This window comes from Durio zibethinus, chromosome 12, assembly GCF_047325235.1.
Source record: "Durio zibethinus cultivar Kanyao isolate XHJ-2024 chromosome 12, ASM4732523v1, whole genome shotgun sequence".
In the NCBI taxonomy this organism is placed as follows: Eukaryota; Viridiplantae; Streptophyta; class Magnoliopsida; order Malvales; family Malvaceae; genus Durio; species Durio zibethinus.
The window spans coordinates 4,758,482-4,902,660 of NC_143173.1; the positions used below are offsets into that span (position 1 = coordinate 4,758,482).

Below are 144,179 nucleotides of genomic sequence, written 5' to 3' on the forward strand. Positions count from 1 at the left end.
ACTACTTTAAAACATATGTAGAACTCCCATTGATTTTCACTCCCTTTAAAAGAATAGTTTTAGCATTAATAAAATAATAATAATGATAATAATAATAAAAATCAAAACCTTTATATTATTATTCTTTAAAGTAATTCTCAAAATTAATTCATATATAATTCAAAACAAGAAGGGAAGTGAAATGAGAAAAAATTATAAAATTCTTATTCTCTCTTAAAAGTAAATCAACAAAATTTAGGAAAGATTATTAAGGAAAGAATTGAATTAATAAAACAACATAAAGAGTTTTACTTAGTTTTACAAAATTTCATTTCTCAAAACTCTCACACATGTGATAAATGTAAAACAATATTTTTCCCCTCACATGTGAGTTCCTCAAAGGAAAATATTAAATTTTTTTAAAAATACATTGTCAATATATGTCCTTTAAAATTGATAACTACTAAGTTTGATAATGGTACCTAAGATAATTAAACCAATATCTTAATTGAAAGTTAAACAACTAAAATAAATATTTATTAAATTATATTTCAACAACTCTAAATTTTACTTAAGTTAATTGAGATATCATAATAAGTTTTAATTTTTTTTGTGTAGAAGCGAACCCCTTTGGCTATCATAAAATACTAAATAGCAAATGTATATCTCCAGATGTGATAAATTAAAGGGACTAATAATTTACGTATTTACTATGTTGTATAAAACATCCAAGAACTTATCACTCATGGCAAACATTGACTTATAATAACATTTTTTCCAGCATATTGAAATTAAATACAAAGGTCAATCAGTGATCTAAGTAGATAAGACTTTAATCAAGTTATATCTTTATTAGTTTATCAAAACAATCAAGGTGCCATATCATAAATTTAATATTGGACATTATTTTAAAGAAAATATTATCTCTTTATGTGATTACACTTTAAAATAATGAAAAATACAATAACTTTTAAAAATACATCCCCTTTAGGCAAATAAATCCCCTAACTCTATGTATCTTTTCACTTCATAAAAATGTTTCACAATTATCTCTAATTTAAAAACATATAATCACTTCATTTGGGTAGGTAATCACATATAGTAAATTAGGTAGTAACTTAGAGACAATTCATAACAACATAAGAAATTTCATTATCATTATAGTTTTACTGATTTTTTATATTTATTTATACATGTAATCACTCCAAGTGATATACTAATATAAATGTACCTTTGTGGAATATTATTTAAAAATTTTTAAGGTGTATAAAATCATAATGGGCATTCTAAGTTTTAATTTGAGAAAGATTATCAAGGAAATAATTGAACTAATAAAACAAAACAAATAGTTTTGCTTAGTTTTACAAAACTTTATTCCCTAAAACTCTCATACATGTGATAAGTATAAAATAATATTCTCTCCCTCATGTGTGAGTTTCTAAAAAAATATATTAAATTTTCTTTAAAATACATTGTTAACAAATGACAATAATATGCCCTTTAAAATCGATAACTACTAGATTTAATAATGGTAACTAAAATAATCAAACCAATATCTTAACAACTAAAACAAATATTTATTAAATTATATTTCAATAACTCTTAATTTTACTTAAGTTAATTGAGATATCATAATAGGTCTAAAACTTTCTTATGTGGAAGCTAACCCTTTTAGCTATCATAAAATACTAAACAGCAAATGTATATCCCAAAATGTGATAAATTTTTATGTATTTATTATGTTGTACAAAACATCCAAGAACTTATCACTCATGTCAAATATTGACGTATAATGATATTTTTCCCAACATATTGAAATTAAATACAAAGGCTAATCAATGATCTAAATAGATAAAACTTTAATCAAGTTATATCTTTATTAGTTTTATCAAAATAATCAAAGTGTCATATCATAAATTTAATATTGGACATTCTTTTAAAGAAAATATTATCTCTTTGTGTGATCACACATTAAAATAATAAAAAATACAATGACTTTAAAAAATATATCCCTTTTAGGTAGATAAATTCCCTAACTCTATGTATCTTTTCATTTCATAAAAATGTTTCACAATTATCTCTAAATTAAAAATATATAATCACCCCATTTGGGTAGAAAATCATATATAGTAACTTAGAGACAATCCATAACAACATAAGAAATTTCATTTTCATTATAGTTTTATTGATTTTCTTATATTTTTTTATACATGTGATCACTTCAAGTGAGATACTAATCTAAATGTACCTTTATGGATAACTAAAAATTAAAACTTAGAATGCCTATTATCATTTTATGCACTTTAAAAATTTTCAAATCATATTCCATAATCATGCTATCAATTAGTATAAACACTTAACATGCCATACTACCAAGAAATTGTCTTAACAATTAATAATATTTTATTATGGCAATTCACTCTTTTAAGCATGACTACAAGAAATTTGAAAATTAAAAATTGACTAGGCATAAATAGCATCTATCAATATACGTTCTTTTATATTTACATGAGATTCAATAAATCACATAATTTTATACCATAAATCTCAACATAATAGTATACGATGAATGTCAATAATGCATATTTTTCTAGATAATCATATACACACAATGATTATGGCATAAACAAATTTCATGTTCATGTGAGGAATATAATATTTTCAATATTACTAAACATGAGTTATGATATAAACATTAAGGCAAGTTGCTCAAACAAGCCTTAACAACATTATATTTTAGTTAAAATCTTTAACATATTGAAATTCATAAAATTAATTTTGCCTATTCTTATAAACTGAAACTTTTACTCATATCTATTTACTTTCATAACTCATTTATTTTATTACCCAAGATTATTATGATAATATTTACCGAGTTTTATGATACCAAAAGCATGTTCTAAATAATTACTAAGAAATAAATTTTTACTTGTTGCTCTCTCAACATATTATAATATCATTATTATAAAAACAACTAATATTTTATGAGAATATATTTGATTTAGAAGTATTTTATAAAAGCAAAAGGATATTAGAAGCTAGTCTAACTATTTATGTGAAACAAATTTACTATGCAATTATTTAAAAAATGTTATATCTCATAATATAATTGTACAATTTTAACAACAATACTCTCCCTCTATTTCAACATTCTAGCATAAAATCTAAATGTTTTTCATAAATCATTATAGTTAATAATATATTTCATATGTCTATGGAAAATATGAGCTTCCAAAATATATATTACTTTACTCACTTTATTAGGCTTATAAACTTTATGCCTAAAATTCCAAATTGTAATTATGTGGTATATATAAAACTAAAACATTGTAAGCATGCTAACATATTTATCACACATAATACATGCTCTCAAAATTACCAAACTTAATTTTATATGTCACATTTTGCATAAGCATTGTCATAATGATTTTGACAGGTCGCTAGATAAATTTAAAAACAAAAAAGAATCGTCACTAATCTTTTTTTATTATATATGATTAGCCATCTATTAAAGCTTATCATTCTATTAAAATTTTAAAAGTAATTAAAATTTATGAAAAAAATAATTTTTTGAGTCTGCAAAAACAGTTTGGGTTCAAGAGTTGGTTACGTATAGGGAACGATCAGCACCTCCACGATGCTCGTTTAAAATGGTACCAATTAATTATGCATTATCCTTTAATTGTCATTAAAATGGTCTTAATTTTGATATTTAAAATTTAATTTTCTCAATTTTATTTATTGTAAAAAACATATTTTTATTTTATTATTATTTTTTAGCACTTTTGTTTGAAAAAAAATAAATAAGAACCTTGTTTATTGAAAAATTCTTAAAAATATTTCAATATTTTGACAATATGAAAAAGAACTTTCTTATCTAAGGACTATTAAGAATCACTACTCGAAATTCTAAAAAGTCCTATCATCAGCAGATTATATTTATTTCCAATATTTATATTTAAAAATGTAAACTATAATATCTATAATTAAAAATCAAATAATATTTTTTAAAAATTCATTTCCATGCCATTTATAAAAAAAGAAGAAATTTTTATCAAAAATTAATCTAAATGCTCCAACACATTGACGGTATTTTAAATAAAGTTTTTTACCTAAAGATTCCTAAAAAATCACTACTCAGATTATTTTTTTGGATTTTTCATTTGCTTTAATATTTTAAAATCATGTAATAATATTATTATCCATAAATATATTTATTTAAAAAATGCATTTTTTATATAAAAAGACTACTCAAATTAAATAACATAATGATAAAATGGAGATTTTTCGTATTGAAAATTTTTTTTAAAATATTCTAATACTTCGATAATTTTTAGAAGACTTTTCTCATTTAAAGAATTTTCAAAAATTATTACTCGAACTTTTCAAAATCCCATTATCAAAAATTTCATCTACATTTAATATCATGTAAATGCAAAACAATAAAGTAGAATATACACATGAAAAAAAAAATATTATTATTATTATTATTATTATTATTATTATTATTATTATTATTATTATGTTACATTTTTTGTTACTCATTTTAATTTTGTTTTAATCTTTTTAATTATTCCACAATTATTAATAATTTTTTTAAAAAGAACAAAGTAAAAAAAGTCTTTTTATTGAAATTTTTTCTAGATATTTGGTAGTATTTTTAGTAAAATCTTCTCACCTAAGGATTTTTTAGGAATATCTATTTGGACTTCCTTAGAATCTTATCCTTGGAGATTTCATTTACTTTTTTCTTTCTTATTTAATTATTTAATTATTATTTTTTATCCTAAAATTTTTTAATTTCTATAAATGTTAGTGAATAATATTTTTTAAAAAGTAAAAATAATTAATAACATTCATGTATTGTTAAATTAATTTCATTATTAAGAAAAGTAATTTTCCTTTTCATTATTCCTTTATTATCCTTTTTTTTAATATTATCTTTCCTTCTGCTCTTTTTGTTTTTTTTTTCAACTCATTTTTTTTTCACCACCCCCTAGTATTTTGGAAACCTCTTTCTTTTATGGCCAATGCCAACCTTCCTCTTCAAGGCATCTCATTTGTCTCTTTCTTCCATTTTCTTGTCCATCCACTAACCTGATTGTTTCTGTCTACTATAATTGCCCTTTATCCCTCTTCCTCCTAGTAAACTAGTTTATTCTTAGCTGGTTATGTCTTCGTACATATGGGTTTCAAGTCTTACATGAATGAGGAAATTCTCTTCCCTAATGCGCAGCCATCCATGTTCCCAAGCATCATTTCCTGTTGGTTTTAAAAAATATATATGGACCGTGTCCATTTTTTTTTAATTGTTTTAGACTTTATTTGTTTTGTTTTTTTTTTTTCTAAAAAGATCACATTTTGGGCCCTTTTCAATGACTGATTTGGTCTCTCTTCTTTTCTAATTGGGCCACCAATAAGTTGTATTATATGGGTCCTATTTGACCTCTAAATAGACCTTGATAGTCGAGCCTTTCATCGAGCTTTAAAAATAGGTTATCAATTAGGATTTTTGGGTTGTAAATGGACTTTTAGTTGGGCCATGTAATGGGCCAAAATTAATGGTTCTAGCCTATATTCAAAATGGGCCCAAGTCAACTGTGTTAAAAAAAGTTTTGAACAAAATTTGGTGTTTACAGCTATCACTCGTTGCATATTTTTTATAATAAAAAATAATGCAAAAATCTATACAAAAATTTTATCTGGATGATGCTTTTGAGAGAGAGAAAGCCTTTCTCATTTTTTATTTTTTATTTTTTGTTTGTGTTTTTATGTTTTTGTGTTTTTACTTTTTTTTTGTGCTTATTTTATTTGTTTTTATTTTGTTTTTATGTTTTTTTTAGACTTAAAAAGATCATAAACTATGAAAAATTATTAGGATTGATGCATAAGAAAGTGAATAAGAATGTTTAAGACTGAGTCACAAACCAAAAATAAAAAAAAATTACTGGTATTAAAACGCAAGTCAAAAAATAAAGGACAACTAGGACTAAATCGTAAGTTGAGAAATAAAGATGATTGGAACAAAGCTATAAATAAAAAAATAAAGACGATTGAGACAAAATTGTAAGTCAAGAACAAAGATGACCGGGATGAGACTGCAAGTTGAGAAACTAAAGATGACTATGACAAAGTCACAGGTCAAAAAAATAAGGATAATCGGGATGAAGCAGCAAGTTAAAAAATAAAGATGATCGAGGTCAAGCCACAAATCAAGAAATAAATACGATTGGGACGAAACCATAAGTCAAGAACAATGACGATCGAAATTAAACCGCAGGTCAAAAAATAAAGATGATGGAGATAAAATCATAAGTCAAAAAATAAAAATGATTAGGACTAAGCCATAAGTCGAGAAATAAATATGACTGGGATGAAATCGAAAGTCAAAAATAAATATGATAGAGATGAAGTCGTAAGTTAGAAATAAAGATGATCGAGACGAAGTCACAAGTCAGAAAATAAAAATGATTGGGACTAAGCTGCAAGTCGAGGAATAAAGATAACTGAGATAAAGCCTAAGTCAAAAAATAAAGATGAATAAGATGAAGCCACAAGTCAAAAAATAAAAATGACTACTAATCTGAGTTTACATACCAACTCATTTGGACTTTTGTGTTAGCTAATTCTAGGCTTATGTGTCAGGTTAACCTATCAATCTTTTTTACTATTTGTAAACAAATGCTCAATAATTTTTTGAAAATAAAATACGAGATCATATTCAGAGATCTTACAAATCTTGAAATCTTCGAATACTCCTTTAATCAGAGGTATTGAAACTTTGAAAATGTAAAGTAACTTGCCTTAAGGTCTTTAGAGATTATACTTGGAAGTCTTACAAACCTCGCAACATGTAAAAGCTCACTTAATCAGAAGTTTTGAAACTTTTGAAAGAAATCTTGTTTGAAGTGGCTCTCCTAAACAGAAGCTTTGAAGCTTTAAAAATTTTGTTTGAAAATAGCTCATCTCCTCCATTATGACCCGAGGTTTCATGAGTTGTGCCATTTTCAAATTTATTTCTCATACCTTAATCTTTTTCTTGAAGGGTTCAACTTTAAAAATCTCAAAGTTTAAAAAAAAATTTTTCTAAAAAATATATTGAGTGTAATTCATGAATGCAATACATGCGATGCGAGTACTATTAGAAACCAATATGACTTATCCAAATTGTGGTAATAAGGTTCTCTAAGCCAAACATTTCTAATTCTTCATTTTTTCCTAAAACAACCAATCTCAATCCCAATCTGCATATTCTAGGAGCTTCTTCCTTGTAAACTACAATGATCATTTGTTGATATCATTATTCGATACCACTTTTAGCAAGTTTTTACTTTGATTTGGCGGGTTTGAAAATGGGTGCTTTTCCAAATCTCTTCTTTTTTCTAATATTTATTTTAACTTTGTTATCCTTGATTTTCATGAAATAATGTAAGATCTTTTACGAATATTATCAATTATTTATTATATTCCAATTTCAAGACCAGTGTAATGAATTAACTTTTTCTTTATTTGTGATAATGAAGATTATGAAAAAACAAGATAAATTGGAGAAACATAAATATTTATTCTAGGACGGTATAATGATGCATTAAGTGAAAAACATGAGCACTAGTACAAAATTTAAAAAAGGGAATGGTATTTAGATAGTGAATATTTAGACAATCATGAACAACATTCTAAAATTCTTTCTCTTAAAAACCTATTCCATTTATGTACTTGATCCTTTTGAGTTCATTATACTAGACATTGTCTCCTATACTTGGAAATTGGTATTCCTTTGCATCTAAATTACCTCTTTAGGTTTTCAGCTTAGATCATTCCTTTGACTTAAACTGCCAATTTGGATTTTCAATTATGATTCCTTCATTTTTTATTCTTTTATTTCATTTATTTCATTTTTTTTATTTTTTCATTTTTTTATTTTTTTATTTTTTTATTTTTTTATTTTTTTATTTTTTCATTTTACTTATTTTTGTTTTTTTTTTTTTGTCTTTTCTTTTTCTCTTTCTTAAGCAAGGTACTTTTTCACAGCATTTGAGTTTATCGGGCTTGGCTAGTCATATCTATCCATCTCTACCAAGATCAATACTCCACTCAAAAAAGCTTTTTTGACTACATATGGATCATTTTAATTTGGCATCCATTTTCTTCGATTATCATACTGATTAAGAAAAATTTTCTTTAAAACCAATTTTTCTTTCACAAAAATGCCTAAATCAAATTTTCTAGTCATGTGCTTACATCATTCTTTTTTAGTACAATTGACTATAGCAAAAAGCTGTAAGCCTTTTCTCTTCAATGAAGTTTAATTATTTGTAACTATTTCAAGCCATTTCGCTTCTTCTAAATCTACTTTCATCAAAACTCTCAAAAGGAGAATTTCCACTTTGACTAATAATATGGCCTCTATTCATATACAAGTGAAAAAGGAGTTGTCCTAGTAAATGTGCGTATTGATGTCCTATAAGCATGCAGTGCAAAAGATAACTTTTAATGCCAATCCTTTTAAGTATCAATCATTTTTTTTATTATCCTTTCGATAGTTTTATTGGCAGCTTCTACTACCTGATTCATTTTTGGGCGATATGGAGCTGAGTTATGATGTTTCACTTTAAACTTAGCACAAACCTTCGCTAACATCTTGTTATTCAAATTACGAGTATTATTAGAGATAATCTTTTTTGGAAGGCCTTAACAACATATTATCTCCCTTTTATAAATTTGTACACCACCGTCCTTGTCACATTAGTATAAAAAGCAACTTCGACCCATTTTGTGAAGTGATTAATCATTACAAAGATAAATTGATGCCCATTTAAAGCTTTTAGAGTGATAGGTCTAATCACATCCATTCTTTACATGGAAAACAGTCATAGAGGTGCCAAAACATGTAAAAAGATTAGACGAGCATGAATTTTATCTGCATAAATTTGACATTTATAATACTTCCTAGCATAGTCAATGTAGTTACTTTCCATTATTAACCAATAATAGCTTACTCTCATGATTTGTCTAGCCATAATGTGACCATTTACATGTACTCCATAACTTTCTTCTTGCATTTCTTCAAGTATCTTCTTTGTTTCAACAGAATTTACGCATCTTAATAATATTTAATCTTGACTTTCTTGTACAAAATTTTTCTATTAAGAAAAAATCTAATAGCCAGTTTTATGATAATTTGTTTGTTATTTTTTTATGCATGTTTAGGGCATTATTGGTGCTTGACATACTATATGATGTTATAGTACCAAGGCAAGCCATCAATCTCCTTTTCAACATTTAAACAATATGTCGACGATATTTGCACATTCTTGATAGATTAGATTTTCATTTTATCACTCACTTTAAATATTGTAGCTAATGTAGTCAGAGCACCATGCATTTGATTATCTTATTAAGGTACATAATGGAATTGGACCTTTTCAAATTGTTTGATCAAATCTATCATATACTTTTGGTATCGTACCAACTTTGAGTCCCTTGTTTTCCATTCACCTCGTAGTTGATAGATTACCAAGGCCAAGTCTCTGTATGCTCTTAACATTCCAATCTTATTTTCAATTGCCATTTGCAAGCCCATTATGCATGCTTTATATTCTGTCACATTTTTAGTGTAATTAAAATCCAATCTCGTAGTGCTTGGATAGTAATTTTCATTAGGGGATATGAAAACTACTCCAATCCTATGCCCTAAAGCATTCAAAGCCCTATTAAAAAATATTTTCCACAACTTTTCTATTGGTTTCCTTTCCTCTATTTGGGAAATGGTCATTGAATCTTTATCAAGAAAGTCAAACTTCATAGGCATATTCATCAGTTGCATGCTCTATAAGGAATTTAGCTATCACACTTCTTTTGATCGACTTTTGAGTAACATATATAATATCATATTCAGAGAGCATGACTTGCTATTTTGCTAACCTCTTCGACAATAATGATTTTTCAAAAATACACCTGAGAGGTCCAATCTTGCTATCAACCAAATAGTATAGTATAGCATATACTGTCTGAGTCTATGGGCTATCTATGCCAATGTTTAGCACATTTTCTTCAATTGGAAATATTTGACTTATATTCAGTGACCTTCTTACTCAAGTAATAGACAGCTTGCTTTTTCTTATATGTTTCATCTTATTGGCCCAACACATCCTATAGAATGGTTATATATGGTGAGATACAAAATTAGTGGTTTCCCTACAATGGACGATTCCAATATTGGCAGATTTTACAAGTACTCCTTAATCTTTTCAAAGGTATGCTGACATTTCTCATCCCATTTGCCATGATCATGTTTCTGAAATAACTTGAAAATTGGGTCACATTTAAAAGTAAGTTGAGAAATAAAATGAGAAATATAATTCAACCTTCCTAAAAAACCTCTTTTTTTTTTTAAGTATATGGAGGAGATAAGTTCTAGATGACGAGTATCTTATCCAGATCAACTTCAATGTCCCTCTCACTAACCACAAACCCCAATAATTTTTCCAACTTAGCACCAAACATGCATTTAGTTGGGTTCAGCTTAAGTTGATACTTTAGTAATCTTTCGAACAACTTCATGAGATTAGTAACATGGTCTTCTCTTTAAAAAGATTTTACAATCATATCATCTATATACACCTCTATTTTCTTATGCTTCATGTCATAAAAAATGTTACCATTGCTCTTTGATAAGTAGCTCTTGCATTCTTCAATCCAAAAAGCATAACCTTTATAAGAAAACGTGCTTCATATTATAACAAACAAGATTTTTTCCATATCAAAAGAGGCCATTTTAATTTGGTTATATCATAAAAAACAATCCATGAAAGAGAGTATGGGGTGTTTAGCAATGTTGTCCATGAAAGTGTCAATATGGAGCAAAGAAAAATTGTCTTTCAAGTTGGCCCGATTTAAATCTTTATAGTCCATGCACATCGCTAAACATTTAAGGCTTTTTTTAAGGAAAAATGCCTTAAATGATAAACATTTAAAGTGTTTTTTGAGAAAAAAAATGCCTCAAATGATGATTATGTAAGGCGTTTCTATCATTTAAGATATTTTTTCAACCTAAAATTTATTTGAATAATGATTTATTGAAGGCATTTTTTTGAGAAAAAATATCTTAAATGGTCATCATTGAAGGCATTTTTAAAGAAAACGCTTGAAATAATCAACATTTAAGATATTTTTTGAGGAAAAACGCTTTAAATAATGATCCTTTAAGGTGTTTTTTCAACTCAAAATTTATTTAAAGGATGATTTTTGAAGGCATCTTTGGGAAAAATGCCTTAAATGATCATTATTAAAGGTGTTTTAAATAATCAACATTTAAAGCATTTTTTGAAAAGAAATGCCTTAATTAATGATCATTTAAGGTGTTTATTCAACCCAAACACCTTAAATGATCATCATTTAAGGCATTCTTAAACCTAAAATTTATTTGAATGATGATTTATTGAAAACATTCTTGATACCAAATACCATATATAAATTAATTTTTTTACCAGTAGAAACCTACAATTAATTTGCATTCATTTCTAGACATGCTTTTCAAAATAGTAACGACTATTTTACAATTTTTTAGTCAGGTTAAATTTGAAAATAACTCTACTTTCCCCTCACGAAATCCTAGAATACCATAAAGAGAGGTAGGTTTTTTATTCCGAGACTTTGGGTATTATTGAAAATCTATTAATTTTTTTTCAGAATCAAATTATCCTGAACCAAATGTTGAAATCATATACCTAATAGTAAAATTTCAGAGAAAAATGTATGGATTTCCTTGAACCAAATGCCCCATTAATGTTTAAGATTATATTAAACTATATCTATTATTGTCATTTATAATCACTTACAACCGTGTCTTGAGATCTATAGAGGTCAAAAACAGATAAGAAGGAAGCTAGCATTAGAATAGGAAAAAAGGTTAGAAAAAAATAAAAATAAATAGTATAAAAAAATGGAAAATCATAAAAGACTTTTGACTTTTTTTTCTTTTTATTTTAATTAAAAAATAGAATAGGTGAAGGAAATGAAGTTTCTGGATCCCTTTTCTACATTTTATTTCTTATTTACACATAACAAATTTTCCATGTCCATTTTAGTTTTTCATTTCCACATCAAAACCATATATAATTATAGTAACTTCCATAAGGCATTACTCAACAATACATGTCAACAGTTCAAACTCCAACAAATGTGCACATAAAGGGTTTTATGCTAAATTCATTCAAAATATAATTGACAAAAATGAATGAGCAATTATACTTTCAAAATGAATGGTAGGAATTTGTTAATGCACATCATCTTGCACATCAAAATATTTTAACTTTTACATACAACAATGCTAACACTTTTGAAGTTTTTCTGCATCCTGAATCATCGGTTACTATAACAACAAATGCCCTGGAACAAGAATAAAATAAAATTTTCATTTTATATACATTATATTTGATTTTAATCTACTTAAATTACACTTACTATATATTGTAACTCACTTTACAATACTCAATTTCACTATATAGAAAATCAAAATGATGACTATTATGATACTCTTGCTTTCATTGCTTGATGACCAACATAAATGTCAATACTCATCCAATCTTGGTAAATAATTATACATATACTATTATCAAATAAAATAACAAAACATACATTCAAAATTTTTATTAACAATTTCTTTTCACATTGTTTTTACAATGTATCCCAAATTATTTCTATAAATATTAGCTGGATAATCATTCTTTTATCACTCTATTAATTCATGAAATAAACAAATCTTGAACTATACATTACAATGTTAAAAACAAATCATTTTTATGAAGATAAAAAAAATTTATCACCAATAACCACTTGATGATCAGTAATTACTTTCTATTTATTATGATAACACATAATATTTTTAAAATAATTATTTACCTTAATTATGAATAAATTTTTTGATAATCATTTGTACCTATAAAGTACAAAGTGTTTGATTATGATTTTTATTTAACAATTAACATGTTCTACTTAATTTTACATTTACTTTCTTTTACCAATTATTTTAAAAAACCTTTGTGCACTTGATTATAGTAATTTTATATTAAATTATTACTTCATATTAGCTGTACATTTTAATCTAATTTTTAACTCAATCAAATATTAATTCAATAAAATACTAAAAATCAATATCACATACTGAACGAAATCAAGCAGCCATTACTAGTACCTACAATTTCTTTCATGTCTCAAGCTCTCTCGTTCCAGAAAATACAATTTTTATCATTAATTCATGAATAAATGATAAAAAATTTACGTTTGCGATCCCCGTTTATTATTTTATGTCAGGGTGGAACTTTCCTCGAGCTTTTCGCACGTGTTCTGTTTCTGTCCTGAAAAGTTTTAAAAGAGAAGACCTTTGCTCTTCGCAGGATCTCTCTTTCTATTCCTCTCTTAGATCTCATTGATCACAAATGAACCCTACGATTCCATTCAAGTTTCCTTCAGTTCCTAATTCCTTATCTCAGATATCTCTCCTTTGATTCAGAATTTCAGATCCCTCTCTTTCCACTTTCCCTTTGTTACTTTTAAATTTTTCTTCCGACAAAAATCTCACGATCCCTCAAACTTTCTCTAATGGTTTCCACTTCCATTCGCTTTCTCTTCATTGCTTCCATTTTCTTCTTCGCTCTATCTTCCATTTCTTTTGCTCAGGTATCGTTTATCTCTCTTTTTTTCTACTTTTTAAAAAAAATATTTTAAGAGCTTATTCTTTCAAATCTATGTAAATTATTAAATGGGTTTTTCCCTATTTTTATGATTTGTTAGGAGTCTGGGCTTGAAGGTGAGAAGGAGGAATCCGGTGGGTCAATTAAAGATCTCGGCCGCCGCGGCATGGTCTGCTTTTTTCTTTTCTTTTCCTTTCTTCTCTGTTTGATTATTGAGAAACTTAGAATTTATAGAGTTCACATTGTTTAGTTAGTTATTAGGTGTTTGGTAGTTGGTTTTGCACTAATTCAGTTTCTTTTGCTGTAGAGCAACTGTTTATGAAATAGAGGTAAGTATAAAACTGGGAGTTGGTTAATTCACATGAAAGTGTAAACATTAGCTTCATTTTAAGATTTAATGTTTTAATTTGCAACTTACAATGTTATGTAACGCCTTCATTCTTGGAGTTGTATATTTTATTTTTCGTTAAAGATGTAATTTGTGGTGGTTTTTGGATTATGTTGATGTAATTTCTTGGATACAGATTGTTTCAAAGAATTTTCAGAATGGTGCACTAGACGAGAAGGCTGATATTGGTTCCATGGGAGTTGATCTAGGTTTTGATTCGGCTGGTCTTGGCATCTTCGATGGATTCTTTACAAGTTTGTCCATGATAATTGTTAGTGAGGTTTGTGCATTCAATTCTATTGGTCTTTTTACAAATTTATGTTTGACAATGTGAAATGATAATGGTTTTCCAGATTTTTTACTATAATGTGCTTCAAAGGGGAGCTTTTTGCTAACAAACTTGTCTTCTGGCTACTCTGTTACCAACTATTTTGCTTCTGAAATTTATCACATATTTTTGTATTAGTAATACCATTCGGAGGAAATGCTGAATTGGTATGTTGTGAATGTAATGATAGATTGGAGATGAAACGTTTATAATAGCAGCTCTTATGGCTATGCGTCACCCAAAGTCAACTGTTTTATCTGGTGCCCTTGCTGCCCTGATTGTTATGACAGTAAGCCATTTCTTTTTAATCTTTCAAGTCTTTGCTTTAAACCATGAAATGTGTTAGGCCCCTTTTCTTTTATTGTTTCATGGAATACAATGCATTTGCATGGTGCTGTTATTAAATGCTTTTGGCAACATGTACTGCCAAAGATATTTTTGCTAAATTCTTAATGTTATCAATGTTTAAATTTTTTTGTCAATTAGGTACTTTCCACTGGACTAGGTAGGATTGTACCAAATTTGATATCAAGGAAGCACACCAATAGTGCTGCTACTGGTATGTATGATGACTTTCTCTTTTTCTGGTCCTTTCTTCATGTTTCTATACCATCATTTTTCAGATTAGGTTTTTTTGTTCAATTTTTTTTTCACTCGTCATGCTTGCTTTTCTCTTTACGACTTCATTTACGGTCATTTTGTGATAACCATTCGTCCTGATATGCAGTTCTCTATGCGTTTTTTGGGCTTCGGTTACTTTACATTGCTTGGAGATCAGATTCAAAGGCATCACAGAAAAAGGAAATGGAAGAAGTATGTCTCTGGCGTTCTATTTGATATTCATATTTTCTTTTATACGTCCATTTTCGCATATTTGGTTACTAGAGATGCTTCTCACAATGTATAAAAAGAACTGGAATAACGTGATATCTAATTTCGAGGCAGTCTAAATGGTTATACTTGTAAATTTAGTGATTTGGATTACCAAGGTGTCTCCTTTCCCTGTTTTCTACATTGTAAAAGATTGAAAAACTGCCTGTTTCTTTTCAGGGAAGTGCATAGTTTCTTTAAAGGATATTGAACATATATATTCTGTAGATTGTAACCTATCCAGTATCAATAAGTTATACTATATTCAAAGATTGCATCGCATAGCATCTGAAAGTCTTTATTTTTTCTTTATTGTCATCTTTCATATTACCTTCACACTGAATTTGCTTTTGGTTATCTCGCATGTTTAGGTAGAGGAGAAACTTGAAACTGGTCAAGGGAAAGCATCTTATCGCCGCTTCTTCTCCAGATTTTGTACACCAATATTTTTGGAGGTTTTATTTTGTTTCCACATTACTTCTCATCTTAAATATTTATATGTAGTTGATTCTCTCTTTGTTTAAATCATCTATTATCACTGAAGTGTTTTTTTTTTTTTTTATCTCTTTTCTTTCCATGCAGTCATTTATTCTAACATTTCTAGCAGAATGGGGGGATCGAAGCCAAATTGCAACAATTGCTGTGAGATGATTCCTACCCTTGACCTTAAGTTATTTCTGTGATTCTAATATGTCTTTTTGTGATGGTTGCTCATATTTTTGGGTTCTTTTACTTGAGAAGAAGTTTGTAAGGAGCTGACATGTTTTCTTCTCAAAAATTGCAATCATCTCTGTTGCTGTACAAATAATGCTGATAGGTTATTTAGAGGGACAGAAAGACAATTATTTGCTATGGGTACCGAGAGGAATAAATGTCTCTATTTTAAATGATGGTAATATTGTTAATCACCATTAACAATGAGTGTAAAATGATTAAGGATAGCCTTTAAGGGTTGTTGTTGTAAGCTGCAGTACCATGGCTGGTTTTCTCTTTCGTTGAGTGTCCTTTTTACGAGTAATCCTTTTTATGAGTAATCCATCCCCTGCCACTTTCTTATCATTTTATCAGCAGGTTGTGAGGGGGTTTCTCACCTGGTTTACTTGTTACAACCTGTATAACATGAATTTTGTGTTTTAACTGTTTGATCCACATTTACGTTTGTTCATTAATAAGGAGATTGAGCTTTTTCCCCAGTCTGACATGGTTTTGTAATTAAATAAGCTTAATCTCAACCCTCTAAATGCTATATGTGTTTTGTATGATTCTTATCTGGGACAGTTGCATTTAACCTGAGTCGCATTGTTTATTTTCTTTTCATTGACAAATTTGAATTAATATAAATTTTCATGAGTGATATGCTTAGACTATACAAATTATAAAACTGTGGTTGAAGGTCTTTCCATTTCTTTTTAAGTCAAATTTCTGTTTGAGCAAATAATTTTGAATTGTTTGATATTGTGGCTGTTTTAAACCACAGTTTTGTATGCCGACCACAATGCCAAATTCAGCCTTGGATTTTAGATTTGTGTTTGGCGTAAAACTTTGTGCATGCCGATTAGAACTTCATATTTTAGAAGTCATAGTTTCCTAAACCATGATTTCTGATGCTGCAGCTGGCAACGCATAAAAATGCACTTGGAGTAGCTGTAGGAGCCATAATAGGACACACCATCTGTACATCATTGGCTGTGGTGGGAGGAAGCTTGCTAGCGGCCAAGATCTCACAACGCACTGTCGCTACAATTGGAGGCTTGCTCTTCCTTTGTTTTTCCTTGTCTTCATATTTCTATCCTCCCCTATGATTGTAGGCTAACATGATTCTTTTGGAGCACGCCCCATGCTTTTCACTTCAATTCTTCTTTTTGGTTATATGAACACTGAAAGAGTTTTATACTAACTGGCTGAAAACCAGATAATTGTTCTTGTTCTTCTGTATACATAACTTTAGATATATACTTGGTTTTCCTTAGAGTCCACTCGCAAATATTGGAAATTGATTTTGAAAGCAAAAATTTTGGTGGCTAAATGGCTCATTTGTTGGTTTAATGGTTTTTCTTCCATTATCTCATTCACAAATGTCCCTTTATATATTAAACAATTCTGCCATGCGTCCGCTAACAAGAAATAGTCGATTGGAGCAAAGAGTAATTAAGGGTGTTCATATTAGGCTTTAATATCAATTTAATTCGGTTAATCAATTAGTCTTTGAAATTATTAAATAATTTTGATTCATTATTAAAAATAATTTTAGATAAATTTTAATTTTTCATTAATTCAATTTGATAACCAAATTAATCTGAATTTTAATTGAAATAAAAGAAATTCAGAAACAAAATTAAAGATATATTCAGTCTCATTTTATAAGTTAATTATTATTTAATATTTTAATATTAGAATATTTTGTTAGATAATTTTTGTGGGGGGCATTTAATAGTTAAAAAGCATTGTGGTCTTTTCTTTTATTAAAGGTTACCAACAGATAATTGAGCGCATTTTAGACATTTGAGTCGACTTGATTTGATATGTTCAGTGTCACATCAACTCAATCACGACACTGCTGTCTTATATATGTCTTTTGCCCTCTACTTATAAATAAAAAAATCTAGGTATTATCTTTCGAGGTTTTATCTTGTTCTAATTCTTTAATTTTCTCTCTCTCTAACCTCTCTTATCTTGATCTCTGATTTGTGTGTCAGAGTGTAAATACAGGGAACACTCCCTGTCTTTGCATCTAATTGTTCTTTTCCTTTTCTTGTCTTTCTAAAAATACTTTCAGGTCTGAGCTCAGCATAAACATTTGGTGCCCTAAGTAGGAGGCTTTCTACTTATTAATCCAACCTAAAATCATGTCGCCTAGGAAATGAGCTATAGAAGAAAGAGAGACGGTTGCCCCAACCGAAATGGAAACACACAATAGTCAACACATAGACCGACCTGCCCCTCAATGGGTTGATCCGACCATGAAATAATTGCAAGTCTTAACTAAATAAGGACAAGCTCTAAAATAAATGTTGTACACCATAATCTCACCCCAAGCTTCAAAAGTACCCAATCTAGTCACCCCTGGCTGACAAGCTGCAGAAAGGCAACCAAACTATGAGGAAATAAAAGCTTCTTCAGCCTCAAAAGAAGAAGAACATGATATTTTGGCTACCCACCCTTACCTTAACCACAATTCTACACATGTCACAACCTAAAAATCGAAACAAACCAACTCAAAACCTCAACTGAATAGAGACTTGCAAGCTCATATGTAAGACATTTAAAAGGAGCTAAAGGGAAAAGTAGTTGTTTTTTAGGATAAGCTCAAGTTTTTTAAGAGCTCGCCTTTCACTAAAGAGATTGATAGAGCTATGCCTCTAAAGGGATTCAAAATGTCAACCTTAGAAATTTACGAAGGTACATTTAACCTATTTGACCATTTAAAGCTTAATAGATTTAATATGATGATGTAAGGTACAAATGAAGCTTTGATGTGTAAGGGTTTGGCTATTACCCTCAAGGGCGTAGCTCGATTTTGGTATAGTAGCCTCAAGTCGAGGTCAATCATAACATTTAAAGAGCTTAGCCATTCTTTTTTGTCCTATTTTGTAAGTAATTGAAGAATAAAGAAAATAACTTTGAGCCTGATGTCAATCCATCAAGGCAAAAATGAATTTTTAAAAGACTATGTTACATGTTTTAACATGGAAGCTCTACAAGTGAAATACCTAGAGTAGATAGTTGATGTAATCGCCCTAACAAGTGGACTTAGTGATAAAAAGTACCATATTAAGCTGACCTTATCCTTAAAGCCACCAAAGATGCTAGCTGACATTTTATTTATGGTCGAGAAATATATAAATGCTAAAGTTACAATGAAAAACAACCAAGGTGATAGAGGGTTATCTCCTCTCTTTTATTATAAAAAAGGCAAAGATTTTTACGATCCTCTTTCAAGAATAAAACGAACAAAATTAAATACCTTCCATGAGAAAGTTCTTATGCAAATTGAAAAAAACCTAAAGCTTAGATGGCCAAAGCCACTGAAACAAAACATGATGAGGGATTCAACCAAAATTTGTGCCTCCATAAGAACATAGGTCATAACACCAAAGACTGTGTTGATTTAAAAAAATGAGATTGAAGCTCTGATAAGAAGAGACTAGCTAGATAGGTTTGTAAATTGATGAAGACAAGGACAGAGTAAGTCAAACTACAAAAGAGGTTACAAATAACCCATAAGAGATAGGAAAGGCAAGCTAGAGGGAAACATGAGAGGAAAAGTTTAGAGGGATAAGCAAAAATATGATGAAGTCGAGCTATCAAAAATAGATCGATTGTTAGGTAATCAATGTGATCACTAAGAGAAGCTCCACCTTTGCCAAAAGAAAGTTTGATCAAGGCATGATCGTGGCCATTGGCTCCTTGTTAAAAAAAGAGAAAGATTAGAGAGATAAACTAATCTCATTCAGTTTGAAAGTTTTAAAAAGGATCTGATACCCTCAGATGATGCTATAGTGATCACGATAGTAATACATAATTATGTGATCAAAAAGATTTTGTTTGATAACGGAAGCTTAATTGATGTCTTATCACTCCATCATGAAAAAGATAGAAATCAAGGAAGACCACCTACAACTGATCACCATAACTCTAATTGAATTTGGAAATAAACAAGTGTTCGTCAAAGGGACTATTAAATTGCCAATCTCGCTGGGAACGAAACTGAAGATAGTGACATCAATCATAGAATTCATAGTCATAGATATCTTATCTGCCTATAACATGATATTAGGCCAATCTAATCAATTTATTATACAGCTCATAAGTTCAGCTCCCTTTAAAAGTAAAGTTTCCAACACCATATAAGGTTAAAAAGGTGACAAGAGACCAATCCACGGCACGGCAATATTATGTTACAATGATTAAAAAAATTATTAAAAAATAGACTAACATTTCGGCTAAGACAAAAAAAATTGATTAAAAAAAAGAAAGTAATAGAAACCAAAAAGAAATAAGAAAGTAAGTGTAAGCACCCATAACAACAGAAAATCAACCTAAAAGAAGCGCGCTTATAAGCCATTCTAAGCTCTTAAGCTCTACACTAACAAAAATCATACTTATCGTAATTTTTATAACTTTTGAATAGATTTTGAAAGTGACTGAACTCTCAAGTTGATGCGAATCCTCACATGTCACTGGGACTGAGCTAATACACCAGCCAGAAGAAAAATTAAAATGAAAATACATACATTTTGTTCAACTTTACATTCTCATCACTTATTATTTTACTTATTAACAACATACTAACTGTCACATCGTGATCTGTCCCCTTAGAAAATGATTTTGACTTGATTAGGTAGAAAAAAATAATCGATTAAAAACTTAAGGTAAATAAGAACCGATCTAAACTAGCAAAAGACCTTGTGTCTATACCATTATGGAAGAACACATCAGAAAAATATATACAAATTGGAGTTAAACTTGAACATAAAGAGCAATTAATCCAACTCTTAAGAAATAATGCCAACTTGTTTTCCCAGACATCATTCGAGGTACTAAGAATTGACCCCGAACTAATGGTCTATAAGTTGCACACCATTCTGAACATGAAACTAGTTTGACAAAAAAAAAAGACTTTTGCTCCAAAAGGCAAAAGGCTATTGAGGAAAAGGTCAGAAGCTATTATAGGTAGGTTTCATTATTGAGGTTTATTACTTGAATGAATAGCTAATGTAGTCATGTTCAAGAAGCATAGTGAAAAATGGAAAATACGCGTTGATTTTACCAACCTTAACAAAACCTATCCAAAGGATAGTTTTTCCTTTCCCTAGCATAGATCAATTAATGGATGATAGCATTGAATATGGCCTTTATGGATGCTTACTCTGGCTACAACTAAATTAAAACATTAAAGGAAAACGAAGAAAAAATAGCCTTTATCATTGAGAAAAGCCTATATTGTTACAAGGTCATGCCATTCGGTTTGAAAAATGTAAGAATGGTCTACTAGAGATTAGTCAATAAAGTCTTCAAAAATCAGATTAATCAAAACATAGAGGTATACGTAGATGACACGATAGTAAAGAGTAAAAGCCCAATTGAGCACATAAAAGAGTTAAAGGAAACCTTCAATATCTTAAGAAAATACAACAAGAAACTTAATTTGAGCAAATGAACCTTTATAGTCATGTCGGGTAAATTTCTTGACTATATGATTAATAAAAAAGGGATAAAGGTGAACCCAAAAAAGGTTCAAGCCATTTTAAATATGAAGGTACCAACCTCTGTGAAAGAGGTGTAGAGGTTAACTGAAAGAATAGCTGCTTTGAGCAGGTTCATGTCAAAGTTGGCAGAGCGATGCTTATAATTAATTTTTCAAGATCTTCAAGAACATTTTTGACTTTAAATGGACCCTTTAGTGTCAGAAAGCATTTGATAAGCTTAAAGAGTTTTTTTTCTCTCCACTCATTCTTTTCAAGTCAAGGTCTGACAAGACATTGTATTTGTATTTGGCTACAATCAACTAGGTTATTAGTTTGGTTTTGATTCAAAAAGAAGAAAGAAAGTAGAAGCCAATTTATTTTGTGAGTAAAGCATTAGCAGGGTTGGAGATAAACTATGCCAAGGTAGATAAGCTAGCCCACGAAATTGTTACATTAATAAAAAAACTCAGACTTTACTTTTCATGTGTTAACTGACTAACTGCTCAGGCAAAACTTACAAAAACTAGAGCTATCAAGTAGACTAATCAAGTGGGCAGTAAAACTCATTGAATTCGACTTGCATATACTTTCCAAGATGGCTTTAAATTTTAAGTAGTAGCAAACTTCATTGTAAAATTCATATAAGCTCAAGCCAATTAGTAGCTCAAGAAGACGAGAAAGTTAAAAAAGAGGAAATGTGAAAACTTTTTGTAGATAAATCGACTACTAACCACAATGTGGAGTCAACCTCAGCCTTATTAGCTCGGAAGGCCTGTGATATCAATACACCTTCAAATTAAGATTCAAGGCATCTAACAATCAGGTCAAGTATGAGACATTAGTAGTCAGCCTAAGATTGGTAGTTGAGCTAAATGTAAGGCATATAATTGTTTATAGTGATTCTTAAGTAGTGGTTAACCAGATAAACGATAAGTTCAAAACAAAAAAAAAAGGATAAAAAAAAATACTTAGATAAAGCATTGGCCTTTATTACCACTTTTTACAAAGCCAAGGTGATGAAAATACCGAGGTTAAAGAACACGCTAGCAAACTCTTTGTTCAAGCTAGCCTTAAATATGATAACAAAAAATTTAGGCCAAACATTGGTGGAAGAATTGGTATAAAAAAGCATTGAAGAGAAATTAGTCAGATAGATCAAGGAAAGAAAACTTGGTTGACCTTGATCAAGGCATACCTGACCACAAGAGAACTACTTAAAGATAAGGTTCGAGCTAAAACCTTAATAAGTAAGGCTCTTTGGTATGCCATAATTAATGGGAAGCTATATAGAAAATTTTTTAACCTGCCCTACCTAAGGTGAGTGGATAACAAAGAAGCAAACTATATCGTTAGAGAAATTCATGAAAATATATGTGAAAATCACCTTAAACCTTAGTTGCTTACTTATATAGTACTTAGGCAGGGCTACTATTGGACCACCATCAGAAAGGATACAATTGACCTAGTGAAAAAATGTGACAAATGCCAAATATTTGCTTATGTACAACATCTTTCATCAACCAAACTCACTTCTATCATAAGCTTATAGCCTCTCATGCAATGAAAAATGGACATCTTTGGACCATTCACCCTGGTAATAAAGTAAAGAAGATTTTTTTTAGTAGTAGTAGACTACTTCATAAAATGGCTTAAAACTAAAGCCTTAGCTACTACAATGAAAGCCCATATTGAAAATTTTGTATGAAAAAATATAATCTACTGGTTTAGCCTACTTCAGTCCATAATAATGGATAATGACAAATAGTTTAAAATTTTGATGTTCAAATAGCAGTGTTGCAACCTTCATATTGATCTAAGATTCACATTGATTGCTTACTTTCAATCTAATTACCAAGCTGATGCAGCTAATAAGGCAATATTAGAAGCCCTAAAAAAGAGATTAGATGATGAAATGGGCAAATAGGTTGATGAACTTCCTAGAGTACTATAAGCTTTGAGGATAACCATAAAAGTCTCCACAAAAAAGACTCAATTCCACCTAGCATTTAGGATAGAAGTTATGGTGCTTATTAAGATCGACTTCTCAAACTTGAGAATCGAACTGAGTTTAGGAAAAGAAAATAAAGAGGCCCTCTGAGCTAACCTAGATTTGGTAAAAAAAAACAAGTAGACATGACTCTGACCTAAATAGCAACTTAACAACAAAAGGTATCCAACTACTACAATAATAGAGTTTGATGTAAGAACATTAAAAATGGCGACTTGGTACATAAGAAAATTGAAACCTCAAGAGTTGACAGCCTAGGTGGTAAGTTAGCCAAGACCTGGGAATAACCCTCTGTGGTTAAAGAGATCATCTATGACATGACTTATAGATTATAAGACATGAATGGCAATCCTATCTCAAGGATATGAAATGCAGATAATTTGAAAGTGTACCATCAATAGCTTGGATAGAATCGGGCTCACACTTGTAACCTAAAAATCATGGAATAAAGTTATGATGAGCATATTTATTGTGAGTCTTGAACTTAGGTTTTATCCAACCTAATCTAACCTTAATTGAGTCTAATGTGAGACTCGAAGTCAAATATGATTACATTTATTCTAAGTCTTAAGCTTAGGCTTTGACTGACCTAACAAAGTCTAACCTGAGACTTGTATCAAAATAGATTCTTAAGTTAATTTAAAATATTCTTGAACATTTAGTTGAATTTTAAGCTCATTCAAACCAAACTGAGACTTTGATCATTGGTTTATTAAATTATGCTCCCTTATCTTAAACCATGTGATTATTTGAAGAATTACTATCCAAGCTTAAACTTGAATTCTTTACTTAAATATTAAGAAGGTAAAAGGAAAAAAAAATGAGAAAACCAAACCAAAACTTGAACAAAAATTCCATTTTTAATTTTTCATTATCAAATTAGTACAAAAAAATCATTAATTAATAAAAGTTTAATGATTTCATCTAAAGTCACTACAAAAATTTGACCTCACATTTAAACAAAAATTTATAAAAAAAAATAAAATAACAAAAAAAAGAAAATAACCCTTTAAGCTTCTCTTTGGTCAGCAACAATAAGCCTCTTCTTGGCCTCAGGTGCTAAGGTAGCCTCAATCTCAATATCCATAGCTGCATCCACATCCTTTTCCCTTTCAGAGTAGTGTGGAGGAAACCTTAACCTGATATTGTTCAGATTGATGGTAGAGTGGTTAAGGTCGAGGTCAACATACTTAAATAACATCTCGTCTTTCATGAGCTCAAAGGTACCGAAGATGTTCTTCTTCTAGAATTTCATCAGAAGTTGAGTAAATTCTTTAATGGCTTTGAACTCTTGAACAACCTCATCCTTACAAACCTTCTTAATTTTTTACTTGATTTCTTATTTTTCCTTCCCCTCAGCCTTCAACTTAGACTTTAACTTAGCAATTTTAGCTTGAGCTTCGTTAAGCTTCAGCTTAACTTGATCTCTCATTGATTCTACTAAGGCCTTTTTTATTTACACGCTCTTTAGCTTGGCTATTAGCTCATTTATTTTTATTTTTTTTGCTCAACTTCTTTCTGGTAAAAGATGTTGAGGCTAAACTAAAGATTGACTAGGGACTCTGTGTTCTTTTAGTGTTATTCACCATAAGCAGTCAAGTTCTTCTCAACCTTAAACATATGAGCCATTTTCACATAAGCATAGTGCAAGGCCTAGCTAATGTAGATAGGGGACTGAGGGGAAAGCTTTTGATAGATTGCAAAGGTAGAGCTCAGACTACAAAAAAATACCAAAGCTAACAATAATGATAAAAAAATTGAGCTGAAGTGATACTTATTGCTTGGAAGGACTGAGACCTTGTAAAACCTCTTAGCTACCTTAGCACTTTCTAGTAAGTTATCGTTGGAAGTGTACTTCAAGCTGATGTAGATCTTTTATAAATTAAGCTTTAAGATCTGGACCTTAGGATTTTTTAAAAAGGAAGAGGATGTCTTAGTCCTTAATTTTTTAGCTAAAAAGAGAGCTGTTGTGAAGAGCTCCTTGTGTTTCATTGTTTTATGCTTACTTTTGGCAATGGCATAGGGTTAAGCTGAAGAGCTTGGTTGTTTTTGAATAGGATTTGTTGGTTTATTTTCATTTCAAAAGGGAGCACCAAGCTGAATCTTTTAATTTTGGCCTTTTATGGGCCTCGGTTCGTAGGTGTAAAGGGAGAAGTCAAAATCTTTTGTTGACATTTTAGCAAAAACAAGTTGAGAGTTAAAAAAAATAAAAATAAAAATTAAGACCTTATGAGGTTATCTTACATCTACCCTAATACTTGAACTTGTTTACCACTTTAAAGGAAGTCAACTCGTAGGTATTTATGACCAATTCCTCTCTTCGGGTGTAGTCCATTATTTTATTCCATTTTATAAGGTCTAAGATGGAAAGAGCAACATGCATATCAATAAAATTTTTGGGCTCATTTATGATCTCCCATGCCTCTAACTTACCGTCTTAATTTTTCTTTTCCTTCTGAAGGCAAAAGAAAAGCAACTTCTAGTTTTTTATTAAATTTGGGTAATTTGTAAACAATTTTTTATTGGGTCGAGCTGTGATGTAAAACCAAATTTTATCACTAGGGTATTTTTTGACAGAAAAAATTTACTAAATAGAGGGAGGTCGGGAGAAATACCTAACTATTGGCAAAAATTATAAATCCAACTATGTACTAAAATGAGTTAGGGGTAAGCTAAGTGATTGTTAAATTATAAGAATTAAAAATTTCAACAAATAAAAAAAAGCAAGGGGAACCTAGAAATGACTACCACAGAATCCCAATACACTTAGAGCTGATGAGGCTTTACTTTATCGATGACATGATCTAAAGTGCTTGGCATCAATATACTATACCCCTCATTTGGAAAGTGAAAGTTCACTCATAGAGAACAGATGTGATGAGCTAAACACATATTAGGGCAATCCTTGGGGTTAGCCCTGCTTTTTAAGATCTTTATCACATCTTTAAGGATTATGCCTAAGGAACATGAGGTATAAATTGGGACCTCGACTAGCTCATCTATCTTCGATGAGAACTCTCCCTCACATTTACCTTCTTCAGTCAAGTTATCCTCCATCACTTGATCCTTTTCAGAAACCTACTTGTTGTCAGAGTCTTTTATCGACAGAAGACTCAAACTCCAGAGTAAAAGCTGGATTTTGAGTTGGAACAGCATGGAGAGCACCATAATATCAAAAAAAAAAAATAAGGGATGAAGAGTTTTCTCAAAAAAAAAAGAAATGTCGATAGTAGTTGATTGAAAAGAAAGAGAGAAAAGAATAAGAGCATCAATGACAAAAGGTAGAGGAACAAAAAAGAAAAAAAATTGATGAGACTGAAACCCAGAATAAGGAACATCCAAAGAGGTAAAAAAGTCAATCATAGAAGACAAATCAACCTGGGAGATTGGAAAAGGAATATGAGGATTCTTTAAATCAAAATCTATTTGAGTGCATAGCTCATTCATATATAAGACCCATTCTTCTCGAGCCTAAAAATTCTCATCAACTTTTTACTATTATTTCTCAAACAATGGGTTGAACCAGTAGCCTCGACCTCTGATGATCAATAGAACTAGATTGTCATCATCATGCCTGAGCCAACCTTCTCTTGGCTCTACCCTTAAACTTTTTTTACCCTCGAAACTAGCACCAGTAGACATGATGAAAAGAAAACATACTAAAGTAAAATGAAAGAATGATTGGAAAAAAAAATTGTAAGGTTAAAAGAAGACTGAAAAGCTCTTAGGTTAGAAAATTTAGGTCGGATTGAGAGCAAAAAAGTAAAAATGTGAAAAATAAAGATCCCAACAACCGTTATATAGCTTCCTCCCAAATTAAATGAACAACCCAAATCATGCCACATGTTAGGATATCATTGGAGAGTGTCTTTTCACCTCTATTGCTTTGAATTTTATCACCCAAACAACCATTTTCTTTATTGAATACGATTTTAACTACTTAAACTAGTATGATCGGCCAGACTAGACAAAACCCTAGGTTGAATCGATTTGGTGAACCAAGCGCTAAGTCACCTCCAAAGAGTAATCAAGGATTCGAGTTCCTGGAAACATTAAGCCTCACATCTACTAGACAAACTTCATCAGCTTACCTAAACCCCCTCGTCTTCACCTCGGACCACCCAAGGTAGAGCCACTTTGGCAACTCTTAAAAAGACCATATACCTAACCTAAAGCACACACGCAAGATTAAACTTATACCAGGTCAACATATACCAAGACAGCCCAAATTAAGCTGAATAACAAGAATAGGCCCTTGATGTTTACCTATCACATAGGTTTCATGAACGTTTGACCACCTAAAGAGGTCAAATCCCTGGCAATCCTTTTAAGCCCACAAATATATACAAAACAAATCAATCTCATACCTAACACTCTGATACTTAGACTGTTTGGTTGGGGGATAGAATGTTGTGGGCATTTAGTAGTCAAAAAGATATTGTGATCTTTTCTCCTATTAGAGGTTGCCAATAGATAGCTAAGGGCATTTCAGACATTTGAACTGACCTGACTTGACATGTTTAATGCTACATTAGCTCAGTCACGTCATTATTGTTCCCTACAAGTCCCTCAACCCTGCCTATAAATATAAACATCCAGTATTACCATTTCAGGTGCCATCTTATTCTAATTCCTTATTTTTCTCTCTTGTCAACCTCCCTTATCTTGATCTTTTATATGCGCGTTAGGGTGCAAATGTAGGAAACATTCCCTGCCTTTACATCTAATCGTTTTTTACCTTTTCTTACCTTTCCATGAATATCCTTAGATCAAAGCTAGGCACAAACAATTTTATTTAATTTGTTTTAAATATAAAAAATTAAGAATTTAAAATATAATTTAACTTAAATATATTTTAATATTTGATTAATTCAAAGATCAATCGAATTATGTTCAATTAATTAGGTTTTTAAATTAATAAATTTAATTCGATTAATAAAAATAAAATAACGTAATTTAATTAATTAATTATAAATAATTCTTCAAAAATTAACTGAATCAATAAAATGAACACCGATAAACTTGGAAACATATTTGGCGTTGGTTAAGGGCGGTGGTGCAAATCCAATCTTGGCCAAGATAATCTTTCCAACAATTTAACAATTTGGGATGTCATTTTAGACATGTGCTAATCCACTCATAAAAAATACTACTTATCTGACAAATAAGTGCATAACTTATTGTGTAAATTCATCTTAAGGCTAATCTTTATACATTCTCTTCTGACTGCACTTTTGATAACTGATGGAAGAAGCACTTTGCAATTTACTTCAAGTTTTAACTTCACTTGCTTTTCAGCAAACCATTTTTTATTTTATTTTATTTTTTTGGTGTGTGTGTTTCGGTAAAAAATTTTCTTTGGGACAAGTTTTGGTTTTCTCTTTCCTCTTTCTGATGCTTGTGTGCATTACTCAAATATTACCCCCTTCTTTTGCTCTATTTTTGATCAATTAATCCACACCTCCCAACTTGCAAAACTTTTTTGCTCAAAATCTAATGTTTATAATGTCATGTGGGTATCGGACTCAGTAATATAAGTACACAACACAAAAATTAAAATAACACGACATCATGAATGACAGTTTAACAGAATATCTTGTTTGTTTGGTGTTTTGAGAATGTTGGTCCACCTTAATTTTATTCATTCGGGCTTACTTTGGTAGGTGGGTTTATTATCTTCCTATCGTTTGACCACATTTGTAGAGCCGAACAACAAAAACAAGTAACTTTTTTCAGAGAAAAAAAAGAATTTTTTTTGTGTTTTAGGTGTAAAATTCTCTGTTAATTAATTAATTAATATAATTTTTTAAATTTCCAATCGTCAATCATTTTATTCTTCTTTAAAATCAAGGAAACACCCATTTGGTATCCATCACCAAGAGCTTGGTGTTTTCAACACGAAAGATCGCTTGCGATGTCTACTTGAAAGGAAGAGTCCACATTAAGTAAACAAAAGAAGAAGAAAAAAATTTTGAGTCTTAAAAATTAATAATGAAAAAGAAATACGGATAAGAACAAAAAATGATGGCTTATTGTACAAGAGAGGCGAGTGGAGGTGTAGTAGCTAGGAGCCCACTGTGGAGACTTAACATAGTAAAAAGTTTTAAAGGCAAAGCGACAGAAAGTTAGAAAGGGCTGATTTTTGGGATTGTCGCATCCTAAATATAGAAATTTCACCAACTTTTTTATTTGCTCAATGCATGTAATATACTCATTTTGTCTCAAAATTATTGTCTTTTATTGATATTTTTAGTTAAATTAATTTAACTTTAATCATTATTTTTAATAATAAAATAAAATTTAAAAAAAAATTGTAAACTTTGAGTTTTAAATTTTTTAAAACATATTTTTTAAAAATTTTAATTTAATATTATATTTCTAAAAATAAGGTCAAAATAGAATTACTTTAATAAAAAAAATCAATAGGAGATAATTATTTTGAGATATATATATATGGTTGATTTTAAAAAATATATGTTTTTGTTTGTTATTTGAGTTTAAATTCTTTGAAAGAATATAAAAAATAAATTTTTATAAATTCGTTAAATTTTATATAAATAAATTTATTTAAATCAATTTGAAAGAGATGTATAAGATAAAACTTAAAAAATCCCTTATTACTTAATTAAAAGGAAAAAACATAGCTTGGGTTAGGCCTTTATTTAGGCTTAAACATCACAATTTAATCCCGTTATTAGGAATTAATGATGTCCGAATATACCTATGAGATGATCGGTTGGTATTTTAAAGCCTCTCTTTTTCTCTACCAAACTAAACTCGAATGTATCTTGACCTTTTCTATACATGAGAATTATTGTAACTTGATAACAAAGCCATAGCCACCCAATATAACAAAGCAATAACACTTCCAATGGTTGCATTTCCTTCAAAAGCCGGTTCTTTTTGGGTGTCTCACTTTTTCACTCACCATTTTTTCCTTATTCTATTTGTTCCATTGGTTGTTTAATGAAGAAATGAGAGACAGAATGGAAAGATTCGTTATTCTTCCCTTCTCAGTTGGTTGTGTCTGTGAATCAAGTGTGGCTGTAGCTGTGCAGCAGCCTAAAAGATCAAAGCCTGCAGATACCAATTCAACTGCAATAAGTCTCTTTCTCTAATTCCACTTTTTTTTTTCTTTTTTGCTTTCTTAATTTGGTTCTGATTGTTGTATAACTTCTTCGTAGGAACACGAAAGGAAGACGAAGAAAGTTTATCGAGTGATCAAAGCATGAAGTATTCATTGAAATTCCTGCCCCTTCCAAAGCCTGGCATATCAACTGGGTTTCATAGGCTGTTCAAGAGTTTCAAGACTTTATCTCAATTCTTTGGTAATGTCTGAATTACTAGTCATTGCTTTTCTTCTGATGATAAAGACCAAACGTGCATCCTAATTTGTAATGCGGCCACCATTTAATGGAATTTGTAATAAAAGAGTCATTTTCAACAAGTATATTTTATAGTATGATGAATTAATAATTTTTTTTTATATCATAGAATTTATATATTTGTGTAATGTAAAACATAAACAATTCATATATTCATATTATATTTTATACAAAAATTATGTCTCATAATTTATGTTGATATAAAAACACGAAATACATTTTTTGTTGTTAAATCCATATGCAATTCTTGTATCACATGTTAAATTACCAGGTTAGCCATGTTCACGATCAATTATCAGGTATGGAATAAACTCTATATGATATGGAAATGCACATCAAAATTTTTCAACACAGTTTAAAATTTAAAACTTCAGGTACAGAAAACAAACTCTTAAAGTTATTGTTGTATTGAGTTTACAGCCTACAAGGAAGAGATGGAAGAGTCGGAGAAAGATATGCAAATAGGATTCCCAACAGATGTAAAGCATGTGACACACATAGGATTGGATATGGGCAGCTGGGACAATATTCCTTCTCCTCCTCGCTTGTTCACTTTCCCCATGGAAACACAGGCAGAAACTAGCTCACCTCTTGTTCAAGCATCTACTAAGTACAAAAAGGCTTAACAGATCATCGATTGTTACTCAGGTGAAACGAGGATTGTCTTTCAGATAATAGTGAGGTGCTTGCTGATGATAATTAGGTATATTTAAGTGCCAAAAAATGGATAAAATTGTAATGGAATTCTTACTCCCCTTGTTCGTTTTGTAGTTGTTACAAAGCTTCATAGTGGGCGTATAAAGTTTATATGGACTGTTTTTAGTTATTTAGTTTGTCTATTTTCTTTTAAACTATAAATGATCAGGGCTATTTAGCCATATGATATATTGGTATAATGTTAAATTTTTAATTTTAATAATCAAAATTTAAATTTTTACGTATTCAAAAAAAAAAAAAATGAAAAAATGCATGGATCTTAATTTTTATTTCTTGTTATCATCTGATCTACATTGGCATTCAATTGCTTGCTGTATATGTTACGGACTCCGATTTTATACTCAGAATCCGTGCAGCTTTAGGCTTGGAATCTACTCTTTTATACCTAAATCAGGCTAAAACATAAATGTGCAGACACTAGAACAATAAAAAGGGCTGATTACGCAAGTTAAAGAGAAACAAGATAACAAGACAGAATGCTGAAATATGATGTATATTCACTTAAACAAAAGTGTTTGATGGTGTGAACCCTTTTATACTTTAATGACCCTCTTATTATGTTCGATGTGAGATTCATGACTCCTCCTTAAATCCGTAACATATACGTGTAAATAATTCCACATAATCATTCAGGTGGCTGTAAAAAACAGCATATAATCTTTTCAACTTTGGTTGATTTTTCTGCATCCAAGGTTTTCAAAATTGCTAGCCTAGCGGGGTAAAAGTAACACTTATAATTATTACTTCAACTTTGCCTATTAGTGAAGATTAAAATCAAAAAAAGAAAAAAATCATACTATGAATTTCAGATACTCATATATATGGAGAAAAGGAAATATATTGTGGCTAATTATCTGCATTTTTTTTTTTTTGCTGAGATATTATAGTTTGCTAATTATAAATTCATTGTACTTTAAAAAAAAAAAGGAAAAATAATTAGTGGAATTCTTTGATTCCTCCTTTTTCCCCTTAGTGCTCGTCTGGAATGCCGATTGCACAGGAACGACTTGGATCACCTTTTTGTCCATATCGTAGTATTATGATATTTGGATAATACCATAGCCTTCAGTTTTTCACTGGAGCTGAGAGGTCCCCTGATAATTCTCCTTTTTTTTTTTTATTGCACTCTTCCTTTCACTTTTGTCCAAGTCCTACCGTTTGTCTCTTTTTTTTATTTTTTTTATAGTAATTGGACAAAAAGATCCATGACATTTTAACCTTTTTTTTTTCATTTTTTTCTTTTTCATTTTGATTTTTTATTTAAAGAATTGAAATAACTGTTGATTTTATTATATAATAAATAAATTAATAAATGAAATAATATGTATTAATATTTTAATTGAATAAAAATTTAAAAATTTTAAATGTTATAAATAATATTAAAATATATATATATATAAATAATTGCAAATATATTTATAGAGTAACATTTTTAATAATTATTTTTTATTCCCATCTCATTATTACTTTCAATCTCACTGTTATCAAATCTAATTTTACTATCCATTCAAATGCACGTATTATCCGTTCAAATTCAATTAATGGCTATGCGTTAATTTGTGAGTTTTTATATTATTCTTTCAGTATTCAGGTGAAACTAATGCTACTGACAACGGCACACAGAATCCCAGGAAAGGCACTGAAAATATAAGAATGGACAAGTTGTTGACTAGCTCTGCTTTTATTCTTTGTGCCAACTAGTCAGAGAGCTTGGCCAAAAAAAAAAAACAAAAAACCTAGTCAATGCTGCACTTACCAGTTTTCTAAATGGGTATCAAGATGAATGCCATGATGGAACCGAACCATCTGGTCTTCTTGATGTTGATTCCGGCTGTGGACTTCCAAGGTATCAAAATTCTTTCCAAGATTTTAATCTTCATGCTTGAGGAGGGAGATCATATTTTTCGAGGAATATGGGGAATGTCATGTTCAAGTTTCATATTGGATTTGAATAATGTTATATGCATTTATAATTTTAAGATATCTAATTAAAATTATCTTAATATTTTATTATAAAATTTATTTTATTTATTGTTTAAAATTATTTTAAGATAATATTTATTTATTAATTTATTTTTTAAAATTATTTATTAAACGATAATAATTATTTATATTTTTCATTATCACTTAATATTTGATTGCTTATATAAAAACCATCTCATATCTATAATGATTTGAAGTTAAATAAAATAAAATTACAAAAATTATTTTTTTTACTTATTAACGCAGTACATAACAAATAATACCTCAAAATGGATATATAGCTACGAAGCCACTTATCCAGTCTTATTTGAGAAGTACACTATTTCTCCTGAATCAAGTTACTGATTCTGAGATACTTGCCTTCTCCTTCTATAATATTATCAAAGTTAAGGATCGTTAAGTTACTGATTATAAGGAAAGAAAGGTTCGAATCTCATTGTCACCAGTAATTTTTTTTATATACAACTATGAATTTAATATACTTTTTTTTTAAAACATATAATTTGGTTTGAACTTAAAATGAAAAACCTCTTGTCACCTTAAACTTTTTTTGTTTTTCCCTCCCAAAAAATCATTTAAAAGAGATAAGGACTACTAAGTCTGAATTGTTTTAAATGGCATCTTATAAAGCAAAAAAAAAAAAAAAAAATTCTACCATGTCAGGACGAATTTAATTAACCGAAACGTATTAATATCAAATGTGCACATTAATTTTCAGTTGTCTTTACATGTAGCAACATAATTTAGGAAGAGAACTATAAAGCAAAAGAAAGAGAAGAAAAAGGCTACTTGAAGTAGTAAGGAAGGTTTAAGACATAAAGGAGGAAGTAGGCCCAAATGACACCAGAAATTCCTCCAAAGAAAAATCCTCCGGTGAAACTAGCCCATCCATCCGCTGTTTGGAGCTGATCTGGCTCCTTCTTCCGCCCAGTCAAGGTTAAAGAAGGAGCAGTGGATGGCTCTCCTTCCTTGAATGATGCCACGCCATACATTGTCGTGCAAATGCTTAATATAACCACAAGGCCAGCAGCTTCCGGACTTCCTGCTCCTCCAGCCACAGGGGTGTTCCTCAAAGGCCCTGTTTTAACAAATGGTCCTACAAGAAGGAACCCATGAGCCAGGCCTACCTCAATCCCCCTCACAAGCGGGCTCACTGCTGTCCTGTAAGCTGGGAGGTACCAAGCAATCAATGGGCTTGACGTGATTGGGGTTTCTAGGCGTCCAATAAATGGGTCACCATTGATAGTCTGAATCACTTGGTAAGTTGGCTGCAAATAAAATTTTTAATATGATCATATCGCATGGTATAAGCTATGATCAATAAAAAATGAGCATGAACCTTAGTTTTTCATATGGGAAAATCATCTTTTTCAAGAAAAAAAAATGCAGGTCAAAATTCACCTCCTCAATTAAATCATATATTTTGTAATGAAGTAAAATATAAAAACATAAAATTGTGTCGGCACCTTTGTTTAGACTTAACAATATTTTAATATTTAATGGCCACCCACATGCTTATTGCTCGTACACCTAGCTTGACTTCTCACTTTCCGGCACATTTTGCCCAAAGAAATGGAATTTGGAGGCCGCCCCACCGTTCTAGCCTCATGGTTTCTTTTTCATGAAAGACTATATTTTTCCTTCTGATTGTATTTCTCTTCCTTGAATCTCATAATCTGTAGTTAAATTTTTCATCATTATATTTGACAAATACACGTTATATAGCTTTATTGTCAAGTTTTAATCTCTGTTTTTTTGACACATGAAGAATGTTTTACACCTAAAAACCTTCAAGTAAAAGTATAAAATATCTTTCTAATTCACACTCTTTTTGAAATGTTAAAGCCCAAAGAAATTAAAGATGATCTATTAAGCAAATAACAGGCTGTGTTGATTACTTTACAGCATACATTTAATTTTTTTCACAATGGTGCAGTTCATCCTTTTAACTACACCATTATGTTACGGTATTTCAAGTTTTGTCATCTCATACCTGATCTCATACTTTCAACAGTATTCTTTAAAATCTTTCGATGTGTATTTTTCACAATTATTAGTCCGAATACACTTAAAGGACAACTATGTCATCTTTTTCACCATGGCATGAAATTTTTAAACATACTGTAATACTTGACTTTTATTTTTTTCAACATATACTTCTAAGTCTTACGTGAAGTATTATTAATAAAAATAACAAAATACCTACTACCACCTAATGACTTAACCTCAATGGGACCACATACATAAAAATGAATAAATTCTAATATATTTTCTTTTCTTTGATAATGCTTACGAAAAAAATTTTTACGATGTTTATCATGTAAAGAATGATCACATAAATCGAAAGACATACTTTTAGTCAAAAAAATGATAGATTACCTTACCAAAACTTGTAACGCCTTCTCGCTCATTGTGCTAGTCTTTTATGTCACAAATTTGCTAAAACATCAATAGTATTTATTTGGGTGCTATTATATTGCATCCATGTCTTGTTCATTGTGCAACATAGTTTTTCTCTTACAACTATCATAGATCTTTTTAAAAGCTTTCACTATCATTTTGACTCTCTTATCCTTCCTTATCAAAGACATTAATCACAAGCAAATTTTTTTTTATATCTAAAATATGTCTAATATCCCTCAAAGTCAAAATAGAGTCTATACTAGTTTGTACAACAACATCATCGATCTTAATAATCTGTAACACATTCTTGTTTCTCATTTTGGTACAACCAAAGTCTTATGCTTTATAAGTTTTAAAAACTCCTTATTAAGAACACAATGATATGTCATTCCTATGTCAACCGTCCACTCAATACCAAGATCACCAACATGATTACAATCGTCATATGTATAAATCAAAGTAATTGAATCACTATATGAATTTATTGCTACATTATTACCATTATCTAAATTCTTGCCTTTCTCATTTTTTCGTTCTTGCTTCAAAATTTTATAATTTCACTTTATATGATCAAGTTTACCACAATGATAGCACTTCACTTTACCTGTAGACTTGGATCAATGTTCAGATTTACTATGACTTTTTGAGTTTTGAGTTTTGTTTATGTTTCTACCCCTATGTTCTGTCACAAGAACTTGATTCTCAAAGTCTGAATCTTTTTACCTTGCTTTTTTATTAAGCATGTTGTCCTTTACCATCTCTGATACCACCTTGTAGTTAGGAGTTGAATTAAGAATAATCACAATTAATGTATTTCAACTATCTGACAATAAACCCAAAAAAAACAACACTTTTATTTCATCATTTTTTTTAAGCTCTATAGTAATCATCCGATTGAATATATCTTAAAAATTACTCAAGTGTTCTGTAATTAATTATCATTCATTGTACTGTAAAATTGTAAGCTTTTTAATAAGTATAACTTTATTCATGCATATCTTCTTCTCATACAATGTTACTAATTTTTTTCAAACTGTGTCAGCATTTGTCTCTTACATTATATGATAAAACACACTAATATCAACCAATTTTTTTATTGTGGCTAGCATATTTTTGTCTAGCTTTTTCCAACTTCCAACTTTTATTTTTCATATCTTTTAGTTTAGCTTAATCATCTGATACCAGCTTATACAAATTTTTGTAGTATAAATTATCTTTCATCATTGGCTTCCAAATTAAATGATTTGATGCTATTAGTTTTATCATAAAATCTGTATCACTCTTTATGATTTCAAACAAAATTTACTTTTGTCTTAGGTTGCTATTGTATCAATATTTCAAAAATAACCATAGCCTTAATACCACTTATTGGGCCTAAAGCGACAAATACAACAATGTAGAAACAATATATTGCAATAAACATACAACAAATAGACAACAATTAATAATCTACAATGCGAGAAAATAAAATACATTAAAATTTATATGGAAAACCCTTCAATGTGAAAGAAAAAAATCACAAACTACTAGAAAAATTTTTACTATCAAATAATAAATATACAAAGTTCTTTTTTAGTTACAATTAGAGCTAATCAATAACTAAAGAGACAATTGAATAAATTTTATCAAAATATGTAACTCAACAAATATATTCTAGATTTATTCTTAGAGAACTTCAAATCTAATCTCCATCATTTAAAATATAAAATACTGAATTATGAACCTGCGAATAAAATTTTAACTCAATCAGATTATGAATTAATTTTTATTTAACTGGTCACTTTTTCTTCTCCTTTTTCTTTCTTTCTTTGTCGGTTTCCTTTTTTCCTCTAGTTTTTGCACCGTTTACTCCTACGCCAAAAGCACACAACGCCCACTTTTTTTTTATTTATAGGGCTTTATGTCACATTAAAAGTCAAAAGGCTTACGACCTTTAATTGGCTAAAACAATGGGGTTGGACCTCACACATAACACGCATTGTCACTAATTTTTTTTTGTATGATCTATGAATTTAATGTATATATATATTAAACTTGTAATTTGCTTTAAACTTGAAAAGTAAAAACCTCTTCTAACCTTAATTTTTTTTGTTTTTCCCAATAAAAATTTTTTTTGAAAGAGATAAGGACTACTTAGTTAGGTCTGAATTGTTATAAATGGCATCTTATAAAGAAAAAAAAAGTATTCTATGATATCGGGACAAATTTATTTAACCGAAACGTATTAATATCAAATGTACACATTAATTTTCAGCTGTCTTTACATATAGCAACATAATTTAGGAAGAGAACTATAAAGCAAAAGAAAAAAGAAGAAAAAGGCTACTTGAAGTGGTAAGGAAGGTTTAAGACATAAACGAAGAAGTAGGCCCAAATGACACCAGAAATTCCTCCAAAGAAAGAAATTCCTCCAAAGAAAAATCCTCCGGTGAAACTAGCCCATCCATCGGCTATTTGGAGCTGATCTGGCTCCTTCTTCGGCCCAGTCAAGGTTAAAGAAGGAGCAGTGGATAGCTCTCCTTCCTTGAATGATGCGTCGCCACACATTGTCATGCAAATGCTTAATATAACCACAAGGCCAGCAGCTGCCAGACTTCCTGCTCCTCCAGCCACAGGGGTGTTCCTTAAAGGCCCTGCTTTAGCATATGGTCCTACAAGGAAGAACCCATGAGCCAGGCCTAACTCAATCCCCTCAGAAGCTAGCTCACTGCTGTCTTGTAAGCTGGAAGGTTGGCCACGTGCCAAGAAATCAATGGGCTTGAAGTGATTGGGGTTTCTAGGCTTCCAATAAATGGGTCACCGTTGATAGGCTGAATCACTTGGTAAGTTGGCTGCAATTAAAATTTTTAATATGATCATATCGCATGGTATAAGCTATGATCAATAAAAAATGAGCATGAACCTTAGTTTTTCATATGGGAAAATCATCTTTTTCAAGAAAAAAAATGGAGGTCAAAATCCACCTCCTCAATTAAATCATATCTTTTGTAATGAAGTAAAATATAAGAACATAAAATTGTGTCGGCACCTTTGTTTAGAATTAACAATATTTTAATATTCAATGGCCACCCATATGCTCGTTGCTCGTACACCTATCTTGACTTCTCACTTTCCGGCACATTTTGCCCAAAGAAATGGAATTTGGAGGCTGCCCCAACGTTCTAGCCTCATGGTTTTGAACTAACTGCTCTAGGTTATTCTCAATTGCATTACTCCACAGAAATTGATCAAATGATCATTACAAAGATTGCCTAACCATTTTCCACTTCCCCTTTTAAAATAAGGCTGCCTAACCATTTTCCACTTCCCCGTTTAAAATAAGGCTTATTTCTTTATGATCGGTTAACTGTGGTTCAAAGATGAGATACTTGGGATTGAATAGGACATTGACTTTTGGTAGCCGAAAAGGATTTATAAAGATAAGGACAATTAAGCCTTGTTTCAATAGCATAGGGCATTTAGCAAAAAAAAAAAAAAAAGGCAAAGGGCACGCATGCCTTGGACTTTTTTTTTTTTTTTTTTTTTTGCTTATAAGTTTAAATTTCATCATATGCATGTTTATTTTAATTTAATTTTGATTTTCTTTAAAGTTTTTTGTTTAATTAGTTTGTTTATTAAAATATCTTTCTTTGAGAGATATATTATATGCTAACGTTGTTTGGTGCATTAATAAAATGTAATACTTAAATTCAATGATTTGGGTTTAGTCTCTTATAATCTTAAATAAAAAAGACATTATTATGTAATATACAGATAAAAAGTTATTTGATCATTATAATTACAATTTTTCTTCTTGTAAAATGTAATTTCATTAAAAAATACACTAAATGCTCATTTATATAATTATTAGATTTTAAAAAGAGGAAATTGAAAGAACAATTCTTTTGCATGGAGGAAACAACAAAAAGAAATTGAAGTAGAATCCCAAAAAAATAAATAAATAAATAAATAAATATCACTATTTTTTATGTGAAAAATGGCTGATACAAGACGAAAAGAGTAATTTATTCTTAAAACCCAAAGAGTGTTAAAATTTCCCATTAATACTGTGAGTCCCTAAATTCTAAACTACTTGTTCCAATCTTCAACCAAAAACTAAAATTAAAAAAACACTAGTTCAAATTTGATTAAGTCGTAATTTTTTTTTCTTTTGTACATGTGATATTGACTACACCAAAGAAAGTATCTTTCTCCATGCATCCCATCCATTTCAAAGATTTGATATTGAGATTCGATACTTTCAAAATAGTCTTTAAACTCTAATGCTTTCTTTAATGAATCGTTAGGGTCTCTCCTTAGGAATAAGTCCTCGTGAGAATGGATGGCTATTGTTGGAGCCATGAAGAAATATTAAATTCTTAAAAAAAGAACATATATTAATTCAAATTGATAAATGGTTAAACACTACCTTTTCAGATTGGACAGCTCTGATGATGAAGGAAGATTGTCTCCTAGAAGGCAAGATTCTAATTGGAGAGGCAGAGAGACCCTTGGGTGAGACCAATGCCCTTGAAATTGGTGAAGTGAAGCTTGACTTTAGGGGGCTGGCCACAGGGGAAGAAGCTGCCATATGCCTAGTTATATATGCTTTTCAGTACGGGAAAACAATGCTAGCAACAACGGAGGAAGAGAGAGATTGCCACTATAAGATTTTTGAAAGATCCATGCATGCGATGAGAGTGTTTAAAGGGCTGTGGCTTTCTTCTCTTTGGACGAAATGTTGCCAACATCTTATCTTTTATCCAAACTTTTGTTGGTTTGGTTTTAGGTATTCACAATTTATCTTATGTTGTTGCGACACTGAATTAGTTCCTTTTTTTTTAATCCAATTTTAATTGGTTAAAATAATAAAAAAATTTATGAATTTTATGATATAGATAAGTCTCTATATTATTATTGTACCCCAAATAAAATTTTAATTTTTTGCACTCAAATAAATTCTTGACATAAATCAATATTTTGATTGAAATAAAATTTTATTTGGATACAAATCAAATAATAAGGATTTATTTGAATATAATAAAAGTATAAAAATTTATTTAAATATAATAAAAATATAAAAATTTATTTATAAAACGGAATAATAGTTTGGAGATTTCTTTTTAATGTTTTAACCAATTTTATTTTATTTATTTTAAAAATATTTATTGCTATAGGCAAAGGCAAAAGGTTATACTTTCCATCATAAATCTTCTTTTACTAATAAGAGTTTATATTTGATTTGTATTATTTGTAAATCAGATAATATTACCTAATTAACGAGCAAATATAAATTTATAAGCTCTTAAAATAAATACGATTTAAAAAAAAAAATTTCCCATTAGAAGTGGTATTATCTCATTGGTCAAATTATGCACTAAATTCCTATATTTTAGTTAAATAGTAGAATTAGTCCATTTGTTTTAATGTATACAAATTAGATCATATATTTCAATTAACTGTTGAATTTAGTCAAATTATTAACAATTCAAATTCTTTTGTTAAATTTGATGACGTTGCATTTTGACTTTTCTAATGTGCCATTTTTTGCTTAGGTGGTCATTGATTTTGTTGACGTGTAAAGTCTATGATAAAAAATGATGAGGAGGAAAAAATTTTTTTACACTTCATTTGTATACACTAACTTTTTCAAATTATACATCTTGTCCCTGTACTTTTGTTAAATAGTAGAATTAGTCTTTTAACCTTAATTTGTGTTCAAATTTGATTCATATACATTAATTAATTATCGAATTTAAGATTTCACCTAAAATAACACATAAAAAACATAAATTATTAATTCGATTGTAACATTTTTCATATTTAGATAAATTTTTTTGAATATTTGAATTATTAATTGGACTTAATTTGACAAATTAGGTTAATTTCAAATTAGATTATAAACCCAACATAAACTAAATTATATCTTTTATCTTTTATTTATTTATTTTGATTTATTTTTTCATTTTTGTTAATTTCTATTTTCAATATTTTTTAAATATAAAAAATAAAAAATAGATAAAAAAATTTTTAAAAAAACTTTAAAAAATGATAGAAATATAGAAGTTAGATCAAGAAATCCATAATCAACAAACCCAATAAACTTAGATATACAATTAATAATAAAAGCAATTGTAAACATCTTATTTTGTTTGAAAATTTTTTCGATATTAAATAGATCTCGAATTTCATCTCGACATTAAGTTATAAAATCGATTTTCGATCAATTGGGTTTTAATTGTGAAATTGGATTTTAAGCCCAAATTCAAAGGCCTAAAAGTATTTTATTTATTATTTATTATTTTATTTATTTATTTTATTATTTAGTTGGTGAAAGTCAATAAGTCAAAATTAGAAAAAGTAAAAAAAAAATCAAAAATTGAAAAGATAAGAAAATTTTGAAAACATTTAGAAAGATTGGTTTGGAAAAATTTTAAGAATTCAATAGGAATCAACAAGATAACACAACAAAAGTAACAACAACCAACAAAAATAATTAGAAGCAATTTTTTTGTTGAGAAATTCTTTCTTAGAGGTTTTAGGCTTAAAATTTTTAAGATTTAGAATTTTTAAGGCACTATGCTCAATTTTGCTTTGGACGATGAGACAAAATAGTGGTGTCGATGTTGATTTCTAGGTATTGATGATTTTTTGTGTTTTGGCTTTTTTGGATAAATTATTTTTTACGATTGTTAAATTTTTTGATCATCGATTTCTAAAAATCTCATTGAAATATGAATTTGTTAAATATGACTTGTAAAGGAAATAAGAGGCAAACAAGGATGAGAGAGAGGAGAAAAGAGGGAAATTAAAAAATTGATTTTTTGTTTTTATAACAAGTTGAAATGACACTGTTTTAGATGATGGGACTGGTGCAACTAGTGTTTTGATTCATGCATTGACTCTGCTACGGGTCAACCTATTTGCATTAAGAACTTTTTATGTGTTTTTATTTTTTTTTACATAGTTTAAGTCAAATTTGAAATTCGATAATTAATCCATATATAAAGACCAAATTTGAACATACATTAAGGTGAAAGAACTAATTCTATAATTTAATTAAAGTACAGAGATAAGCCATACAATTTGAAAAAAATTAATGTAGAAAATGCTAGTGTGACAAAAAATTTTTGTCAAATCATTATTTTTATCACGTGGATTTGACACATAAACAAAATCAACAATCGCATAAGCAAAAAATGTCATATCATCAATTTTAATAAAAAAATTTGATCTTATAATAGTTTGACTAAATTTAATGATTTATTAAAAATAGAAATTTAATTTGAATATATTAAGATAGAATGATTAATTTCACTAATTGACTAAAGTACAAGGATCAATTGTACAATTTGACTTATCTAATTCGCTACTAATGTATAAAATCTATATAACGATAGTATAATTTATAGGTAAATTTAGTTTGACTCATTTGGTTAGTTATGATTTTAGGTTTTGTAAAATCTATAACAATAACATTGATCATAGCCTTATATTGTGTTTAAATTTTTAAAAGACAACAATTAAGCCACCAGATTATATTATATCTGTGATGGAAAACTGTAAATTCCATCACAAAATGTTTTCAACACCAATAACCCCTCACCAATACTCCCATCACCTATCTTCAAAATCGTCGAATTTGATACCAACTTCATTGTAACCAAAAGAGAGTTGTATACTATACTAGCCTCATTTTTTAATATGACTAGTTTGTTAGAAAGCGGAAGTTTCAATTTAATCCTTCTATTACCTTAATTTAACGCAATTTTAGTCCTTTTATCTCAATTGTAATGAATTTAAACCATGTATTTTTATTAAAAATCTATTTAAGTATAATTGATAATAATGTTAAGATTTTAGTTTTAACTTGGATGACATGGCATATTAGTGATAACTCAACATATGAAGATGGATTAATTTTTGGATTATGTAACACATGACAATAATAATAAAAAAAATCATGTCTTTTTTATTTTAATTAAATATTATTATTTTTTAAATTTAAAAAAATAATATTTTTCATTAAAAAATAGTTTTTTGTGTTAATTTGTGCCACATAAAAAAATTCAAGTTGACATCTCATTTCATCAAAAAAAAAAAAAAAGCAAAAAAGCCACACAGTAAAGGTAGAGATAAGGAGGTGCAAGTGTCATGGGTCAAAACTTAAACTCCAAGCTCGTGCTATTCTAGGACATGGGTATAGCCTTTTTTGTATCCCAGATCAGCCTATCACGGTTCATACTAACTTGTGAGGTATTGTCCACTTTAGTCTTCCCTTGATTTCATGATTTTATCCCAAAAAATATTTCATAAGTTGAATGTAGTATGAACCCTTATATCTCAAGATCAATTCTAATACACAACTGATATAGGATTCATAACCCCTCTCTACGATCGTGACATAGGTATGGGCCACGAAATTTTTATTGTTTAAGCCAAATTAAAATAATAAAGGGATCAAATTCAACTTTGACCTCATTAAAATAACTTTCTACTTGTTAACTAATTATTAACTTAGTAATTATATAACAACCAATCTAGAAATATTAGTTGTTGCACCCTCTTAAGAAGAATAAAGTTTGAGGTCCATATCCCTCCCCTCAAACCACATCATTTGTACCAAAAAAAAAATACTAATGTGTTTAATTAAACACATAATCCTACATGTCATAACGTCTAGATCCGGGGATCTATCGCTAGACATTCACCTGAAGGAGTCGCCACCAATCTTTTTTATTTAAGTGCGATTGACCACCTAAGAAATCTATTTTTCTTCTTATTTGGCTGGGATTAGGATAAAAATTTAGAGTTTTACCACCTTAGACATTCAGCGACTTTTGAAAAGTAAATTGCTCCTCTAATCAGAGGCATCACAACTTTGAAAAATAGATTGCTCCTATAAACAGAGGCATCACAACTTTGAAAAATAAATTGCTCATTGACAATCATGTCCAAAGGAGTTAAAAATCATGTTTGAAGGAATTTCAGGAGATTATGCCTGAAGGTCTTACAAATCAACCCTAATACCGAGAGATATCTTATTTCAAGGATTAGAAACTTACCTGACAAGCTTTTACTCAAATTTGAAAATATCTTCATATTTGTCTTTTCTATGTGGGATGTTGGAATACCCCTGCTTCTTAAATTTATACACTATATTTTCTTGAATGTAGTATATGCTATGCAATGCATGTGAAATTCAATGCATGCTATAAAAATGTTGGCTAATTGATTCCTATTCAATTATGGTACTTAAGTTTCTCAAGCTCTTTTCTTAGGCCTCAAACCCTTGATTTTTCAAAGATCAAGTTACGCTATTCTTTTAAGATGAGCTAGTGCAACTCTGAATCATCTCTTTCATTTAGTTCTCATATTTTTTCTGTAAGAAAATCTCTTTCCAAATTCAATGCCCTTGTCAAGAACTGAACATCTCAAATTTGCCTTTATCATTCTTGACCTTTTCAATGTAATGTAATAATATTTCATGTTATTATTTATTTATCAATCATTATTTCAATATCAAAATGTAAAAATGTATTCACACATTTCTTCCATTGCAAGGTATTAATGAGAAAAGAATAAGAATGATTAGGAAACAGTCAATAGAAAAGACACACAAAGAGTGAAGTAGAATGTCTTTTATTAGCAAAAATGTTGGCAAACTTTGGCCAAAAAAGAATTACAAGGATAAGTATGGGGAGACAATGCCCAAAAATGAATAATCGGATAATCATGATAATACATCTCAAGGTTTTTCTGAAAACCCAACCATCCGATGCATTTAACAACTTAGAGCTCCTCCGAATTTGCTAGCCTCCATGCCAACGAATTTTTAAATTTGATGCTATATTCTCCTTATCTAAGCTACCTTTTCAGATTTTCAACTTAGATAAACCCCCTTATGACTCAAACCGCTATTTTAGGATTTTCGCCTTGAGTCTTCCTTTTTCATTCATTTTTTCACAGCATCAGAATTTCTAGGATGTGATAAATCATTTCTATCCATCTCAGTCAGTATCAGTGCTCTACCCGAGAAAGCTCGTTTCACCACATACGACCCTTTCCAATTCAGAGTCCATTTTTCTCTATTATCGTACTGGGTAGAGAGGATTCTCTTTAAGATCAACTCTCATTCTCGAAAGTAACGGTGTCAAATTTTTTTGTCATGAGTTCTCATCATTCTTTTTTGGTATAGCTGACCATGACACAATGCAGTCAATCTATTTTCTTCTATGAAATTTAACTGTTCATAACGTTCTCGAATCCATTTAGCTTCTTCCAACTCAACTTATTTTAGAATCCTCAAGGATGGGATCTCCACTTTCACTGGTAGTACAACTTCCATCCTATAAACAAAAAAAAATAGGGTTACCCCAGTAGAGGTGTGCATTGATGTTTAATATACATGTAGTGCAAATGGCAACTTCTCATGCCAATCATTATAAGTCTCGATCATCTTCTCAAAATTTTTTTTTATGTTTTTATTGGCTGCCTCCACTGCTCCATTCATTTTCGAACGGTATGGTACTGAGTTATGATGTTTGATTTTATATTGAACATATATTTCTTGTATCATCTTACTATTTAGATTCTTGACATTATCTAAAATAATTCTCTCTGAAAGTTCATATCTACAGATGATCTCTCTCTTTATGAACTTACAAACCATAGATCGTGTTACATTTATATATGATGCTGTCTCCACCCATTTTGTGAAGTAATCTATCATCACAAAAATAAATCTATACCCATTAGAAGCCTTTGGGGTGATAGGACCAATGACGTCCATGCCCCACATTAAAAATGGTCAAGGTAGTGCCAAAACATGTATAGCAAATGGCGGAGCATGGATCTTATCAGCATATATCTAACATTTATGGTATTTACGAGCATAGTCAATGCAGTCATTCTCCATTGTCAACCAGTAGTATCTTACTCTCATGATCTGTCTCACCATCATATATCTACTGGTATAAGCCCCACATATTTCATCATGTATCTCTTCAATGATTTTTCTTATTTCAGCCTTATTTACACATCTTAGTAATACTTGATCACGATTTTTTTTATATAAAACATCTCCATCTAGGAAAAAACTCATAGCTAACCTTCGGATGAACCTTTTATTATTTTTTAGTGCTTGAACTGGGTATTGTTGATCCTTAATATATTGTAAGATATCATAATACCAGGGCTTCCCATCTTCCTCTTTTTTTACATTGGAGCAATGAGCTGGCATATCTTTAACTTCTAATCTGATGGGCTGAATATTAGTATTGTCATTAATTCGAATCATTACAGTCAGAGTAGCCAATGCATCGACAATCAGATTCTCTTCTCGAAGTAAATAGTGAAATTGGATATCTTCAAATTATTTTATCAACTCTAAAATATACTTATGATATAGAACGAGTTTTGAATCTTCCATCTCCTATTCTCCTTTCAACTGATATATAACTAGAGTTGAGTCCCCAAATACTTTAATGCTTTCACTCTTCTATCTATAGCAACTTGTAAACCCATGACACATGCCTTATATTCAACAATATTATTTGTGTAATTAAAATTTAACCTCGCTGTTAAAAGATAGTATTGTTCTTCTGGAAAGATCAGAATCACCTCAATTTCATGTCCTAAAGCGTTGACAGCTCCATCAAAATACATTTTCCAATATTTTTCTTCATGCTTCGCCTTCTCCAGTTGAGAAATGGTCATTAAATCTTCATCAGAAAATTCCAACCTCATTGGTTCATATTCTTCAATAGCACGATCTGCAACGAACTATGCGATAGCACCCTCTTTTATTATCTTTTGGCTTACATATATATAATATCATATTTCGAGAGCATTACTTGTCATCTAGCAATTCTTTCAGACAAAGAAGGCTTCTCGAAGATGTATTTAATTAGATCTAGTTTTGCTATGAGCCATATGGTATGATAGAGTATATACTGTCTGAGTCTTTTGACAGTCCATACTAATGCACAACACATTTTCTCTAATGAGGAATACTTGAATTCATATTCTGTGAACTTTTTACTTAGATAGTAAATAGCTCTCTCTTTTCGGCTAGACTCATCTTGTTGCCTCAGCACACATCTTATTAAATTTTCACACACTGTTAAGTATAAAATTAAAGGTTTCCTTAGAACAAGTGGCACCAACACTAGAGGGTTTGACAAATATTGCTTAATTTTATCAAAAGCCACTTGACATTCTTCATTTCATTTTTTAGGATTATTCTTACAGATAAGCTTAAATATAGGATCACATTTGTAGGTAAGCTGAGAGATGAATCGAAAAATGTAATTCAATTTTCCTAGAAAACCTTGAACATCCTTTGGTGTAATCGAAGGTGATAAATTTTGAATGGCCCATATCTTATCTAGATCGACTTCAATTCTTCTTTCACTGATCACAAAGCCTAGTAACTTTTTTGACTTTATCCCAAAGGTGCACTTGGCTGAGTTTAACTTGAGTTAAAACCTTCTTAATCTCTCAAATAACTTTCTGAGGCTGGTGACATGATCTTCATTCTCACAAGATTTTATAATCATATCGTCTACATACACCTCAATCTCTTTGTGCATCATGTCATGAAAGAGTGTTATCATGACCTTTTGATATGTTACCTCAGCATTCTTTAACCCAAAAGGCATGATTTTATAACAAAAAGTTCTTCACATGGTCACGAAAGTAGTCTTTTCTATATCATCTGTAGTCATTTTTATCTAATTATATCCTGAGAAACCATTCATAAAGGAGAAAATTAAATGTCTAGCTGTGTTATATACCAATGTGTCAATATGAGATAAAAGAAAGTTATCTTTTGGACTAGCCTTATTCAAATCACGATAGTCTACACACATTCGTACATTTTTATCTTTCTTAAAAATTGGTATTATATTGGCTACCTATTCTGGATACTTAGCCACTAGTAGAAAACCTGCATCAAACTGTTTCTTCGCCTTTTTTTTTTTTATCTTTAGTAGCATTTTAGGCTTCATTTGTCTCAGTTTCTGCTCGACTGGCTTACATTCTGGCTTTAAGGCAATCTGTGCTCTATTATCTCCGTGCTTAGTCCTGGCATATCCTAGTAAGATCAAGCAAACACATCTATGAATTCTCAAAGTAAATTTATCAAACATTGCCTATCTCCAGATGAAAGTGAAGTGCCAATTCTGACATTTTTCTTATTTTTTTCATCTCTCAGATTGACTAAGTCAACTATCTCCTGATGATGCTCAATTGGCTTATTTTCTTGTTCAATCAATCTCATTAGGTTTGGAGGCATAATATATTCTTCAGAATTCTCTTCATTGTCAAGTTCATCAGTATTAATTAAATTTTTAAAATTAACCTCTTGATTGTTATCATAATTATCTTCATGTTCATTTAAGGACCTAAAATTGGATGAAATGGAATATGTTGGCAAGATGTGTTTGGAAAATGGCAATAATAAAGACACAAGAAAAAATGAATGAAAATGCATCCTTCCTAATCTTTATTAGAGTAATAAAAGATAAATGGCCCAAACAAGAAAGATCACCCCAATACCTTGGGCAATAGCTATTGAGATGTTACAATTACATTGAATTAGTTTCAAAGGTCAAAGGCACTTCAATGGCACTCCAATTATTCAGCTCATAATCTGGTGGACAAAGATAGACCTACCCTTCTTGATTAAGCCCCACTTCATCTTCGATAGCATGAATGGTTAATTAGGTAAAAGCTATTTCCATGCTTTTTTTTATCTGGGTACATGAATCCTTCAAGTTTGAAAGTCTTATACAGGTATGGAATAACCATTAGTCTTGCTATTTTTTCTACTGGCCTTCTCTTAATCTCCCATTCTGCTACTTTATAACCTAGGCCTAGCCTTTCACTATTGTCTACCACTGTCGAGGGTTCCCTTATTCCTTGTAAGTTCTTGCCCAGCCCTAATCCTGGATACCAGCCCTTATTGATGACTTGACTCATCACTATTCTTGAAAAAGATTGATTTCTAAGTCCTTTACCTACAAAATTAACTAATTCAAAAAATCGATAGGAGCATTCTACTATTCTTTCGACAGCCTCTACATACGGAGCATTCAAGGTTGGGTCACTAGCATGTCTTTTTCCCTAACTACCATTACCAATTGACCTTTTACATTAAACTTGATCTTTTGATGCAAGGTAAAGGGCACAGCACCTACTATGTGAATCCATGGCCTTCCCAGTAGATAGCTGTAGGAGGAAAAACTTCATATTAAAAGTGTACAGTCTAATTTGTAAGAGCATCTCGATATCTCTCAAGACTTTTCTTCTGGTCTCATCAAAAGCTCTTACGATCATCTGACTATTTTTTATATGAGAGTAGTCAATGGGTAACCTTGCCAAAGTTGACATAGACATAATGTTGATAGCGGAACCATTATCAATAAAAACTTTGGCTATGATATGGCTCTTGCACTTGACCGTGATATGTAAAGCCTTGGCATTACCCTTTCCCTTCGAGGGAATCTCATCATCACTGAATGAAATGTAATTTGACATGACTAGATTTCTAGCCAGGTGGTTCACATATTTAACTGATACATTATGTGCCACGTATGCTTAGTTTAATACTTTCAGTAGGGCATTTCGATGTGGTTTCTAATTCAATAGCAGTGATAATAATGAGATTCGTACCAACATCTTGTTCACCTGTTCAACAACTGAATATTCATTATGTTTTACCAACTTAAAAAATTCACAAGCCTCTTTTTCTGACACCGACTTCGGGCGATCTTCTTCAGGTTCCACTTTAGGGTTATTTCGTTCTCCTTTTACCTTGGCCTTTCTCTCTTCTAGCCTTCTCTAATATTTTTGGGGTATAGCATCTTCCACTTCAGGTAATACTTCTTACACCAGTTATATTAGAGGTGTCAATTTTGAAGACATCTCTTTCTTACCTATGAATTATTGTATCGTAACTATATTTCCAGGTACAGCTTTATCATCTTTATATGGAAATAGAGCTGGAACTTTAAAAGTTACCGACCTGGGAATAAGTTTATCTAGGACTGACTTTGGCTTATTCCCACAATGAATCGTCACTGGCTTTGGAAACAACTTTACAGATTTATCAGTCATGGACACTTCAACACTTTCTAAGTCTTCTCCTTTTTCGTAGACCTCTATCTGGTATGAATCCAAGAGCTTTTGCACCTCTTAGTGAAACTACTCATAAGCTTCGATAGAGTGACCCATTACCTCACTATGATATTTACAACTAGTGTCGACTATATATACTCCATGATGGCTGTGTGGACCCACTGGTTGTATCATGTCAGCTTCCTATAAAACATCAAATAGTTGACTAAGAGATGTCTTAATGTCTGCCATTTTTTTCTTTAAATGGCACTTCTGTTCTTCACTCAAAGCATTCATATTATGATTAGACAAAAGATTACCACTAACATTTGGTGTAGTCACCTTTCTGTATCAAAGCTAATCATTCTATCCTTGATAAATCGTTGCACTTTGTGTTTCAAGGTGGTGTAATTTTCAGTGGAGTGACCAACAATCCCATAGTGATAGTCACAATGGGCTGTGAGATCATACCACTTAGGGTAAGGTGGTTTGAAGAGCTCTAATTTACTAGGAACAATCAGATGACTGATGTAAAATTCACGATATAATTTTATACAGGTCATTGGGATTGGGTCAAATACAAGTTTTTCACGAGTAGTTCGTTGCTCATGTGAACTATCCATTGGGCTAACTAGACGAGTTTAAGGTCTTGGGGTAGGCTGAGTGCTAGGACTATATGTGGTATTCTGAGGCCTAAGAAGAGGTTGATATGTTTGGGGATAAGATGACTGTACGAATGGTTGGTATGGGTAAGGGAAAATGTTATTTACAGTAAGATAATATGGAAGGTATCCTTGTGGTGAATAGGGTTGATAACCTTCAAATTGCTATCTATCAAAGCTCACAGCCTGAGTTTTAGTCTCTTTCTTCTTTGAGACTCTTTTGTTGGATGCTTCACCTCTTTTCAACTTGTCATTCTTGATGGCACTCTCAATAATTTCTCTCAAAGTTACCATATCAGTAAAATTTTTTGTTACATTTTTTATCATCTTCTCATAATAGAGAGATTTCAAAGTGTTGACAAACAGCACTTTAGTTTTTTTTCAGTCAGAAGAGGTTGTACCTGAGAAGCTACATCTCTCAATCTCTGGACGTATTCTTTAAAAGACTCAATTGCTTTTTTTTTTTTCAGATTCTGTAAAGACAAACGATCAGGAGCCAGATCGATAATATATCGATATTGACTAATGAAGTCATGAGCTATATCACTCTAAGAATGAATGTGGGTTTTGTCTAGTTAGAATACCACCTGGCAGTAGAGCCTATAAGGCTATCTTGTAAAACATGCATTAATAGCTTTTCATTATGGGTATGGGCTACCATCTTTTGATAATACATGATGATATGAGTTTTAGGGCACTTCGTACCATCATATTTCTTAAATTTTGGTACTTTAAACTTTGGTGGAATGACTACATCCGGGACTAAGCACAGCCCAGCAACATCAATAGAACCATAAAATCCAATCCCTTCTATAGCCCGTAACCTTTGTTTAAGTATACTAATCTTTGAATCTTCATAAGACTCCACCAATTTTACTTTTTTTTCTCCTTATTTTTTAAGTCATCTAGATCAAGAATCGGTTTTACTACCTTATTAGTAAAGACAGGATTTACATAGCTATGGTAATGCCTTAGATTAGAGGTTGATGGCATTCTAGGATATGTAAGATATGCAAAGTGTTATGGTGGAACCTCTTGTGTAGACTGGGCTTGAGGTGGACCAAACCTAGAGGATATAAAGGGTCAACCACTTCTTGTGATGGGGGGCCTTGTTAGCTTGTGTTTTCTTCTATTTTTTTTCCTTTGTTTAGCTTATTGAGAACATCTAGAATCTTTTTCAACTCATTTTTAATCTTCTCCTATGCTTTCTCCAACTTTTTAAATCTATGAGAATTTTTTTACTCTATTTGTTTGGCTTTGGCTCTTGTGTTATATCGATGGACAAGGTTCTCGCTAGATGGAGCTATCATTGAACCTTGAATACCATATCTTAGAATTAGTAAATTTGTATGACTATCTCATGGTTACTTTATTAAGTGTAATGAGTGAGAATGCAATGAATGAAAATGTATGTATGCAAAAAACATTTACTTTAAGGACAGTATTTAACTAAAGATTTCATTTATTCCAAAAAAATTTTATTTACATTAAGTTTATCATCCTAGAGTTATAACTATAAAATCGTTTGATCTGCTCATATTGGGCCTTAGCTTGCTTGATGAAATTCAATAGATGCTGCCCATGTTCTCCTACTAGGGCCACCACTTGATTCAATGCCTCTGCCTCTTCTACCATCTCTCTTGCCTTACATACCCTTTTACAAATTTAGGTCACTAGGTGATCAATGTACTTCTGTCTTCTTAAGTTCTCTCTTTTACCACACCAGACTTAGTATGATAACTCTCTATGCTCTCTAACTAATGCAGCAATATGGTCTTCTTGTTCATTCAACATTTATCTCAACCTGCTTAGGTAGCTATTCAACATGTTATTTTCTGTCTGTACTTAGGTACTTTTTTATTCCAATTCAATATATTCTTGTTTCAATCTTGCATTCTCTTCAGTCAGCTCAATAATTGTTATCTCTTTGGCCTTTTCTCTCACACATAACCTCTTATGTTCTTGGTGTAGCTCTGTTAAGTCTTTAATAGCTGTATCATATTCTCTAACAATCTTGCAAACTTTGACTTCATGTCTTTCAGCTTTATCTTTCCATTGATCTTTTTCTTCTTAAACCTTTTGGATTTTTTGCTTTAACTTATCTTTTTTAGACTCAAACTCTTTTGTCTTGAGCTCGAATTCTGATGGGGTCTCTTCAAACTTTTCTCTTGTTGGCGGTTGAAAGCTTTCATAAGTGAATACAATTTTTTGCCTTCGTTTTGCTCTCCAAGGTAAATACCCTAGAGTGACTTTATTAGTAAACGGTCCAATACTCACTCTTCAGGGTTTTTTCATGCTTTAATCATCTCATTCATCCTCTGAAATGCTTTTGGCTCGCTGTAAGAGAAATCTAACTAATGAAGCCCATGCGTCATAGGAATGAACTGTTCTACCTTGAACTGTCTTCTCACTAGGAATGGTGCATAATTTGTTGTTCCCCATAACCCCAAAAGTGAGACCATAATATTATCCCTACACTGATACACTATAGCCTCGTGATTCATCCATGGGACCAACCATCTTACTTCGACACTGGTTAATTTTTGTAAGAAAGCTATCCACTCCTTTTTAGACTTTTATTCTGACCACCCACTTTCATAAAATTCCTTGATCGAAGCTCGATTACAGATATAAAGCTTTGAGAAAGTACTTTTTCTCTATTCGAAATAGCTTTTCATCCATAAGTATAATAACTGTATGTAACCTATAAAACGCTCTCCATTCTGACGATAGTAACTCAAAGATCTGATAGTCTCTGTTAATATTACCGTTGAAGGATTACAACCATTGATCACACTCTCGAAGAAGTCAATCACTGCTATTTCAATGTAACCCAAAATCTTTGAAAATATCACCATTCCGTATATGGCTAAGGTAAATACATCTAACCCCCATTTTTCGTTCGCATGTTGCACTAAAAACTCATGAAAAAACTTCCACGGTAGGTAAACTTGTTCTTGTTTCTTCTTTGTATAAGAATCCATAACTTTTTTGTCTATCTCCATGAGTTGAGCCAAACCTTTACGAAATCTGGATTTGTATTTTTTGACATATATCTTATCAGGAGCCTTGAGGTGCAAACCCAATAAAATAGAATATTCTTCGATGGCTGATGTCATATCAATTTCATTGAAGATGAAACACTTATATGCAAGATCTCAAAATTATGCCGCAGCTCTGATTAGTTGATCGTCGATAACTACTGCAAGAAGATATGCTATATGCCCGTGTCTCTGATAAAATTGCTCTTGTCTTGACGAATTCATCTTCTTTCATATATCAACCAAATCCTTTAGATTATTTTGTTTGAGAAGGATAGATATTTCTTAAGACAAGGTAGAATCATATCTGATTGGTAAACAATCTTTCATCTTCAGTTGAATCTTTTCTGACTGGACCCTTACTTCATTGGGTAACTCGCAAGGTACTAATACAGATGAAAAACAAACTAGTCGTTTTGTGGAGTCCATAAAAATTTTTGTTGAAGACCGTCTTTCAAGCAAATGTTTTTTATGCAACTTTATGACATGTGCATGAACCAATGCAAAAGAATGAGAGAAATGGTTAGTATGCCCAAGAAAAAAAAAGAATAAATAAATAACTAAGTAAATTAAAACATTACACAGAATAAGAAGAATGAACCTTATGCTTCTAGTCAATTTTAAGAGGAAAGAATGATGGCTCTATCTATAAGTTAAGCATTCTTAAGGTGCATTATATGTGGTTTAAGGTTAAAGTTTAAAGGTTTCCAAATTGCTCTTTACATTATTGTCAATCACAGACTAGTAAGGCACATTAATCTTTACCCATTACAGGTTATAAGTGGAAAATGTTCAATTTGAGTGGAAGTATTTCGCTAGCCACTGCGGAGGCATTAAACCTCACGAAAGCAATAGGTACTTTACTCCCTCCTAGAGGGACGGAGCTCGGGCATAGAGCTCATGTTATGTATATGCATATGAATGACATAATTAATAAAGTAAATAAACATGAATGAATAAATAAAATATATACAAAAAGGTTCAATTTTATTAGGCTTTTGGATAACATAAATTTATTTGTTGGCCTGACTCTCAGACGTCCCCAGTGGAGTCATCAAGCTATCATAACATCTAGATCCGAGAATCTATTGCTAGACATTGACTTGAAAAAGTCGCCACCAATCTTTTTTATCTAGGTGTGATTAGCCACTTAAAGAATCTATCCTTTCAAGGAACACCTAAGCTTAAGGTTCCCTAAAAGAATAGATTCAGGTCTACTAACCAGAACAAGGTTTGGGAGTTTGGTTACGTGTGAGGAAGGTTATTGCACCTTCACAACGCCCACCGAAAGATGGTACCAGCTTAATTTTGTGTTATCCAATAAGCCTTAAAAATTTACCAAGTAATTAATTATTGAAAATTTTGTCAATTGACTCTAATACTTTCACCTCAGGAGTATGCAAGGAAACTACTGTTTTACTTGCAGAGGCTCCATTGTCAGATTATTTAACATTAAAGAAAATTCAAGAAAATAAAAAATAAAAAAATGATTCAGCTTTAAATATAAATCATTTTCTCTTCATAAACCCATTACTTTTGTACAAGAAAAATTGATACTTTCAACTTTTCCTCGAAAATATTTTCCTGAAACTTTAATTTCGAAAAAAATTGATACTTTCAACTTTTTCTCAAAAAAATATTTTTAGAAAATTATTTTTAAAGAAAATTGATACTTTCAATTTTTCCTTAAAAATATTTTTTTAAAAAACTTATTTTCAAGGGAAGTTGATACTTTCAACTTTTCTTTAAAAATATATTTTTTTGAAAACTTATTTTCAAAGAAAATTGATACTTTCAACTTTTTCTCAAAAATATTTTTAGAAAAATTTTATTCAAAGAAAATAAAAAAATAAAAATAAAAACAAAAATAAAAACAAAAATAAAAATAAAAATAAAAATAGAATAAAAGAAAAATAAAATAAAATAAGAAATACTAAATAATTCTAATCTAATTAATAAATAATAATAAAAATAAAAAATAAATGAAAAAAAAAACCTTGGAACGGCTTGGCTTAGCGACTCGGCTCGGCTCGACTTGAGGAAGGAAACGGCTTAGAGACACGGCTCGGGAGTACGCGGCTCGGCTTCGGCTCAGCTAGAACCCAGGTGAAGAAACGGATCGCTGGATCGGGTGTGCTACGGGTCGGGTCGCCCGAATAGGAACGCGTGGATCCTGGGATTTTTTTAAGCTCAAAACGACATCGTTTCGACAGGGTATAAAAGGCTCTAACCTCTATTTTTCAGCAAAGCGCTCCTTTCTTCTCTCTCTCTTCCCTTTTTTTCCTCCTCTCTTTTTCTAAACAAACCCATATTCTGGTTGAATTTCTACCGAAATCTAGAAAAAGTCATCGGAATCTTCAAATCTGGTTGAAAAACTCATCGAAAAATTCAAAGTTCGTCGAAAAATTTCGTCGGATTCTAAAAAATTTTCAAAAATTTTTCAGAAAAAAAGGCCAAAAATTCAAAAAAATTTTCCACCGATTCTTAGAGCTGTTCTAACGCACCGAAACCCTTTTTTAGTTTCTGTTTCCTCTCTGTGTGTCTTTTTTCGTGTGTTTGTTCCAGCATCTATTTATAGGGATTGATCAGAAGAGTTTCTGATCAATCCCAATTCTCTCTTGGATTTGGATTCAATCCTTGAATCCAATCTGAACTCTGATTGAATCCCAAATTCACAGTAGAACTCTAAATTTTCATCCTAATCCTAGCTGAATAAGAAGAAAAAGAAAAAAGAAAAATAATATAATAGATAAATAATAATAAAAATAAATAAATAAAATATATAATAATATATGTTAATAGATAAATAAATATATATGTATATTAATAAATAATAATAGTAATAATAAATAATAAAAATTTAGAAAATAAAAAAAATAATAAAAAAATAAAAATAGGCCTACCCATTTGGACCAAGCCTAATTAATCTGGGCTTGGATCAAATTGGGTGTTTACACCACAAGCTCCAATTAGACAATTATTACTAATTATACAAGTTTTATTTTGGTATTGATGCCAAAAATAATTAAAAACAAAATCTAACTTGCCATTAATTTGCTAATGCTAAAGTGTTTTACCAAAAAAAGATAACTAGTTCGATAATTATATGATAGTATTAGACTTTTAATTTTAATTATCAAAATTAAATCTTGATAATTTTGAATACTAAAAAAGAGATAATGGGCTCCGATTAGGCAATTAGCACTAACTAACAAGCTTTTTGTATTAGTTTATTTTGGTACTAAATAAGTAATTTTGACCTACGTTTAATTAAATAAAAACTCTTATTTCATTTAAAAATATTTTTTATTATTTTAATAATTTTAGCTATTAGTTTTTTTTTTTTTTTAAATTCTTTGAAACAGCAACAACTCTCATCTTATTTCTCTTTTAAGTCGGCTGGTAAAAAGGATGGTGAGAAGAAATATAAAAACAAAAGTTCTATGATTTTATGATGTAATAGTTAATTATTCAATTGATTATATAAATGTTATATTTTATTATAATTATAATTTCTAAAAAGGAAATCTAAGAGAGATTTTTTAAATAAAACTTATATTTTCAAATAAAAAAATTAAAGATTTAATTTTTCATTAACTTAATTATGTTAAAATTAAATTCATGAAAAATATATGTTTTACAAAAAATTATCTAATCCATTGTTAGTGGAGTTTATAAATGATTCAATTAAATTGTTCTTATTTTTATTTATTTTTTGAAGTTACAATCATAATCAAGTATTACATCTATATAATTAATAAATTAATTAATTATTATTTTTATTTATTACTTTTTTAAGTTACAATTATAATAATAAATAACCACTTGAATAATCAACTATTAAATTATAATCAAATTATAATTATTAAATAATAAAACTCACGTATAATGTGACTTGAACTTATGATTTCAGAGTTTTAAAACCTCTTCCTTATCACTAAGCTAATGCTTAATTATTTTATTTTTTTTTAAATGCTAGATAAGATATAACATGAATTATTTTTTTTGATTCTTTAAAGTTGCTTTAGTCATTAAACCAAACAATTGAAGATAATATAACATGAGTTATGTAAGTTATTAAAAGTCTCTCAATTATTATCATATGTTAAAATTTTTATTTGCATGCATATTAATATTTATTTAAACTAACTGTTTATTTTAAGAAAAATTCATTTTATTTTTTAAAAAATATTTGTTTAAATTCATAAAATTTTAATGTCAATGTTTGAGTAATTCGTTAACGAAATGAATTAAAAAAAAAATCGTTAACGAAATGAAAATAACAAACTACATCACCATCACTACTAGTATGAAAGTGACAATTTCAGTCGCTTTTCACATTAAAACCAATGTAGCGTTTTCTTAATTTTCTGAAAGAACCACCAAAAGTCTCGAGTTTGAAAAGTTTGGTTGAGGAATCTGAAACCTCTTTTTGACCAATTGTCTCCCATAACGATATGATGATGCAATCATTCACATGTTTTGTCACCAATTTTTTATTATAACTTCAAAATCTAATCACTTTCTTCACCTTTAGGCCTACGTTTTTCCACTTTTACCCCTCATTTTTTTGAAGATTTATTAATAATAAAAACCAAAATTAAAAATTAATCTAATCCTTCGATAAAAACCCCAGTCCCAGCCCAATTCCGGAAAAGGATTTTCGTTAAGATAAAAAGACTCAGAATACTAACCGACAACCAAAACGGTGTTGTTTTGAGTCTTAAAAAGAAACCCAACCGAAACCGTCTATTTAAAACCAACCATAAGCAGTCCTAGCGTTTCCTGGTAGTTTTTTGATCGCTGCATTTATTTTGATTTTTCTTTAAATTCTTTTATTTGTTTAAAGACACAAAAGAAAAAAAAAAGAAAGAACAAGAGAGAGAGAGAGAGAGAGGAGGAGGAGAGATGGGTTTCATTGTAGAAGGAGTAGAAGGAGAAGAAGGCAAGGACGTCGTAATGGAACCGCCTCCTAATTTTTCGATGGTGGAAGAAGGCATTTACAGATCTAGTTTCCCTCATCCCTGCAATTTCGCCTTCTTAGAAACTCTAAATCTTCGCTCCATCATGTCAGTTTTTTTTTCTCTATTTCTCACTTTGTTTTTGTTTTTAACCTTTTTTTATATAAAAAAATTCCATTGCCGTTTTATTGCATTAGTAAAGCGAGTTTTGTTTAGGTCGCATTGATAATGGTTTTTTTTTTTTCTATTAATTTTCACATTTTGGAGGTGTAATTTTCGTTCTCAATGCCATCGATTTTCTGAACAATTAAGAAAATTTTTTAAAAAGTAAATCCTTAGTTTTCTCTCTTTCTCGCTTTTCCTTTTTTCCTGTTTGGTTACTGAGAAAATTAAGAGAGAAAAGGAAGAAAGAAAGACAGGTTGAAAGGATTAAATTATTAATTTTGACATGCACGTTATATTTTGTGTTCTTAAAAATAGAAAAAAATTAATTTTTGACGAGTGACTACTGAATATGCCTTTTTAAAGTTGGAAAAATAACTTTCTTTCTTTCTTTTTTTTTTTTAATTTGTGCAGATATTTGTGTCCAGAGCCCTATCCTGAGGAAAATTTGGAGTTTCTTCGATCTCATAATATCAGGCTTTTCCAGTTCGGGATTGAAGGGAAAACGGTATTTTTCCCTACGCTTTCTTCTCTGCTTTTACAGCAATTTGCAGAGCTTTTCATATGTTGATCAATGTTACTATATACTTCCTAAAATTTCATGAGATTTTTGGATTATTGATTGCTGAAGGATTTAGGTTCAGAGTCGGACTTCCAATATATTGAAATTTGGTGAAGAAAATAATAGTTTTGTTCTTGCCTTCTTGGATAGCAATTTCAGCAACCTACTGTTTAGAATGTTGAATGTGCACTATGGATAACTCATAAATGATTCAGGAAAATCAGTTGTATCTTATCTTAATATCAAAGACAATTTATTGTTAAGTGGGGATATGATATTTCTATGGTCAATTGTACTTTCAATTCCCAACCGCTGATTTGGCTTTTCTTTTGGCTTTTATTGTTGTTCACCATCATTTGTATTTGCAGGAACCTTCTGCTGCTACTCTCAAGGATGCCATCAGGGCGGCTCTTAAGATCTTGATTGGTACTGAATTCATAAACATTTTTTTTTTCCTTACCAGCATGTTTTACCTTTACGGTTTTCTAAGATATTTTTATTGTTTGTTTACAGATGTGAGAAATCATCCAGTTTTGATCCATTGCAAACGGGGAAAGGTAATTATCCAAATTCAGCTATTACTTGTGCTTCCTTCCCTGTGTAAAAGTTAGCTTAGCTTGTCGAACTGAATTTATAAATGACTAGTTGCTTGTTATTATGTATGGTACATTTACGTGGTCAGGCATAAGTTTCGTTTAAAGGTTTAGGTTAGCTGGTACTAAACTCCTATAATTGATCAATTTGCATGAATTGTATGGCCTTTAAGTTTAATTAAATGGAAGCTATATGGAAACAACTTTATGGCTTTTAGGTGCAGTGTTTTGGTTGGTTTGTTGTTAAAACTTATTTGGCACTTAGTTTTTTGTGAATTAGTATTTTATTGGGTTTATTGCTGAAATTTTGTTCTATTTTTTGAGACATCGTGAGGATTGACTTCATTTATTAACATTGTGATTTGATTTTTTTTTTTTTTTTATTTATAGCAGTTCTAACCTTTGTGTTTTTACTTCATACAGCATCGCACAGGTAGCCTTGTTGGTTGCTTGAGGAAATTGCAGAATTGGTGCTTGTCATCTGTTTTTGAGGAGTATCAGCATTTTGCTGGCATCAAGTCCAGGACTGCAGATTTGAGATTTATAGAAACATTTGAGATCATATGCCTCAGGCTGTGTCTTCACAGCATCATTTATCAGTACCAAGGATACGGATCGAAAAAGAGGCGATTGCTTTACAGAGAAGAGACTGTACAGAAGCCTCAAATAACTTCAATTTAAACGATCCACACGTTGGCTTTACTCCGGTTCGATGTTACAGATAGGTTTTGTTCAAATTGGTTTTTTTCTTCACTTTTTTAGATTTGCCCTTATACAGCTTTTAAAAACCATTGTGTAAAGTACCTTCGTTTTTTGTGTGTACTTTTCCCTTTGGAATTTAGTTAATATACATAGGAGGAGAAGCATTTTTGCAAATCCCAAGTGACATTTCTAGGTTCTGAAGTTCTGTTTTGCCATAAGCACAAGTTGCGGTTATTGAAATTTTTACAGGGTATGATCAATGAAGAAATTGGTCTCCCTTTCTCAATGCAAGAATGTATTTCAGTCTCTAGGTGACTACATCAATATTTAAGTTTGCATGAATTTGCCAACTGATATCTGGGGAAAACTTTCTAATGTCTATGTCCTCTAAAGGAAGGAAATGAAATAATCCAATCACTCTATATAATGAGATCAGTAGCCTGCACCCAAATCTCATAGTTAAATCTTTAGTAAAACAATATCCAATTTCATATTTGTTAAAAGAATTGCAAATTGGCAAGAATAAGAAAACATGACAAAATTACATTAAATATGCAATTTGCTTAACCACTTCCATATATCTGAAAACTGATCTGATTGTGGATTTAAAAGGCCAAGATCCCTTCTTTCACGAGAATAAAAGTTTGTAGTTAAGACGAAAGTGAAAACAGGGCATAGACTGGAAGGCAAGATCTTCAGCAAAGTTTCAGTCAAAGGCATAAAAAACCCAGAAGTAAAAGGGAAAGCATGGAAAATTACTAAGAAATAACCCCTCCTGACCACTATCGGAACACAACATCAAAGTTACAGAACAAGATCGAGCACATTCTAACATCAAACAAAATTACAACAAACTCATATCATATGTAAGCAATGTAGAACACAGTAAGCTCATCGAAATGAAGCTTTCATCTACCATTAGCAGCAGCATAATTAACTCCTGGAATGACATCTACATCAAAGATAACTCTCGGAACTTTAGTACAACAGTAACAACACTTGATCAAGTACAAAGCATTTTAGTACTCAATTACGAATTCTAACCTAACTTAATCAATAACATAACATTCATAACTCCAATTCCAATTGCATTAAAATGAACAGTGTAAACAGCAATTAGATGGATTTGTTCAGCATATGCATCTGATGATAAGTTAACAAATCTTGGAAATAATGGAGCCTTTATAAGGCAAGTACATAAATAATTTACTGCAACACAGGTAATCACAGAAACTAAATATTTCCTTAACACTAACATAAATTCCTTTTTTGGCCCTCCTAATCCCATGTAACTACCAAACTTAAGCTCTTCCTACTTGGTAAATCATCTTAACATTCTCAAACTAAAAGATCCAAGCATTTCAACATGCACAGTTCTCATTCTTAAGCATAGCTTCAGAAATTAAACCTACTTGCTATAAGGCAACACATAATCAACCTGGTATCAGTTGGCAATCATAAGAATTTGTTCTTCTAGGCTACCAAACGTCTCCAAAAGAAATTACAGTCCATCAAAGTTAACAAAGCAATCACATTTAAATGTTTGCAAGAAACAAGTTCTTAAACTATCAATACAAACTCATACATTAAAAACAAGCATATACTAATACAAGAACAGAATCATCATCAAGAAGGGTTGATATACACCGTCATCGTCATACATAATCAAAGTAGGACTTCGAAAACAATCCAATCTTTTTTCACCCAAACCCCCTTTCTCTTTCTCATCTCCATTACTACTACCATAACAAACAATTAAAAGGAAAAAGGAAAGAAGAATCAAACCCAGATCCCAAGATATCTGCAAAACACCAAATGTTAACCTAAACATTTTTTTTTTCACTTTTTAAAGCTGCCTCTAACACCAGGACGAGGTTTGGAAGATTCAGCCACATAAACATCATGAAGATTCACAAGCTTTGACTCTTCAAAGGGAATCTTCGGATGTTTAGCATCATGATGAATCTGCATCGACTTCAAATCTGGAGCCGTAGTTTTGCAATGAGGACACTCAAACTTGGCATGTCCACCCTTGTCCCTCGCCGTACGGTCAACTAATCCGGCCTTGCCACCTCCTCGGTTGGTTGTGGCGGCGTCGATCTTGGCCGCGACTTCCTTGGCCGTGTGCTTTTTGGGCTTGGCTTTGCCTGTCATGATTGATTGATGACAGAGATAAAGAGGGAAAAAAAAAAAAAAACAGAAACCCTAGGTGATGGAGCTTTTCTTCTTTTTTTCTCTTTTGGGGTTATGTTAAAATTATTTGGGAATGGAAGCGGGAGATGAAACGTGTGGGAATTTATAGGCTTATCTATGAAGTGGGCGTGAGCGTGTGGACTAGCAAGTGCCGTAGGTTTGATTTAGTGGATGCAAGATTTAAATCTTTTAAATGAGCTGGAATGCTTTTATCACTAAGGTGTTTTGGAGCTGACCATCCGTGGGATGATTGATTAACCGGGTTAGTGTTGGGTTTAAAGGATTTGCATTTTATCTTATATGTTTATGGAGTTTTTACAAATATATTTTTAAATATAAATATATTAGATTTAATTAATTTAAAATAAAATTTTAGTTTATTAAATAAAAACTTATTTATTAAATATATATATATATAAAATATAGATACAAGTATGGGATAGATTTTTTATTATTCATCCCGTACTTGTACCTTATAAAAAATTTAAAAACATACATATTTTATTTTATTTTTAAAATTTAATATTTATTTCATTTGGATAAAAAGTCAAAATTTTTATTTGAATAATATTAATATACTTAAATTTATTTGATTTGAAAATTTGATGTTGAAAATTTAATTGGAGTTTGATTGATTTTTATTTTTATTTTACTTTAGCTTTGTTTGTAATTTACTCAAACAACTTGAGTTTAATTCAATATATTCAATTAAATTTTATAAAATTATAAATATAAATATAAATATAAATATTTTATTTTATTATTTAAAAATATATATTTAAAAAATAATAACTATTAAGCTTATGATCATCTCAAGTCGAATATTTAATATTCGACCTTAATTCAACTCATTATCCAAATAGCTTGAGTTTAACATAATTATAAGCAAGTAAGCTCAATAATTTATAAGGAACTTGATTTATTTACACCCTTATTTGTAACTAACGAGTTAGGATTAAGATTTTGGATTTGAAGTTAGAGGGATAAAATAGGGTGGGTCAAGTAAAAAGTGATTTGCATAATTTTGAATTTAGATATAAATTATTATTATTATTATTATTTATGAAGTTACAATAATAAAAGAAATCAAAACTATAATTAATTATTACATTTATATAAAATTTATTATAATTAAATCAAATAAAATAATTAACCAACAAATAACATAGAATTAAATAAATCCAACATAAAATTGTATCAAATTCGCATATAAAAAAATTTGAATTTGAAATCTTAAAATTTCAAGATCTCCTTTTAAATAATTTGGCCATCGAACTTGATATATAATTTTTTTATTTGAGTTATTTTAAAATATAATAATGCTATTTTCAATGGCGACTTAAAAATTTGTAAATTTTATGTTCAAATTTTATCGTTTTTAATTTTATTTAAATTTTGTATTGATTAATTAGATTATTTAATTTATATTTCCTCTTTAATAGTTATATCGAACCTGATATAACCTATCAATCATCTTTTTTGAATTTTGTTTAATGTTATATATTTATTAGTTTCCTCTTTAATAGTTATATCATGTGCATCGGATTCGTATCACACAATCGCATCAATAAATTCATCATATCTAAATAAATACTATATTTATGTATGAATTTTTACGATATTAAATTTTATTTAATTTGAGATTAAAAATGAACGTAATCGAACTTTTCTTTTATATGTCTTTCATTATTCGGGATCCTATTCATTTTTTTCTCTTTTATTGAATCGAAAAATTTTAATATAATCTAAATATATAGAAAACATCCTTCAGATACTTCAAATTGAAGCTATTCAATATCCGACTCGAGCCTATATGACATGACCGACCAATAAAAATACTTTAGAACTTCACTTTTGTTATATATTTCATACATCATACCAAATAGATATTATATTAATAAAATACGATTCATTCAAGATGCTTTGGTGGTAAATTAGTAGACACGCGAGACTCAAAATCTCATGCCAAAAGTGTGGAGGTTGGAGTTCTCTTCAAGACATATGTTGAGGATGCTTATTGAATTTGAGCAAGTTCGGCAACGAATCTTGGTGATCTTCCCCTAGTATATGCTTAATCATGCACACAAATCAATGGTTCTCTCATAATATTTATTTATCAATTTGTGAAGTCAAAATATGGAATTCATTTGCTTTCAGTCCTAATCATATGATTTGAGATTAATTACGAAAAACCATTAATAAACTTTTCTCAAATGCGCACTTCAACTACTATAGTTTTATTTTATTCAATTAAGTCATTTGAACCTTTATTGTAATAATGTAATTAACTCCAATTACTAAAAATGAAAGGAAAAATTGGTTAACCTACATTGCCATCAGCATCTTTTTTTGCTTGCCAAAAAGTCCCCGTAGCAAGAGAGCATTTGCTCTCTTTTACCAGGTCAAGAATGGCGGTATGCAAAAGATATAGCCAACCCCATAACCGCTAAAAAACTGGATAGAAAATGCCTACATAAATACGCAAATCATGCTAGCAAATCCTTAAAATACGCACACAGCTTGATCCTAATCTTTAGAAGCTTCAGTAAGATATTTAAATAATAAAACATTAAGAAACAATTTTTCATACTCATGCACAAAGCACAAGATACAACCAATTTCTAAACTGTAATGTTAATTTTCTATGTATAAAATTGAAAATCATAAAAGGATTATGTATATATATTTGTTAGAAATTTGTGTTAGAAACAACATAGATATGAAGGTTCTATATCTGATAATTCAACGACATAGCAAGAGAAAAACCTTTGATTCTGAAGAAACTCAAGTAGAATCTAATATCTTACAAACTCTGCTAAGAAGCAAATAAATGTGATCTAGGATGGAAAATTCCCATTGGCCTGATGATGATGAACTTGCATGGTCAGCAATGGGAAGGCAAGGATTATAAAGGTTATCATTCTTTAGCTTCGGTTTATGATGTGATAAAATAACTTCAAACAATATTTATATGAAATATGCCATGCAGCAAAAAAAAAATCAAATTATCCCTCTCTTGTATAAATTTAGTAGGAATCAAATAAATAGAGCTAACAAATAAATCACCAAACTATAAGCATAAAGACATAAGCAATTTATGTGAAAAACCTCCTAAAACGAGAAGTAAAAATCATCGATAACAACAAATAATTTCTACTATCAAAATAATGGGAATACAAAGTTCTCTCTAGCTAGAATTAGAGATATATAATTATAATATCTCAAGATTAAACAATCTTGGTAAAATAAAAATCTTATAAGAGAAAATTGGAAAAGTTTTAGCAAATTTAAGAATTAATAAATACTCACAAAATCAGTAGGTAAAAAACTCGAAACCCTCCACCATACAGATTGAAGAACAATGAGTCATAAAAACAATGATAAAATTTTAGCTTAATCGGACAACGGATTGATCTCAATCAAACTACTTAACTGAACTACATGAAACCTCTTTTTCTCTTTTTTTTTTCTCTATTTTGCCGCTACACTCTCTTATTTCTTTTTTCAGCCATATAAGGGTTTAAAACTCTATAACCAAGCATGAAAGGACTAAAAAGTCCTTGGTGAATGGGCTTTAGTCTTAGGTTACCTTCACATTTAGGAAACTAAGCCCAACAAATCTTCCCTTTTCCAACTATGTGGAGGAAATCGTCATCCCGGCAATCAAACTACAAATTTCAAGCTTTTCTTTTGGTAATATCTTTGTTAACATATTAAAACCATTGTGATCAGTGTGAATCTTCTCAAGTTCAAATAAGTTATCATTGAGAGCATCTCTTAACCAATGGTACCTCATATCAATGTGTTTTGATCTTGAATGAAAAGTAAAATTCTTGCCAAAGTGAATTGCGCTTTGATTGTCACAAAATATTACATAGCATTGCTATTTGAAATCGAGTTCTTGTATAAAATTTTTCATCTACAACAACTCCTTACATGTTTCAGTGGTTGCAATATACTCAGCTTCTATTATAGAAAGTGCAATGTATCTCTGTAGTCTCTATTGTCAAGATATAGCCCTACCTGAGAATGTAATCAAATAATCCAAAGTAGACTTTAGGGAATCAACATCTCCTACCATATCTGAATTAGTATAGCCAACTAGCATTGGTTTCTCATTTCCAATAGTGAGTCTCAAGTTGGAAGTGCCTCGTAGATATCTCATGATCCACTTAACTATATTCCAATGCTCTTTTCCTAGATTTGATAAAAAGTAGCCAACAACACCAACTGTATGTGTTATGTCTGGCCTAGTACACACCAAACTTCCTACTGTTGAAGCATGCGAAACTCTTCTTATGTTTTTTTTCTCTTTAGTTATAGAAAGTCTTTAATTAATACTTAGCTTAAAATGTGTAACAAGATGAGAGCTAACCACTTTAGATTGATCCATATTGAACCTTTTAAGTACTTTTTCAATATAGTGCTTATGTGACATGTGCAATTTCTTGGCTACTTTGTCTCGATAGTTTTAAATTCCAAGAATTTACTGTGTTGGCCCCAAGTTCTTCGTAGCAAAAAATCTACTCAATTGTTTCTTCAACTAGTCAATTTTAGAAGCATTCTTACTAACAACCAATATGTCATCAATATAAAGCAATAATATGATAAAATCATCATCAAAAATTTTTTACACAAACACACAATCATCAAAAGTAGTTTTTCGATAAGTTTAAACCTGTTTTTTAATCAAAGTAGCTGTTTGTTAAGTGTGAAGTTTTTTTTTTTTTTTTTTGGCTTTTTGACATTAAAGAATTTGTTCATTGTTGGCATAAACCAACCATGCCTTCCGTCTTTTTTCTCACTTTCTTTTTTCATTATTCCTTTATTTAACCAACAAGTCAGTATTATTTCTTTATATCCCTTCCAAATTTTCTCAAATCAAACATTTTTTATTTTGAAGAGCTTTATATATACGTGTTGCATTTATCTCATATTGATATTCTAACAAAGTCATTTTAATTCGAATTCAATTTTACATGTCTGAAACTGTTTGTGTTATTCTATTAGCCTTATTTAATCTAGGCTTGTCTCTGTAACTGTCATCTATAAAAAATTCTAACAGGATAAAATTTTGATGAATGGTGTGAATCACTCTCTTTGTTTTTAGGCAAAATGAATTTTGAGATAACCTTGAATGTTGGTCCACACTTTATACCCATTGTTAAAAGCTCCATCAAGGACAAAAGGATCAGAATGCATTCTGAGAACATCTTAACGAGAATTATTCAATGATAATGAAGTATACCATTACTTAGTGCATCAAAAAGAATGTTTCGCTCACTGGTAATGCCAAAGAATTTATGGATGCCTTTAATAGATAGTTTGCAAAGGTCAGTGGTGTTCATGAGCACATCTTGAAAGTGAATAACTACTACAATAAGCTTAAACAGATAAATGTTGTAGTCGGGGACTAGTTTTAAGTGTGATAAATTCTTGAATCACTTTTTTCTAATCTTGACAATTTGAAATCCAGCTATAATGCACAGAAGGACGTATAGGATTTAAATACCATAAATTCTATTGTCATCCAAGATTATGAGATCTTGTAAGCTGATACATGTCATTCTACCCTCATGATGACACATGCTAGCCTTTATGATCTCATTTGTTTAAGAAGAAAAAACTTGTCAAGTCTACTTTCAATTTTGGTTCCATGAATACCTCTAATATAAAAATTAAAGGAATTTAGAGAAAGTGTGCCACTTCTATCACAAACTTAGACATAAGAGGGTGCACTGCAAAAGTTTTGTAGATTGGAAAGTGAAGCAAAGCATCCTGTTAGCCTTTATTTGTTTTGAATCCAATCCAAGTGATGTGCCTTCTAACCATTCATGGGTGGATACCATTGCTACTATTAATAGAGTCAATTCCTTAAAGGGATTTATAAGCAATCGAAGACCAAATGAAGGGCAATTAAAAGTGAACATGGGCAATGAAGTTAAAGTATAGGCTAAAAACATAAAACTTGCAAGATTGTTGTTACCTTCCAACTAATTTTAAAACTACTAGTCGTTTTATGCTTTTTACTTTGGTAATGGAAAAGTATTTTCCTACTTCGTAACAATAAGTATATTGATTTTGGCATTCTAAAATTTTCCCTTCAAAAGTACCGCAAGTGTACGGGTTACAACTCAGGGATTTGAGAGTTTTAGATCGAAAGATAAGTATCAATTTTGACCTTTTAAGTATATTTGATCCTACAAAAATTTTCAAGTGAATTAATTTACCTAATTAAATCTAATAAAATTAGCAAGTAAATTAAACCTAATTTAGCTACAAATTATGAAATTTAAAGTCCTAAATGAAAAATTACTAAAAATGACAGTTTCTAAAAATAGAAAGGTTTCTAAAAATAAAAAGGTTTCTAAAAATAAAAAAAATTACAAAACCGTAAATTAAACTAAACAAAATTAAAGACATAAAATGAAATTCCAATTAAGGAGATAAGGGATAACAATTGAAACATGGAAGGAAGCAATTAAAATAGAAAATTAAACTTAACAAAATATTTAAAAAAAATTAGCATTTTTAATTTAAAATTTAACTTAATTAAAATACTATCCTAGCCTGTAATGCATACAATGCAAAAAAGAAAAATTAAATATGAAAATGACCTAGGAATACATAAAAATAATGTCCTAAAAACAAAAATTAAAGATTACCTAAAAACTAAGCTAAAACCGAACAAAAATCATGCAAATGCTCTTTGGGGCATTTTATCCTACATGCAAACCTCTAAAAATATATAGTATTGTAAACACTAATTGAACTACCTTAAAATAGACATAAAAATGAACTAAAATAATGCATGAAAACTATCCCCAAAACTAACCAAAACATACAAAGAATTTAAGTGCAGACCATGACATGCAAAATGCAAATACACTAGACCTATGAACTAAAATGCTATGTAAATGTGACCCTACCTAAGAAATCTACAAAAAATGTTTTACCATCTTAAAATAGACATGAGAAAGAACAAAAAGAGTGTAGGTGAGCATTGCTAAAACTGACCAAAAATGATTCAAAAAATGCACAAAATGTAGCATGAAATCTAAGCTTAGCTATTGTCCTAATGAGTGAAACGCAATCAAAATTGAAAATTTATACATATAATGTGAAAACCATGAACATAGAATCAAAATAAACTTTAAAATGAAGAGAACATGCATAGATGACCATAGGCAAAAACCAAATGAAACATGCATAGAATCCAACTTGAAAATCGAACATGAAAATGAAAGTAAAATGGCATGGAATGTAACATATACTACTAAGCATTTAAAGTAAGCATGTAGATATCATTTGAGTATAGAATAAAAACATGAAAAAGAAGAAATGAAACAACAACTAAATAGTGTAAATAGAATTTAAATAACATAAAAATAAATTGGCAGAATGTAAATAGCCTAAAAAGTAAAGTGCAAAAAAATAAAAGCACATAATAAGTCAAACTCTCGGAGCCTTATGATTTCCATCAAACTAGCATTTATGGTCATTCCCCTCAAGCTTCAAAAGGCTCAAATATTATGCAAACTTGTTGAAAAAATAGAAGAAATAAAAGCTAGAAATTAGTAATAAATAAAAATTTAAACTTGCATAAATAAACTAAAAAAAGAGCTTGAAATGTGTTTACAAATTAAAGGAAAATTAAAACAAGCTAAAGGATAACTTAAAAGAACAATGAAATAGCTAAAAAATGAACTAAAAAGGAAAGGAAACAAAGCCTTAAAAGAGAGGCTGGTCGACCAGCAACGTTGTTGTCCTCACACCCCAAAACAGATGCCTTAATGCTAAGAAAAAAATTAAAAGGAAAAACTCTTAAGGCTAGCACTTTTTCCCCTTTTACAACTAAAATCTAGGACATTTTACAATATCTCTACCATTCAAAATAAGCCATCCTAGCCCTTCATTCAGTCATCACAGCCAAGGTAATTTTTTGGATTGTTTTGAAGGCTGCATGGCATATGTGACTACATGAGCTAAAATTTCCAACTCAGCTCAATTTCATGTGATGCTTGTTTGGTTAGTCCTATGAGGGTTTTTCATGCCTCCACTTAGGCCACATGTTAACAGCTTGGTTCCCTATCAAAATATTAAAAAAACCAGCTAAAATAAAGCCATAATAGTAAAACCAAGGCTAGCAAGTCTGTTGCCTTACTAGTGACGTGAAACGGGAAAATGAAATAAGAAAATTCTTACAAGAAATCACTTGTTCGTTCTCCCTTTTCGTCTCTCTAAAATTTCTTATTTTCAAGCACTATCTTAGGTTTTTTCTTAGCCCATAAATAATTTCTTGAGCTATGCAAACCAATAGCAATACTTGACTTTTTTTTTTCATTGTGTTCACACTTTTATCTTAACTTGCAATTGATTCTTTTTTTTTCTTATATTCATCGTCAATTTTTTTGGTCCAATTTTAGATTGTTTCATGGTTCGTTGGCTTTTATTTTATCCTCATTTAAGCTTTCAAAGTTAGCTTGAGCTTTCCAAAGTCAGCTCCTCACTTGCAAACTTAGCCAAAGTAAGAAATGAAGCCTATACATGCATCAATGGCTAGCTCACAGCTTGGACTCCTTTTGGCCAAGTCTTGGTAGTTTTTTCTCATGAATTGCAGCTCATTTAGGCTCCAAAAAATCTTTTAAAATGCCTTGGTAACATTTTCCCTAATAGGTTTAGCCATGGCTAACTTAAAGGTACTAGGTGAAGGTGTCACGATCCTAAGAAAGAGTTATGAATCTCACATCAGCAGTATATTAGAGTTGATCATGAGATATAAGGATTTACAGCACCTTCAACTTGTGAAGTACCTTTTATGGGATAAAACGGTGAGATCTAAGGGATCGAAGCGGATACCTCACAAGTTAATATGAACCATGACAGTTAGATTGATTTGAGATGTCGGATGAGTCCATTCTCGGGTCTTAGAGTAGCATGAGCTTGGAGTTTAAATCTCATCTCATGACGAGTGATATCAAAGCCATCTTTGAGAGTACTAACGATATATTATCGAAGATGATGGCCCTTCTTTAGAGTGAGAGAAAATGTCACGGTCTTAGAGAAAAGTCATGAATCCCACATCGACTGTTTACTAGAATTGATCATGGGATATAACGGTTCACATTACTTTTAACTTGTGAAATACTTTTTATGAGATAAATCGTGAGGCCAAGAGGGCCAAAGCATATAATACCTTACAAGTTTATGTGAATTGTGATAGTTTAGCTTATCTAAGACATTGGATGAGTCCATTCCCTAGTCCTAGAGTCGCGTGAGCTTAGAGCTTGAGTCTTGGCATGTGACACAGGCACATATTTAATTCACTTACACATGAAACAATTGAAAAAATTAGTTGGTAATTAAGCAAAAATTGATTAAGTAAGATATAAAATTAAACAAATAATAATTCTATTAAAAAAATTATCACATTTTATGTGATGGATTATGTACAATAGACTTATATCCCAATATTGGTCAACCTTCTTCTTAAGTTTTGTAAGAAGTGAATAATAAGATTGTTTATTCTAGCTATGGTAAAATACATTAGAAATCCTCCATGTTCTAGCATAAAAGTTGGGACATTTTGAATTTGGCACATGTATAGATTGCATTAAGAGAAAATTCGTTGCTAAGATTAGGAATGACAATATTAATAGTGGAGATGTTTTAGAACTGATTCATATAAATATTTGTAGACCATTTCCTCTTATTACATTGATCACCTTCATTGAAACCATTCTATTTTCGATCATATAGAGTAAGAAGTCTGATCTTTTAGAAGCTTTAATTTTTTTTAATCTGTTGTTGAATTTTAAAATTATGAACCAATTAAAGTAGTGAGACCAAATAAGGGTGATGAATACTGTGGTTGATATGATGAAACCATATGAAACCCTGGACCATTTTGCTAAGTTTTCATCAGATTGTGGTGTTGGGTGCTAGTGTACTATGCTTACTACACCGAAATAGAATAAGGTTGTAGTAAGAGGCAGCTGCACATTGTTAGATATGGTGCAATTTATGTCAACTAACTATACCCTATCAGATTTTATATGGAGTGAAGCCTTGAAGACTACAAGTTACATTTTGAATAAGCTCCAAGCAAAACTAGTTTTCAAAATTCCTTATAAATTGTGGTCAGAGAAAAAGTTGAATTTGTCCATTTTTCATGTTTAGTTATATGGTAGAGGGACAGGCCTACATATATTTTTTAGTATAAAAAAAGATGCAATCTAAGGATAAAAGAAGAGGTTGCATGTTCTAGGATTTAAACTCTAGATCTATCGATGCCACCTCTTAAAAGATGATTCTATAAACTAATTGAATTAAGTTATAAATTCCATGCTACTTTTACATTTGCTTCATATTTTTCAATTTCTTCTTTCCTAATTAGTATTAGACTACAAATTTTATCCATTTTCTTTCACACTACTACAAGCAAGGTTTGAAAAATTAAGTTTATTACTTCTATGATTCACCATAACAGTGCACCTTTCATCTTTTAAGTACATTGGCAACCATAGATAACATTTTGTTCCTATTTAATTCTCTTATATGAAGACAATCTTGACTGTCATATACATATATATATACTCAAAAATTTAAGGTATTGGTAATAAATGCATTATCAATTGTATCTAATTAGAAATAATTTATTTCATCAAAACATTATTAGCTTTATGATAATAAGTAATGCTAAATATATCTACATAATGTTAAGAACTTTGTATGATTTTTTATACAACAAAATTTGAGTAAGAATAAATTGATTGGATTGACACATAAGTAAATAAAACTTGTGTTTTGAAAATATCGTGCACTTTTTTTTGTTCAAAATAACAATTTTATCTTAAATATCAAAATTTGTGTTAAAAATATTTTAAAAATATTGTGAAAAAATTTGACATTTAAAGATAAATAATATAATAAGGGCATTTCAAATGTAATATAAAAAGTTTTGTTATAAAATGTTTCTTTCTAAGAAATGTATTCTTGTTGGTGATGTAACGATTCCTGGCATCGATGGTAGATTATTTGCACCAACATGGAAAACTGAACAAAGTTAGAATATGACTTTAAGGCATATTGCAAATGTCGCTTTCTTTTAGACTTATTTTGTTACTTACAAAGCTTGCTCTTCAATGAATTGTTGTTTGATGATGTACTTCCCTGGAGCAATGCCCTTGAGTAGTCGGTTGTAGTCTTTCTTTCCAAGTCTTGTGTTGAACTAAAGATGGAGTTTTCAAATTAAAATGGAAATGGCTTTAAGACGTACTACAAATGCCATTTTTCTTAAAGCTTATTTAGTCCCTACCAATAATGGTATGCAAAAGGGATATATCAAAATGCTTTAAAAAAACAATAAAGCTTGATTTGAATCACCTCACACTAATGAGTTCAACATTTATCTCGTAGCAATACGATTTGGTAATGCTTATTTTGTTCATACAGTTAGCCTATTCATGACTGCTTTTTCTTCAACTCATTCTTAAACATTTTTTGGATTTTCTACTATGTTAAAGATACATTATTTCATGGATTTTAATTGTCTGCTTACTTCCTTAGTTATTTATGGGTATTTTGATGTTGATTGGATTAAAGATCATACAAATCATCGTTTCACCACTAGTCTTTTTAGGAGATTCTCTCATTTTTTGGCAAAACAAGGAACAAACTGTAATTGTTCGATTTAACACTAAATCATAATTTTCATGCTCTTGTTAATGCCATTTTATAATTATTTTGTCTTCGACGTTTACTAGACAATATAAGCATAACCTGTCCTCCATCATCATGCTTCACTATAATAATCGCAGTGTTAAATTTTTGTTTTATGGTTTTTTTAAGGTTAAAAGATAAAAAAAAAAAAAAACTCTCATAACAAAATTTAATAATCATCAAAACCCCTATCTTTTTATTATCATTAATTAAATCCTCAAATATTTATTTTTGTTAATTAAAACCTTATTAGACAAAAATTATTCAACTGTCAACACTCATTTTTGTCTAATCGAGAGCTCAATTGAAGTGAAAATAAATGTTTAAGAATTTAAATGATTCGAAATAAAAAATTTAAAATTTTATTTATTGTAATAAAATATCAAGTTAATAGCACCCATAGTCCTAAACTTTAACCCAAATTCTACTTTGCTCCCTAAATTTTAAAAAATTTTAATTGGATCTCTAATTACTCAAAGTTATCTTATTTTGGTCATTCCATTTATAGAATCATCTAAGTTGACGACAAATACAGCTAGCACTACTTGATAATGTCAATTAATATCTCACATGACAGATGAGGAACCAAAATAAAATATTTTCAAAGTTTAAGGACTAAAAACAAAATTATCTCAAAATTTTATATGTTTCATACATGTCTTATAAAAATACTAATTTTAAATTATATTTGCATATTTTGTTATAATATAACTTATTAGATAGATTTTTTTAAAATAGAAAATAGATATTCAAAACTTAAAATTAAAAACAAAAAAAATATATTAAAAATATTATTTTACTCATGTCATAATAAAACATATTATTTTCTATCCAAAAAATTATTTTTAAAATATTAAATATCTTTTACTTTATATTTTTAAACATATTTTATAAAATACATTTTATAAAAAGAAAAAATAAAAATGTTTTAAATTATATTTTTTATTTTATATGAATATAAAGTTTTTATATTTTTTAATAGATTAATAAATCTATTTTTGAAAATAATCTAAAAATTTTTACATAATATTTTAACATCATAGAGAGCTTTTATTTAACTTTTCAAGCCAATATAAAATTTTTACTTGATTTTTTAAAATGATACATAATTTTAACAAAATTATTTTCAATTTTTCAACTTAATTTTAATTTTTTAAAAATCTATTTTCTATTAAAAATATTATTGAACTGATAAATCATATCATAATAAAAATTAAAAAATATTTTAAATTATATTATTTTATAAAATATATTTGAAATATATAAAAATCAAAATTTTCTTGAATTATTTTTGTCTTTTCCTTTATTTATTTCTTATAAAATAAATTTGCAAAAGGAAAATAAAAGACATTTAATATTTTAAAATATATATTTTATGGATAGATAATAATATTTTTATTATGATCTATGAGTAAAATAATATTTTTAATAAAAAATAATTTTTAATTTTTAAAATGATATTGAATGTTTTAAAAAAATTGGATTTTTAACTTAATTTTAATTTTTTAAAAAACTATTTTATGTAAAAAATAAAAAATATTACTAATAAATTATATTACAACAGAAAATGTGAAAATATACTTTTAAATTTAATATTGTATAAAATATATATGAAATATATAAAATTTTGAAATAATTTCATCTTAGCTTCTTAAATTTTGAGAAAATTTTATTTTAATCTCTGTTTATTATGTTAAATATTATCCTACGTCGTCATCCTATGATATCAACTGACATTTACCATCAATTTAAATGATCCCACAAACAAAATAATCAAAATAAAACAATTTTAAACAATTAAAAATCCTATTATAACTTTTTAAAATTTTAATAACCAAAATAAAATTAAAATTAAAATTTAATAACTACGAACACTATTAACCCTAAAATATCATAAACTTAAATAATTATTGAAAATTTTCTCCAACGCTCTTTCTTTTTTTTCACCCTTTTGCCCATATTTTGCATTGATTGACATTTTACATACACTCAAATTGCAAGTCCAATTGTGATAATGGCTAGAGAGCTATAAGGTTGAGGTCAAGTATTCTCGATCTTTAAAGAATCAAATACATGTCCAATCCACATTAAATATAAGAAACACCCACTTAATTAAAGTTTTTCCTCAACCAAATCAATAAATTACATACAACTTTTCGTATGTTCATCACAGCCAACCATGCATGGAAAAAGAGTTTAAAATAGTAGGTCCAAAAGATATATCTCCAATTATAGGAATCTGAAACCCTGCAGCAAAAGATATGGCAAAATACCACAATTTAACATGATTAAATTATTATCATTTTTCTCCTAATGCTTTCCTTTCTACCGATATGAGCGACCAAGTGAAGAACTAATCTAATCGTGGAATTTAAAATTTTAACAAGAGTAATAACATAACAATCATGGCTATGCTAATTATCACTAATTTTACATATCAATTGGAAATCTGAGCCCCCCTTTAGAAATCTACCATCAGGGTTCTAAATTTTTCTCCTTGTTTAGTCTTTCTTCATCACTTCGTTTAAGTATATGCTTGAATTTGCTTGGTCATTCCTATATTTACCATAGGGGTATATTGTAATCTCACGCAGTCCAATCTTCATCACTTCCATTAGTATCCTAAATGAGATAAACAAGAAAAAAAAATCGTTAAAATGGACAATAACCATGAAAATTCTGATGCATATGCTGGGGGTGGGCAGGGGAGAGGCTTTTGTTGAGTATTTACTTCTGCTCGATTATGGTAGAAGTTGAAAACTAAATAGAAGCTTATAAGAAGTCTCACCTGTGATGTGCTTGACAATTCTTGGATGTCCTCTTCAACCTAAAAGGTTTATTGGCAGTATTAACCACATTGAATGATAAAGGAACTTGACTTTTGTACATACTTTGTCTAGGAAAAGTAACTGATTCAGACAACTATGGCACAATGAGTAAATTATACTATTAGTCAGCAAACTTGAGTCGAGTTTTTATTTTGGTCACCCAACTACAAAAAAATTCACGATTTAATCACTAATGTTTCTGCAATTTATTTTTAGTCACCCAACTGTTAGATACTAACAGAACGTTAATGTAGCCTTCCACCTATCATATCAATGGCCATATGGCATGGCCATGTCATCTGCAAGGTCATGTGGCAAAGAACACATGACATTACAAAATTTTTAAAACGATAAGAGAAGTTTAAGATTTAAGAGGGAATTTTTTATGGGGGAAAAGACCGCCCAATCAAATAAGAACAAGGAAAGAAAAAAAAAATAGATATGACAAGAAGATATATAAATAAGACAAGAAGAGAGTGAAGAATTACCACTCAACAGTTGCTGATATATGCCAAAAATGATATCTTATTCTTACCACTCCTATCCTTGATTGAATATAAAATTACCAAATGATTCTCTACATAATGGTGTGAACTTTACAAATATAGTTTTCTCTTATATAAGTCAATGCAATTCAGATGGTAAAACGCATCAATAAGATTAGGAATGCTTTCATATGTAAGAGTTGATTTATAATTGCTTAGGCAAGGAGATTTCATGGAAAGAGAATGGGAAGATTGAATTTTAATTTGATAGATTTGGAAATCATTTCATGAACTGAACACAACAACATTAATAGATTGATTCTGTAAGTTCCTCCAAAGTTATTGTAAATTACTTCAAATTTAAAACCAAAAAAAACTTTTCAGTAGCACATAGTAAATTGGTAGTGTTTCAAAGGTTAGTGAGTTTTAACAAATTTCAGGGAGTATCATCAAAATAATGAAATGTGAAAATGGCATTAGACTATGTTTCAGACCAGGGAACTGATTACCACACCATTATCCAAATAGATGGTTGACTTAATGCAAAAACAAAGTACTTCAACATAAAGAAACACCAGAACTTTAAAATATAGACAATGATACCTCAGATTCTTTCTTCTTTCTTTTGATTCCTGATCCTACAATTTCAAAGAAGTCTCTATTACAAATTTAAACAGAAAACAAAATGCTGAAGGAAATTAAAAGCCAATATTTTCAGCAGCATTCATATGTCACAGAGATAAACCTGCACTCTGAATAAGTACTAGAAACCATAAGAATATGCATGCTTACAGTTACTTTTTATGAGAGCTGACGTACATAATTCTAACACAACATTTGTTCTATATAGCCTACCTTGCAACTGCAAACTGATGGCAAAAGGAACCTCCAATTTCTTAAGAAAGTTCTTGAAGATGATTATATACAATGCATGTGCACAAGGACGAAAAAGGGAAAGCAGCCAGCAGTGAAATAATTCTGCCTTTCAGAACATTCACAACATCCTCTATAATATTAAAAATAACTAGATAAATTTATTCAATTAGGAAGGGTATATGGACAAATTCATAAAATCAAACAACAAAAGTGTCGCACCAAATATACTTTTGAGTACCCCTTGATAAAAATTCAATCAAGCAAACAAAATGACGATTATCATCAGTCTTTAGGTTTATCAAATGTTGACCAAATCAGAGATTGGTTTATCTGTCATAGCTGAAATAGTTGAAATTCATCTGCATGGACCTCATTATAGAACTAGAACCTTTTTTCTGAACCTCATAAAAAAACAATTACATCGAACTGCCTCATCAATACCAAACTTATTATTATTGCCTATGCCAGCATGATTGAGCATTTTAAGTTATTGCACATGATCAAATCGGACATTGGCTTATATATCATACATGAAATGGTTCAAAATCATCTTCATAGACATCGTTACAAGAATAAAAACTTATTCATGAACCATATAAATAGGCCATTATGATTCAACTACCTCATCAAGTCCAAAGTCCAAACTTAGATCACCTGTCTTAACTTTAAATCAGATCAGCTCAAAATTGTGACAACAAATATATACTTGGCTTTTTTCAATCCTTTCATGCACAAGAAAGAAATATTGTTAATTCTGACAAACAGATTTACATGACAAGATTAAATTCTCCCTCACCTAGCCTTTCCAGAAAACAGTCAAACAAAAATGTACCCTAATCAAGATGGCAAAGTACTCATCAATGAAATGGCAGCTTAGGCCTTTGATCAATCGAGTGGGTAGCAGCCACTTTAGTAGACAATATATTACTTGAATTAAATGAGTTATGAATGTGGAAATAAAACTAGATAATAAAACATCCAATAAAGTCTTGCCAAGTAAGTTACGAATGAGAAAATAAGAAGTAATTAAAAATCCAATAGTCTTGCCAGATTAATGATATCTTTCAGCAATTGTTCCGCTGAAGTTTTTAGTAGTTTTTAATGATGAATTATAACAATTTTGAGTTTTGAGTTTTGAGTTATTGAATTAGATTTCTCCGGTCATTTATTCTATCTTTGCCTATACTTCCTCTATTTCTGCCCTTTTCGTCCTCTCTCTCTCTCTCTCTCTCTCTCTCTCTCTCTCTCTCTTCCTTTTTTGTCTCTTTCCCTCCCTTGTTCTGTAGCAGAACTCCCACTTTGCCATACCATTTGTTGCTTTTGACCACTTGGCTGCTCTCCCCTTCCCTCGTCCTAACCTTCTATTCATTCTAAGGAGGGACTTTATTTACTGTCTTTGATCCACCGATAATGATTTAGATAAGTGGCTTGTAGCCACTTTTGAAGCTAGGACCTAGCTCCCCAAAATTAGAAGAATAAGCAAGCTTTTGGTACTGAACAGAAGAAAGAAACAGAATAATAGCATTGGAAAAACTAAGTTTATAGGGCTTGGACATTGCAAAAAGATGAAAGGAGAAACAAAGTCACCAAAGAAGAAAAATATTCAAAGATCACAAATATAGCAGCCTCACACCTGTACACAAACCACAGGATGAAGTGTCATTTCTGTAGCAAGGCCGTAACCCAACTGCTGACAGTACTCCATCCACCTCCATAATCGACAACCCAACAATTAGGTGATAGTTTCCCACCCTCACCCAAACCATGGCCTCTTTTTTTCTCATTCAAATGAAAGATTCTGTGAAGATGAGAGGTGCAGCCCCCATCCTTTTATATAAATGGGGTATTACTGGTCAATGGTGAAAAGTATAGGTTAGGCCCTTGTACTCTCTTAGTAGGGGCGAACAAGGTCTAGGTGGCTGGTTCTAAAGTCAAGACAGCAGACCACCCATTTATGGTCAGTCCTAAAATTTTGTACCATCTTTTGGTCCATGCCCCCTTAGGACTGACAGTCAGTCCATTGTAGTCCAAGATCAACCCTAAATCCGATAATTTAAAAAATAATAATAACTATAATTAAAGCAACAGCATTCAATTATTATAAATATAAATAAAAAAATATTGTACCGAATTCATGAATACTACAGGAAAATGGTACTATTGGAAATTATTAACATAGCAGTAGCACATTCATGCATACACAAAGCAAGGGAGAAAAAGAGAGAATCTTACCAGTGGTTTTTTCTTCAATTAATTTTCCCATTTTGTTAGATCCCTCAGTCTACAACACCAAAAGCAGATGCTGCTTGTCAGTATGTAACGTTCATCTCCAATAGTTTCCCAATTTGTTCAACATTCAGCAGTTAAATGACAAGCACAGAGTTGAAAAAGATAAATATTTCAGCGAAAATGCAAAAAGAGAAGAAAAACTGTTGAATATCAAAGCTCAATATAACCTGATCAATCTTCCGTTTGGAATTCTTAAACTGCAACTTCTTACGAGGAACTGAAAGCACACAATAGGGAAACAAATCATAAATCTTAATAATCTTTCACAATATTTATAATGGGAAAAGCAAGCGGGAAAGAGGCAACCTTTTGAGGATGAAGATTTATCTGAACCCTTTGATCGCTTCAGAATTAAAGCAATATTATTAGAACATAAAAACTTTTAATATTGAAAACCACATTTTACTATGTAAGCAAACCATACTTTTCAATGAGTAATTAGACAACTTGAGGGCAAAAGTAAAAAATGTATGGACCATTAGTCCATTACCAATCAAGGAAATTAGAAAGAACTTATTAGGAAATTTTGAGACCAAATTGCTTGGCATATCCTAACTACATGGGTGCAAGTGAAATATTTCTATTTTTTGACTATTACTCTACGAACAAAGCAATTAACTTCTACTGGAAGCAGAGACAAATTATTATAGCTACATAGCAGAGAGTCATGGGCAGTAACAATTGATATGTTCAGCATAAAGACCTACAAGGAAAAAGAGAGAGAGAGAGTATGATTCCAGTCTCTGTGGTGTTACCACTCACTCAAAAGGAGGAGGAAAGGTGTCAGGGTGCCCTTGCAAATCTCCACCAGAAATTTACACAGAAATATCACACAAAAAGCTAACATTATTAATATCATGACAAACAATGTTTGACATATGCAAACTTCCTTATATAAACTCATGTAACTTGACAATTACTAAATTCCACCTTTAACCAGGTCAGAAGTTTAATTTATCATGGTTGAACTTGAAAGTATGATTATGTACAAAAAATAAAGTGATAGATGCACAAAACATGCTTCATATATTTGTTTGAGCTTCACCTATACACTGCACGGTAGGCCCAGACACTTCCATACTTCAACACCCTATGCTAATTACAGGGATCAACTATCTCACGAACCAAAATTGAAGTGTATGATTATGGATGGTTGTGCAAAAACAGAGCTTGTCTACGAGAAAATCATTGGCTTAAGAGGAAGGAAACTTTTTGAAGTTTTTTACTGCATTCAGTAGGAGACATAGGTACTCAACAATGTCAAGCACCTGGAGGGATACAGTAGATCTAAAAGCGTCTAAATTCATAGATGTGGATTGATCACGATTAATCACCACCCTTCTTTTCTTTCCCCAAGCAAGGACATAGCATAAAATTTTAAACATGATCTTACACAGGAATGCCAGATGTACTCAGTTCATAAATTTCAAGAAAAAAATAACAAACCTATCCAAAGAGCAATATATACAAGATTCTAAGATTGGCATGCCCTCCTTAACTTTTATACTTTCACTTGCATCCATAAATTTTTTATATACTTTCAACTATAATAGAGTTCAAACTTTACACAAAATGGAGCTGAAAATAGAATCTGTTCTACCCCTAAACCATAAGACAATAATAGCTAGTTTAGACTTTGTACGATTACTCAACAGCACTTACTATATGTTCCTTTATCTTTGGAGCTCCCTCAGAAATAAAATCTATTAACCTAAAATGTTTAATAAAAGCTACTGTCATTGCATTTGCTATACTATGATAGAGACTAGTGTCATCTAACAGAAAGCATCCTAACCCTTACTGGGTCCAGATAGAAATTTTCACAATCTGCGAAGAAATACAATACCGACATCGATAGCATTTTGACATTGCTGCGTACGATAAACAAGTGCAAACATTCTTAAGAACAGGCACAAATAAACATTAGAAAATCCATGATGCAATGCACAACCATCCCAAATGCATTCACATAGCCAGTACCCATGTCATACAATCAGGTAATAGGAAAAAAAAAGAGCATCCAATGAAGTTAAACTAAATAAAGCAACTTCTCTTATCATACTAATGATTATTTTGCCATACCTTTTCTTCCACTTTCTTAAACAGTGTAGATATGTTAGCTTGAACAAGTGAACCACGATTTGTGTTTAAATTTTCCTTAGATTTAGTCACTGTAACAGTTGACTGAGATGTTTTTCTGAACTTGGTCGCTGACATTAGAGAAGTTTGGTTTTGTTTGGAGACCCGGTTATCTTCTTTAGTATCAGAACCAAGAACCACAGGAATGGAACTAATAGTCTGTAACTATTAGTTAAGGAACCAAAAACCAGAAGCTGAGGAATAATTTAAGTAATTAAATAGAGGAAAAATGAAGCTCTATAATTCAATATTCTGCCTGCAGCAATGATGCAACAGGAAAACGCAATTGGATAATGAAAAACAATCAAGATATGCTAAATCAGGATATTTCCAATAGTATCAGTTTCAGTTAAATCAAGTTTCATGCTAACTTCCTTCTCTTCTCCATCTAATGGTTCAGCATCACTTCTGACAGGGTCATCCTCGGAAGAAGCCTCAGAAAATCTAAATTAACACAAGAAGTCAAAGATGAATTCAACTTCCGAAACCTCTAACATATAAATGCTAACTTAGATACTCTTAAACTTAATAAAGGGAATAGATTAGAAAAGATAAATTATGGAGAAATGGAAGTGCCAATAGAACCTCAATAAATGGACAACAACATAATTATTATTGGTACTTATCAAAAGCCAACAGAAGTACATAACAATCCCAGGGAATCCCATTCAACAAAAGTATGTGAGCAGAAATGTGTTCTATATGCTCTAATATTACTAATGAATGGAACTGTTCATCACAGTTATATCATACAGAACACAATTATGGTTGATTACATTCAGGTCTAAGAGTCATTCGTTTCAATATATCACCATATGAGAAGAGAACAAATGTAGCCATCCTGATAAATGCTCTGCAGGGAGAGAAATCATTTCTAAGTTCTACTACCTCCAAATTAGTTGCTTAACAAAAATTCTATCTACTGGATCCACCAGAGAAGAAAAGACTTATTTCTACAATCATAAATTAATAATGAGCCAATATAGCTTTATATTTCACAGATAAATGGATCAGATAACTACAGAAATCTTTAAATCAAGAAAGACTGCATGTAAAATAAAACAAAAAGTTAGAATTGTACTTGAATCTTTTGCCAGCATTTCTTGCAGAGTGCCGAGTTGGTGTCACTTCCATCTTAACTTTCAAGTTGTTGTCATCATCTGATAAAGAATCTCCAGACTCAGTATCAAGGGACTCTACTTCAACCCGTTTTATTTCTGTTCTAGGAATGCCTTGCTTGTTAACAGATGCCACCCCAGCACCACCTTTAAAGTCATATTCCATCAGATGTCCCTGAAAGCAAAAATTAACAGTGATGAAGATTAATAATGGAGCTTATCCACAAGTCACACGAAACACGGTAGAGTAAAATAAGCATTCAAACATGAGAAACTATTAGAAAAAGAAACCAACCTCACACAGTTCCTTTGGAAAATCAAGCCGTGCTTCTTCTGGGTTCTCATCTTTTTTCCCAATCCACCATGCATCGGAGAATACAATCTGGAAATATCAGATTCTAGTGCTGATTTAGAAAACATGAACATGCTCCAAAGCCATAGTTGATAAGGGTAGATGCCAGCGTGACAGTGAAAAGAAATAATAACCAATGAACATAAGTGTTTGGAAAACATGATGACTCATGAGGCAAAAGAAGAATGGTATATTTTCAAACTTATAAGGCCTGGAACTTTCTGATATGGAAAACAATTTTAACATATTGGGCCTGCTGGCATCCCAGGATCATACAGCTAAGCACTCAACCAAGGAAAAGCTAGAAGGGTGTAGTTTATACGTGCACAAAATTTGAGCATATATAATCTACTCTAAGTAGTAAAGGATGTAGATAAAACAAAAAACAAAACATAAACGTAACTAAGTTTTTTCTTTTGTAATTTGGAAATGTCCATGAAAATGAAAACTCAAGTTACATACAACTAGAAAGAACAATGGCTTAGTAGAAATTGCATTTCCTCAAGTATACCAAATATTATTCACCCTAGGGAGATACAAAAACTAACGAGTATTGAAGCTTATGGTTGAATTTATCTAGGGGTACTGTCAGACAATCTTAGCATTATCCATCCAACTCAATATTCAAAGCATCCACATTACGTAGAACATCAATAGTTCCTAATATCCCGAGAAATACAGTATTAGTTAGAAGTCAGGGACTTTCAACGTGAAGGTCTCAACTCTCAAGTTCAAACATCCAAAATAATAGGATGTAAAGTTTATAGAAAGAGAAATCTACCCTCAGTTGCATATCATCTTAAACCTAATTCATCGCCATATGTTAAAAGAATTTAGTTCAAAGAAACAGCAATTCCTAACTTGGTACAAAAACTGGTTGAACAATAATTCCCAGAACAGAAACTAATAAAAAAATCAATAAAAGGATAAAACATAAAACAAAAGAACGAACCATGTTGTCAAAATAATCCTCACACATAACGTTCTTCCCACCACGAGAGAAGAGCAAACTCAGATACCTATTCTTGGGATACACAATTGTACCAAACAACTTCATTTGACCCTAAAAACCCAAACAATTTCCAATATTAGATTTTATAAACCCCTAAAAGATTCAACACAACTTATGATTTGGAATTAAAATTTCTAAACCTGAGGGAAATCAAGGTAGAGGGTAGGGTTTTTGGAGCCCAAATTCTTGAGTTCGCCGATCTTGCCACCAGAGATGGGAGCAAGGAGACCGGGGAAAGAGAAAAGGAAACGGTTTTTCCTTTGAGATTTCCTGAGAATATCTTTGCCATGGTGCTTTATTACTTGCTTCGACGGGCTGAGAGGAACGTAAGATTTTGGCGCGGCCGATATCTCGGAAAGCAAGTTGTTTCTGAAAGCCAATTTCTTCAGTCTTCTCCGCTCTGTGGCTTCTGGGGTTTCTGCAGTCCGTGGCTTCTTTGAAGAGGAAGCTCGCACCATTTTTCTCTGGATTGAGATTTGGAAATGGAAAAAGAGTATTGCTTTTTTCGTGATATTGCTGCACAATAGCTTGAAGGGGAGGCGGGAAGTTGTAATTGTTTTTCTGCCTTTTTCAGCCTTCTCGTGATGCATAGCCTACTTTTTTGGTTAAAGTCTGATAGTTAAATCATACCAAATGTTTAAACAGGTTAGTAGCCAAATGTTAAGGTGGTTACAAAGCACCAACGTATGATTACGCAAGTGCTAAGGAGATTTATTTTTTTTAAATAAAATTTTAATTTTGAGTTTTATAAATAAAAAATATAAATTTAAGAGGTTTTATTTTTTTTATGAGATTTAACTCAATTCGATTATGAATTAATTAAAATTAAAAATGATTACAGATACGAAAAGATCCCAATTAAAAAAAATGGTTACTAAACTTTGGAAAGTATTTGTAATATTTATATGATTTTGTTAATTAACATAGTATTGGAATAGTCATTTAGAGTTATATTTATTATCATTTAGAGTTAATCAATAATTATTATGTTAATTAATAAATTTATAATTCAAATATCATATTAAAATTTTTTAAAATTTAATTATTATATTAAATATTTCATTATAATTTAAAATCATTAGTAATATTTATTTTTTTAATAATTATAAGATTATATATTATCAATAATAATAAATTTATAAGCTCTGGAACTATTTTCCATTTATAAGTATATAAATAAATTTATAAACTCTGTATCTATAAACATAGGACTTATATTTATGCATCCTTATGTATTCAAAAAATATATTTAAAATTAATTTTTTATAAAGTATCACTATATGATTTATTAATTGTGTATAACATTAATATAAGACATTATATCAAATATAAATATAAATTCTTTATTTAGACCCTAGCTAAAATTAAATCTTTGACTTTTGACTAGTACTTTACTAAGCCGAGTCCTTTAAGCATTCTTTATTAGATGAAACGGAGCATCACATGCCAATTGATTTCTGCATGCATCACATGCCAACTGAATTCTGCTTGTTGTTTGTCAAAGAGAAATCAAGTTGTTGACCTACTTACACTGCGTAGAAGAGCAAGCTTTTTGGCCATTTTTCGTTTTCCCTTTTAGTTAATTTTCTTTTTCCCTTTTAGTTAATTTTCTTTTATGCATGAGGGTGATTCTAAGAATTTTTTTCTAAAAAACACCAACAAATATGAAAATGATGAATTTCTTTAAAAAAAAAAAAACCTTAGTGACACGAATATAGTGCAAAAACAAAATTTTCACCCGAAAAAAGGGTCAAAGACCTTGCTATCAGAAAATTAGAAAGCTGAAGAACAATAAGAACAGACAAGTTAAAGTTTCAGACTGAATTCGCAGTCACTAGCTTTAATGCTAATGATATTGTCAGCAGATAAACTATCAACCACCAACTTGCATTCTACCAAGATCCCCATCTTCCTCATTTTCAACTTCCCAAGTTTGATTGCTACAGGGGCATCAACCTTGAGATCCAGGGGGATCTGTCCTGTTTGCTGCTGCTGTTGCAAGGCCGACATCAAAGTGCTTCCAGTTCCAGACTCTGTTTGTCCTGTTAAAACCACATCCAACTTTGTTATGTTCTGGTGGCCTTGGTAGAACTTTGGCAGTGACCCTTCACACAGCTTTGAGTTTGTGTACCAGACGCTTAATCGCCCTCCTTGCTCGTAGTATATTCCGATTTTCTTGTTGGGATTATTGGCTGTGATCTTGACTTCGAATTTTGCATACAAGGTCATATCAAAGTTGAGCGTCAAATCACTTATTCTCAGGCTGTCAATAGAGTATTTGGGGAGTTTTGGGCGGAAGACAAGGTAAAGAATGCCAACAGTGGCACCAAGGATTATCACGAGGAGGACAATGAGACTTATTGTCCAACATATGCACTTGCAACAACAGCTCTTCTTCTTCGGTGTCCTTGTGGGAATCACAGGAATGGTACGTTGTGGCGGTCCTGGCGGAGGCTGCTGCACCGGGCTCCCTTTTTCCGATGTAGCAGAGCCAGGAGGCACCAGAAGCGCCGTCGGAGCTGGCGCTTCAACACCCATCACAGGATGAATTTTCTGCTGCTCTGTCATAATAACTAAACTAGTATTCCTTCCAGCTTTCTTTCTTCAATCTGGTTTCAACTCTCCTAATATGATAAAGCCATGGTAAAATATTGGAAGCATCATAATATATTAGCTAGAAATTGACTTTGGTTTCTTATTTGATTTGGCTTTAAACGTAGACATGTGCTTGTCTCTTATGTCTTGATTTGTCCTTCGATGGATGAAACTTTCGGGTTCAAAAGTCTAACCTGCTTAACCTAATAACAACATATACAAAACAAAACATGCGGGGTAGTTCAGCTAAGTAACAAGAAACCACCCTCCAGTACCTTGTAAGTAACATTTATTTTATTCAATGCCCTCTTCTAAGACTTTACAAAGTGCATTACAAGCCTGTTAGATGTTTGTAGTTGGGGCTTGCACATTTGGATAAGCTCGACAATTCTTATATTTGTACGTATAAAATATTGATAATTTATGTATTCGTATCATATATTACATAAAAATTGTATTACAATTCGTATTGATATAAAAAACTCAAAATGCATTTTTTTTTTTTTGTTGAATGAATATATGGTTTTTAATAAAATTTTATTTTTGTATCTTTTTTCATATTAATTATCATATGGTATTTTAAATGGCCATATCTATATTAGGGAAAGGATTCAAGCAACATTTTATTTTAGTGGGTAAGATTCTCTTTAAATTTATACCAAACACTTGAATAAAATCTTTACCTTCATTTAAAAGAATGAGGCCAAGTGAAAGAGAAACGAGCATCGATTGAAAATAAATCCTAATTAAGCGATTGAAAAGCAATAATAGTACTTAATATCCAGTTAATTTCTCAGCTGGAAAAAGAATTTAAAACATTGGTGAAGGCCACATCAATGCTCATACAGACAGAATTATAACTGCAATTTTCATGCATAACTCATAAGAGGCAATGCATACACTAGTGTTTTACCAAAAAATATTTTTTTTATTCAGAGGCAATCTATCCAATCTTCTTGATGTTGGCAGTCAAACCAGGGGCTATGTAAAATCTTCCAAGGCTTTTTTGTTTTTACAGGAGATAAAAATTATAAAATCATTAGAAAATGAGCAAATTTAGCTCTTTTACAAATTAAATGGAACTTTAATTTTATGTATAACATATTTGAGAGTAACAGAAAATTAAATTGATAGATAGAGTTTAGTTCGGTAATTTTATATAACTACCCTTAAGAGGTGATATCTAATAAATTTAATATTCAAATGTCTCACACATCCAATCCTTTGCTTGTATACTCAAGTTGCAGCCTCTTTTGTACCAAAAAAAATAATAAATTGAAAGCAAAATTACAGATAACATACATGTAGGAAAATTATTCCATTCACTGCTAGGCAAAATCAAAAACAGGATAGGAAAATTGTAGTACTCTTGCTGTTTTGTTGAATTGCATGAAATCAAATGGGATTGCCAAGTCACAAAATCTGGTCATTTGACTCTCTGTCAACCAAATGAAAGAAGGAAAACATATATTGTAGCATCCTACAAATTGGGACAAGAAATGAAAAATAATGGCAACAGGAAGAAAATCAAAAGAAAATGTTTTCTACTGACAAGAGTTGTGCAGTCAACATATAATGTTTTCTACTGATAAAAAACATGTTTAGACATGGTTGCCACTAGCAAGCTTGCTAAATGTTTTGAAGATGCATAACACTGGGAAGAAAAGGTTCATATTATAGCACCTAAGTCTTGCCTTTTCTTCTCAAGACTCGTTTTTATACTTCTTTGCTTTATTTTAAAGCTTCAAACCAGGCATTACACACTTCAAATCTATCAAAAAAAGAATGCTTAAGGATAACCGGCAATGTTTTTCATGTACAAATAAGATTTCCCAATAGGAGAACCTGGAAAGTAATTTAATAGGACGAGATTGTAGGAATCAGTGGGCTTCAAAATGAAAATTACAACTATCAGCTTAGATGAGCCTAGCATAATTCGAATTGACCAACCATCACAACTAAATGTTCTTTTTTCAGAGAAATCTTATTGGATAGGGATGCCAATAGAGCAGATATTTGTTATTTTTTAGGTATTTGTATCTAAATTTGATTAATATTTATGATATTCGAATTGGTTTAAATTTAGCATCACTATAATCCGTTTAAATAAACACTATTAATTTAAATATTGAAATCTTTTAAACTATCCGATTACTTAAACTTTTATCAAAATATAAAATAAATAAGAATTAAATTTAAAATTTAAATTCACTTTTAATTAGTAACAAATAAAAGTTATTTCTTAAGATTCAAAATCTTCCACAAGTATAAAATTTTACATTTTTTACATATGTAAACAAGTAATGCATTTGAATATCCGTTACTATTTATTAAAATATAAATGGACTCAATTATTGAATATCCAAATAATACTATCCATATTCCGTTTGAATTCGTCACAAATAGCAAATCTTTTATCTAAATCCGTTAATTATCTATTTATTTACTATCTATTATCATCATTTTTATTGAAGACTCCTTCTAATTAACTCTTGTTCCCATGTTAATAGAATCCCATAGCAGTATATTTTAATTCAGAGCCATGCTAATTTATATATGAATGGACATTCATTTGTGCATTCATTTTTTATACAAAGGAAAGTATAACTTAAGGATAGAAGAAGAAATTGCAGGTATTAGAACTTGAACCCTAAACGTGCTGAATACCATCACTTAAAGGTGACTACATAAATTAACTGAACTTGCTTTGGGTTCCGTTTAGACATTCATTGAATGTGTACATTTTAATAGAGCAATTCAATCTAAATTTCTCTACAAGTTTTTTAAATTCAGTTGGTCAATTTAATGTCATCCTCGTTATATGTTTGTAGATACATAAACACTAGAAAGCCATAATCTGAGCACCAATGGACTAGAAACTTGTATACTATCTAAACTTTTTGCTTATATAATCTTTTGGTCTCACAAGGAGAGGCCATTTTCTTGAAAAGGCCAATTTTACTAAAGATCTTTCAAGCCCATGCATAATAAAATTAAGGTATTGAGACTTTAAAATAGGTATGTGCTACTTGAAGGGTTTTTTTTTTTTTTTTTTTAATTTGAACAAGGGATTCCTTTTCAAAACTATCTTCCAAGTAAGCAAGAACGACCATGAAATTGCCAAGTTGCTTTCAACTTAAAAGATGAATTTTCTAAATACACCCCTAAAAATACTCTTCGTACCCCATCATAAAATACACCTAAACTTAAAATACAAATTAATATATTTACTCATGACACCTTTTCTCAACATTTTATATTTTCAGTTATACCCTTTAAATCCATCCTTTTTTCTCTTTTCTTTGTTATCTTAATTTTCCCTTTAAACCCACCCCAAATTCAATTCAAAACCATCAAACAAATCCTTAAATCACAAGTTTTTCTACTATTCAATCTATCCAAGGTAAGATTTAATTGTTGTTGTTGATTTATTTGGCTAATTTTTTAAGGTTTATAATCTATGTTTGCAATTTTTTTAGTGAAATCAAGAATTATAGAAATAGATTTCCATAACTTTTTAAAGGATTTCTAAAATTTATTTTCAACATTTTTTAAGTGTTTATGGATATCAATTTTGTAAGCCATATAAAGCTTACGAAAATGGATTTTTGCAAGCTCTTAAAGGTATATGAAAATCCATTTTCGTAAGTTCATAATTGAAATAAATGTCATTTAAGTTATGTAGGTTTACTAAATTGTTGCATTTTATATTATGTCACAACAAATATAGCTTGAATGAGAGGTAAAGGCATCGACAAAGGTGATAGACATACGGCAGTAGATCTTGATCCAAGTCAGAGTGCCTAAGAAGATGATAATGAGCCAACTAAAGACTGTGAAGGAGAATATATTCCACAGGCCCAGCCTACCACTCATAATGAGGAACCCACCACCCACAAGCATCATAATAGGAGTAAAGGTGATAATGCAGAGCAAGTTTCTCAATGTTTTCTTGGAAGCTTGATCAATACGTCTATCCTTAGGAGTTTTGAATCTCATGTTGCATTGCAAATATGAAATGGTCACGTAATTATTTAAATCATATAATATAATATGACGGTGTTAGTTTATGTTTGTAAAATGAATTAGTGGATTGTTGTTGTTGTTGTTGTTGTTGTTGTTATTGATTTTGTTTATGTTGTTAATGTTGTTTACGTTGTTGTTATTGTTACATGAGTGAGATCTATTGAAATCGATTAATCATGGACCTAAATTACAATAATGGCATCTAGACAATGCTCGTAGATGTATCTAAGCCAATTTCAGTCAAGTCAAGGTTGGATTCACTTATTAACAGCACCTATAATTTGATGAATAATATAGTAGTATTAGCTTTTGTTGAAAAGTCGTAGTTTAAAACCAACACTTTTCATCTACCATTTAAAAAGATGACCATTACATTGGATGATATGTTCTTAATTCTACACATACCAATCACTAGGATTAATCAATACACAATTTGTTAGGTTACTTAGAGTTTTTGCGTTTGAGGTTGCAATTGAGACTAATAGGGTTCATGAACCTACTATTAGGTTATAATGGCTGTGGAATACTTTTAAAAATGTAACAAATGCATCAGATGATCAAGCAATGGAGTATACATCCAAAGCTTTTTTACTCCATTTGCTATGATGTATGTTATTCATTAACAATAAGGCAATAAAAGTATTGATAATGCATTTAACCCAATTGAGCAACCTCAATGCCAATAATAGGTATGCTTGGGGGAAAGCTTGCCTAACATATTTTATAGGTAGTTTGGTATTACAAGCAAGGCAAACATGGATTAGATCGTTGGTTTTCTAAAACTTCTACAAGTATGTATTTTTGTTAGTCACAATATATGTTATAATTATTTGCTTGTTTATTATTAAACGAACTTATAATTAATGATTACTCATGTATTTCATGTAGATGTGGATTTACAAGCACTTTCCATCACTAAGTCCAATAGGCATATTAACATATACAAATGATCAACAACAGGCTCAACAATGAAAAGCTTGTATTTATGCTAATATGTATTGAGAACCATAGTTGATAGTCAAGAGGAATATCCATTGCATGATATTGCATTTTTAATAGGATGTATCAAGTTTAGGGCCATCGTAGAGCCATATCATCAAGAGAGGATTTTATGATAATTTGGATTTGTACAGACCATTCTTCTGACCCTTTTGGCCCTTTTCTGAGTTAAAGTTCATCGTCCAACATGCATGATATTGCATATAGCTTTCTAAACCAATATGGAAGAGATATGATATGCATATTGTGTCGACTGAGCATCGAGGGCAAAGATATAAAAACCAAGGCAAGTGTTCATCGAATTGTGATGCTTGGTTTACATCAATTACACATCGTCTAATTCATAATTTAAAACATAGATCCAGATTTCAATCTCAACTAATCGATATGACATATATTAGTGTATTGTAAATCATAATTTTATGAGTTTTAGGTTGTTAATTGCTTTGTTAATTTTAATTATATGTTATTGATATTGATTACCTTATTAATATTTTGTAGCGAAGCTCAAGCACTTTGTCTATTTTTAAGAATGTTTTATCTAGTGGATTGTAGCAAAATGTCAATTATGGAAAGACGCAGTTACAAAACACATGCTATATTGTTTAGGTTATCATTGTAGCAAACAATAATAGTCAGTATAGACTAGCAGTATCGCATCAAACATCAAACTCCTACACCATCATTTCAAGCAATCTGACTACTTTTACCCATTTAATTTAGGCCATCAACATCAACATATGCACCATTAGTGCTTGTTTCATCCCAATCACAGCAACGATGATAGCATCAGCTTTACCCACGAGTTCTCTTTCACTACATAGACAATAGTATTGGCCCTACTTAAAAGCTTCCCACCCATTACATGGACAATAGCATAATCGCTCATCCATAATGTGTATATTTGATTCAAGAGATCAAAGGAAAGAGAGTATAGTATTGATATTGTGGAGTAGGGTAATGATTTTGTATCTTTATTATTTTTATTTAATAAAGTATGTTTATAAATCATTGAATAGATTATGTTGTATTTTTAAAACATCCATTAGATAAACTTCAATATAACATATCCCATTAGATAACATGATCAACATATATACAACATTAATATAAACTATTAACATATACATTAATCTGCTTAACATTCCTAAACAAGTATTCTAAATAATTAATCAATTTGTATTATTTCTTAGTTACCACATCAAAATTTGTACTAAATAATAACTTGAAATTCTCTGTGCGAGGTACATATGGAATCTTTCACCCTTGAACACAACTATAATGAATCTTACACCAATTGCATGCAATTGAAGGTATTGGTGAGAACGTCTTCATTAATACTTACACCAAATAAAAACGATAAGTATAATGTGATTATCAATAATATAAACAATAAGTATCAACTCAAATTACTAGTACCTGCGAAAAATGATAATCATTAACAAATCCAATCGTAATGACTTCATACTCAAATAGTCAAATGGTATAGATCTAATAGGCAAATATGTTAGCAACTCTCAATTTGATATCGACTAACATGACATTATATCATGAGGTAATCAAATGACTTATATCAAGTAAGGTCAACCACTTATCATATAAGGAAAAAGCATTGAAACATGATAATATTTCTATCAATTCCTTAACATGCTTTTATAGATTCATACAAAGTCACATATTCATCTTAAAAAAGATTAAACTCATCAATTAAATCTTGTCACACCTATACCTAACCATTTAATCTCAATTCAAGTAACCCAATAATAAAACAGAAATTGTAATGTCCATCTGCCTTAACATTAACAATACTTTACATATACAGATCTAATTCCAATAATAAACTATCCAAATATTACATTTAAGTGATACTCTAACTTGACATGAATGCCTTTCACTTCTCTTTTCACTCAAAAAACTTCTTACAATTTGGAAACACATTTATTAAGATATGTATTCCGCACAAAAAATTTATCATGCTGAAAAACACAACTTGCATTGCATTTATCAATGTTAAATCTCTATCAATAACATTAAGAACTATACTAAAAAGCATAAAAATTTTTAATGTATCCAATGCCCAACTGTAGTTCTCAGAACGCTCGGCCTCTATGTACACAAATGTAACAAAAAATATCATCTCAGTAAAAATCACACCTATAATTTCAAGCAATGAAAGGTGATATCTATTTGTTTTATAAGTGTAATCCATAATCATGACACTTGAAAAGGCTTGTAACAAATCTATACTAGTAGGATGAGCATAGAACAAGTCTCTCACACAGTTGCTTAACTTGTTAGTGTAATACCACTCTAGGTATTTACAATCAATTAAATTGTTCATGAGTTATTGCATTTGTGATCTACTAACTTTTTCAACATATATGTATCTTTGATATTTATTGAATATTGTCTTTATAATGTTGACATGATTCCCATCATGTTGTTTTATGATCAATAGTTTAGTTTCTAGGTCTGACCATACTACTTGATATATCAGTCACTATTCTCTTTCTTTTTTTAGATAATCGACATGTAAATGAATCTCCCTCTAATTGTTTTGTTGGTAAATAATTGTCAAAGTCACAAACTACTTCCATGCTCCACTTATCATCCACTATCAACAAACTAATCCCATGTAAGTCAAAATGAGTAACCATACTTCTTCATTTCCATTCCCTTACGTTGCATTTCTTCTATTATGCCGTTATTTTGTTATTGCTTATATTTCCACTTCATCGATACACCAATCTTATTTTAGGTTTCCTCGTTGAGCTTCCTAATTCAAAGGTTTTAATCACATTCACAAAACCATTATCTTTTCCACCTTGCCTAACCCATGAAATCAAGGTTTCTTTACTACAAAACACCTATGCAACATATTTAATTTATTAGGTCTATATAAACTAATATTTTATGCCTCCAAAATAAACTAACCTCAAAAACATAATCTTATCCTTCAATAGTGAATAAATCTATACAATATATCTAATATCTAAATTTTTTGGTGATTGATTCCACTCTAATATTTAGTTTCCAAATTGATTTGTAAATTACAAAATACTAAAAAATTATAATAATACCATTAGAAAATGAAAATATGAACCAATTTTGTATTACCAAATATGCATTGTCGAGACATTTTTTTATGTTATCATATATGCATATTCGAAAATCATATTGTATTATCAAATACACATATCTTGTAATGCATAATGATTTTTGAATATGCATATCCGATAATGCAATATGATTTTCAAATATGCATATTCGGTAATGTATAAATATTACTGGAAATGCATATCCGAAAAATATATTACATTATTAGATATGCATTTTTAAGTAACATAAGAAATGTACTTGATTTTATATTCAGTAATGCAATATTCATTCCAGATATCTATTTCCATAAGCATCAAATTTTCAATTCAAAATGTGTTTTAAACAAATTACCTTGTGAGCTACTCATCATCCCCTTTAATTTTGTTTTCCAGTTAGCTATGTATTTTTACAAATTTTAATAATTATTTCAATAATTTATGGTTTGTTTCAAAGATTTAGGGTTTATGATATCAAGAAGAATAAAGATATAAACAAAAAGAGAGAATAAAAAGAAAAGAAGCGAAATGTAAAAAAGGTGTAAAAGGTTAAAAATGCTACCAAAAGACATATAAGTTATTTCACATTTGGGTATTTTTTTAAAAAAATATTAGAGTGTATAAAGTATTTTTTATGTTGTAAATAGAATCTCCCCTTAAAAGAGCTTAAAGACCACAAAGTGAAATTACCAAAATGTACTCATTAATTTATTTATGCTAAAATATTAATATAATTTTTTATTTTTTATTTTCTTTGTCTTTTTTTTTTACCTTGAGCAATATTCGACATTCGTCTAATTGTAGGCTATATGCATTCAAGCAAAAATTAGGTTTTTCAGACCAATTCAATCTACAACATAATCTTATGCAAATCAAGAAACTTATTGAGTATTATTAAGAGTCGTGCTTGTATGGAATATATAGAAAAAGATGTATATGCCCTATTGTTTCACTATTGATGATATCTTTGAAGCTTTGAACCAAAAAGGATAGTGTAATCTAAAAAAATTAATATAAGTATAATAAAATTTAAAGGTAAAATGGTCATTTTAAAAAGGTCCTCAAAGACCTAAATTGTCATTCTTTTAGTTGACATGGAGGCATTTTTATCTTTACACCGATCTAACATGTTCAAGCTATTAGAGAAGGGGTGCGCGATTGAGTTTCTTGGACCTACGTTTCTCGCATTGCTAACATAGATTCCAACCTTGACCATGTGATCTCAGATGAATGTGTTGACATGCCATTCCATTATTGTTCACCTCAAACCATGTCAGTATGACTTATTCCAGTTTGGATGCCATCAGCCATGTCACTTCAAGTATAAAGCTTCAGCCTCATACAAGTAAAAAGATGTGGCCTTTCATTTTCCTTTTTCTCTTTTTTTTTTCTCTTTTGAATAAAAACCAACTTAAATGTCGAAACATAAACGTTAGACCAACCTTTGACCTTTATTCTTGATTTATGTTCTCTTTTTGACAAGTGCCTACTGCCAAGCCATTTTTAACTCAAATATTTGGCACATTAGATAGGGGGATATCCATTGAAATAGCACCTAGAAAGAGAATTGTCAAAAAATGAGATCCAACCATAACAATTAAGGCCTCACAAACCAATGCCAGCCAACCTATACCATAACCTCAACTTATACCCACGATGGAGCAATTCAATGCACTGACAACTCAACGTCAAAATCTTACCAACCTCTTACAAAACAACTTAACATTTTCGACTTGGAAAGACCTTCTCAAACCTCAAGAAACTAACATTAAACCCAGAAAATATCACTAAACAAGATAGTGATGTCAATTTTATAATGCCAAAAAAAGCCAAAAAAAAGCTACTCCCCGTTTAAGTAAACTAACTATTTCAAGCAAACTACCTTGACCAAGCAGGTAATTGTTCTTACCAATTAGTCACCTATAAATAAAGAGCTAGAAGCTCATACGGAAGCTATGAAGAAATAGATAAAAGAAAATACCTCAATCTTTGAAGAATAGTTCAAATTGTTAGTTATATCATCATTCACTAAAGAAATTGATCAAGTTCAACCTCCAACTAGATTTCAAATGCCAACAATAGAACATTATGACAGTAACTTGAACCCTTTTTGATCATTTGTAATTATTTTGAACTAATATATTGATACAAGACATAGATGATCTTTTAATGTGCAATACATTCTTAGCTATAATGAAATGAGTTGCCAGAGCTTTGTATTCTAGCTTGAAATTGAGGTCGATCACTTTGTTCAAGGATCTTAAACATTCATTTCTAAGTTATTTTATAAGTAATAAACGTACAAAAAAAAAAAAAACTACATTGAGTTTAAAGGTTGTATAACAAAAGCCAAGTGAATCCCTAAAGGAATACATGATGCGTTCTAAGGAAAAAGCTCTACAAGTAAAAAACTTAGAATAATTAGTAGTAGTAGCCAGCCTCTTGAATAACATAGATGATAAAGAGTATCAATTCAAATACTTTCTCTTTCTAAAGCCCTCAAAGACCATGAAAAAGCTCTTAATAATAGCTAAAAAATACATTAATGCTGAAGAAATCATGGCTCTAAAAAATGACAGCAAAAAAAAAATTTCACTCCACCTCGATAAGAAAAAAAAAAGGGAAAAAATTCCCAATGAAAGAAAAAATCTCATACAAAAAGATACTTAAAAGTTAGAAGCTCATACAGAATATATGATCAATATACCTATTAAATACTTCTTTTGAGAGCATAGTGTTACAAATTGAAAGAGATCCATAATTGAGGTGGCCTAGGCTCATAAGGTAAAACAACCAGAGAGATCGAGCAAAGAGGTGTGCTTTTCATAAAAATCATGGCTATACTATTAAGGAATACATGGATTTAATGAATGAAATTGAAAACCTCATCAAAAAAGGTAGATTGAATAAGTTCGTAGAGATCCTAAGATAAGAAAAAATGAAAACTACTAAAAAAGATGCCAAGGAATGCCGGCAATAAGAAATTATGATGACAATTGAGTTGATCGTGATTGTAAAAATGAAAAAGATATGCCTGGCTAAGTTGAAGGATAAAAAGAGAAAGACGTGAACAATTAACCTATAGCTAGGATCATTAATGTCATCATTGAAGAAACCTCAACTTTGGCAAAAAAAAGTTGACAAAGTAGCAATTCTAGCCATTAGGTCCTTAACCAAAAAAGCTAAGTCTTAGAAGGATGAACCAATCTCATTCTCAACAAAACATCTAAAAGAAATTTTATTTTACATGATAATAGGATAGTCATAAATGTCATGGTCTACAATCATGTGGTCAAGAGGATTTACTTTAATAGTGGCAACTCGAGTGATGTGCTATATTACAGTATAATGAAAATGATGGAAATATTTGGTCACTAACTTAAGCTATACCAAATGACCTTAATAGGTTTAAAAATGAACATGGCTCTGTGTTAAAAATTATAAAATTATTAATCACCCTAGAAACTAAGCCAATGACAGTTACTTCTATGGTTGAGTTCATGGTCATGAATATTCTCTTAGCCTATAACATCATCTTAGAAAGATCTAGCTTGGTAACCCTAAGAATGGTAAGATCGACACCCTCACTTGAAAGTTAAGTTCCTGACACCTTGTAAGATAGGTGAAGTCTAAAGATATCAACCCGTGGCAAGACAATGCTATATAGTCACACTAAAAATGAAAATAAATGATGAGACTATGCTAATAGTTTAATCAAAATCAATAGCAGAGATCAACCGATAGTAGTAGGAAGCCCCAAGTGAGAACAAAAAAGATGGCAACAAAATGGCTTGATAAAGCCCAACAAGGAATGGCAAACGAATGCAAAAAAGAATGACTAAAAAAATTAATTTTTGAACTGAGTTTCTTTATTTAATCTTTACCTTTAATACATGATTCAATTACACTTATAAATGTCTGGCATTCACATTATCCTTGCAATTATGCAATGTAAAAATCAAATATACCTTGTCTTGTATTCTAAATATAGAATAGCTAACACGGTTCATGTCAAGATTTAGAATAATAATACATGAAAACATAAGCATAAATATGAAAATCAAACTAAAATGCATTGCTCATGTTAAATCAGATAAATAACATTTTGACATTGACATAAGCATAAAGCATACATGATAAAAATAGATTATTCATTCAACCAAAATAACTTATCTTATTTACTCCATCAGAAATTAGTCATTAAGTTGGAGGGATTAAAGATATACCTTATCGCAAGTCAGATTTTGACTATAACAGATATATGCCTGTAGATGTGTTAGTTTAAATTATATTCTTTTAAGGAAAGACCGAAAGGACTATTTAAATTAGTGAGAAGTTAGAAGATAAAGGAGAATTGGTTAAGTTATTATGGAATAACATAGCTTTATTATGTAAAAACCTATAAATATGCCAGCAATAGAACCGATAGATATGGTTTACTATTTGAACGTCAATCTAGATGCCAAGCCGATTAAACAATAGAATTTGCTTTAAACAAACAAATTGCTATTAAAAAAAAAGTGGATAAACTACAAGAGGCTATGTTTATTAAGGAGGAATACTACCCAGAATGGTTAGCCAAAGTAATCATAGTAAATAAAGCCCAATGGAAACTGAAAAATATGTATAGATTTTACCAACCTTAACAAAGCATGTCTAAAAGATAGTTTTTCTTTACCCAATATAGATTGCCTAGTAGATGACATAGCGTAGCATAAGTTGTTAAGCTTTATGGATCCCTATTCTAGATACAATCATATGAAAATGCTTGATAAAGTTATAGAAAAGATGGCATTCATAGCACAAAATATCCTATATCGTTATAAAGTTATGTATTTCAACTTAAAAAATACTGGGACGACCTATCAAAGGTTGGTGAACATGATCTTTAATCACCAAATATGTAAAAAGATTGAGGTATACGTAAATGACATAATAGTTAAAAGTTGTTCTTTAGAAAAGCACCTAAAATACTTGAAAAAGATATTTTATGACATAAGAAAGATAACATGAGGTTAAATCCAAATAAATGTGCCTTTAGAGTCACATCGGGTAAATTTATAAGATTTATGATATACCATCGAGGTATTAAGGCCAATTTAAAGAAAAGTTCAATCTATGGTATGAATTCTCCAAGTTCAGTGAAAGAGGTGAAAAGATTAATTGGGAGAATAGTTGTACTAAATAGATTTATGTCTAGGTCGATTGACAGATGTCCTCCATTCTTTAAAGTCTTGAAAAATGTAAATGATTTTAAATGGACTAAATAATGCTAGAAAGCCTTTGAAGAGGTTATGGTATTCTTGACTATGCCATCTATACTCTCAAAACTAAGAATAAATGAACCTTTATACCTATATACGACTATGAAAGATCACACAGTCATTTCCTTATTAATTAAAGAGAAAGGCAAAAGGTAGAGACCAATGTATTTTGTTAGTAAAGTATTGCATGAAGCCAAGCTGAATTATTAAAAAATGGAAAAACTTGCCTTTGCTTAATAATAACAGCCAAGAAACTTAGACCATATCTCTAGTCTCACACTATTAATGTGCTAACAGACCAACAACTGAGGCAAGTTTTGAAAAAACTAGAGTTGTTCAAAAGACTGATAAAATAAGCAGTGGAGCTCAATGAGTTCAATTTTTAACCATAACTCATATTACTATGAAATGTCAAAATAGTTGTTTTTGTGGCTGAATGCATTATCACTGAAGAAAATATTTTTGCCGACCTTACTAGCAATTCCATTAAAAATTTCATAATTGTGAGGGAGTTTGATGAAAGAAATGTGTGAAACTCTATGTAGATAGATCAACCATCTAAGAAACAAGTGGTGCAAAGCTTATTCTTGTTAGCACTGAAAATATAAAAATGCATTATACCTTGAAATTCAAATTTCAAGCTTTAAATAATGAGGTAAAATATGAGGCACTCATAACTAGTTTAAGAATCACGATGAAAGTAAAAATTAAAGAGCTAAAGGTCTATAATGACTCTCATCTTGTGGTTAGCTAGGTTAGAGATAAATATGAAGTAAAAGAGGAAAACATAATCAAGAAAATGAATAAAACAAAAAGTCTCTTTCAAAAGTTAACCAAGTATGAGCTAAAAATACTGCTTCGATAGAAAAACATGCTGGTAGATGTATTATCAAATTTGGACACTAACCAAACATTAGAAAACCTATTCGGTGTCTTGATTGAAGAAATCGAAGAGAAAAGTATAGCTGAAGAGAAATAGATTGAACATAGAATAAGAACAAGAGTCATAGATGGGCATTATCGGGGAATATTTGACAATAAGGTAATTATCAAAAGATAAAAATTTTAGGCAAAGGATTTAGTTAGAAAAAGCACTAAAGTGTACAATGATAGAAAGGAGGCTATACTGTAGTCATTTACTTGGCCATTCCTTAGATGTTTAGGTCTTTATGAAGTTGATTGTATATTGCAAGAAATACATGAGAGAATATGTGAAAATCACATTGAAATGAGAGTCTTTGCCTATATAAGATGTTAAAAAAAGGGTATTACTAGCCTATAATAAGCAAAAATGCTATTGCGCTGGTAAGAAAATGTAACAAATGCCAAAGGTTTATAGTCATTTAGCATCAACCCTTCATCAAGCTCGCTCCTATCATCAGTTTGGGGTTATATATACAATGGAGAATAGATATACTAAGATTTTTCATGATGGCCTCAAGATAAAGGAAATTTATGATGGTGCCTATTGATTACTTCACTAAATTAGATAGAGGCATTAATACTAGTGACTATAACTAAAGCTTAAGTTAAAAAATACTGTTGAAAAAATGTAATATGTAGGTTTGGTATTCTAAGGTCAATTATAGCTTACAAAGGAAGAAAATTTGAAAATCTTAAGTTCAAGAAATAGTGTGAAAACCTTGGGATCAATCTACAATTTACCTTGATGGCTTATCCACAAACAAATGGCCAAATCAATGTTATTAATCAAAACATTTTAGAAGCTTTGAAGAAGAAATTAAATGAAGCTAAAGAAGCTTGGGCGAAAGACTTCTCAAGGTATTATAGGCATTAAAAACAACAACTAAGGCCCAAATAAGAGAAATAACATTTAATTTAGCCATTAGAACAGAGGCAGTAATACTAGTTAAAATCAATATGTTAATCTTCAAAGTCGAGATGAACACAAAAAAAGATAACGAGGAAGCCTTGAAGGTTAATCTAGACCTAACAAAAGCACAAAAAAATATAGCTTTGGTTAGAATAGTTGTATTTCAACAGAAAGTGGTGAGGTAATATAATAAAAAGGTAAAAAAAAAGTGGTCCAATTTGGCACCTTTAAGTTGCAAGACATAGATAAGAAGCTTATCCCTAAAAGATGGAACACAAACAATTTGAAAGTCTACCATCAATAAAACTTAACGCTTTGTTATGATAAAATTTGTAATATGTGAAATCTGACTTAAAGTAAGTTGATCGATTGTTTAAATTTTAACTATATTTGGCTTTTACCAAGTTAAGTTATAACCAAGTCCATCATTAATTTTAGACTTAGTATAAATACTCATTCTTAAAAAAAAAAAAAAAGTAAAGAAACAAAAATTTTAAAGTATTAAAACCACCAAAGTGGGAATGGTTGTTCTTTACAACTCCAAAAAAACACTAGACTTAATCTTAAATCTCTCATTCTTTTTAACCTTCATAAGCCACGTTGAAACTAAAGTTAGCCACCACCTCAGTATGAGTAATTTTCATGTGCTCTTTAACCTATGTCTCTTAATCATCAACCTGTATCTTCCTACTATCATCACATTTTTCATGATTCTCATCATCATCATTAGTTTTCTTTTCCTCTCCATCCTACCTTAAAAGATAAATAGTTTTGAAATCGTCGATAGAGACCATGAAAAGATCGAGATCAAGGTAGATATATATAAGACTTCATCCTTCGCTAAGTTAAAAGATCCTCGAACACTAACCTCATTCACAGCTTTGGCACAGCTTAAAACTATTTTTGCTTTTTTTAAAAAAATTAGTAAAGGTATCCTTCACAACTTCATGAATCTTTTCATGGCGTTTAAACTTTACTTCATTTGCTTGAACTTGGGCTTTTTAAACTTTAAATGTAATTTTTTCAGCTCAACATTTGTCTTTTCCAACTTTATTTTTTTTTCAACCTCAACTAACTTAGCTGGGATTCATAGGTAGCCTATTTAAACTTGACATTATTTTAAACATATCAAAATCTGTCAAGTCTCTCTTTCGAACTCTTTCACTAAAGTTTCAGTTTGGTCAACATGAGCTAATGCGACATAAGCAAAATGTCAAGCAAATATGACATTGTTAAGTAATGGAATGTTAAATTTCTTTTTGTCTACACAAAATTCAAGAGGTAAAAAATAACATAAACTTATAACACTAAAAGTTATATTAAGAAATATTTTAGTTTTTTAGTTTGCTTGTAGGGGATATCATGAATTGAGTAATCTTACAAAAGAACCTAGTAAAGTCATAAGCATTCTTGTTCTCACCAATTTTTGCTGATAAACTAACCACCTTCGACATAGCCTCCATTGGAAAAGAGAAAAACACTGGAATATATGTCATTTCAATAGGACAAAAACGTTTGGCAATAGGTCGAGATGGTTGAACCTTACAAACTCTAGCTTTATATGAGGATCAAATGGGGTAAATTGAACAAAAAGGGCACTAACTCGAAAGGTCAAGCTAAAAGGAGCTTGAGCAAATGAGTTCTTATTTTTCTTATTGCTTATGCTCTTGCCCTAACGTTCAATAGGTTTAATGAAATAAAAATAATTAAAGGCAAGAGCTTTTTATTTTTCTTTTCCCTAACTGACCTATGAGCTTAATCCTATTTAAATCTCAATGTTCAACATACCTAAAAATAAACAACAAATAATTAGTAAAACTTACACAAAAATTGACATATGTTTGAAAGTAAACTACTTCTAAATACCTTTATTATTAAACTGATGAAAGGTTTTTACCAAGGTAAAAGGATTTACATTGATTAAAAAAGTCTCAAACTTCTTATTTTTATTTATCTCTTATAAGGTATGAATATTTTTCATGAAAATTAAGTTATTGCCCTAGAAATCATTTAATAAACCAACATTGACTAGTCTGGACTTCCCACTCTTTATTCAATGTAATGATAGAATAGAAAAATAGCTTTCATGTCTTTATTAAGGTAAGAATTTTGTCAAATAGTTTCTTACTAGTTCGAGTTGTAATGTAATACTAGCTCTAATCTCAATGATGCGCTTTTATTGAAAAATAGATCCTAAAAGAGCTAACGGTCAATCACTGACTTAAACCCTTGACCAGCATTATAATCCCAATGATATTGTACCAAAATTTAGGTACGAGCTAGAAATGGACTAACCAGTAGAAATTTAACACGATCATTATGAAAAGGTGTCAAAGAAATCTTAGCCCAACCATCATGGCCTCTTTGTACACTCATAGCTTATTTTGACTTTGATGTTGAGCTATTCTATTAGAAGGATGAAAAAATTCAACCTTATAATCCCTAGGGAGATCAGAGGTATTCCTAAGCTCGTCTATATGGCCAAACATATAAAGATTAGGGCAATTCTCATGAAAAGCTCAGCTTTTCAAGGACCTTATAATTTTTATAAGGTTGTTATCTAAGAAGATCTTACTAACCCTATGTGAGTCATCTCGAGCTTTATCCTTGATTGTTACTTGTCTTTATCTACTAAGTGATTATAGTCTTTAGATTTTAGTCCAGACTCTATGAAAATAGGTAAAAAATGAGATGAACACTAATGAGTAGAATTGATTATTCAAATATGACACTTTGGCTTAACTCTACCTTTGCCTTAGTTGCCTTACATTACAAATGGTCATTTTCTTGTTCTTAGATAAAGGCCAAAACCATTTATGATCAATGGGCTCTTCCTCGTGAACATTGAAGAGGTATGGAGGAGACTCATCTAAGTAAGAAGCTGAGGTGACATCCACCTTGAACAAACAAGCCATTTTGGCCAAGACTTTAGCCTTTAGGTCTACGTCATCATCTAAGGAATTAAAAGAGCTAGAGTGAAACATAGTTATAATACATACCTAACATAGAGAATGAGGTAGAGAATTTGAAAGAGGTAGAGATTTCGTAAATGGAAGAGCACAAATAACTTGAAAACACTAAAACCTAAGAAAAGTTTAAAACATAAATTCTAAAACGAAATACCTAAGAAGCGCCCATAAAATACTTAAAAATGCTTGAACCCAATGAATACCTAAAATACTAGAGAATAGCTTAAATTTTCAGAGAGTAATAGTTTTTTTAAAGAATTCAAAGGTATTAGTTCTGAATGAATAAGGGTATATATTCATAAAAGTGGTAATTTTTTGACTTCTCAGCTAAAAAACTTAATTAATTAAAGATGGGACAATTAGCCCAATAATTATTTTCCTTAACAAATACACCTCAATTCTTACAACGATTCAAAACTAATAAAATTTCATGTCAGATTAAAAGCTTCCAATACATGCAACCAAAGTATGTTGGGAAAGCTTGAATATCTTAATTGGATTGGCATTGAAAAAGCCAAACCTAATGCTCATACACTTAAAGTGTACTTCAAGTCGACATTAAAATCGACAGAGTTGAATGATTTGATTGACCTAACCATCCAACTTAAATATGTTGGAGATAAGAAAATATGTTTATTTTGCCCAAAGATTCTATCCTATGCCAAATTCAAATAATCTAGTTTAAACTATGAGATTAACTGATAAGGGGAAAAAATGATGTCATTTTAGCTTAAAGGCAAAATGGTCATTTTAAATAGGCCTTAAAAGACCTAAGGGTACTATCATGCTTTTAGTTGATCTAGGGGCATTTTTGTCTTTACACTTACTTGACATGTCGAGGCTATTAAAAGAAGGGTGTGTGACCAAAATTCTCAAACCTACACTCCTTGCATTATTGACGTGGATTCCAACTTTGACCCACATGTTCTCGATAGACATGTTGACACGTCATTCCATTATCGGTCCATCTCAGACCACGTTGGCATGACTTATTCCAATTTGGACACCGTCAACCATGTCATTCAAAGTATAAAGCCTTAGCTCCACACAATTAAAAGGATGTGGCCTCTCATTTTTCATTTTCTCCTTTATTCTTTCCTTTGAACCAAATTGACTTGAGCATTAGAGCACAAATGCTAAACCAACCTCTGGGCTTTGTTCTTGACTTGTGCTTTCTTCTTTAGTAGATGCCTACCCTGGGCAATTTTTGGCTTATACAAAATTAAACTAAAAATTGAAAACCATTAACTATGCTATTTGTACTAATATATAAATATGCATCAATCCCACACGAAGTTAATTTTATTATAAATTTATATTTGATGCACTATTTTTTTGAATAATAAGATAGAATATATTCATGTTATAATGTTAACACTGTCAGAAAACACAACTGAGCTAATACAATCAAGAATTTCCTCTGCCCAAAACTGCTCTTCTGTTGATGATAATCCCATCCTGACAAGCACGTGTGCTGCTTCATTCCCTTCTCTCAGTGTGTGTTGTATGATGCATTCATCAAAGTAACCACTCCATTTCCTGGCATTCTGAATTATTGGCCATATATGTGAGAGCCTCTCTTCGTCCTTCCTTAAATTGTTAATGACACTCAGTGCATCCCCTTCCACTATTATTTTTTTACATCCCAGTTGAACTGCCACTTCCAGTGCTTTGAAAGTAGCCAACGCTTCTACTATTACTGCATCAGTCATCAGTTTCACGCTTCCTGCAGCAACCCCTATCACTTTTCCTTGATGGTCTCTTATCACTACCCCAAAACGCCCTTTCTTAAGTTGGCAATCTAAAGCTCCATCAAATTTGACTTTAACGTAGGTTCTGGGTGGACCCTCCCATTTTGTGTGTCTCACGTCGATTTGGTTGCTAGCAACTGGCTTGGCCTTGTGGTACTCTTCCAAATAAGTGACAGTCTTGTTTAGAATACGTGTATCATGTAGCTGTTTATTTTCCTTGACCTTCATATTTCGACCATTCCAACTAGACCTAATAAACATCATAAGCAGTTCGAAATCTAGTTTGCTAAGATAAGCTGCTGCGGCCTCTAGCCATTGTTGCATATTAGTGGCATCTGACCCCACGAATACATGCACACGTTCATTGCCTTCTAGAGCTTTCCTCGAGGTCACACATGTTACCAACGCCTGTGAGACCGTTTCATCCTCTTTCCTGCACATTGGACATACAAAACTTATAAAGTTGATTCTGGCAGCTAGATTCCTAGTCGTTGGTAGTATTTAATGGGTACTTCTCCACATGAAACCTTTACTTTCGAAGGTACATTTGCTTCCAATATCGTTTTTCAAATCAACTTTTTATTTCCTTCAGGCTAATCAGTTGGCGGCTGCACACGGTAATCGCTTTTAACTGAATATGATCCATTTTTATTGTAGAGCCAAAGAATTCTATCTTGTAGCCTGTATCTGCTTAGAGGAATCATACATATTATTTCAGCTTTTTAGGAGTTGAACTCCCTCTAGATGATTTCCTCCTTCCGTTGCCCTATGTCTTTGTCGATCAAAACTGCCACTTTAGCACTTGCATCAAGCGTAGTAGGTGTCAAGCGTGGCGTAAAGGATTCATCCCAATGCAACCACCTACCTCCCCAAATGTTGACATGTTCTCCATTGCCAATTCTCCCTTTGGTTCTCCGCTACAACACGTCTTTGGCTTCCTAGATACTTTTCCACGTTAAAGATGGTATGCTTCCAATTCCACCTTCCTAAAATTTTCCATGAGGAAAATACCTGGCTTTAAAAACTCTGTAACATAATGAAGTGGTGTCCTAGATTAATTTCCAGCCCTGTATACCAAGAAAGGCCTTGCTGTACAACTCTAAATCTCTGAAGTTGATCCCTACTAGAGGTTTTGGTTGACATAGTGACCTTCACCGGATCCAATGTATTCCTTTCCCATCTCCTTTGCTCCTCCACCAAAAGTTACTTATGATGCTTTGTAACTGTTAGCATGAAATCTTTGGTAGTAGGAAGCAACTCATAGTATAGGCGGGGATAGCCTAAAAGAATGACTTATGATTGGGTCAATCTACAAGTGCACAAGTCGTGCAAGTAATAATAGTGATATTTCGATTAAGACATCATCTCACAAAGATTAGGTAAAGAAATTTCGAAATTAAGTATCTATATCTCTAGACACTTCTAAAATTGGTTCAATCAAATAAAAAATGACATTAAACTAACTCAAAAAATTAAAATCAAACAAAGCTTGAAGCATAAATATAGTAAAGTGTAAAATTGCAATATGCAAATTAAGTAAAGTAAAATAAAATGCAATGAACATATTTAAAATGGAATTTAAACTAAAAGTAAAATGGAATTGAAGTAAAATTTAAAAGCAGATAATGCAAGATTCAAAACAACATTGGAAAGCTAAGAATAAAAGCCATTTTGGAAAAAATTCGTACATCAAACTAAGCTGCAATTGTATGGAATTAAATTGTAAAGGACAAAAAATAGTTAATGATCTACAATGAGAGCAGTTTTGAAGTGAGGACTAAAGAACTAATATTGCAAAATATAAAAGATTAGTAAAAACCGAGAAACATTTACAAATCTAAAAAGAACCGATTTTCAAGAAAGGGTTTCTAACTCTAATATGCTATAATTTTCATGGATTCAAACTTAAAATTCCAAAAACAAGTTTTGAAAAATAGTAAAGGAACTAAAAGGTAAACTAACTTGAAGAACAAAAATTGAAAGAAGTTGCAAGAATTAATTAGAAAAAGCTAAAACAGAAATTGAAATTTGGTAGAAACTCACTGAGTCAACAAAAGAAAGAAATAGATCTAGAGCTTTATATTAAAAACGAACTTAAGCTGAGCTAAGGAATGATCAATCAACAAGTTTACTTCAAAATCAAACAAAAAAAAATCATAGTAAAATGAAACAAATACAGCTCTATGAACTAGCATCTTAAGATCTATGCAAAATAGAGGAAAACGAAACGACTTCAGTAAAAATCATTCAAACAGCCATCAAACTCATGAATTAAATTACAACAAAATGACAATAAGCAAGATAACAAGTAAATCTAAGAGTGCAAGGTTTAAAAGAAGTAACCAAATCACCTAGACAAGAGAAGATCCTAGCATTAAATTGGTTTTCATGTCTGGAACTACACAGCCACCTAATTCTAGCCAAAACTTGCAAGTATTAACTAGAACGATTAGGACTGAATTTAAAGCTAAAATTTTATTGGATTGTAGCCTAATGAGTTACGAAACTATGAAAAAAAAATTGGAGCCAAAACAAGCTAGAAATTAAGGATTTTCAATCAAATAACTAGAAAGAGGTTAGGTGCTTGAATTCAAATCCATATTTGAGATCAACAAGAAATCAAAGGCATTTGAGCAAGAAAATGTAAGAATTTGCAAGTTTCATTGTAAAAATCTCAAAGAACATGGAAAAACACTTTAGGAAACTAAACTGGCAATCAAATTCAATAAGGAAAATTGAAATCTAAGGTTGTTTAGCAAGAAGGAAAATAAAATTGCAAGAAAGGAAAATGCAAAAAACTAAAGAATAAAAAACTAAAATCCTAATCTAAAATCTTCCTAAAATGGCCAGCTCCCCTCTTATTTATAGGTAGGTGAGTGAAGTAAGCCTTAAAAAATCTCTCCAAAATATCTGGAAATGAGAGATCTTCTAGAGACTTCTTTGCTCCTTCCTTTATCCTCTGTGCATGGCTGGTTATAACTTCTCTGTTCTTCCTTGGTTGCAATCTTCCTTTCGTGTGTTTTACCATTCCAACAAGTCCAAATTATAGCCAATGAGAGCTCCCCAAAAAGACATGTCAGCAGCCACATTTGACCTTCTTCAAATCACCAAACGATGCCGCCAACTTCACATGCACATTTCACACCACAAGCTTTACTTCCTTAGGCACCTATTTTTTTGCTTCATCTTTGGCTGCCAAGAATTCAAGTTATTTAACAAAAAAATTTATCATTAAAATCAGTAAAAAAATTTTAAAAATAAAATAAAAAAATTATAGAAAAAAAAGACCAAAAAAACTCCCTCAATAGGTAGTGTAACTCAATGACACTAGTGTGACCTTCACTAATCTTTTTCCACCATAATTCCTTCAAATTATATCCAAATTGTCTAAATTTTCTCATTTTTTTAATTTTACCTATATATTAGAAAAATATGTATTTAAGAGTATTTTTATCATAATTTATAAAAAATAAACTAAAATATAAAATATATATATATATACTATAAATAAGCACAAAAATATTAAAATTTTAGTGCAATCACCTTAATGAATATTTCTTTCCCCGCCTTAGATAGAGACCGTCCACTCCAACTTTGGATTCGTGAATGGATTTTGTCCTTAATGCTTCAAAAGACTTTCCTTTTTTTCTTCCCTACTATTGATGGTAAGCCTAGATACTTCCCTAGGTTTGTAACCATTAGGACTCCAAACATCTGTTTTTGTTCCTCTCTCTATGTACTAGGTGTATTAGGACTTAAAAAAGGGCTGATTTATCAAACTTGACTCTCTGGCCTAAGCTTTCTTCATATAACTTTAGCATGCTCGTCAACTTTTCACTAACACTCTTGGTTGATTTAGCAAATAGTAAGTTGTCATCGATAAAAAAAGATGACTGAGTCTTGGACCAGATCTGCTTGCCCGTACTCTTTCAAAATCTTTATTAAATTGAACTCTATCAAGCAAGGCTAAAAGTCCTTTTGTACAAAACAAAAACAAATAAGGTGCTAGAGGATCACCTTACTAGAGACCTCTGCCTAGTTGGAAGCTGTTAGTTACTTTTCCATTAATAATAATAGAATAAGAAACAGATGAAGTGCGCTGTAGTATCAAAGAAATCCACCCCCTATAAAACCTAAATTTAGTCATCATCATCTCTATAAAAGACCATTCCACTTGATCATGTGTTTTACTCCTACCAAGTTTGAGAGCAAAACAACTATTCCTTCCTTTTCTTTTGTTCTTCGGACTATGTAATAGTTCATAGGCAATCAAGACATTATTAGTAATTAATCTACCAGGCACAAACGCACTCTGAAACTCACTAATGCATTTAGGAAGAATATGTTTCATTCTATTGACCACGACTTTGGAGATCAATTTATAGAGGACATTGCAAAGGCTAATGGGTTATAAATGGGTCATATTTTTTGGGTTTCTGAGCTTCGGGATCAGGACAATGTAGGTTTCATTCAGTAAATGAACAGATTGACTACCGTTAAGAATATTTAAACAAAATGAAATTATATCATCACCTATAATATGCCAATATTTTTGGTAAAAAAGAGTAAGCATACCGTCAGGCCCTGGAGATTTTGTTAGGTGCATCAGTTTGAGAGCAAACTTTATTTCATCTGGTTGGAATTTCACTAGCAAGAGTCTATTCATCTCGTCCATAACTCGACATTCCACAGCTTCAAGAATAGTACTAATGTTATGTGATTCATGGGATTCGAACATGCTCTTGAAATAGTTTGTTGCAATATTTTCTATGCATTCTTCATCTTCCCACCACACACCATAATCATCCTCTAAACTTGTAATTAAGTTCTTCCTTCTTCTATTAGTAACCTGAGCATGGAAAAAAACTTGTATTTTTGTCCCCTTCTCTCAGCCAGTCCACCTTTGCCCTTTGTCTCCAGCAGATTTCCTCCTTTACCAGCAGGTCATCAAGTTCTTTCCTAACAGCCCTTTCTTCCACCATAGTTTTCTCATTAGCAAGCATGTCATTCAACTTTTCTAGCCGTTCGGATGCTACTGTTATCTTCTTCCTAAAATTCCTAACGTGTTGATCATTCCATCTTTGCAACCTTCGGCTTACCATATGAAACTTGTTCCTTATAAGTTCCTGGCCATTACCACTCCACGCGTCCCTAATCACATCATCATAGCCTTCCTCCTTAGTCCATAGAGTTTCGAAGTGAAACCCTCTATTTTTGCTCCTATTGTTATCTCTTTGTTTGCTTCCCGTCGTGTATAAGAGTTGAAGGCAATGGTCTGACCTGAAATGTATTAAGTGTTTCACCAAGTAATAGGGATGGAGTTTGCTCAATTCTTTCGTTGTTGTCGCACAGTCTAACTTTTCTCGTACCAGGTTCAAGATGCTCCTTCCTCTGGTCCAAGTAAACCATGGTCCTTTGAAACCCAAATCAAACAGGTGACAAGCATTCAAAGCTTCTCAAAATGCTTCAATCTTGCTTTCTAGTCATATACTTCCTTCATTTTTCTCTTAAGTGTCTAAATTTCATTGAAATCCCCTAAACAAACCTAAGGTAGATAAGAATGGCTGGCTATTCCTTTTAGCACTTCCCATGAAACATTCCTCCTATTCGTATTTGGTTCCCCATAGAAACTAGTCAATCTTTACTTTTGCTGGTTGTTCTCTATATACTCCATAACAATATGATATTTAGAGCATGTTTCTAGTTGTAGCACTACTTCATCTTTCCATATTATAGTAAGTTCAACTCTTCTCCCATTGCAATCAACAATAAAGCAGTTCGACAAATTGCATCTTCTCCTGACTCTATCGAATTCAGCTATTGTAAGTTTCATCTCGCTTAGAAAGACTAACTCGAGATCTTGAATTTGGATGAGCTTTATCATAGCTCAAACTATCAATGGGTTCCCAAGCCCACCACAGTTCCAAGCTAATATTTTTACGGTCATAGACGAGACAGGGGTCAAGTCTCCGTCATTAAAAGTGTCTTCTGGTCTCCTACTCCCTTGACTCCTTTGAACATTTTCTCCACCATGTCAACTTCCATACTATCCACTTGTTCTGACAATTCCATATCCTTCCTCTTAGTTGGTCCCTTTACTTCTATAACTCTCTTAGGTGTCAACTGTAGGGCTCCTTTTTTCCACTTGCCATGCATTTTGTTGTTTTTGCATGCAACACATACTCCCTTATTTTATGCATGCTCGTGGGTCCTCTCTTGTATACATATCCCGTCTACTTCCTTTGGAAAAGGAATTGATGAAGCCCTGATCTCCTCTGTCCCCATGTTTACTTTTTTGCTAACTTCATCACAATAAAGGGTATGATTTCTTTCCATACTTTTTCCATCAAAACTTTCCTTAGTATTGTCATCACCTCCTCGCCTTATTAAATCCACCTTGTTTTCTTTCGAGATTTCTTCTGGCACTAAATGCTTTATGATAGATCCTTTTGAAATCCCCGAATATCCCGTTGTTTTGTCCTTGATTGCTGAGTTTCCTCCTTGACATTTCGTTGCTTCTATTCTAGTTGCCAAAATTTCAGCCCCTCCTGATTTGTCTCCTTTCAAAATGAGATGTTGTTTGCCTCATCAGCCATACTACTACCCCTTGCCATGGCCTGACTGCTCCTTTTTTCCTCGTCCTGCCATGTCCTCTAGTTTACCGCCATGAATTTTCCTTGTCCACCTAGATGGACTTTCGCCCCTCTTCATTTTATTGGTGATGCTCTAAACCAGTCACCACACTGTTTGACTTTTTCTTGTTTTCTAAAGTTGTACTCCTCTTTTTCCACCACACACTCCATGTTCGTGTGTCCAACCGACCACATTCATAGCAAAAATTTGGAAGCCTTTCATACTTCAATGTTCCCTACTATGGATCACCCTCGGTTGAACGACGTATCATTATTGCACTCCATAGAGGTTTGGTGATGTCCACTTCAACTCGAATTCTTATAAATCATCTCCATCCTTCTCCTTCCTTGTCTATGTCTATTCTTAAAATATTGTCTATTTTGCAGCCAAGTCGAATTGCCATCTCCTTTGTGTACCACCCTAGCGGCAGATCATATATTCTCACCCAAAAAGTTGCATGCTGGAACTTTTATCCGCTTGATCGCAACTGACCATCATACGATATTAGCAGCAGCAAGTGTTTATCGAACGACCACGGACTCCCTCGAGGACTCTAGACATATCCCCTATGGATGAAAACTTGAAAAAAAAAAAAAAAGATTCAGATTCGAACTTGTACCTCCACTTCTTTAGCAAGCCTCCAAACCACTTTGAAAGTTGCTATCAAGACATCTTTATTAAAATGGCGATTGGTTAACAGAGATCCAACCAGCCATGGTTTCTTTTCCTTTTGTCCTGCATCCTCATTTGCTTCATCCATTCTACACAGTTTTCTTCTTCCTCAATAAATTTAAGTTTTGTTCACAAATCTTCTAACTCCGATGTCATGATTAAAACACCTCTAAAAAAACCAAACAATGAAATAAAACAAGCAACAAATTGAAAAACAAAAAAACTGTAAGATAGAAAACTAAAACAAATCCCAAAGATCACTGGTGAGTTCTTGAGATGGAATGCCTTGCATGGAACAAGACTTAGGACTCCCGGTAACAGGAGACTTTTTCTACTATTAGTATATGGATGATATACACTATTAATACATCATAAGTCATCACATCATTTATTTATTTTAATATAATTAACTATTTAAATTTTAAAAATAATTATTTTTAAAAATTATAAAATTTTGAATTTATTAATAATGATGTGGCAATTCGTGATGCTTTGATAGTGTATATCACTATACATTAACAATGCATTAAATATAAATTATTTTATTATTATTAAGTATCCTGTGCTTCGATGCAAGAGGGTAATAAAGATGTACTGAACATATAAAAATGTTTAGATATTGAACAATGAAGAGGACAAGAAGATTTTCTTTGTTAATTTTTCATGATATATTATTATGTATAGTATTTCATATATTTTGACAGAAATTATCAAAATTAAGAAATACATATATAGTATTTTATTTATTACAATTGTAATTTCTTTGTTGATTTTTCATGCTAGATTATGAGTATTGTATTTTTATTAATCAATTGGTTTAATGTATAATTTTTTAATTTATTATGGATTATAAACTTTTTAAAAGTTTAAAGGTAGTAACAAAGTCAAATTCAACCTTAGCTGATATAATTCTATACTTTTTTTGCCACAATATAAATTTTTTTTGTTTATAGTTTGCCAAAAATATAATTAGATATCTTAATTAACCCTCAAATCAGTGATAATTGTCTAAAAATTATAGCTAAAATTTCTAATAAAAGTTTTAAATTCAACAGAAATAGCTTTAATATTATGGTATCCATACGATTTTGGAGGTAAACCTATTTATGGCCTCTAGCTATGTGATTATGTCACAGCAAACACTCTAAAAAAAAAGTAAATAGGATACTTTAATTCTATTAGACATAAAAAGAAAGATCATTGTGATATAAAAAAATTCACACCATATTTTTTTTATAAGACGTTTTTATAAGATAAAATCTTGAGATTAAAAAATCAAAATAAATAATACCTCATAAAGATATGAACCGTAACAGTTAAACTAATCTAGAACATCGAATGAATACATGTTCAAATCTTGAAACCACATGAGTATATGAGTATTGATCTGTGACAAATGATATCAGAGCAAGCCCTAGACCGTTTAACTCACGTCAAGTGCTTCGAGAGAGGTAGGTCATCACGAAAATGTCACGTAAAATGTTCCAAAAAAAGTAAGCATTGTACTCCAATCTCACATCCCATATGAAAATAGAGCACATTGAAGTATAAAAGGGTTTGCACTACTTTTATATTGTGAAACGTCTTTTGTGAAATAAACCCGTAATGTTAAAGAAATCAAATATGAGATGTCATATTAATACATGTCCAAGTTCTAAAATCGTGTAGACTTAGAGATTAAACCTCGATCCATTACACTTAAACTTTGAAATAAAATTTTAAAATACAAGTTAGAGATATTATTTAATTAATAAAAAATATTTTTATTTAATTTTAATATATTTTTAATTATTAAACTATTAATATAGAAATATTTTTATATTTTAATTATTTTTTAAATAACATCAAACTAAAATGTACAAATATTATCCGAATTGAAAACAAATAAATACGGATGTTTGGTTCATTTACCTTATCTTAATTTTTGTTTCTTGCGCAAAAAGAAACCGGACTTGCTTGAATTTAAAAACCAAAAAGCCGGTTCGGCTTTATAAGACTCTTCTTTTATCATTTTCAAAAATAAGCAAATTCGGAATTTCAGAGTTACTCATCTCTGTTTCCCTCTTTTGGTTTGGTTTTGTCATATGAAGGCTGAAGCAATGGTAAAACTTAACTTTCTACTAATTATTGTTTTACTCTTTTCTTTTCAGATCTGAAATCTCCATTTTCTTCTACTGCTTCAAGTTCTAACCCTTTTTTATTATTATTTGGGAGATTTTACAGGAGGGTAAAAATGGAAATTTGGAGGCGGCGATCGACCAGTTGCTTAATGTTGAGAAGCAGATGCGATTCGCAGGCGATGTCGCCGGAACCAAGAAAGCGGTCACTGAAATTTTGCAGCTGTGCTTTGAAGCTAAGGATTGGAAGTCTCTAAATGAACAGATCGTTAATTTGTCTAAAAAACGAGGTCAACTTAAGCAGGTAACAATTTTTTTTTTTTTTTTTTTTACGTTTTCTCTCTAATGAATTCAATTTATGATTTTATGCTTTTGAAATTGGATATTTAGGGTTTCTATGAATCTAGTTTGATTATTTGCATGCGATTGTGCTTTGAATTTGATTACTTTTAGGGTTCTTTTTTTCAATTGTTGGTGATCTGGTTCCTTTAAATGCTTCATTTGGTAGTTATAATCGCTATTTGAGGTCTGGGTTTGTCAAAATGTTTAGCACTCGTAGTTATATTTAGCTGAAGTTCATTGTTGTTGTGTGTTAAAGAATAATTTTGTTGCTTTTTTTTTTTTTTTTAATTATAATGAGTAGCGGATAGGCATAGGACTTGATATTCACACATGATTGGAAGAGAAAACTGCTTATATTTTTGTGAGCCTTCTTCAGTAGATGGCTCAGCTACTAACTCAAGTAAACGTTTACGTTTTATTGTTAATAGAGTTAAACCTGAAAAAAAAAAAAAAAAAAAGAGACAGTGCATGTTGCAGCTTTGATTTTCTCTATCCAGCTAGACTCGTGATGAGAGTTGTGATTAGTGACTGGTGATATACTGAGATGAAGGAAATAAGAGTTAATAAGAAGGGAACTAGTAAATGGGATTGTGAAATTCTTTATCAGTCTCTCGATAGTCATAACACTTAAAACAGGTAAAATCTCACGTATCTCTCTTTGTTTACCTCCTAGTCAGATTTGTTGCTTGAATTTGCACTTTCATTTTCTGTCTATTAACGTGAAAAATATATTTATGCTTATTTATATTGGACAATAATGTAGTAAGGAAACTTTTTTTTTGATAATTAGTAATAAGGAAGTTTATAGGCTAGCTCTAGTGTTTAAAGCCATTTTTATTTTCATATTCTGCACCCATTATTAGTTTGTAATTAGTATAATGGTTGTGCCTTTCCTTTATTATTTTACTCTTTTATCCATTCATTCTCTCTCTTTCTTTCTCTCTTCTACATATATATATATATATATATATAAATAGATCTTTTCTGTTTTCTTTTCCACCCTGTTCCTTTACTTCCAAAAACCTAATGCCTCTTTAGACCAGCCCTTCTGTTTTTTCATTCTCCCATTGGCTCACTCTTCAATCAATCATCACTGCCCAGCCTCCCAGGCTGCACTCTTACCAAATTCCTCCTTTCTTTCTTAGTCCTCAACCATCATTTAATGCCTCTTTAGACCAGCCCTTCTGTTTTTTCATTCTCCCATTGGCTCACTCTTCAATCAATCATCACTGCCCAGCCTCCCAGGCTGCACTCTTACCAAATTCCTCCTTTCTTTCTTAGTCCTCAACCATCATTTGCTCCTGTCAAGCTAGCAACCTCCCTTACAAAAGCCACACATCCCTCTATAAAGTTTCACTTTTTCCCCTCAATCAGTTCCACGGTTGAACCAAAAGGCTCAATGCACAACAATCCTAGAATTCATTGGTTGTTTTTCATTTCATTTTCTCTCTGTAATGTGGCTGAAATGCACTACCTTCCCTCATTCTTATTATTTTGTTGCAGTTCAACATTTAGCCACATTTACTAACGAAAACAAACCATACCAGAGTCTTAAAAAGAAAAAAGAAAACTCTTCTACCTTTCTTTTCAATTTTGTAAATCCCCAGAACAAATGTTTCTATTTCTATAGCTCTTTGGATGTATCTGGCAATGAACATTCCACAATTGAACAGATCTAAACAAATAAAATTTCATTTTGTCACCTCTAATATTTTCCTCATAGTTTCCGTTATTTTCCTCAGATTTATCTGATTCTTACTAATCTTAATCAGAAAAAGTAACTATTTTAACAGTTATAGATATCAAAGTTAGAACCATAGGATAAACTGAAATTATTAGGTAAAAAGCCTTAACTGAACCAAATTGAAATCACATCATGGATTGAACATTTGAGTAAAGTTTAGATCTTATTCTCAGCATCGAGCGTCCTAAATTTTGATTTTTTCCCCTCCTTTTTGTAGTATTGTAAAATAGAGTTGCCAGAAATTTTGACGTACTGCTACAGCCATTTGATTCAGTCTTCTCATATCCTTGTTAAAATTTTCTGTCTACTATGAGAACAACTCATAGGAGGTTATATTCTATCAGTGTTAATATTATTAATGGAGCTCTTTATTTATCTGCACTCTGCAGGCAGTGACTGCAATGGTTCAGCAAGCAATGCAATACATTGATGAGACACCAGATATTGAAACTCGTATAGAGCTCATCAAGACCCTGAATAGTGTGTCTGCTGGAAAGGTGAATCTCTGTGTTACAATCTCTGGTTATTTTATGTGATCTGTTTATTTTTGCAACCTTTTGTCTAAACTAACTTATTTCCTATGTAGATTTATGTTGAAATTGAGAGAGCAAGATTGATCAAGAAACTTGCAAAGATTAAAGAAGAACAAGGTCTTATTGCTGAAGCTGCAGATTTAATGCAGGAAGTTGCAGTAAGTTTCCTTTATAAGAAAATGATAGCTTTTGTGGATCTTTCCATTTATCCCCTTTTGCTCATATCTGATTGGCTTGAACTGCAGGTGGAAACTTTTGGTGCCATGGCAAAAACTGAGAAAATTGCCTTCATTCTTGAACAGGTATTTGATCATTGCCTTTTTTTAAAAAAAATATTATTGTATCTTTTAGATTAAGATTTCAATAATAATTATGTCAACTTGTCAATAATTAAACATTACAGGTTCGCCTTTGCTTAGATCGCCAGGATTATGTTCGTGCTCAAATTCTTTCAAGGAAGATTAGCTCTAGAGCATTTGATGCTGATACTTCAAAGGAAAAGAAGAAACCTAAAGAAGGGGACAATGTTGTAGAGGAGCCTCCTGCTGATATACCTTCACTATTGGAGTTGAAGCAAATCTACTATGAACTAATGATACGGTATTTGGCCCCCCTTTGCTCTGTATCTTCCATTGTCTGTGCTCAATTTTCTTGTGACCTTCTTGATTGAGTTTTGCTAATTGTTATTATGAGGTTTAAAGGTTCTTGAACAATTTTTATTTCCTTCTCTTAGAATGGCATTAATTTGATGTAAATACTAGTCAGACAAGTATGTCTGCTTTCTAAGCACAATCTCAGAACCTAATGCCATGACTGTTAAGATCCTTATTCCTTTTTTTTTTTTTTTGGGTGGGGGGGCGGGTGGGTGAGGGAGGTTGGGTGAAGGTGGGGGTTGGGAAACCTATTTTTTATTTTGGAAAAAGATATTGCTATGTGGAAACTCTTTTCTCAACTTGGTTTTTCTGTGTGGTTGTCTTATCAAATATCCAACATACTTCCAAGTAATTGGAATAGTTGGAATGTGCTTTACTTGTGTTGGAAATTTGATCTTTATATAAGTTGAATATTTGAGTGGTCTCCTTAAGTTACATGCACCTTCCATCCAATGCTTGTAAGTATCCTGATGTGAGTTGTTAATAGAAAAGACCTCAAGTTAAATTGCTTCATATGGCATTTCTTTTGAAGATGATATCTACAAAAGAGTACAGTGAATGTTTCTTTCTGTTGGTTGTTTTTTCACATATATTGAATGGTGGAAGGTTTGATCCTTATTTTACAACATGAGGGGAAAAAAAAATTCTTCTACTGTTTTTGGGCTAGAAATCCATATCTTTCATGGAAACTTAAGCCTGGAGATAAATTCAATTAACATAGCCTATGGTTATTTGAAAAGTAGATCCTAAAAATTCTCAAACTGATATTGGATGTAAAAGAGTTATTTGTCGGTTATTCGATGTAGGACTAAGAATCATGGTGTTTTCCTTGGGTTTTGTAGTTGAACTGACCTACCATTATACTAAGCAACTTAAAAATAAATGTTAGCCATCCCCATTTCACTATAAAGACCCAACCAACAGCAAAGTTGTTAAACGTTAAATCAGTTTTGTGAACCGTCTTCTTTGCTAATATGTGGGTGGATCTATCTTACTCATCAGTTTTCCTTATCTCTGTAGGTATTACTTTCATGACAATGACTACCTTGAAATTTGCCGATGCTATAAGGCAATATATGAGATTCCATCCATCAGGGAAAACCCATCTCAGTGGATACCGGTAAAAGCACATCTCAATTTAGACCCTGTTGAAGTTCAGTTGAGCTGTTCTCATAAATATTTACTTGCAGGTCTTGAGAAAAATCTGTTGGTACTTAATCCTGGCCCCACATGATCCAATGCAATCAAGCCTTCTTAATTCCACATTGGAGGATAAGAATCTTTCTGAGATTCCAAAATTTAGGTTCGTCTTTGGTGAATTTAGTACTTGAGAATATGTCAAGCTCTAGGTAGGTTGTTTATCACATGTTGTGTTATCTTAGACTACATTTGTTTAATCTTCTGTCATAGGTTGCTGTTGAAACAGTTAGTTACAATGGAAGTTATCCAGTGGACATCCCTTTGGAATTCTTATAAGGATGAATTTGAGAATGAAAGGAACATGCTTGGAGGCTCTTTGGCTGACAAAGCTGCAGAAGATTTGAGACACAGGATTATTGAGCATGTATATTTGCCAACCTCCTGTTATATGATTCTGTTCACTCATTAATTTCTTACCAATTTCTCACTGCAACCAATTTGATGCTTTTCAGAATATCCTTGTTGTTTCAAAGTACTACTCAAAGATTACCTTGAAGAGACTTGCTGAGTTGTTGTGTCTGACTATCCAGGTTTGATTGCTTATGTGTTTTCCCCCCTTCTATCTTTGTTCACGACAAATCTTGTCGGTACTTACCTAGACCTTTGTTTGAAATGCAAAATAAAAAGATTCACATGCTACCATGCTGTTTCCATCCTGATTAATTAACTGATCCTTTCAATCCAGGAAGCTGAGAAGCATCTTTCTGAAATGGTTGTATCCAAGGCACTGGTGGCAAAGATTGACAGACCAATGGGAATAGTCTGTTTCCAGGTAGCAAAGGATAGCAATGAAGTTCTCAACTCATGGGCTGTGAACTTGGAAAAACTTCTTGATCTTGTCGAGAAGAGTTGCCACCAAATACACAAAGAAACCATGGTTCACAAAGCTGCTCTAAAAGCATGAGAATGATGATATTCACCAATTGTAGGTAGTGGCCTCTCTTTGTCACATTTTACTTCATGTCTTTACGCAATGCAAACAGAAGCGGTAATCGCATATTAACATTTCTTTCAAATGATGGCTTTTTTCATTATCTGGACGTTTGGCCAAGTTGAACTGTGTTTTTCAATGCAAAGAAGTGGCCTAATTGCTGGTGAAGTATGTGTTGGGTTTGCTGCCTTTCATTGGAAGTTCTCACTTTGGTTGTTCAAACCTTTCTGTAACTGAAAGATAGATAGTAACCATAGAAAACCGAAATGGTGCTGTTTCTATAGCAGTGGGAGGAAAACAATGAGGTTCCCTTGTTATTTTGGATTCTTATTCATTATTTACGATTTCGCATTTTTAACATGGTTAACCAAGTCTATTCTGCTTGTATTCTTGCTTCATTTTCCCGTCGGTGAGTGAATTAGCAGCTTGATGATTTCCATAATTTGGAAGACTTCATCAAGCTCCAAATAAAAAATAATAACTATTTAGATCTAAATCACTAACTTTCATCAATAAAGTTTGTAGCTAATGATAAGTGACTTGAACTCGACAACATAAATGACATTAATTTTTAATTGAAGACTTGCTTGGGTACGAGGTCTACTTTGGGAGAGACTATAGTGGGTTGTACGGTGTTATTTAGAGCCGGGGGAATTTCATCAGAGGCCGAGGAAGGATGCCCCAAGCTTATTGCTTGGGCCAAAACAATAACAATATAAAGCCTTTTCATCTGGACTTGAAAACAGCCGAAGTAGGCCTATTGTAGCAACCATCAAACATCCTTAAAAGCATAGGAAATCCACAGCTATATATTGCCACTTAGCACAAGGGATAAGATTGGAAAAAAAAAAAAAAAAACTAAAACAGGATAACATAGGAGACAATTTATACTTTGGTCTGCAAGGAAAAACGTAAGGAAGCAACGAACTGGGTTTGCAGCCTTCCATGTTGCATTTGAAAATCCCAAATGTGAAATTTCATGCCATTTTGATAGCTTTTTACAATTGACCATTCTGACGTTTCATAAGAAAGTAGGAAGGAGAACATAACAAGTAAGCAATGACATCATTGTTGCTATCAACTATAAATAGCTTTTAGCCTCAAGCAGTAGATTACTGAACCACCAATACAACCACATTAATTATTTCAACTAGAACAAACTTTCATATTTCTTACACCAAAACGAGATTTGCTTCATTATGAGGGTTTGAAGAAAGGATACTATTTTCAGAAAGCATCCATGATGGGCCGAACCAAACAGCCTCTATATGGTAAAATCATGGAACCTTTTCTCACTTTCACATAAAATTAAGACCATATTCCCCACAACATATTCATTTGCCATAACTCCTAAAGTATATGTATGTTCAGAAATAAAAACATTAAGAAAATTTTACGTGTTAGATCGGAAAGGAGGGAGACTTTTCATGGGTTCAACCGCTGCTGTAGTTCCTCAACAAGTTTATTTCTAGGAATCACTTCCTCATTGGTGGTCTCAATGTTCTTCAACTTCACAATCCCTTCATTCAGCTCTCGCTCACCCACAATAATCATCCATGGAATCTTTGAGTCTATAGCATATTCAATGTGCTTCATCATCTTTTTATGGACCTTGTATTCTGCTTTAATATCTACATCCCAAAGCTCACTAACCAGCTCTGCAGCTACAGAGAGTTTATCACCCAGAACAGCCACCAATACTTGGGTTTCTGTGGCTCGGACTGTCTGCCAACGGTCACCAAAAAAAGTACATTAGTCCCTAGCACAACATATGAGTGCTCACAGAATTCATAGTTATTATAATCATTATTACTAAGAGAAGATATAATTATGACAATCATTCTGTTTTCAAAGCATTCCACATAGTCAGAGTGGAATCACAACTTGAGTCCACAGGACTGTAAATTTATAAGGAATCAGAATAAATAATTCATCTAACACAAAGTTTAGGGAAAGGGAAAAGCAGAAAGGAAAGATGGTAGGAAGAAGACAGTCGACCATAAAACTCTGACACATTTGTCTATGAAAAAAGAAGGCCAAAGAGGAAAGCAAATCCCATGTAACCTGTGCAAAGTAAAATGATACATGGAACTAAAAGAAAATCTTTCAGCACAGCTCTCAATCAGAGAAATTAACATAATTGACTGTTGTTCAAATAGTTGAGAGAAATGTCCAGGTAAGGAAAAAAGACCACATATTATAAAGCTGCATGACATAATGCATAAACAAGTGAGTATGCAAAATTTAGATTTCTTTATTTCCAAGATGATAGATTCAGCACAGAATGTGGAAAAATATAACAAAGAAAAGGATGCAGGCAGTCAGTTTGAATTCCTATCATTACCCAGGATAACTAGTTAACTACACAAGTTAATTCAAGCTTGACCCCCGAAGTGCTAGACCTACATGACCAGTCAGACTTTGGGTAAGGCAGTCTGAAGGAGTAAACAGAGGTTGTACCCATTTAATTAGTCTTTTATCCATATTTGGTGGGCTTTACCAGCAGATGTGTGAACTTATGATTGATCCCCAAAAACTTATTTTGATATGAAATGACAAAATTATCCTTGCAATACAAGAGTAACCTCACCATCTGATCATTAAGACTAGAAGGATAAATTTCCAACCTTATCATTCTTTTGACATAACAATTAAAGCCTCCGCCCAGTCAATATTTTTCACAATTTGAAATTATCATACACTTGAACATACTACCTATCAAAATTAGATGAACGTATTATTTATAAGAATAGATAAATTAAATCTTTTTTCCTTGATATGTATAATTCCTACCAGTAATCACCAATGCACTTTTGAAACTTAAAAGGAACAAGCAACATTGAGAGGGAGGGTGACTTAAAAAAAGTCTGGCGTGTACACAGGTCCCTCACAAGTCCCTCTACTATAGTAAAAATAGTAATTTAGTCCCTCTAACTCAAATTTGAGCAATTTAATCTTTCTATTCACAAATTTGAAAATAATTGAGGACAATTCTTAATCCCATCCAATAATTGTGCAAATTATGCTAACATTGCATTGATGTGTAATATTTTTGCAGACAAGTCAATGATGTGTATACATTATTTTTTATGTGGACATGGATTTTTAAAGCAAAATAAAATTTGAAATTATCTTTTTTATTATTTTTATTTGACTTTCTTTTTATTTACTTTTTTCTCTCCTTTTTTTTCCAATCGTTTTCTCTTCGTTTTCCCTTTCTCAATCAATTTCATCCTCTCCGCTACCTTGCTTCCATTGGCACCAGACTGGCTCATCAGCCAACCGATCAAGGCTGGTGAGCCATTGAGAGTCAGATCTGGTAAAAAGCAGCTTTCTTCAGCCCTACGCAACCCCTTTCTCTTTCTCTCTCTTTCTCCCTCTTCTTTCTTGCTTCCTTTCCCCTACCCAGTGGTTCTTTCTTGCTTTTGCCTTCTTTCCTAGAAAGAAAGGCCTCTCAAAAATAACTCTTAATCTCCAAAAGCAAAAAGGACAAATAATTAATATCAAGAAAATGATAAAAGTGTTGACTATGCAGAGCTATTAAGAGAATGGAACAGTAGTAATAGCTAGGGTGAGGGAGAGGTTGTTAGCACCAAGGTCACCCTGTCATTTTCATTGTCTCACCTTTTCTTCAACTGTCAACATTTTAGCAGATTTTATTTTGAGATCAGCTCTTTGGGTTCCTATTATTTCTGTATTTTAAGTGTTTCTTATCAGAACTCTTCTATGTACATATCTTGGAGTTCGTTTATGATTCTTCATTCTTTTATTAATACTTATTCTTTTCGCTTATTGGAGTTTTTTATGGAGGCTGTGTGTGCCCATTGTTTTAATGCTTGCAAGCAGGTAATTGCTATAAGAATAAGATATATGGCTAAAATGCTTAAACCATTATGAAAAGACAATTGTTTTGACTTTATCGAACAAGAAAAGAATAATAAAAAATACATTGTTTTGATCTGATCAAACAAGAAAGAGAAAATTAAGAAAGAAAATGAGAGAAAAAGGTGAATAAAAAATAGTAAAATAAAAATGAAAAAAAAGATAATTACAAAATATCAAACTTTAATTTTTATTAAAAAATTGAGGTCAGCATAAAAAATACTATATAAAATACACATTATTCATTTGTTAACAAAAGTACTACACATCAACACCACATCAGCATAATTAATGCACTTATTGAATGGTGTTAGCAATTGTCCTCAATTGTTTCCAAAGTAAAAGTACTAGGATTAAATTGCTCAAGTTTGAGGTAGAGGGACTAAATCACTCTTTTCATTATGGTGGAGGGACTTGTGAGGTACTTTGACTGACATAACTCATGCTTACACACAGCTACAAAGGCCATGAAATAAAATTTTCAAATACAAATTTGCACTCAATATGACAGATAGATTCTATGGATATATGCTAAACAAGATAGGAATAAAAATCACCTGGTTCTGTGCTTTCTCTTCCATTATAGTCAATACTCGCTCAATCCCAAGACTCATACCAACAGCTGGAACCTGCTTTGTGCCAAAATTTCCTATCAGATTGTCGTAACGTCCACCAGCACCAATTGAACCAACCTGAATATGAAAAGAAGTCAATCATATCATTCAAGGGGCAGCTAAACAACCAACACAATAAAAGAAGAGAGTTATTCCATCACAATAATAATGTAGGTGCCATATTTTACGGATGAATTGTGATAAAGTGAGATGAGATCATATCATCCACTTGCTCGTCTTTCTATAACATTTTTCAGCTAAAAATTACATGTTACTAAAGGTCAAGTTATGAGTGACATTCTTGCAAGTTTTGGACAAATGGTAGTTAGGTAGGCTTTATTTTCCATGGGCTTAAAACCCAGGTTGATGAAGCATATATATAACGGTGTTCAAAATTCGATTTTAACCAAATTAACAAACCAGACCAAATTAATTCAATTAAACAGTCAGCTACCGAATTAATTTTGGTTGATTTGCGAAAATAATTTTGTACAAATTTCAGTTTTCGGTTAATTTGGTTCAAAAATCGAACAATTATTCCAAATATAATAGAATGAACCTGCCCTAATTTCTTTTTATTTTTTTTTTCTGCCTCCCTTTAGTCCTTCACACACAGTACATATACATTCCCATTCAATTCACCAACTTTTAGATTACCCACATCATCAAAGAAGAAACTTACAGCTCATCATTCAAATCAAAAACATTTTGCTTCAAATTATTCCCTTTATTTTCCTCAATATCTTGGTTGGCAAAACCTTATCTTCGTCAAGTTTCACCTACAAAAGCTAGATCCTAAGCCCCCTCCATCTCTTACAAAGCCCTAGCTTCAAAAAGGTTCCTTTTTCTTTTTTTGGCTAACAAAATCATATTACTCGAATCATACCAAAACAGAACAAGTAAACAAGCCCCATTGCAGCAGAGTTGTATCAAAACCGGAAAGTGGATCACGAACCTTACCACAATGCAGCAGAGTGAACAGAATCTTAGCCATATTGCAATATCAAAATAGAAAGCTGGGAGATCATTGCCACGGCATTTCAAATTTAGGTTATTATTGGGGTTTTGGAGAAAGAGAGACTGGGGATTTTTTTTTTCTAATTTAAGGTATGGAGCTTTACGATATTAAGGCTTATTGGTTAACCAAAAAATTAACTACACCAACCGAATTAAATTCGGTTGGTTAGTTTTTGAAACTAATAAATTCGGTTTGATTAATGAAAATAAAATAAACTAAACGGTTCAAAATTAACCGATCTGACTGAATGAACACCCTTGTGTATATATATATATATATATATATATATATATATATACATATATGTATGTATTTCTTCATAGAGGTTTTATTGATTTGGAATTTAGGTTTTGATTATTGAGATTTGACTTATACAACTGAGATTTTCAGACTATTTTCTTGAATGTTATTATTCTGGGTTGTTACTTATTTGTTCTACATCACCCAGCCTCAGTCCTAGTTTATGATGCATGATTTTAAAGCCCCTAAAACTAATAACTGATAGATCAGCCAAGTAATATGTTACATGGCATGGCTTTGCAAGTTTCACCTTGGCTTATGTAGGGCCTGCCCCAAATGCTATGTGCACAACAAATTTTACAACAGATTGCTACTATTAAAAGAACCTACTTCCAAATGTTAGAAGCTATTAAAAGAAAATAACAGGGAAACTAGGCTATATCACAACAACAGAGGCACACAAATTTACAGCATATGAATCATTACAGCTCAGTGAGTTTAATAGATAAATGCTCACACAAGCAGGGAACCAAAGCCACTACCATGCAGAGGAAAAGACTCAATATGTGCAAAGTGCCCCTCAAACCAGTAAGTCAAATCTATCAAACAGCAAATCTATGTCATTTATATCATTCCAAACTCCAAAATTCTAAAAAAGGTATCATAGAAGTTCACACTTTAGCAATACGGTTAGAGCCCACCATAAAGCTCTTAACACAAATCAAAAGAAGCATAGTATAGAATTCACGTGAGAGATATATAGGCAAAACATTTTAATAACCCTGAGATAGAAATAATATTTACCTGTACTCCTCCTTTGAAAGCGGCTTCAAATATGACTCCAGTATAGTAGTCAAGACCTCTGGCAAGACTCAAATCAAAAACCACTTTCTCTATGCACCTTGATTTATCCAGAGCTTCAAATAAAACTGACAAGTCACCTAATGCTTCTTTGGAGGCATCGTGTTTAAGAAGCTCACTACCCTCAATTCCTCCCATAATCTTTGATAATAATTCTAAAGGAGGTCCTCTTATCTTCACAAAAGTTCCAATTTTATCTGCTGTCTCAACAGATAACCCTTTTTCTTCCACCTATCAAGTAATAATTTGAAATATATAATAATTCAAAATGAAACCATCATCTAAGACAATGCTAACTCAAAATCAAGATACATGCAACATAAATCATTTATCCAGTAATATAAAAAGAAAAATTTGACAAATTTCTAATTTTCCAACTACGCACTTTCCGGTAGAACATAATAAGTGCATAAATGAAAACCACATCCACACAGCCACAGGATTATGCTTTAGGTAATTGGCACACTTCTTCTAGCCTCGGCAAGGCAGAACATAAGATTCATGAATGAACATTGAACAAAAGAGCTAGCATGCAAAGCTTAGAAATATTCAAACTTTTGACAGCAATTAAACAGACAAATTCTTGCATCCAATTATGAGTGATCAACATTGAATGTATTAACATACATTATTGAGAAATGCCTATACCCAATCAACTATATTTGCGAAAATGAGTATTGAATCAATAAGTGTCAAAATTTTGTTACAAATTTTTTATAGGAATAATAACACTTAGTATGATATAAATTTATATATCAATGTTAAATAATTGAACAGTGGTATATTTATGCTGTTTTTTTAAGAGCTGTAGATAGCGGCACAAAGATTTAGAGGCTGTGGTTGGTCCTCACCATTTCCTTTTTAACTTGCTCAAAGGGTTGTTTATCTAGCTTGTCAATACTTGAACAAATAGTTCTAAATTTTGCTGGTGGCACACCACAGATTTCCAGCACTCCATCAAGCAACTTACGGTGATTCAATTTTATCTGTCAAAAGCAAATAAAAGGAAATTAACCAAGTTGGAAGCACTTTAAGCAATCTTTAGAACCACAAGATAACAGTAAAGAGGCCAAAAGCATAATGCCACAAATATGCCTGGATAATGTGCCTTTGCCATCAAGACTTACACTATCTAGAGAAAATGAATTCCTACATTTAACCAACTGTACAGAAATTGAAAATATGAAACATCAAATATAACTGCCAGGCTATTATGCTATTAAGGAGTTAGTATAATGCAAAATGTCAAATTCACGTATAACAGCCATTATAGGAGCATCTGACTAAATAGCAAGTTTAGTATCACAATCCAACAACATGAGAGGTCACATTAGTTACATCAAGAAACTAAATATTCCATACCACTAAAGACGATTTACCTCATAGTCGCCAATATTTAGTCCGTTGAGTACTTCAGACAAAATTCTAACAACCTCAAAGTCTGGTCCCATCTTTTCATATTGGCCAGCAATATCAAAATCACATTGATAAAATTCTCGATATCTCCCTTTAGACGGGTTATCCCTTCTCCAAACCTTATCTATGTGGTATCTTTTAAATGATGTGAGACCGTTCATGGCCACATACCGAGAAAATGGAACAGTTAAGTCATATCTTAGAGAACAAAGCTCTCCACCCTGTAAACAGATATTAACAAACAGTCAGTGGTAGTAACTACATAAACCATATTTGTCATTTCTCTTAATGGAACAGCCATAATCAACAAATTTCTAGATCACTGATCAGAAAATTTTTCTAAATAAAAAGTAAATGCCCAAAAGAAAATATGACTTCATTTGACCGAACCAATGCTAACTTACTAACCTGATCTGCAAGATCATAGATCAACTTCGAATCCTCCCCATATTTACCAGTAAGGGTCTCCTTCAATTCAAAAGCAGGAGTATCCAGGGCTGTGGCACAATGCCTCTCGAAAACCTTTGTTATAACAGAAAATGCTTTCTTTCTTATCGCCATTTGCACTTTAGCAAAATCACGAGTACCCTAAAACCAAAAGCTAAGAACACTTAACACTCTACTGAAGAATAAGGCATAAGATGATAGCATTATAATGATATGGATCTTCTTTTTTTTTTTTTTTCCCTTTTCTTGATGTTTATGATATCAATAAAAACAAACCAACCAACAAGCAACTGCTCTACTTCTAGTTTTAAACAATACTTTTAACAATTATGGCTGAAGGTAAAAGTAAACAAGAATTATGGTTTAGCTTTTACCTTAGGAGTCTTGGGGATTCTTCTACTTTCATTGCTCTCCAAAACCTCCTTCACCTTCTTCAAAAAACCATCGAACTCCGGACTTTTCGGATCCAAAAATGATAATAGCTCCTCCACTACTTTCTCTAACCCCTCTCCTTTACTCATCACCCTATCCTTAAGCACCTCCACAATAACACTAGTTCCCTTACCCAAAAAAACCTTCTTCTTCCTCTTCCTTTCTGCTTTTACATTCCCTCCATCAGCCTCTCCTCCTTTTCCACCACTCTTCTCATTCAAAACCTCCGCTCCTTCAAGAACAAAAAATGCGGTGACAGCCTCCCAGGCAACAATTTTCCACACAATCCCCAAAATCAAATCCACCTCCTTCACCAACTTTACGTAATCTTTCTCCAGCCCTGCTTCCACAGCCAGTTTTATCCCATTTCTCAAACTTTCCTCACTTAAACAATCCTTTTCAAAAATGTCCTTTACACCCTCGAACCCAACTGAACCCAAATTCAATCTCACTCTTTCCAAACTACTCTCCCCAAGATTCCTTAACTCAAACCCCAAATGTAAAACTTTTCCCCCGAACTTCTCATCCCAATTCGTAACCACCCCAATAACAGAATGCAAACTCTTAACCGCTTCCCTCACATTTCCATTAAAGATAGGAATCTTAGAAAACGAATTAATGTTAACTTTACCATCTCCGTTGTTAGAACTTGCTACCAATTTGGAGCCGTTGAGTAAAACTTTGATGTCGCTAGCGACTCCGATGTCGTCTTTGGCGACGGACCCATCCCCGGAATCGCTTAAGTCGAAGGCTGATAAGTTGGCCCTCGCGGCCTCGCAGGAGAGGGCGGCAACTGCAACGGCGATGGTGGATAGAGCCGAGGAGCTTTGGTCTAAAAGCTTGCATGTTTCGAGTAACGATGACATGGCGAATCCGCCTAGGTTTACGCCCCTGCCTATGGGGTTTTGAGAAAGTAGAGTGAAATAGCGACCAAAATGGAGAGCTTGATGTAAGTTAGGAGAGAGGAAGCCCGCTGTTAGCGTTTAATTTGGATTTTGGGAATTGGATTCCGGTGGAATATATATTTTTTTTTTTATAAATACGTTGAAAGTAAACTTTATTTTGAGAAAGTAGAGTGAATAGCGACAAAAATGGACAGCTTGATGTAAGTTAGGAGAGAGGAAGCCCGCTGTTAGCGTTTAATTTGGATTTTGGGAATTGGATTCCGGTGGAATTTTTTTTTTTTTTTTTTTTATAAATACGTTGAAAGTAAATTTTATTTTGAGAAAGTAGAGTTAATACCGACAAAAATGGAGAGCTCGATGAAAGTTAGGAGAGAGGAAGCCCGCTGTTAGCGTTTAATTTGGATTTTGGGAATTGGATTCCGGTGGAATATATTTTTTTTTTTTTAAAAAATACGTTGAAAGTAAACTTTATTTTAGATTTTTTTTTCTTTTTACAAGATTTTCAAAATATTTTAGAATAATTAGGTGCATTTTAATTTAACACAAATCCCTCATTTATACTTGACCATTACTCCTTTCCGGCCGAAAAATGTTTAATTACTTTATTATTATTTATATTTGATAACTATATTTTTAAAATAATATTAAATGTAAAATATCAAAATATTTAATTATAATTACAATTATAAATAAATATAAACGTTTATATTATTTTCTCACAAAAATAGTTTATATTTATTACTAAAATAAAGATGACATGCTACTATATTATTAAATTAAATTAACTTGTTATCCATGAGTTATTTTTATTTTGTTTAAATAAAAATTAAAATTAAAATTAAAATTAAAATTATTTAATTATTTATATATTCAAAATATATGTAGAATGTAAATAATATAATTAAGATAAAAATCATGATAAAAATAAAATTTTTAATTAAAAATTAATAAAATTTAAAATATATGATAAATAATATTAAAAGAAAAAACCATCTAAATTCTAAACGATATAGAAGATTTTTTAAGGAATGAGGAAGGAAAAATTTTAAGCCATTGAGCCTACTTTTGCACCCTTCCATAAGAAATGAAATTGGATTTCCATTTATCTTAATATTTTTATAAATAAAATGAATATTATCATTTTGAAGAAGAGTAAGTATATAAGATTACAAATTTTTATATAAAGTAATAATTCATAGGCCACTTATATTATATATAATATGATTTTTAAATATTTTAATTAATTATTATTATTTGTAATAATAATATATGACAAAAAAAAACTTAGTTGAAAAAAAATAAATTACTTAATTGAGTGAAAATATATATTTAAATTATTAAAAGATTAATTTTAAAAATATATTATTGCCCTGATTATTATAAAATAAAAATAAGTAGTGCATATTTATTGTAAAATTTTGATGAACATTTTAAAAATAAATTATTTAATTTCTTTGACCATTCTTGAGGTCATTTTCAGTTTATGGTACAATAATCTCTATTTTATATTCATCTAATTCTTTTTTGATTTTGTAATTAAGTAAAAACTCATGTATATTCTAAAGACCTCATATATACACTTTGATTTAGATTAATAAAAAAATCATATTTAATTAAGTCTCATCTCATGGGATTGTAATTCAAATCAATTTATATTTGTTTTATTTGATTGCTTTGTCTTTTACTAATTTTTAGTGTGAATATATACTATGTTGAAAATATTTGACTGTAATTATAATTTTTACTTGTAATATAGCCTTTAAGATATATTTAAAGGTATATTTGATAGATGAAGATGATTTTTTTGGGTTGAAAGAAAAAGTTTGAATAATTAAAAAATTCTCAAATAAAGATACCTTAAAATGATTTGGATAACCAATGATTTTTTAAATAAATTTATTTAATCCATAAATAAAAAATAAGAATTAATTTTACTTTATTTAAATAAAATGTTATAAAAAATAATAATTATATCTATTTAATTATTTTAAATCTAAATTGGTTTTTCATTTAAATTTTAAAATTTTGAAATAATTCAATAATTTTTTAAATATATTTTTTGAATTTTTAACTTAATTTTAAATTTTAAAAAACTATTTTCTATTAAAAATAAAAATATAACTAATAAATTATATTACAACAAAAAAATATAAAAATATAATTTTAAATTTAATATTTATTAAATACATATATAAAATTTATAAAAAATTTTAGATAATTTTGTTTTTAGTCCCTAAACTTTCATAAAATTTTATTTTGATCCCTTATTTATCATGTAAAATACTTGTTGATGTTATCACGTAATGCCAAATGACATTTGTCGTCAATTTAAATGATTCAATAGATAAAATAACTAAAATAAGACAACTTTGGATAATTAAAAATTCGATTAAATTTTTTTTAAATTTAATGATCAAAATAAAATTTAGATTAAAATTTATGGACTACAAGTGTTATGAACCCAATTTTATTTGGTAACTATATATATATATATACACCCACGATGATATTAACAATAAAATATTTCTTTTTGGCTAAAATACTTTTAGACAGAAGAAAATACTTGTCCATTCGGAGGAGAGAAGTAGGTTTACAAATCGTCCATTAAGGAGAACTACTTGTAACGAAACTCAAACTTAAGCTTTACAAACGAAATATTCAAACTTTAGAAACACAATCAACCCCGTTTGCAATCAAAAGAAATACGAGTATAAATTCTGAGAGCATCACTCCTTTTTCATTGATAACATGTGATTTAGTTTTGATCCGTTTTTGCCGAATGCAAAATGTTTGAAAGAGAACCAAACATATCCAAAATATTCAACAGTTGGCTCAACGCTGTAATAGTCAAATCAATTTGAAAATTACTAAAGAAAGAAACAAATGCACTCACTCAATTCTTATAGAAAATAAATCTTAAAAGCTTGAAAAAAAAATACAAAACAGAATGTCGTATCAATGCCAAAGCAAAAATGTTGTAATCACTATCGAGACTACATAGAGAGGGAGAGAAATAAGACTGAGAAAAGAAACCTGGGAATTTTCCAGGAGAAAGCTGGAAAAAAGAAGTGAACATGAGACAATTATAAGTGTTTTAGGCTACGATTAACATGTTAGAAGTAGAAGAATGCATCACCTAACAAAGCTTTAATCTCTACCAAGCACTGATGTTATCATTTAGCTGTAACTTGAAACAATCCCGAAAAAGTTTACACAAAACTAATAGTAGGCTTTAAAAAAAAAAGCATAAACTCATAATTACCGGTTTCTACACGTTTTAAGAATCTATGATCAAAAGGACCATAACTAATTATGAGTAAAGCACTTACATATGATAACAAAAGACTTCGAAACGCTGAAATTACACTGCTTCACCATTTTTACTAAATTATATTTTCAAAGAACAGAAAATATAAGTCTGGGAATAATCCCTACTAAATCAGAGATGGAAACCTAGCTATTTTAGTACTTCTAATGCGGCTTAGAGAAGTCAGTTGCAGAAGCTGGGAGATGACTAATGACAATAGGGGCATAGTGCTCGGTGGTTGGCTTCATTCTCTTTGCGTGCCTTAAACATTTCTTCTGTTTCAACCACAACCAACCTTTTCACCTATACATAAAGCACCTGAATCAAAAACCAACTTCAAACAGCAGAACCTAAAATTTATACTGTATTTCTCTTATTTAAGTACAAAAGCACTTAACACTCTGGAAAATAATGAACCAACAAATATCAATAAAGGGTCTTATACCTGCTGAAGCATTCCCCTGACAGCGGGTGTGTTCCACCGCATGACAGTGCGGTTACATTTGCGTAGGCGTAATGCCTCCAAGGTGCGCTTGTGAAGCCTTCTGGTGCCCGGAATTCCCCTCACAAGGGTTATATAAAGGTTAGGGCTCCATGCAATGGGAACACTAGCTTTGAACTTATTGAAAGCGTTCATTTCTTACTCGCTCCAGTAAACACTGCCTAGACTACATCAAACCAACATTAACACACAGCAGATTTGGTAATAACAAGAAGTGCAACAAAAAAGAACATGAACAAGTTAAAATGATTTCAAGAGTTAATCATATTTCAAAATTTTGTATACGAAATCCAAAGCTTCGACCATTGCTAGTAATCAATAAATTTACTTTGACAAATGCATAATATAATCGATATACAATGAAACTCCACCAACATCCCCTTTGGTTTTCACTTAACACCCTGAGCTCTTTTGTTTTCTCATTTACCACCCTGAGATTCACTACCATTCCCAATGGTAGCTCCAATGTCAAATAATAAATGAAATACAAATAACACCCATGACTCAAAGTCTCAAATTCTACCACCATTCCTATAAGAACCCCAACATCGAATAAAAACATTGTCACTGATAATTTTGTATTTCTAAAATTATCACACAACTAACTACGTCAAACCTCAAAACTTATTCTATGTTCTTCTAATTTAAAAAAATCAATTCAAATGATAATCAGTAAACACCAAATTTAATTCAAACTCTATCTTGAGAAAGAGAGGAAATAAATAATTGAATGGAAAGGTTAGTAGTGAAAGATAAGCCAACCAATTGAACAAAAAGGAAAAAAAAACTTTTAAACCAACTCAAAATCAAAGGCCAAAACACTCAAGACAGATGGAACTACAAAAAGAGGTTACTTTGATCATGATATAATTGTTAAATGTCTTTAAGGTGAAAAAAGAAACCCAACTTCTTGACCTAGTGGCTAAGAAGGTTTACAAAGATTGAGAGTTAGAATTCTACCATCCTCGTTACTTATCATGTGGACAAAAAAAAAAAAAGAAACCCAACATTTTTCTCAACAAAACTAAACTGAAAATCAAATCCTGGTCAGAAGTTTACAACCCAGAGTATCAAATTAACTTACTTATCTCACTGTCCAAATTTGGGGTGGGGGGGAAATTAAAAGTTTTGAGTAAGTTTCAAGCAATATTTAAAAAAAAAAGCAAAGAAATACATACTGAATTAACAAAAAAATTATAATAAAAGAGAAAGAAACTTACTTGTGGTGGTCTCTGCGGTGGAAGAGTGGAGTTTGCGGTGGCAGCACCTACAAAGCAGAAAGGCGGCAACGGAGCAAGAGGGAGTGGTAGTCGAAGAGAGGAAAGAGCGAACCAGCAATTGTTCTTGAGCTAGTTTTATGGGATGTCCAATCAAAATGTCGAAATGCTTTATTAAAAAAGCCCATGGCCCATATGGATAAAGTAGTACAAAATTAAATAAAACCACTTTCTCTATTTTTTTTAACATATTTTCTCTATTTATTTTGTCCATTTAATAATTTTTATAAACCAAATATTGAAAATTTTTTTGTACATAATTATCTTTTATAATTTAATTTAATTTAGTAAAAATTAAGTACAGTGATATATTTTAGGAAAATTTTCTAAAAAAGTCTAGATTTCTTTTCTGTTTTCTTGAAGTTTTTTTATTATTTTTTGTATTATTTAATACCAAGACAAATACCTAAAAAAGAAAGAGTTAGAGGGTCTAATTTAATGAAAATGTTATCAAATTAGGCCTTTAATAATCCATAACAAATAATTAAAACTATCTTATAACTTTTGTTATTTTAATTTGTTCAACACATCTTTAATGTCATAAAAGATTTTGAAGGATAAATTTGAAAAAAAAAAAAACTAAATCTTCTCTAAAAGCCTCTTCATTTTTTTTTGATTTAATTGTTGTTTAAATAAATCAATATTGAAGCTATCCAGAAGCTTTTGGAGATAAATGCTTGTGAAAAATTAAAAAAAAAAAGGAATAACAAAATAGAGAAATGACGTAAAAGGGACAAAATTACCAACCAACGTCAACAAAAGCTATAATTGGCATTGAAGGATTAAACTATGAAGCAGGGATACGGGGACAGATAGAGATAAGATGGGCAGGTCTCTGATGCAAATAGAGATTCAAACAAATATATCAATATTCGATAAGAAACAATGTGTCTTTGAAGTTTGCCTCAATGAAGATTGCATCTCTCAAGTGTCATTTTCAAATTTGTGATTTTTTTTTATTTTGTTCTTTTTAATTAATTAGATAGGTAATATAAGGTTTTTTATTGTCTTTTTTGGTTAAATGAAGAGTGATCAAGAATTGAAATAGATGTGGTGTGTGCTTGAGGTTATATAAGTCAATACAATGGTAGGATTGAAGTATAGAGAAGCTTATCTTTGCAAATTGAAATTAGGTATGTGTTTTCTCTCGATATTTGGTTCTTAATTTTGTTTTATCTAGTTGTTTGTTTTGGTTTACATGATAACATATTTGGGTAATGTGTTTATTTTAGCTTTGGATGATTAAAATCGAAGGCATATGGTTACATTGTATCTTTTAGGTAGAGTAACCTAGGTACATGAATGCATTTTCACATAGCAAATATGTAAAGCTATTCGAAATCGTGGATACCAATTCTCTGGTTTGTAGTATAATATTTAGCGTTATTCTTCGATGCACTTATAATTCTACAAAGTCAAAAAATAAGTTTCATCCATAGAAAAGCCATTAAAGGGCAGAGGCAAGATAACTCCTTGGTTTTTGCTTTAGCATATGACTAGGTAATATAAAGCTCATATTGATTTTTATGGCTAGATGTTACTTTATATGTTTGGATTGATTATTTTTTCTATGTACAATGATTAGACAATAGATTAGTATCACTAGTATGTCTTCGACAACACATAAAAGTTAAAAATCAGTAGAATGGAAAATTTGGAAAAAAAAAAAAGCCATACTATAATTACTCAAATAATGGAAGGAGGATAAGCATTAACATGATCATTGTTAAAGAAAACCAAGGAAGTGCATGTGAGGAAAAACCATTTCTTTTTCGAGGACTTCCCAATCCTTGCAAAAGTTTAACACAAACTTATAAAATAATTTTAGATAAGCTATTCTAATAATTGAATTAAAGAAGTATTTAAAAAATTGTTTTGTTTAGTGAATAAAATGTGTCAGAGAGAACCTTAAGCTAAATTTTAGATTTAAATACTATAAGACATGACTTTTTTATATATGACATTCTAGAAATGTAACTAATTGTATTATGCTCCATTGAGATTGTGAATTGTACCTCAATTTATTTGCTTTTGACTATTTTTTCCATTTTAAAAGTTAACATTTAATAAAGGTTGCTATTGTCTATTCAAATATTGAGCATGTCAATAAATCAAAGTTTTTACTCTTTTGGCCATTTTTAGTTGTTAAATTTTATGATATTGTGTGTTTAAGTCTGCAAAATGCTACTTAACTATTATTCTATAGGAGTTGAACCATTGAATACATAATTTACTTTGTAAAAAATTTTAACATAATATTGATTCAACATTTTTTGTGATCTTTTCAATGACAATCCCTTTATGATTTATTGATTCCAATTTGCTTACTGATTTGTTACACAAAATTATAGTTGTAAGACAGTTTTTTAAAATTGTTCTTTGCAGCAACATAATTTTGTTGGTTCATTCTTTTAATTGGAATTCAATGATGTCTTTTGATCTTAGTGAGAGTTCATTGGTTTGGAAGAAATCATCTATTCTAATTTAATTTAGATATATATACTATGATAATTAATTGTCATTATGTATAGAAATCACAAAATTATTGTTTGTCTTTGAATATGTCAAGGCATCCAAGATTTTAAACAATTTATAATCAAATGAAGTTAAACTTTATAATATTTTTTCATGAATAATATTTTTTCAGGTAGAATAATTTTGACATAAAAACACAGACTTGACAAAAAAAGTATTGATGAACTTGTTAGATAATAAGATAAAAGGTAAACTAGAAATAAAATTTTGTATGTCTTCAATTCTTTTCTGCCCTTATTATTTTTATGTTTATTTAAGAATTTGCACTTTATTTTTCATAATTGGTAAGTTAATCTATTTTTTAATTATTGTTGATATAGTTAATTATTTATGTATGATTAGTGAAAATTTATACATTTTCTGTTAATATTTCTTAAAAAAAGTTATGTTTGCTTGTTTTTCACTTAAAGTTTATTAACTTCAATAATTAAATCCCATAGCGAAGCACGAGTCTTCTTCTTAAAGACTAAATTTGCTTTCATTCTTCTTTTGTTTGCAAATGCCTTAATTCTTTGTAGTGTTTACCTTATTTAGCCCACTTTATTGGCCTTTTTTTTTTGTTTGCAGGAGGAGATTGAGAAATTTTTCTCATTGGACATCCTTCTCTCAACCAAAATTTCTTAAAACTTTCATCTACTAAAGTTCATTATTGTTATTGTCATCCACAGTCGTGAAACACCATCTGTTTTCATCCTCTCAAATAATCCCTCCATGTATGTTATAACTCTATGAACACTGTAGCCTTAATACTTTTGTAATTCTTTGTTTGATTCCCTCTGTATGAAGCTCTATTGTGAGGTGCAATTCTTAAACTTCTAATGTTAAAAATTGTTTATGTTTTCTTTATTTTTTCATTATATTTCACTGCATAATTAATTAATTGTAGCATGAGGTTGTCTAATGAATTAGATGCCATGTATCCTAAAAGAGCAAAATTAGTAGTTGCTATTATCTTAGGCCTAGGAGTGAGTGAAAGCCTTATGGTTGTAATTCTTGTGATTGGGTTGTGTATTGTTTAGGGCCATCTTTATAGCAATGAAAAAGAAATGAACAAATATATAGCAAACATGATGCCAATTATTACCACTTTTCAGCTTCTTGTATGGGAATCAAACTATTCTTTTGGATTAGGTATTCAAACTTTTCTTGCATTCATTTTATTTTTTTAATTAAACGTAGATAAAGCACAACTAACAATACAAGTTGAAATCATCTTTTCTCCAATCATTTGACCTTTCATTTTCTATTATTATATCTTTCATGTTTTGTATTGGGTTGGATGTTGAACCTTGATATGAACATAATTGATGGCTCGATGCAGTTAATTTTGAGAGCTCTATCTGTTTTCTAAGCTCTTTCCTATTACATTTATATTTTTTTTTCTAAGATTATTTCTTAATAGCTTATCAAATACTAATCTTGACTATTGGCAATTTTTTTTTATCAAAACATTGGTTTTATCAATATTGGTTTCAATTATTGTTAATATTGGTTTTATCAAAACATGTGTGAGTGGTAAGGTTTCTATTTAGAAAAAGAACTAGGAATAAATGGAAAAAATTTTATGTGTAGTTGTTCTATGTTTGTTGATGAAATTTTGGCTTCATGGATTTGGTAAAACTTTGCCTTAACTAATTGATATTTAGTCCCTTTATGATTTTTTTTTTTTTGAGAATTTGTAGGTAGAAAACATAAGCAAGAAAAAAAATGATAAAAAGAGCTACCGAGTTTATCTTAGATGCATTGTCATTGAGCTTTAATCTTCTTGCTAGGTGCTGCATAAAAAATGCTTAGGCTCAATTATTTTTTGTTCATTTTTTCTTTTCATTTGAATCTTTGTCTTTATTAGGTATAATATTTAATTTTTTTTAATTTGATAATAGACATATTTAAGTATTGGAAAGTGTTTTTAAGTTTTTTTTTTAATGTAATTATAAAAAATTTATATAAAGTGCCAAATGATATTCATTGCCTTAGAGTACAATACTTATATAGGGGATATGGGTATTAAAGGACATTTAAAGAAATTGAAATTTGCAAGGACAATCTTTAAACATGTGAATAGTAGAGCTAATGAGCCTTTGGTGTAGCAGCATCATAGTACTGGCATCTTGATGGCATTTGAAGGGTTGCCAACTTTCGAGGCATAATCCCCTCCCCAAATCAAGTAAGCTTATGTAATTTATTATAGAAAATGGAATTGAGTGGAGTTAGAGGTAAATTAAGAACTTAAAAAAATATCAAATAATAGAAAGACATATGACATATGACTCAATAAAGATTAGTATGAATGCATGCCAATACTCTATTATGTTATTATTTCTCAAAGATGAATCAAAATATCTTTTTTCTTTAAATGAATAAATCCTAAAATTGTAAGCCTATGATGTCTTGGAAAAAAATTAAATATACATCTCTCATGTATTAAAAGTTCCGTAACAAAAAAAAAATTGTAAATTAACTTTTTATTTTGTAAAGGAAATCTTAATAATGCATGGACATGTTCCCTTAATAACTATTTTTGTCTAATTATGATTCATGAAGTTGTTTCTATAAAAATATGATATGTATATTTTGCAAATTTTGATCAATTCAATAAATTTATGTATTATATCTTATTTTTCTTTTATACATAAAATTTTAAATT

General features: G+C 30.8%; 7 protein-coding genes and 4 pseudogenes across 19 annotated transcripts; 4 read left to right on the plus strand and 7 right to left on the minus strand.

The window, feature by feature from the left end:
• The first annotated feature begins 13,145 nt into the window (after positions 1-13,145).
• LOC111297341 (GDT1-like protein 3) lies at positions 13,146-17,228 on the plus strand. The gene is made up of 9 exons (XM_022892059.2): positions 13,146-13,659; positions 13,774-13,842; positions 14,198-14,341; positions 14,580-14,678; positions 14,876-14,948; positions 15,117-15,202; positions 15,631-15,714; positions 15,842-15,901; positions 16,873-17,228. Exons 1-9 carry the CDS (start codon positions 13,582-13,584, stop codon positions 17,059-17,061), a joined length of 882 nt encoding a protein of 293 aa, XP_022747794.2. The 5' UTR covers positions 13,146-13,581; the 3' UTR covers positions 17,062-17,228.
• A 12,990-nt stretch (positions 17,229-30,218) lies between these two features.
• Positions 30,219-31,666, plus strand: LOC111297237 (CRIB domain-containing protein RIC4-like). The gene is made up of 3 exons (XM_022891889.2): positions 30,219-30,559; positions 30,640-30,783; positions 31,261-31,666. Exons 1-3 carry the CDS (start codon positions 30,430-30,432, stop codon positions 31,464-31,466), a joined length of 480 nt encoding a protein of 159 aa, XP_022747624.2. The 5' UTR covers positions 30,219-30,429; the 3' UTR covers positions 31,467-31,666.
• A 2,575-nt stretch (positions 31,667-34,241) lies between these two features.
• Positions 34,242-35,099, minus strand: LOC111297470 (photosystem I reaction center subunit XI, chloroplastic-like). The gene is made up of 2 exons (XM_089741759.1): positions 35,052-35,099; positions 34,242-34,808 (listed from the first exon to the last, which is right to left on the minus strand). The coding sequence occupies exons 1-2, from the start codon at positions 35,097-35,099 to the stop codon at positions 34,326-34,328; spliced, it is 531 nt and encodes a 176-aa protein (XP_089597885.1). The 3' UTR covers positions 34,242-34,325.
• Positions 35,100-38,265: 3,166 nt separating this feature from the next.
• LOC111296945 (photosystem I reaction center subunit XI, chloroplastic-like) lies at positions 38,266-40,513 on the minus strand (annotated as a pseudogene). The gene is made up of 2 exons (XR_016326252.1): positions 40,352-40,513; positions 38,266-38,774 (listed from the first exon to the last, which is right to left on the minus strand). The product of XR_016326252.1 is annotated as a photosystem I reaction center subunit XI, chloroplastic-like (transcript).
• Positions 40,514-59,525: 19,012 nt separating this feature from the next.
• On the plus strand, positions 59,526-61,905 carry LOC111296785 (inositol diphosphatase DSP5-like). Of its 2 annotated transcripts, XM_022891242.2 has the most exons (5): positions 59,526-59,814; positions 60,283-60,376; positions 60,799-60,856; positions 60,944-60,987; positions 61,447-61,905. In XM_022891242.2, exons 1-5 carry the CDS (start codon positions 59,654-59,656, stop codon positions 61,702-61,704), a joined length of 615 nt encoding a protein of 204 aa, XP_022746977.2. In that variant the 5' UTR covers positions 59,526-59,653; the 3' UTR covers positions 61,705-61,905. The 2 variants fall into 2 exon arrangements, with proteins under 2 accessions (XP_022746977.2, XP_022746976.2); XM_022891241.2 differs by having other exon boundaries at positions 59,546-59,814; positions 60,799-60,987.
• A 1,421-nt stretch (positions 61,906-63,326) lies between these two features.
• Positions 63,327-64,001, minus strand: LOC111296786 (protein METHYLENE BLUE SENSITIVITY 1 pseudogene; annotated as a pseudogene).
• Positions 64,002-77,901: 13,900 nt separating this feature from the next.
• Positions 77,902-87,370, minus strand: LOC111296002 (DNA-binding protein RHL1-like). Of its 8 annotated transcripts, XM_089769188.1 has the most exons (12): positions 86,879-87,368; positions 86,679-86,789; positions 85,670-85,756; positions 85,338-85,549; positions 84,584-84,700; positions 84,200-84,416; positions 82,424-82,460; positions 82,285-82,334; positions 82,061-82,109; positions 79,556-79,590; positions 78,428-78,466; positions 77,902-78,261 (listed from the first exon to the last, which is right to left on the minus strand). In XM_089769188.1, the coding sequence occupies exons 1-12, from the start codon at positions 87,326-87,328 to the stop codon at positions 78,226-78,228; spliced, it is 1,440 nt and encodes a 479-aa protein (XP_089625314.1). In that variant the 5' UTR covers positions 87,329-87,368; the 3' UTR covers positions 77,902-78,225. The 8 variants fall into 8 exon arrangements, 5 of the variants coding, with proteins under 5 accessions (XP_089625314.1, XP_089625317.1, XP_089625313.1 ...); XR_016346864.1 differs by lacking the exon at positions 82,424-82,460 and having other exon boundaries at positions 86,879-87,369; XM_089769191.1 differs by lacking the exon at positions 79,556-79,590 and having other exon boundaries at positions 86,879-87,369.
• A 763-nt stretch (positions 87,371-88,133) lies between these two features.
• LOC111297898 (NDR1/HIN1-like protein 6 pseudogene) lies at positions 88,134-89,673 on the minus strand (annotated as a pseudogene).
• Positions 89,674-118,597: 28,924 nt separating this feature from the next.
• On the plus strand, positions 118,598-124,463 carry LOC111296915 (26S proteasome non-ATPase regulatory subunit 12 homolog A-like). 2 transcript variants are annotated; one of them, XM_022891393.2, is made up of 11 exons: positions 118,598-118,678; positions 118,791-118,997; positions 121,169-121,276; positions 121,366-121,470; positions 121,558-121,614; positions 121,716-121,912; positions 122,986-123,085; positions 123,156-123,268; positions 123,376-123,529; positions 123,618-123,695; positions 123,851-124,463. In XM_022891393.2, exons 1-11 carry the CDS (start codon positions 118,661-118,663, stop codon positions 124,067-124,069), a joined length of 1,356 nt encoding a protein of 451 aa, XP_022747128.1. In that variant the 5' UTR covers positions 118,598-118,660; the 3' UTR covers positions 124,070-124,463. The 2 variants fall into 2 exon arrangements, with proteins under 2 accessions (XP_022747128.1, XP_022747129.1); XM_022891394.2 differs by having other exon boundaries at positions 118,800-118,997.
• Positions 124,464-125,208: 745 nt separating this feature from the next.
• On the minus strand, positions 125,209-134,017 carry LOC111296913 (histidine--tRNA ligase, cytoplasmic-like). Of its 2 annotated transcripts, XM_022891391.2 has the most exons (7): positions 132,949-134,017; positions 132,536-132,715; positions 132,091-132,348; positions 131,563-131,697; positions 130,655-130,942; positions 128,536-128,670; positions 125,209-125,821 (listed from the first exon to the last, which is right to left on the minus strand). In XM_022891391.2, exons 1-7 carry the CDS (start codon positions 133,870-133,872, stop codon positions 125,522-125,524), a joined length of 2,220 nt encoding a protein of 739 aa, XP_022747126.2. In that variant the 5' UTR covers positions 133,873-134,017; the 3' UTR covers positions 125,209-125,521. The 2 variants fall into 2 exon arrangements, with proteins under 2 accessions (XP_022747126.2, XP_022747127.2); XM_022891392.2 differs by lacking the exon at positions 131,563-131,697.
• Positions 134,018-137,057: 3,040 nt separating this feature from the next.
• On the minus strand, positions 137,058-139,080 carry LOC111296706 (uncharacterized; annotated as a pseudogene). The gene is made up of 3 exons (XR_016326253.1): positions 138,941-139,080; positions 137,664-137,881; positions 137,058-137,521 (listed from the first exon to the last, which is right to left on the minus strand). The product of XR_016326253.1 is annotated as an uncharacterized LOC111296706 (transcript).
• Positions 139,081-144,179: the final 5,099 nt, after the last annotated feature.

Coding starts and splice junctions, on each gene's coding strand:
- LOC111296913 (XM_022891391.2), bottom strand. CDS start 133,872: ATGTCATCGTTACTCGAAACATGCAAGCTTTTAGACCAAAGCTCCTCG. Junction 131,698..132,090: donor TAAATATTGGCGACTATGAG/GTAAATCGTCTT, acceptor TGCTTTTGACAG/ATAAAATTGAATCACCGTAA. Junction 128,671..130,654: donor CTTTCAAAGGAGGAGTACAG/GTAAATATTATT, acceptor TTTCATATTCAG/GTTGGTTCAATTGGTGCTGG.
- LOC111296915 (XM_022891393.2), top strand. Junction 121,913..122,985: donor TACTATGAACTAATGATACG/GTATTTGGCCCC, acceptor TTATCTCTGTAG/GTATTACTTTCATGACAATG. Junction 123,086..123,155: donor ACCCATCTCAGTGGATACCG/GTAAAAGCACAT, acceptor ATTTACTTGCAG/GTCTTGAGAAAAATCTGTTG.
- LOC111297237 (XM_022891889.2), top strand. CDS start 30,430: ATGAGAGACAGAATGGAAAGATTCGTTATTCTTCCCTTCTCAGTTGGT. Junction 30,560..30,639: donor TACCAATTCAACTGCAATAA/GTCTCTTTCTCT, acceptor ACTTCTTCGTAG/GAACACGAAAGGAAGACGAA. Junction 30,784..31,260: donor GACTTTATCTCAATTCTTTG/GTAATGTCTGAA, acceptor TTGAGTTTACAG/CCTACAAGGAAGAGATGGAA.
- LOC111296785 (XM_022891241.2), top strand. CDS start 59,654: ATGGGTTTCATTGTAGAAGGAGTAGAAGGAGAAGAAGGCAAGGACGTC. Junction 59,815..60,282: donor CTAAATCTTCGCTCCATCAT/GTCAGTTTTTTT, acceptor TAATTTGTGCAG/ATATTTGTGTCCAGAGCCCT. Junction 60,988..61,446: donor TCCATTGCAAACGGGGAAAG/GTAATTATCCAA, acceptor TACTTCATACAG/CATCGCACAGGTAGCCTTGT.
- LOC111296002 (XM_089769187.1), bottom strand. CDS start 87,328: ATGCATCACGAGAAGGCTGAAAAAGGCAGAAAAACAATTACAACTTCC. Junction 85,757..86,678: donor AGGATTATTTTGACAACATG/GTTCGTTCTTTT, acceptor TGATATTTCCAG/ATTGTATTCTCCGATGCATG. Junction 82,110..82,284: donor CCAAACGGAAGATTGATCAG/GTTATATTGAGC, acceptor TTGGTGTTGTAG/ACTGAGGGATCTAACAAAAT.
- LOC111297341 (XM_022892059.2), top strand. CDS start 13,582: ATGGTTTCCACTTCCATTCGCTTTCTCTTCATTGCTTCCATTTTCTTC. Junction 13,660..13,773: donor CTTCCATTTCTTTTGCTCAG/GTATCGTTTATC, acceptor ATGATTTGTTAG/GAGTCTGGGCTTGAAGGTGA. Junction 15,203..15,630: donor AGAAAAAGGAAATGGAAGAA/GTATGTCTCTGG, acceptor TCGCATGTTTAG/GTAGAGGAGAAACTTGAAAC.
- LOC111297470 (XM_089741759.1), bottom strand. CDS start 35,099: ATGTGCCGGAAAGTGAGAAGTCAAGCTAGGTGTACGAGCAATAAGCAT. Junction 34,809..35,051: donor GGTGTACGAGCAATAAGCAT/GTGGGTGGCCAT, acceptor TTTTATTTGCAG/CCAACTTACCAAGTGATTCA.